We start from the raw sequence: 120,369 nt of genomic DNA, 5'->3' as shown, positions 1-120,369 counted from the left end.
CATGCACAACAAGATGTTAAGAAACTAACTGAGAATGTCTGGGCCAGGAATCTCTGTAAATACTTTGTAGTTTTAATACAGCAGCTTGTTTTACAATATTTAATATTCTATTAGCTGGCATTATTTCTTCCAGCATATGAGTCTGGTAACAATGTGCACTTTAGAATAATATAAATAGTGAATGATGTAACTGGTACAATTTCTCATTTTAATTATAAGTAAAATGGCGTAGAATATCAACTATTTTTAAAAGACTCTAAACTTGCACTAACAGTTAACAGAAGAATTAGTATTTATTGTGAACTCTGTCGTGATAGGTCAAATAGTTGTTTAACTTTGGATACCTTTGTAGCACTTGTTAATTTATTTTGATTTATTTTGTAACTGAAATTTATTTTCTAAATTGTAGTGTTGGTGTCTACATAAAAAAATTACTGTTTAACAAAACTGGTTTAATAATGAAGAATATCTTAAAATATTGTTTAAGCAAACATTTAACAGAAGTGGTTTATCCTCAGTTGTGTTTCCTTACGGTACATGGGATAGAAATTCCACTTGGGTCTAGATTTACTCTGTGGAGCATTTTTAAAAATCCAGCATCTGGCAATTTGTTGAATTCAGTCTTAATAGATGTCAGCCTGGCTCAGTTGGTAGCACTCTCATCTCTGAATCAGGACATGGGAGCCCCACATCCAGACTTTGAACTCACAGTCTTGGCTGACACTCCTGAGCAGTCACGGGGGGGCGTTGCATTGTTAGAGGTGCCGCCCTTCAGATGAGATGTTAAACTGAGACGTCTGTCTGGTCATGTGGACGTTAAAGATCTCATGGCACTATTTAAAAAGAGAAGTGAGTTTCTCCTGGTGTCCTGGTCAACAATTCCCCAAATAAAACTACATTTATTTCATGGCTGATTGTGGGACATTGCTGTGCAAAATTCACTGCTGCATTCACATACAAATGCACAGTAAGTCCTGTGAAGTGCTTTCAGATGTCCTCCTGGCATGAAAGGCGCTTTATCAAATGTAAAGATTATTATTATTTCTGTAAGGATTATTGCTTGTGCTGATTAACACAAGAAAATGGGTCAAGAAATGACCACAACTTTTGCCTCAAATGCTACAAGAGCTAGGTAGGAACCCTCCCCTTCTAATATTATGTCTAGGGGTTGAATGTGGTCACCAATCCCCCAGATAAAATCAGCCACTCACTTCATGGCTGTTTGTGGGACATTGCTGTGTGCAATTTGGTTGCCACATTTGCTTACAAATGGGCCTTCAGTTTCTCTGCCTCCTTACATGAAAGGCGCTGTATAAATGTAATTTGAATTACAGAATAGAAAGATAAGACTAACCAGTCTGTGTTTATACTCCACATGAGACTCCACCCTTCCTATTCTACTCTCCTATACCCCTCTATTCCCTTCTCCCTCGTGTATGCATCATTTTTTCTCTTAAATACAATGATGCAATATTATTCAACCTCAATTTCTGTCAGTGAGTTCCACAGTCACTACACTTTACCCTCACCCTCACCTACAAGGCCATTCACGGCCTTGCTCCCTCCTACCTCTCTGACCTACTATCCCTCTACCTACCCGCCCGTACCCTCCGTTCCTCTGGCTCCGGTCTGCTCCACATCCCCCGCTCCAACCGCCCTACCATCGGTGGCCGGGCCTTCAGCCTCTCAGCCCCGAGGCTCTGGAACTCTATCCCCCAGTGCCTTCGCCACCTCCTCCCTTTCCTCCTTCAAGGCCGGTCTCAAGACCTTTCTCTTTGACCGTGCCTTCAGCTCCCCTCTCGACTCTCTACCCCCTCCTCGCTCCCTCCCTTCCCTCCCCTCACCCTGACCATTTCCCCCCTCCTCGCTCCCTCCCTTCCCTCCCCTCACCCTGACCATTTCCCCCTGCTCGGGTCCTGGCCCAACTGTACAGCGCCTTGGGACGTCCTCCCGACATGAAAGGCGCTCAATAAATGGAATCTTGTTGTTGTTGTTGTTTACAGAAAAAAAAACTTGTGAAGCTTTGAGTTGTCTTGATGGTGTTATAACAACAACAAATTACATTTATACAGCGCCTTTCATGTAAGGAGGATGTCCCAAGGCTCTGGACAGTCAGGAATTTGGATCCAAGCAGATGGTTAGGATCAGGGGGAGGGGTGGAGGGCAGGGAGGGTAGGGATAGGAGGGTGACAGAATACCCAGTCAAAGAGGAGGCTCTTGAGACGTGCTTTGAAAGAGGCAACAGAGGGAGCAAGGTGAAGGGACTGTGAGATGAAGTTCCAAAGGGTGGAGGCAGAGAAACTGAAGGCCCAACTGCCGAAGGTGGTGCGGGCCGAGCGGGGGACGTGGAGCAGGCCAGAGCATGCTGTGCGGAGAGAGAGGACAGGTTGATAAGGCACTGTATGAAACTCTATGTTTTATAAAGTTGAGGGCAGCTTTCTGTAGTTCTTAAAAAAAAACTTAGAGCAATCTCGCTTCAAAATTAAAGTAACATTTAGAAATTTTATGTACTGAAATGTTATATCTATTGAGGCCCAGGTGGAATTTCCTCCAACATAGAATTGTCCTTTACTGCTTGCTGCCAAAAAATAGAACCACTACATAACATAAACAGGCAAGTGCTCCAAGTACTATTCAATGAACTCTCTGCAACAAGATTACAGTTCACCAGATGACAGTTATTATTAAAAGCTAATTTTCAATTATGTTTTAATATGTTATTAATTAAGAACCAAAACAACTAAAGTTTTCAATTTAAATAATTAAGCTCCCTGCATTCTTGTGTCCCTCTGCTATCAACCTTTCAATGGTTGCAAATTGACTTAAAATTACTTTTTTCAACCACTGTATCCCCCTAAAAAAAATTCTTTTCACCTGAATAAACCAGTCTGGTTGCTTAAACAATATATCTGGCACTGATGATGTCCTTTTTTTCCTTTGTTGTTTTTATATTTGTTTTAGTAGCATTGTTGGAATATGTTACTGTACTAATGTAGCTGTGAACTACTTTTAGAATAAAATATTGACTTATTAAGCTTGTGTTACTTAGTGTTTCTAAGTGTGCTCTCTACAGGGTTCAGAGCCTGCCTCGGCTGAACTATTTAATATTTGATGACATCCCAGCCCATCACGAAAGTAAACATTAAGAATTAGTTTTTTACTTTTACTTTGTGTAATGAGTCACAGCATATTCTGCGAAATGTGTCATAGTACTCAGATGCAAGCTGAAGACACGCAAGAAGGAGACAAAGCTGAGGGATTGAGGCAGAAAGTTCCAGAGTTTGGGGGCATAGTGGCTAAAAGCACAGTTGCCGTGGTGGAACGAAGCGGACAAGGAATGTGTCGAAGGCCAGAGCCAGCTGAGTTAAGGGGTGGGATGGGGGGAGGGGTGTGGAGTGGGATGTAAGCATGTCGGATAAGTATTGAGGAGCTAAGGCAATGAATAAAGCCCAGCAAGGTCTGGGGTGATGGGGGTGCCAAGCCTGGTATGGGTGTCAGTATGGAAAAATCAAGGCGAGAGGTGACAAATGTGTGAACGAGGGTTTTGACTGTATTGGGTATGATCGGAGGCGGGCAATGAGGTGAAGGTGAAAATATGAAGGGTCAAACTATGTCCAATGTTATGAGTCGCAGAAGTCCAATGATAAGTTCATCGCAATTCCATTCCAGTTCTTTTATGTATTTTTTTCTTCTTGTTATTTCTATAAATAGCACAACCCTTTTATCAAGTCTTCATTCCTTCCATATTGTATTGAATGAGATCTCACAGGTTCCTCACATGCTCTGAATCAAAACAAGAAGATGAATCAAAATCCAGATTGCATAACTCCACGTTCAGCCAATCACATTTGACATCAGATTACTTTGAAATTTCCTGTTTTCAATTAGCCTGGAAACCAACCCACCAAAAGCCCATTTGCACATAGCAATGTCCTACAAAAGGCCATGAGGTGAATGACCAATTTTTTGGGGGGATTGATAGGTTTCAGTCCTGTTTCTAGGCTTAGTTGAAATTATATTCTTTTAACTTCAGAATCATGGAAAATTTGACAGCTGCTTTTTAAAATATTTTAAAAGAACCGGGGTACAAATTCTGATTAAATTTAAGAATTTTTCAACAATTCTGCCCAATCTTGAAATTTGAGGTGACTTGGCAAATTTATTGACTTGGTAGAATTTTGGGCCATATGTCACTTATTATTTTCAAAACATAGATCGTGCCCTGTTTCTCAAAATGTTGATTTTTAAAAAAAATTTGGGTCACTCAATCCACGACTGTTTGTGGGACACTGCTGTGCGCAATTGGCTGCCACGTTTTGCCCACAAAATATACAGTCAATTCACTTTACAGTATATTCTGTGAAGCACTTTGAGATATCTCAAAGACACGATAAGGGCTATATCAAATGCAAGGATTATTATTATAACAGATACAACTCTAAATCTCACCCAGAATCAGCCATACTGCTCTTCTCCAAAGACAGTGGAATACCATCATATGGTATCTAGTTTTGGACACTGTTCCACCTAGAGCAGATCAATATTGTTTCACAGTCTTAAGTATTCTTAGAGGTATCAACAACAAGAATGTAGTGTAAATGTTAATTCTACCTTTTTGTCTGGGCCACATTGCAATCGAGTCCTCAAGGCCACAAGATCACAAGATGAGTTTGGATAAAAAGGCCATTCGGCTCATGCAAAAGTCTCATTCTTCCAGAACACCCACCAGACTGTTGACCCTGAATGATTAGAAGAGTATCGACTTAATGTTATTACAGTTCTATTGTCACTAATTAATACTAGAATGCTTTCGAGAAGTCGTGATGCTGTTCTGTGGTTGCAACCATAACACAAGATTTTATTAAATAGTGGTTGTCACAAGATCTCAGCAGCAGGCCACTAGAGAGTGGCTTGACAATTTTTCGTAAAGGTAAAAACTCCTGAGATGTAATAAACACCTTTGGAATCATAGATATGTATGACCTATGATTCTATTAATATTAGTCATACTGGTTGCATTTGATACATCTTCGTGTTAGGTCAGGAGAATATAGTTACAGGACAATGTATTTTGTATGTGACCATGGCTGCCAATTTAAGAACAGCAAGGTCTCACAAATAGCCATGAAGTGAAAAAACTATTTTATCTAGGGGATTATTGGCTTTGACACCAGGAGTTACTCCCTTCAGTTTTTGAATATTGCCATTGGGAGCAGGGTGGTTTTAGCCGGACAGGGAGCTTGAAGTCACAACCACCCCTCCCCGCCAACCCCCCGCAGCACCATGACCTCTCAGGAGCTGAGCAGAAAAGGTAGATCCCAACGTCACCAACTGAATGGCTATTCAAGAGGAAGATCCCACAACCCCAAAAAAACATAGAAATGCACAACGCTCAACCCGCAAACCACCCCCCCTCCTCCCCCACCTGCCACAGACACTGGTGGGCTGGGAGGATAACAAAATTAGCTCAGGGGGAGGGGGGAGGAACCACTTCCAAGATCTAGGGGTATGGGCACCACTGTTAAGAGTGTGGGTCTCAAATCTGCAACGTCATAAAGTCCTGACGTGAGGTTTGAACCTATGACCTAATACACGGAGACCTGTAGCTCAGTGGTTAGAGCACTCGCTTTGCAAGTGAGAGACCCGAGTTCAATTCCAGGCAGGGCGAAACCTTGGGCAAGTTTCCTTACTCCACACACCTAATAATAATCCCTCCAAAAACCAATAATAAATTGGTCATTTTCAATCTACGACTGTTTGTGGGACATTGCTGTGCGCAATTGGTTGCCGCGTTCGCCCACAAATATACAGTCAATTCACTTTACAGTGTGTTCTGTGAAGTGCTTTGGGACGTCCTCCCGACGTGAAAAGCGCTATATCAAATGCAAGGATTATTATTATATTGGCTGCTGATTTGCTCACAAATAATTGCTACACTTTACAGAAAACTTTCCTGCATGATAAGGCTCTATTTCAATTGGAAGTACTGTACTATTATAAGGGAGCTGCCCAGGCTCTACAAACAGTGAAGAGGAAAGCAACAAGCAACTTTTCAGAATATCATGGAAGGATATCAATTTTTAAATTGGATTGAGAATATAAACTCAGAACAATACTTTTATATGTGCCAGCACAGCAGAACAAGAGGTCACAAGTTTGGATTGCAAATGGCAGTTTTAGACAGACAAAAATAAATATTTCTTTAGGTATGGGTAATTAACAACTGAAACAAGTCACCAGGAAGAATGGTTGAGACCAGGACACTGAATTCAGTTGTAAAACAGCTTGATGCTGTGATGGTAGAATTCTGAAAGAATGAAATCAGATGGGCTGAAGGGCTTTCTTCATCTGAACAGATCTTTTGATTTTATCATGTTATGAAGAACATCGTGCCTCGAGCATCAAAATAACAATAAATATGGGGAGAAAGAAACTCCATTTGAGTCAAGATTTACTCTATTTGTTAGCGTTCTGCTCCTCCTTACAATACATATTCAGGGGAGTTAAGAAAAACTGCATACTCAGCCACAGTCGGGCCACAGCTAGAGTACTGTATACAGTTCTAGTCACCGCAACATAAGGGCTGTATAGGCTCTAGCGATTAGAGGGCTAAGCTATGTGCAATGTTTAGTCAAACTTCAGTCTTAAGAGGGGACCTTATGGTGGTGTATAGCATTTTAAATAGGATTGAAAAAAAGAAACCCAGAAGAATAATTTAGGCTGCACCAAGTTAGGAGAACAAGAGGCCAAGGTGCAGTTACAAAAGATAATTTCGGACAGATACCAGNTTTTTTCTTTACCCAGAGAATAATTCTGTCGGGATCAGGTTGCCAGGAGGGTGGTGGAGGCCAGACAGTGGACTTTTGAATTTAATTGAATTCAGTCCCCCAGAAATGCTGTTTAAACTGTACCATATTCATATCAATCCACAACCAAATTAGTGCTTAAATTTCTGTAAGAAACCTTGCATCACTTGATAACACATTCATTGTGAGAAGTCCTCCCAACGTGAAAGGCTCTGTACAAATGTAATTTTGTATTATATTAATGCAAGGATAACATTTATGGAGAATAGATATTTTTTCATAATTATCACTGACAAAAATGTATAACGCTGTCACTCATGCTGAGTCATGCTGCTCACCAGAAATCTCACAGGGAGTTCCTGGTACCTGCCATCCACCTAGCGAGGGCTCAAACCTCCTGCCTCGTCTGCATTCAACAATTTGCCAGATTTTGGACACTCTGAAATGACAATTCCAATTTACATTTATGTAGGTTTGAAGGACTTTTCAAGAAGCTTCACACAACTGACTGGAAGCCCTAGCTCAGGGGCAGAAGGGAGTACAGGGGTGAAGGTGGCTGAAAGTTTATTTGAAAAGATAAGTCTTGCGTGTACAATGCATCTTAGGGTAAACAGATTGTGGCCTCAAGTATCCTTTATTCTTGAAAATATTCCATTAAAATATTTCAGAAATATCACCCCTTGCTATCAACTCAATGGATAACAACAGCAGCAAATTACAGTTGTATAGTGCATTGGAAAGGCATCCCAGGGCGATGGACAATCAAGAGATTTGGACCCAAGCTGGGAATTGGGGTCAGAAGGGGAGCAGGACAGGGGCGGAGGGGGTGGCCCGAAGCACGGTCGAAGAGGAAGGACTTCAGACAGGACTTGAAGGAGGCAAGAGAAGGGGTGAGGCGGAGGAACTGCGGGATAGAGTTCCAGAGTGTGGGGGCACAGATGCTGAATGCCTGACCAATGGTGGAGTGGGAAGTGCGGGGGACCTGAAGCAGGCCGGTATACGCCGAGAGGAAGGAGCGGACAGGCTGATATGGGATTATGAGGTCAGAGAGGTAGGGGGGGGAGCAAGACCGTGGAGGGCCTTAAAGGTAAGAACAAGGGTTTTGTACTCAATTCTCTGAGGAATGGGGAGCCAGTGAAGCCAGGCAAGAACAGAGGTGATAGGTTCGCGGAACCTGGTGCTGGACAAGACACGAGCTGCAGAGTTTTGAATAATCTGCAGCTTGTGGAGGGAAGAATTGGGAAGCCCAGTTAGCAGGCAGTTGGCATAGTCAAGCTGAGACGTAATGAAAGTGTGGATCAGGGTCTCAGCGGCCTGCAGAGAGAGACAGTGGTGGGAACGGGCAACGTTGCTGCGGTGTGGAAAGGCTGAACGGGTCATGGCATGCATTTGGGGTTTGAAGGATAGCTGAGGGTCGAACAGGACACCGAGGTTTCGGATTGGCTCAGTGAGGTGAAGAGTGCAGCCATGAATGGTGATAATATCAGCGGTTGAGGTGAAGATGCACTGCCAGGAGCCAAGCAGGAGGTCCTCTGTCTTGCCAACATTGAGCTGAAGGAGGTTGGCTCTCATCCAGAACCTGATGTCTGACAGACAATTAGCCAGCACATCAACGGTCCTGAAGTCAAGGTTGGAGTCAGAGAGATAGAATTGGGTGTCATCCGCATACACATGGAAATTGAACCCATGCCTGCAGATGACATCGCCAAACGGGAGCTTGTATAGATTGAAGGGGTAGGACCAAGGACAGAACCCTGAGGGATGCCACGTGTCACAGTGCAGGAGCAAGAGGAGAAGCCTTTGGTTGCCACGAAGTGCAGATGGTGGGAAAGGTAGGATTGGAACCAGGCAAGAACAGAACCATTTAGGTGGAGGTGAGGGGAGAGGCGGTGGAGAAGAATAGAGTGGTCAATAGATTCAAAAGCAGCCAAGAATTCAAGAAAGCGAGGAAATAGAGAGAGCCCTGGTCGCAGGTGGACAGAATGTCATTTGTTACTTTGACTGGGGCTGTCTCTGTGCTGTGAGCAGCACAAAACCGAGATCAGAGGGGTTCATGGAGGGAATGCTGGGAGAGGAAAGAGCAAAGCTGGGAAGCGAAGACTCATTCCATGACCTTTAATAGAAAAGGAAGGTTTGAAATGGGGTGGTAGTTGGAGAGGTAACACATTTTATAGATGCCACGGATTTCAGGGTGGCATCAAATGATCACTTGGAATAACGCCAGGTTGTGTTTGATAAGCAGGCACTTAAAGCTATCTGTTCATTAACAACATGTGGAAATGTTGTTTAGGGGCTGGGATGCCCTCGGATGCTAAGAAAACGAGTGTTGAAAGAGAGAATGGCAAATACCATTGCGACAATCTTGCCCAATGCTTCTTACTTCTGCTGCATCAGTGAATTGTTAACACTGTGCTGTTGAGTTTATAACAAGGTCACTTCGGCCCATCTGATCTTATCCCTACTGTCCACCCATCATGTTGCAATTTAAATGAATCCAGTGTCCTGGCCTCAACTACCCTTGCTGGCCATCTGTTCCAGTTATGAATTTCTCGTATCTGTTCTGAAATTGCACTTCACATTTCTAAACGTATGTCCTCATGTTCTTCTGTCCTTCCGTCTTTATGGATTTACTTTTTCAATCCCATTTAAATTTTGTACACAAAGCAGTGCAATGCAAGCAAGATTGTGTCACCCACAGATATCTAGCGATCTATTCAAAAAAATTCCTTCTTAGTGACCCACCATCCTAAGGCTAACATTTATTTCAAGACAATGAACACCTTTTAAAAGGTTGAAATTAATGTATAGAGTTCCTACTCAGATTTACAAAAATGTTCATGGACATTATGTTTCTGGTGTCATCATTTACCTCATTCCTAAGAAAAAAAATGTTCTTTGACTCAGTTGCTTCTATGATAAGTTTGAGATGTGATTTGGCTAGTTCATACATACTTTGAAGGAGGGGCTAAGGCGATGAAGTGGAATGATAGGACACTGTACATGGATCATACTTAGCTGGACGTCACATGCTTCTGTGGATAATATCTTTGACTAACCCATAGTCAAAGTGCTTGGTAAGGAAGGAAAAAGTTCAGTATGAACTTGACTGACTCCAAACCTTCAGTTTTACAAGTTGCATTCATATGACATAAAGCTTTAAAGCCAATTTGCACTTAAATTATGAGGGCTTTTAACAGTGTGATTGGAAAAATGATTTCCACTGGTCAATGAGTCAGTGACTAGAGCACATCAATTTAAGGTCAGCAGCAAACAAATGGTGAAATGAGGAGGAATGATTTTCCAGAATGTGAATTGCCTGTCAGGCACTGTGGTAGTGGCAGGATCCCTATTTGCCATCAAATGGGAATTAGATAGACATCTAAAGAGAAATAAATCAAAGGGGTATGGGGAAATAATAGTTAATTGGGGAATCATCCTCATAGCTCTCCTCTGCACTGCCTCGAAGTCCTGGGTACCAACCTGCTTCACATCCCCCACCTTGCCTGCACCACCACTAGCGGGTAAGCCTTCAGCTTCTCTGCCCCCATTCTCTGGAACTCCATCCCACAGTCCCTCTGCCTCGCCCCCTTCCTTGTCTCCTTCAAGACCCATCTTTTTGACCGTGCCCTTGTTCACCCTCCTTCCCTTACCCTCCCGCCTGATCGCAACCACCAGCTTGTGTGCTGATCCCTGACTGTCCCGTGCTTTGGGATCTCCTCCTGATGTGAAAGACGCTATACAAATGTAACATGTTGTTGTGTTGCAGTGACCAGAACTGATGGAGTATTCAAGGTGCGGTCTGACCAGAACATTGTACAGCCACAGTAACTCAGTTGGTAGCATTCTTGAATCAGCGTAGAAAGCTGTGGATTCAAGCTCCATGTCAGGAATTTCAGCTTTCAGATAAAACTGTTTGTGGAGTATTGCTCCAGGTAAATTGCCTTGCCACATTGGCTTGCAATAAAAATCCATAGTCAAAGTACTTCAAAGGAAATCCTGTGAAGCTCATCTATTGTAGGCTAACACTCTGATACAGTGCACTGCAGTTGAAGGTTGGGGCCATCCATTTCACTTCATGGCTGTTTGTGGGACACTCCAATACAATGCTGGTTACCCGGTTACTGCATTGTTGACGGTTCCATCCATCAGGTGATACATTAAACCAAAGTCCTGTCTGTCTGTTCAGGTACATGTTAAAGTTTCAATGAGACTACTTGGAGTTTTACATGCTGTCCTTGTCAACAATCCCGCGATAACTCAAAAGCTGTTTGTGGAGCATAGCTCGAGGTACATTTGCTTGCCACTCTGACTTGCAATAAAAATACATTGTCCCAAAGTACTTCAAAGGAAATCCTGTGAAGTACTTTCAAACATTTCAGACATGACAAGGAGCTACATCAAAGCAACAATTATATGTAGAATTAATTCAAATTAGCTCAGATGAGTTTGGAATAGAGTCAATTAATTGGAATATTTATCTGCTGAATATCTATCAACTTCTGTTCCTCTTTGCCACCAGTAGAGCAGCAACTTGGAGGGAAGTGAACAAGCAGACAGGAATGATCAATTCCCTTCACCTGGTTATGCAAATGTCATCATGTCAACAACTGACATTTGACACCTGTATAAAAGCACTGGTATCTATTCTATTATAAAAGCACTGGTATGTGAACAGAAAGGCAGCTATACTGAGCAAATGTGTTCACCGACTGTCGTCAGTAACGTGCTTTGCATTTTGAATTGACTTCAAAGATTACATGACCCAAAGGATCTGTGGATCGAAGTAAGGGACACATTGAAAGGAAGTGTATTATTTTAACACATGATTGACAGAAAACTATGATAATAAGATACATGAATTTCATCTAAATGTGATTCCGAGTTGATAGTTAATTTTACATAGAAAAAAACTAAAAAATGTTAGTGAATAGAAAATAAGGCAACAGTGAAATGAGCATGGCAAGGATCTTAAAGTATTTTTTATGAAAATTGGAATTACAATATTTCACCTTCATAATCAATGAAATATAACTTCTTTCGGTTTAACGTTCGTTAGAACGACTTGTTAAAATTATTCAAGAAAATTCATATTTTCCTTAGCTTGTATGATTGTAAAGTAGGAATGAATACATATTACTTTTTTTAACAAAATAGGATTTGTTGACCCTGGCTGTTTCCAATAATCTCATACAACACTTGGATTACAAATTGTATTAGTTACATCCCCCAAAGAACTGTCCAACCAGCAGACTCTAAATTTATTGAAATTAAAGAAGAACCAGAAAGTGAAGATTAAAGCAGAGTGAGATGACTAAAGAATTGTCAGAGCTCACAAGTGAAATGATGGATACCAATGGTGAGTTTTATGCCTCTTGGACTCTTTCTCTCTGGTACTTACACAATATCATAAGAACGGTATCCATTCTGAACATAAGTATAGGCATGTGTTATAAGAATGACTTTGACAGCTAATAATAATCCTTGCATTTGATATAGTGCCTTATCATGTCTTCGAGATTCAAAGAGCTTCAGAATATACTGTAAAGTGAATTGACTGTATATTTTGTGGACGGATATGCAGTCAATTCACTCAGCGCCTTGGGACATCCTCCCGACGTGAAAGGCGTTATCCAAATGTAATTTTGTTGTGGGGTTGACAGTGTATTCTGTGAAGTGCTTTCGGTGAGGTTTCAGCCGTTCTCACACCATGTGCTCCCCCGCACCCCCATATCCTCATTCACTTGTAAAATGCTATGAGCCGCCATGAGGAATTTGGAATCTATGGGAGTAAATGACCAAATGTGGCATTTTTTCCAGGCTGTGTACTCCAGCTCCAAGATTCATGTAAGGGTTGAAGGGTGACTAACCTATCCTCCTGCCTCTCTCAAAAGTGGGGTGAGATAAGGTCATCCTCTATCATCCAACTTATTCAATATATTCATTAATGATGTATTGAATGGCATTGTTAGGGATGGACTCATTTGCATTTACGTGTGCAATACGTGAAACAACGAATATACACCACATTATATGCACACTTATAAATGCAAAATATTTCTTGAGTTATGCAAGCTTGGCTTGTTCTTCAACCTGTACGTATCACTTTTCAGGATTTGTTAATTGTGTACATCTTTCGAGGAGTGGAGGGGGTAAGGGGGAGAAGTGTGCTTTGAATTATTGTATGCTATGAGAATAGCATGAGTAGGCAGAGTTATCCATTATCACAATGCACAACCAAACCTACTTGTGTTTTTCTCACAATAACAGGGTATTTATGCTTCAGTGTCACAAAATGTCAGTGTACATTACCAATATTGAAGGATGGTATGACAGGGTTCCTCTGAATTTGACATTTGAGTCTTCCATTGGAAGGTTATAATAATCCTTGCATTTGATATAACGTCCTATCACATTGTTGAGATATCCCAAAGTGCTTCTCAGGATATACTGTAAAGTGATGTGACTGTGTGTAATTTTGTGGTCAAGCAGACAGGTGGGATCAGTAAAGATTAAGTTTACGGATAACGTTAGGATAAAAAAAATTAACTCACTGAATCAAAAGCAGCAATGAGTAGCTAACTTATTCTAATGTGAGCTAGCAGATTTGCTGATGAACTTCAGTAAAGCACCTTTTTTATTTGGATATGTTTAATTATTGTAATACTTAGATCAATATGTTCAATTTTCTATAACACCAAAAACAAGGCTTTCTTTTAATCCTTTATAATTTGACTGCACGTTCTCACAGGTTTGAACTTGCAAGTTGTGAGTGGCAAGACAATTGCTCTGGTTGGAGCGAGTGGCTGTGGTAAAAGTACAACCATCCAACTATTATAGTGATTCTATGATCCACAAGCAGGGGAGGTAAAATTGAATTGAGTAATACTCTCATTGATCCTTCCAGATAGCACTGTATTCTGATACCAGGTTTATTTTGCTGGATGTGAACCAACAGTAGTGAACATGTGAACCAGCAGTAGTGATTAGGACCAATAAGCTCGAGTTGTATTTCTTATTTCCAATGACTTGGGCTGAGGAAAGCCCTGTGCATTTGCAACTAATTTGAATTGCATGCAGGGAGCAATGGTATTTTACAGCATGACATTAAAAGTATTCCTGATAATAATGACACATGATGGAAAAAGTTAACTTTTCCAGGAGCAGCATGATATACTGGGATCAAAAAGGCAGTATTCACTGCCTTGATTTCTCAATGGTGGGCGGGAATTAAAGAGAAAGAAAATTGGAAGTGATAGAGAATAATGTAATGATAAGTTAAAGTCAAAAGCTACTAAGATTTTACTTCTGAGATGAATATGAAAATCTACTAAATTTTAAATGCATGAAGTGAAACAATTGCTTGACTATTGAGATAGCTGTAGACCAGTCAATGAAGACAAATCAGTTTGTTTGTAATAGGTTTTATTTGATGGGCACAATATTTGCACTCTGAACATGAAGTGGTTAAGGCAGCACATTGGAGTTGTAAGCCAGGATCCAATACTGTTTGACACAACAATTGCTGGAAACATCCGCTACAGTCGAGATGATGTTACTGATGCAGAAATTGAGGAAGCAACAAAGGAAATGAATGCCTTCAATTTTATATTTGAGCTTCCTGATGTAAGTGAATCTTTTGATTTGACATAAAGTACAGGAAACTATTCTTCCCTTTTTTGTCTTAGCTCTTGCCAATCTGCGACTAATACTCTCCGGAATTACGCAAACAGAGTACACGTTCTAGGGAGAGAGTACACGTTCTATTCTAGCCACAGCAATTGTAACTGGAAAACATATGCAAAACTGTCTGTTTGGGATTTTCTTAATCATGGTGATGGGCTTTCACATGTGTCAGACACCCAGCTGACTCCAAAACAAAATTATTAAAGGGACAATTTTGCAATTGTACCTGATTTCTAAACATACATATTGGGTCTTTCTACATCAGCTTGTAAAATCTTTGCACCAAGGCTGAGCAGATGATCTGATCTTAACTCTTCCCAAAAAGCCAGAACTGACTGAGTTAGATTATGTCACCACCGACTTCACCTATTAATAAGGTTCAATTAGGTTTTGAATGGCAAAGCCACTTTTTTTTAAAAAAAGGTCAGTTTAATTTTGTGTGCAATTTACAGTGACATGCACAAATTTACTCCAAGTTATCTTCTTTACTTTAGCACCTTTATCTCAGAATTTGGAGTCCTTTGAGTTTTCAAATGCCCAAGTGGTACCGTTTTATATATTTAATAGTAATGCTTACATTTGATATAGCATCCTATCACATCGGTGAGACATTTCAAAGCGCTTCACAAGATTTCATTGTGAAGTGATGTAGTGAGTGCATTTGCAGGCAAACACAGCAGCCAAATTGCACTCAGCAATGTCCCACAAATAGCCATGAATTGAATGACCAATTGTATCTGGGGGTTCTTGGCCAGGACTCTGGGAGAAGCTCCCTTCTCTTTTAAAATTAACTGTTGCTTGGCACTTTCCAGAAATTTAACACAATGGTTGGTGCAAGAGGAGCTCAGCTGAGTGGAGGTCAGAAACAGAGAATTGCTATAGCTCGTGCATTGGTGAGAAACCCAAGATCCTTCTTCTGGATGAAGCAACATCTGCTCTTGATACTCAGCGTGAATCTGTATGACAGGCAGCTCTGGGCAAGGTGAGTGTGAGTCACTGAGGTAATGTGAATATAATAATAATCTTTGTATTTGACATAGCGCCTTATCACATCTTCAAGGCCTCTCAAAGCACTTAAATGCCTATATCACACATATAATAGCCATTTATGAGCAGTAAGATTTTATGCGAACTACAACTCCATTTACAATTAAACAACAAGCAGGGTATTTATACTAAAATGTTGATTGGGAAAGCTTTGTGACAACATGTTTCTGACTGAGTTGAAAATTGTGAGGTGGCATTTGATAATTGGTTGAAAATTGCTGGCAAGCCCGGAAAAAATTATCAGATCTTACAGATCTTATCATCAATCCTCTTTTTCATTGTAGGCAAGAGCTGGTCGCACCACAATCAAGATTGCCCATCGCCTTTCAACTATCAGAACTGCTGACATTATTGCTGCCTTTGACAAGGGTGTGATTGTTGAACAAGGAACGCACAATGAACTTATGGAGCTGAAAGGCATTTACTATTCCCTGGTGATGCAGCAGGTACATTGAAAAGATGTATATCAACAAATAGATAGTGACACGTGAATAATGTGAGGTAGAGACTGCCTTCCATGGGCAGCGGTGAGTATGGGATGTCCTCCTGATGTGAAAGTCACTATACAAAAGTAAATTGTTGTTGTTGTTGTTGTTTAGCGCAAGCGATACTAGGATGGCGTAGCAGAGTGAGCATGCTTGGTGAGCATACTAGGGAGGAAATCCTCCAGGATGACACAGAGTGACACAGCCCACCTGTAAATTAATAAGTCTTCCTTTGAGAAAGTCTAATTATTGAACCAAATGACAAAGGTAGCTGCTGAAATAAGCATTCAGCTCAACTCAGCCCTGTTTCAACAGCACTGTTTCTTATAGTGGCAACAAAGCTGGAGACCATGTATGCTCAGGAAGAGCCAGCCTACAGAGAGCAAATACAATCTTTGTTATTTGTACTATAACATAGATTGCTGAAATAATCCAATTACGAAATCCGGAGCAGATTTTCCTGGGTCAACCCCAACCCCACTCCTTGGCCTGTTATTGATAGGTTAACATGACTACCTGGTTAATGTTGCACATGTGGCCAATGGTTTTCTGAGAAATATGTTAAACATTTACAGCACAGAAGGCTATTCAGACCATCTAGATTCAGGGCTTATACTGTCCTTGTCACAAGTGTTCCCTGTTTTTTGTACATTCACTATACTTTAAAGTAAATTGTGTCTGTGGTGTGATGCACTTTCAAACATCTTCCTGATGTAAAAGGCACAACATCAAATGTAAAGATTGTTATTAATGTACTACACATTGTATTCTCTGGAACTCCATCCCGGAGTCCCTCCAACTCCTTCCCTCCCTTACCTTGTTCAAGGTCTATCTCAAGATCACCTTCTTTGTCCATGCTTTCAACAACAACAACTTGCATTTATATAGCTCCCCTCACGCAGGGTAGCATCCCAGAAGGCTTGACAGTGACAGAGCACGATCCTAAACCAGGGGGAGGGAGAGGTGACCATAGGCACAGTTGAATAGGAAGGTCTTCAGGCACGACCTGAAGATGGGGAAGGAGGGATGCAGGAACAGTGTTCAACAGTTTCGGGGCGTAATGGCTGAAAGCACAGCCACTAATGGTGAAACGGGGGGCACGAGGCACATGCAGAAGACTGGAGCCAGTCGAGCGGAGGCAGTGGGTTGGGGGCTGAGCAGATCGGAGAGGTAGGAAGTGCCAGGGCATGAAGAGATTTGAAAACGAGTGTGAGGATCTTGAAATTAATCCGATTAATCCTTTATTATTAGAACCAAGATATCGCAAACTTGACATAAGAAGCAGGGTCCTGCTGGATCACTACTATAACATTTACCTATACTTAGTGTTTTGTGGACTTCCTCTGAATCTTACAACAGCACTGACTTTCAGGATAAAACCAGCCATCTAACGAATCATTGCATTCAGAAAGAATTGTCCAAAAAATTATGGGAAATATGAAGATGGGAGTGAATCACAATCTGAGCTCGATCCTATCCTATTGTCTGGCTGCCAAGTGTGCAATCTTCCCATCAGATCTGACTGCAGTGGAGCCCTAGCTGACTTTACACTATATTTATGGTGTCAGCTTGCTCAGTTGGTGTCTGCCATCTTGGGGCACAGTCAGAAAGTCAAGGGATTGAGCCCCGTGTTAGGTCTTTGAGCTCGTAGTCCAGTCTAACCTTCCAAATCAGTGCTGAAGGACTGTTGAGTTTCAATCCTATGCATGAAATGTTCAACTGAGTCCTGTCTGCCTGTTCAGGTGGATGTTTAATATCATTATTCGAGAAGAGATAGGAGTTTCTCTCATTGTCCTGACAAATAATTCTGTAAATAAATTACTATTAGGGTTAGGATAGGGTTAGGCATATATAGTCACCTTTTCCCTCCATCCTTCTCAGCTCCAACCCCAGCTCAGGTGCCAAGGCCATTATTATTAAGAGCTCGGGATGCTTAACACTCTAAAAATGAAAATGTATATTGTAATTGTGCAACACAGAATCCAAAAGATGTGCTGCATCAGGAAATGTTTGGCTACAAACTGTCAATAGTAGTTTATGTTTCATTGATTTGAATAATTCTGTGTTTCTATGATGAACTAACAGCAAGAATTTGAACATATTACAATTTATGTACCCAAAGAGTGGATTAGATGGAGTCAGCATGCTGCCTTTCTTTCTCTGTGTTGCGTTTAGAATCCAAGCAATCAGAATGAGGACGGTGAAGAAACAAACAGGAAGAGTACAAAAACATAGATATAACCAATGAACAAAACTACAAAAACATATTGAGGAAGAACTCATCAGCTCTGTCTGAGAAGAAGGAAATAACAGATGAGGAAAGCACCAAAGTCAAAAAACAAATGGTCAGTAGAAGTATTTTTGATTTGCCAATTTTCTCTCCCACCTCCTTTACTGAAACTATTGGCTCTGGCTTGGGTAAAACTCCAGGCATATGCCCAGCCCTCTGGGCTGTTTGTAGGACATTGCTGTGTGCCATTTATCTGCCACAATCACCTACAAAATATACAGTTGCTACACTTACAGTAAATCTCGTGAAACACTGAAACATCCTCTCAATGTGAAAGACACTATATCATTATTATATTATTTGTTATTATCTGAAGGTGAATTTAGCAAATGCATGTTAATTTCCCTGAGTTCCCTGAGTAGCTTCTTGGTTTCCCTCTATTTTAAAAATATGAAAATCACAAATTATAACACTTCTATTCTTTCTCATAGGTGTTTGCATTAACTGATACTGAATTGAAACAACAGAAGTCAACTTTGTTTTCCTTGATATTTTTTACTTTTGGTATTGTTGCACTTGTGAGTTTCGTTTTACAGGTAAGTAGCCAAGAATGGCAGAGTTCCTCTTTGTCAAATCCATCAATGATTTACAAAACAAGTAAATTGCTACAATAGTGACTGACAGAAAACCTCATTCAAGTCTTTTTGCCTCGTGACTAGACTTTTCCAACAAAATCCTCACCGTTCTCCCTAGTTCCACCATCCATGAGCTTCAGTTAATTTCAGACTCCACCATCCTCACTCACAAGCTTTGGATGAGGCAAGGCAGGGCCGAACATGCATTGTGATTGCTCACCAGTAATCAACAATTCAGAATGCTGATATGATAGCAGTAATACAGAACGGTAGAATTGTGGAGCAAGGAACTCACAACCAATTGCTGGCAAAAGAGGGAGCCTCTCACGTACTTTCAATGCACAAGTTTCTAAGTGATGTGAAATTCTTGGAGAGAGTTTTTTAAGTTTGAATAATTGTCAACAAAATGGATTATTTTATTCATGTTTTCATCACATCCAGGCTTGACTATGCTAATTTCCTGCTTGCCGGACTACCCAACTCTTCCCTCACTATTTGTCTTGTTTTAGGCAAAAAAATAATTTTTGTTGCAATTTTCACTGTCATAATGTAAACCTATGTACAGAGCTCTTGACCTCATGAAGCCCAAAATGATGATATGAAGATCTATTAACAAATAATCTCGGGATACAATACATAGTTTGGGACACGACAATCAAGCAACTGCCAGGCTGGTGGAAGACGAACTGGATGGACCTTGGTCTTTCACCTAGCAAATTCTTATTTTCTACGTTAACCAGTATTTGTTAAAGTTGATTAATTATTTTGTGTAATTAATTGTGGAGTCCTGTAGCTCAGTGGTTAGAGCACTCGCTTTGCAAGCGAGAGACCTGAGTTCAATTCCAGGCAGGGCGAAACCTTGGGCAAGTTTCCTTACTCTACACGCCTAATAATAATCCCTCCAAAACCAAAAAACAATAATAAATTGGTCATTTTCAATCTACAACTGTTTGTGGGACATTGCTGTGCGCAATGGCTGCCGTGTTCGCCCACAAATATACAGTCAATTCACTTTACAGTGTCTTCTGTGAAGCGCTTTGGGACGTCCTCCCGACGTGAAAAGCACTATATCAAATGCAAGGATTATTATTATTATTATTGTTATTTGTCAAAATCACTTGAGAACTATTTCCAAGAAGTTTGGGATTCTGAAAGAACCATAATAAAAACACCATTGAGTTTTCTTGGCAGTGTCTCATTCAAGCTCTGTTAATTTTCAATATAAGAGGGAGTAACACAAAGAGGTTCATCCTGGGTCACAGAGGTTTTTGAAAATAAATGATCTGGACTTGGATATAGCAAGTATCATTTCCAAGTTTGTGGATGACACAAACGGTGAGAAGGATAGTAGCCAACTGCAGGAAGACATAGACAGAATGGTAAAATGGGCAGACACATGGCAGATGAATTTCAATGTGGAGAAATGCGAGGTAAGGAGGAGCTCAGGTTAGGCAATGGGCGAAGTCGATTTCCCGCTCACGCAGCCCCGATCCCAACACTCCCGCCCGCGTAAGCGTGACCAGAGCCCATTCCACCCACAGCAGCAGCATCGAGGAAACAACGCAAGAAGCCCAAGGCCAGCGCACTGCGTGTGGGTGAGTAGTTGAGGGGCTGTTTGTACTGGAGGAGGGCACTGTAATGGCTGCAATCAATGACTGTTGTCCTGAATAGTGAGGTGCCTGGTTTACTGAAGCAGACAGAGGCTGTCTATTTAACATTGACAATGAAAGAGACTGTGTAAATGTGCCCGCAATTGTGTGGTGGCTGGATTACTGAGGTGACCACAAACCAGTTTCTACTGTACTTGTCGTTGTGAAAGAATCTCAATTAGCAAGAAACACTTAGAGATAAGCTCCTGCACACATTAGTGAGAATTGATTACAGAGTACGCTCTGCGAGGGGAGAGCGAGCCATATCGTGGAGATGCAAATTAAGAGTGAAGAACCGTCGCAAAGCACATGGGTGTGGGTTAAGAGCAGCAAGGTTTCAGTCTCAACTGCACTCCAGAATGTGTGTGAGGGCGGGGGTGGAGGAATACTAAGTGGTGGCCAGACACTTCTTGTCCAAGAGGAATAGGGGAAAGGGAAGCTCGTTGCTGTGTTGACAGTTCTCTAAAATTATAATTGCTCACAACAGTTAAACAGTAATTTTCAGAAATGCCCTCCCACCCTTGTCCAATATGAACCATTGCAATACAGAAGATGTTGAATGTGTACACAAAATTTTCCTTGGATAATATCCAAACTGTGAGGAAGTAACCAAATCTTCTGTCAAGCCTTGCATGCCACCTAGTGGCCATTTGTCCAGTAACATTGTATATGGCTAGTAACAGGTTTTTCCAGGCTATTCTGTTAGTCTGGGGACACTCTCTAATGAGAAAGAGAACTTAAAATAAAATCAATGGGGAACAAAGAAGCTACTGTAAATAAGACTATAAAATAAAAATAAATTGAGAGAATGAATGACCATTATTTTTATCTGGAGAATTGTTAGCCAAGAGAAACTCCCCTCTCAAATAGCGCTGTGTGATACTTAACATCCTGAACAGGACTCGGGTTAACCACTTATCCACATATGTAGCGCTCACACAACCCAGCTTTGCCATTGTAGATTATGAATCTCAAAATCCCAACGTGTGGCTTGAATCCATAATTTACCTTCTGAATCAGAGGCTCAGAGTCAAGAGTGCTAACTGAGGCAAACTGTCAGTGACATGTTCACTAAATTTTACCAAGTGATATGTGATATCTTGTACCTTCTTAATGATACATTTTATTTCATTTTTCCACCTGAGTTTGTTTTCTTTCCAATATCCAAATAATTGAACATTTGATTTTACAATAAAGTCTTGGTGTTGTTTACTAGATTGTTTTTCTTCAAAATGCTGGTTTTTAAAAAAGTAAAATAATAAAAAATGTTGTATGTGTGACATGCTGTGAATTTCCAAATTGCCAAATCTCAAATGTCATATCTAATAAAGTGCATGGAATAATTCTTTATAATTGTACCTGTAAAAATAATGTTATTATGCAACTGCTCTAAGATTGATAACTCTGAATGTCATAGTTTGAGGTCAGCCTGGCTCTATTGGTAGCCCTCCAGACTGAGTCAGAAAGTTGTGGGTTCAAGACCCAAGTCAGGACTTTGAGCTTATAGCTTTTCAGGCTGACATTCCATTTCAGTGTTGGAGAAATACTGCATTGTCAGATGTGTTGACGTTCGGTGAAACATTAAACTGAGGCCTGCTATTCAGGTGGATTCCCAGGCAGGGCAAAACATCAGGCAAGTTTCATTATTCCACACACCTCTGTTTACCTAACAGTAAGTAGGAACCCCGTTGTTAGTCGATGACAGATCGCTTTTTTGGGGTAATAATCCCTTCAAAAAAAAGAAAAATGAAAACAAAAAAACATGTGGTCATTCAATTCACGACTGTTTATGGGACACTGGTTGTATGCAATTGGCTTCCGCTTTTCACCCACAAAATATACAGTCAATTCACTTTACAGTATGCTTTGATACGTCTCGAGGACATAATCAGGGGCTATATCAAATGCAAGGATTATTATTATTATCATGCCACTGCCCTATTGGAAAAGAGAAGGGAATTTATCCCCAGATAAAATTGATCACTGACTGTTTGTGGGATATTGCTGTGTGCAAAAAAACTCCTGTGTTCAACTTCCTGTGAAGCACTTCAAGGTATTTCAATAACACCATAAGATTTTATCAAATACAAGTTTGTTTCATATTTATTCATCTTTGCATATGATATCTGATTTCCTAACTTTCACGTTGGGAGAACATCTCAAAGCGATTTACAGGATTTGCTATAAAGAATGCAGTGCCCGTGATTTTTAGGCGAATGTGGCAGCCAATTTGCACTCCGCAATGTCCCACATACATCCATGAAGTGAATGGCCAATTTTAACATTACATTGATGAATGATTTATATTTTTATTTTATCCTGTGAACTTTATTTTATCCTGTGCACTGAACAGTGGTATTACGGGGTTTCAGTAGAGGAGTTGTGGATTGAGACACTTTCCACCTATGCTATCTAAATTGAGATAGTACTTGTAGAACGCCATCAAACTGGGTATTGCATCATCTATCAGTAGCTCAGTGGTGCTGAGATCGGCATAAAGCTCACAAGGTACAATGATTGTTTGTATTTTAACAATGCAACAGTCAATTTGAATACAGCAATGTCCCACAACACCCATGGGGCAAGTGAAAAAATGTTATTTGGGGAATTGTTGGTCAGGATAAAAGGGGAAAAACAGCACATCAACCGAGCATTGGGCACAGAAGAATGGTTTGGAGTAAAGAAATCCATTCATGGGAAGATTCTTTCTGGCTTTTGGAAGGCAGTGCAGACAGCAACAGGGATGATGCCCAGTGTTATAGGGCATGAACAACAATATAAACAACAATAGGATTCTTCAGCCTTGAAAAGAAACATTTCAGAGAACATTATAGAGGTAAATAAGATACTAAAAGAGAACGTGGCAGTAATCCAAAACAATACTTTTTATATCCCAAGACAGCAGATAAGAAGGCAAAGTTTCAGGGTTGCAAAGAGCAATTTTAGCACACCAGGACGTATTTATTGGAACAGGATACCAGGTTAAAGGTTGGTGGTTAAAGCCAGATTGCTGGATTCAGTTAAGAAACAGCTTGATATTGTCATAGGAAGCCACTGGGGTGTTAATATGGAGCATGAGATCAAATGGGTTGTTGAGCAGGCTTCATATTCTTGTGAGCGGAAGCAGCTTAAGCAAAATGTTAATAAGGACTGGCTTAAGATTTGGATCTTGTATCAGTCATATGATCAAGGCAAATATGAAACATAGTAATCTGACAAAAAGCCTCCTTCAGGGCTCATTAATTGAATTAATTTCTACTTATGGTACCATATAAGGATTCTGCTGATTCTCTGCCTCTTCCTTTGCCAACCAACTATGTGCACACCTCTCCCTCCACTCGCTATTCAAACTGTTCCAGTCCATTTTCCATCCAGCCCACAGTAGAGAGAGCGCTCGTGAAAGTCACCAATAATATCCTCTCTATCTGTGATCAGGGCTCCTCTGCTTCCTCATCCTCCCACATTTGATACAGTAGATCACGCCATCCTTCTCCACTGCCTGTCTTCCATCATCCACCTTAGTGGGACCAGATTTGCTTGGTTTGAATCCTACCTTACAAACTGCCAGCACTACATTTCCGCAAATGGTTTTTCTTCTTGCCACCATCTGGTCACCTGCGGGGTAACCCAAGGCTCCATCCTTGGCCCCATTCTCTTCCTTATCTACATGCTCCCTCTTGGTGATGTCATCCGCAGACACGGGTTTAACTTCCACATGTTTGCTGATGACACTCAACTCTACTTCTCCTCTTCCAGCTGCGACCCCCAGTCCTCTGATGTACTGTCAGTTTGTCTGACAGACATCAAGGCCTGGATGAGCACAAACTTCTTGCAGTTAAACATCAACAAGATGGAAACCATATCCTTTGGCTCCCGTCAACATCTTCTGTTCTGTGGTTCAGACCTCCTCAATCTATCCAATCTGTCCTTAAAACTCTTTGAACCTGTGCACAACTTAGCGTCAGGTTCGATCCCCAGTGATCCTTCCTCCCCCCACATCTGGTCCCTGACCAGCATTGCTTTCTTCCACCTCATTGCACGTCTCCGAGAATACCTCACTCCACAAGCTGCTGAAATCCTTGTCCATGCCTTCATCACCTCTCAGCTAGACTGCTCAAACTCCCTCCTTGCCAGTCTCTCCTCCTTCATTATTCACCAAATTCAACTCATCCAAAACTCCGTGCCTACATTTTCCCCTGCACTAAACTGTACATCTCGATTACTCCAATCATTGCCAAACTCCACTGGCTCCCTGTCACAGAGCGGATCAATTTCAAGATGCTCTCTTTAGTGTTTAAATCCCTCCATGCCTTGGCACCCCCCTATCTCTCCAACTCCTCTCTCCTCAGTTGCCTCCGCTCTACTGGCTCCGGACTCCTCCTTGTCCCTCAAATTCTCAGCTCGACCATCAGTGGCCATGCCTTATGCAGCTACGCCACATAGCTATGAAATTCCCTCCCTCAATCCCTTCACCTTGCCTCCTCTTTCCCCATTTTCAGGTCGCGCTTGAGGACCTTCCTCTTCAACTGTGCCTATGGTCACCTTTCCCCTCCCCCTAGCTCGGCATCGGACTCCACTATTATTAAGCGCCCTGGGATGCCGCCCAACGTAGAGGGCACTATATAAATGCAAGTTGTTGTTGTTGTTGCCTACATTACAATTAGTTAAATAAATAATCCTTTCAACCTTTTGCATTTGTAAGATTGTGAGTCAAGATACCGGGAAAAATCTTTCTCTTTTATGCTATCTTTAATGTCCACCTGAACAGGCACACAGGATTTTGGTTTAACATCTCATCCAAAAGAGAATGCAGAGGCAAACTGTCTCAAAGTGCTGTATGGTTTCCTCCTGTTTCTGCTTTCCTATGTGCTTATTTTTCCTAACCACAGCAGATGCAGCACCCAATTCCTATGCTTCTTCCCATGATCCTCTCCACGACACTAGACAGGCTCTCCATACGTTGCAGTTGATTTTCTACTTCAGTTAGGAGCATTATATTGCTCTGCTTATGTGCTGGTTGTTTCTGCAAAACTAAGTTTGTTCCACAAGTTTAATACCACCAGATTTTGGTAGATCTTTTATTCCCAGTGCTGGGCCCTTTTGCACACACTTATATGCCTCTACTACTGAAGTATGTGCGCAATTGGCTGCCGCATTTCGCCAACAAAATACAATCACTACACTTTACAGTTTATTCTGTGAAGCGCTTTGAGACGTCTCAACAACGTGATAAGGCTATGTTAAATGCAAGGATTATTATTATTATTATTATTATCTGTCCATCTTTAGTTTTTTAAACGATGGCTATCAATTCCGCCCTTGTAAACTTCTGGGGCAGAGTGCTCCGCATCTTCACAACCTTCTGTGTGATAAATGCTTTCTGGCCTCAGGTCTAAAAGTCACAGAATTACAGAATCAGAATCCTAAAAGGGCAGAATGTTTACAGCACAGAAGACAGCTCTATTCAAAGCATTGTGTCCATCCTGGTGCTAGCAACCTGTTGGAGCTCTCCACTCGAGTCATTTGTCCCTGCTGTTACTCTGAGCCCTTTAATATTATTTCTCTCACGCATTCAACTAACTTCCTTTCAAGTACGATTACAGATGCGATTTTCAACACCCATTTTTGGTAAGCTACTCCATAGCCCAAACAATCCTATGTGTAAGTTACAGTTATGCTGGTTCAGTTGATAACACTCTCACCTCAGGTTTCAAAAACTGTTAGTTTAAGCATAGGCACAAGAGAACATTGGCCCACTGTCCGATTCCCCTTACCATTGGTCCCACTCACTGAAACTCCCTCCTGGAGTCCTTCCAACTCGACTCTCCCTCTCCATTCAACACCTGACTTAAGACTCTTCTCTTTGACCACTGTTGATCATCTTCCTCCATCCCCTACACACCCATCAGATGCCCTGACAGCTGTGTGATAGGTCTTGGTTCTGTATTGTAAATTGTATTATACCGTCTTAGTTGAAACTCCCATCCCTTCACAGTGCTCCAGGACATTATCCTACATGAATCATAATGTAGGAGATGATCCTACATTATCCTAGCCACTATTACCACCACCTTGAAGAAACCTTCCCTTAACCCATCACAGCTATCTAGCTACCGGCCCATCTGAAATCTCCCTTTTCTATCCAAGGTCCTTGAGAGAGCCGTTGACTCCCAGCTTTGCTCTTTCCTCTCCTCTCACTCCCTCCATGAACCCCTCCAATCAGGTTTCCGTGCTGCCCACAGGTCAAGGTCACAAACGACATCCTGACCATGTGCGACCAGGGCTCCCACTCATTCCTCATCCTCCTCAACCTCTCCGCCGCCTTTAACACCATGGAACACTCAGTCCTCCTCCACCGCCTCTCCTCCCACCTCAACCTTCAAAGTTCTGTCCTTGACTGGTTCAGATCCTACCTTTCACACCGCCTCCACTTCGTCACGGCAAAGGGCTTCTCCTCCAGCCCCCGCACAGTCTCGTGCGGTGTCCCTCAGGGCTCTGTCCTCAACCCAACTCTTATCGCTCTGTCTCCACCCTCAACTCCAGGAACACTGGCGTCCTGACCGACTGCCTGTCCGACATCAAGTCCTGGATGAGGGACAACATTCTCCAACTCAACGTCAGCAAGACCAAGGCCCTGCTGATTGGCTCACGCCAACGCCTCTGCACCTCAGGCACTGACAGACAAGCCTCCATGGCTGCACACTCAACCTCACTAAGCCAGTCAGGAACCTGGGTGTTTTGTTTGACCCTGAACTGCGCTTTCGCCCCCACATTCGCGCCATGACCGGCACTGCCACCACCACCTCCGCAACATCGCCAGACTCTGCCACTCCCTCACCCCTCAGGCTGCCGAAACCCTCACCCACCATTCGTCACATTAAGGCTCGATTAATGGAACTCCCTCCTCATCAGCCTTCCCAACTCTTCCCTTCACAAGCTGCAGATGATCCAAAACTCTGCAACTTGTGTACTCTCACGCACCAGGCTCTGCAACCCCATCACTCCCACCCTTGCCCGACTCCAATGGCTCCCCATCCCCCAGAGGATTGAATTCAAGATCCTCATCCTCACATTTAAGGCCATCCATGGCCTTGTCCCCTCCTTCCTGTCTGACCTGCTGACTCCATACCAACCTGCCCGCTCCCTCCGTTCATCAGGCACCGACCTGCTCCATGTCTCCCGCTCGACCTGCCCTACCATCGGTGGCCGAGCTTTCAGCTTCTCTGCCCCCACACTCTGGAACTGAATCCCACAGTTCCTTCGTCTCGCTTCCTCCCTTGCCTCCTTCAATGCCGGTCTCAAGACCCTTCTCTTCGACCGTGCCTTTGGTCTCCCTCCCACCTTTCTGTCTTTCCTCACACCTACACCACCCCTCCCCCATGCTCGAGCCCCGACACCTGACTGTTCAGCGCTTTGGGACGTCCTCCTGACGTGAAAGGCGCTCTATAAATGTAATTTTGTTGTTGTTGTTGTTGATGATGAAGGGTGAGATGTAAATACAAAATGTTGTTGTTGTATCTTGCCCCGTGTATTATCCTAGTAAAACTTCACTATTCCCACTTCGTGGCTGTGAACATTTTGTCTGTAACTGCCTGTCCAGAGGCAGGTGATTTTATGCTGCCCAAGACCATTTCCACCATTCCACCTTCCTCTCCCTCCCTCCCTGGTGAACGTCCTCCCAGGGCAGTAGCAGGAGCTGGCGGTTGGGGGGACACAGCGGACAGAGCCTTTACTGCAGTCTTTCAGGAAGGCAAGCGGGTCTCTCACCAACCACGTCCTTAGCAACCAATCCCTGGCTCTCTGCAGATAGTGACCAGGGCCTGGGAGAGAGAGGTGCGGGGAGAGGGGGGGGGGAAGAGTGGGGGTGAGGACAAAATGTATATGTATGAGAGGTAAGAAATGGGGAGAGAGAGAGAGCGACTGTGATGTAGTGATTGAGAGAGGGAGAGCAGAGAGATTAAGGGAGTGTGAGAGGGGGAGAGTGTAAGAAGGAGAGAGGAGAGAGCAAGTGCCTGAGAGAGAGTGGCAGAGAATGTCCTCCCACCTCCACCTCTCTGTCCCCCTTCCCCCCTCTTTCTCTCCCCCCCTCACACTCTCACCCCCCACCCCCCCTCTCCCCACCCCACTATCTCTCCCAATCTCCCAGGCCCTGGTCACTATCTGCAGAGAGCCAGGGATTGGTTGCTAAGGATGTGGTTGGTGAGAGACCCGCTTGCCTTCCTGAAAGACTGCATTAAAGGCTCTGTGCCCCAACCACCAGCTCCTGCCACTACCCTGAGAGGACGTTCACCAGGGAGGGAGGGAGCGGAAGTTGGAATGGTGGAAATGGTCTGGGGCAGGATATAGCCCGGGTCCTCTCTCAAATGGGAATGCGGCCCGTGGCAACCAAAAGTTTGGACCACACTGGTCTAACCAATGTTTTGTATCGATCTTGTGTTCAATATAGAAAACCTAGAATACAATTACTGTTTTTACTGTCCCCAAAGAATGAAATCACAATAATCAAATCCTGATAATTGGTATTGTATGATTTTATTCAAATTTATAATAGTTCATTTTATTACAACACTTTTTTTGTCATTTTAAATTTGGGTGAAAATAGTTTTGTCAAACGGACATTCCAAAGCAGTTTACAGGATGTATTGTAAAGCGGAATCACGGTGTGTGTTTTGTGGATGAATGCAGCGGCCAATTTTACTCACAGCAATTTCACCCAAACAGCCATGGAATAAAATAAAAAAATATAATCCTTGCATTTGATATAGCGCTTTTCACATCTTCTAGACGTCTCAAAGCACTTCACAGAATAATAATAATAATAATAATAATAATAATCCTTGCATTTGATATAGCGCTTTTCACGTCGGGAGGACGTCCCAAAGCGCTTCACAGAACACACTGTAAAGTGAATTGACTGTATATTTGTGGGCGAACGCGGCAGCCAATTGCGCACAGCAATGTCCCACAAACAGTCGTGGATTGAAGTGACCAATTTATTATTGTTTTTTTCTTGAGGGATTATTATCAAGCACGTGAAGCGAGAAAACTTGCCCAAGGTTTCGACTGCCGGGAAATGAACCCAGTCTCTCTACTTATAAGGCAAGTGTTAATAGGCAAGAGTGTTACCAATTGATCCAACCTGGCACACATTAATTGCCTGGCAGTTTTGCACAAATGTCCACCTTTTCAAGAACAATATCCATAATGTGAGACATAATATATGAATCTAATAGATTTGCCTTGCCTGACAGTGTCGTAGGTTTGCAGGTACTGTCTGCCAGGAATAGCTTTGCAGTGAGGCAAGAGTCTTATTACAAATTTACAGTCCTGCAATCAATCTTCAGTCAGCTAACTAACAGATAACAAACTTTTATGGAGTTTCTCATAGAAGGTGCTGAGCTAATCATTGACACATTCCCTGAAATGTTTTCCCTGTAAAACAAATGCTCTTTGCACTGCTAACACTGTGAATAACTGCCGCAGGCTTTCTACTAAGTCGAGGACTTCTCTTTCATTGTTTATTGCTACTACATGATTGAGGAAACCATAAGGTATAGTAAACCCTTTTTTGCATTTCCTCTCTTCCTAAGAGAATCACGGTGTTATATTATGGAGGCTCACTTTGGGAAATTTGGTGATCTATTTAAAAAGTGTCTAAAATATAATTTGTGTTGCTGAAATATTTATATCAATAATATTTTATTTAACTAGGTACGGTGTTTGCAACGCTTATCATTAATATGTCACTAGGTTCTTGTTCATGACCTGTTGTCTGTTGAAATTGTTAATTTTGTACATTTTATAAGTTTAATGAAGACAAGTCCAACAAATTTAAAAAAACAATATGTAAGTTGATGGGCATTTGCAGATTTAGTTGTTTATAAAATAGCAAGTCTCAGGCAAAATGTAAAGTGTTTGTTTCCAGTTTTGTATTATGCTAGTGCAACAACAACTTGCATTTATATAGCGCCGCTCACATAATAATAATAATAATCCTTGCATTTGATATAGCGCTTTTCACATCAGGAGGACGTCCCAAAGCGCTTCACAGAACACACTGTAAAGTGAATTGACTGTATATTTGTAGGCGAACGCGGCAGCCAATTGCGCACAGCAATGTAGCAATGTCCCACAAACAGTCGTAGATTGAAAATGACCAATTTATTATTGGTTTTGGTTTTGGAGAGATTATTATTAGGTGTGTGGAGTAAGGAAACTTGCCCAAGGTTTTGTCCTGCCTGGAATTGAACTCAGGTCTCTCGCTTGCTCTAACCACTGAGCTACAGGACGCCACATAGAGCGCTTGACAATGGCAAAGCATGATGCCGTGCATATTATGCTACTATTTAATACATAGTGGAGTCCTGTAGCTCAATGGTTAGAGCACTCGCCTTGCAAGCACCTGGGCAAAGATTTGCAGACAGTACTGTATCTCAAACTTGTCTACAAATCCCGTCACACCCTGGCACCTCCCTACTCTCTGACCTGCTTACTCCTCATTCCACCACCTACTGCCTTCGCTCAGCTGAGTCTGCCTCCCAATTGTCCTTCGGCCCTCTGCTCCACCATCAGCGGTTGTGCTTTCCACTACTATGTCCCAAAACTTTGGAAATATTTCCCTTAATCTCTCCTCCTTGCCCCCTCCTTCCCCCTTTTCAGATCACGCCTGAAGACCTTCCTGCTTAAGGTCACCTCCTTCCTCCCCCGGCTCTGCCATGATTCAGTGCTCCAAGACTCTACCCTACATGAAGTGTGCTGTATAAATGCAAATTGTTGTACATTCAAAGGCAACCTTTGCAGTTTTAGCTGGTTAAACTACTAACCCAAGGCACATTCTGGGGACCCAATACTTAGCTCTCAGCAGCCTGTGCCTATTACTTTCCACAATTAGGGAAGTAGGATGTGTCACTACAAGGAACAAGTCCACATTCCATTCCAATAAACGGGACATTCCATGTGTAGATGGGATACATCAAATCTTCAGTTTGCTATGGTACTCTTAAGCATGGTGATGTATTTCCACATGTGTCAGACACCTGGCTAACAACTCAAATAACAGACAGCACCTTAGACAATGTAGCACATCCCCTGATACTGCATTGGATTGTCAGCTTGGAGTATATGAGTCCAAATTCCCAATATGAGACTTGATCCCACAATATCTGACCCAGCATCACGGGTACTACCCCACCCCTGAGTAAGGCTGACACACAATGATTTGGCATTGGAGGCTACCCTGGTCAATCTTATGTAACCCGACAATAACGATTATACATTTGCTGAGGTAAAGCAGAGAGAGTTAAGGCAAACATGTATTTTAATCAGTTCAGCCATCTGCACAATAAGAGTTGTTGTGAAATACTTGCAAAGGTAAATGAACTCTGCAGCGCTGTTTCAAGCCATTAATAGATTATTCAATTATTTATTTTAAGTGAGCTATAGCTTTTTCAAAATATATGTATAAATTAAATGTCATTAAATTCAGTTATAAAAACACTTTTCAAGAAACCATTGTGAAATTCTTTTACATATTTACTTACAATTGTAAATGTGTGAATGTTAAAACTATTTAATCATGCACTTGTCTAATCTTTGTCTCTATCACCTTCTGTTTACCTTTTATGCGGTGGGGTACTGCTGGACTCTAATCGGCTAAAACCATATAGCTTGCCTTTGTGAACAACAACAAGATTACATTTGTATAACGCCTTTCATGTCGGGAGAACGTCCCAAGGCGCTGGACAGTGTACAGCATTTCAGACCCGAGCTGAGGTCGGGGGGGGGGGGGGGGGGGAGGGGAAGGGGAGTGACCGATGGCATGGTCAAAGAGGAGGGTTTTGAGCCGGGACTTGAAGGAGACTAAGGAAGGGGCGAGGCGCAGTGACTGGGGGATTGAATTCCAGAGGTTGGGTGCAGAATGGCTGAAGGCTCTCCGGAGCCAACTGAGTGGAGGGAGCGGGCAGGTTGGTAGGGGGTTAGGAGGTCGCAGAGGTAGGGTGGGGCGAAGCCATGGAGGGCTTTGTAGGTGAGGACCAGGATCTTGAACTGTCTGTCTGTCTGGCAAGCTGCTTGTCCAGCTAGGACCACCCTACCTGTTGGTGCTTTAGCTTCCAGGGTTAACGGAAGCTGCCCCCAGTGACCAAGTCTTGCTGATGCGCCAACCTGCCTGGGCTGTCTGCAGCAGTGCCCTGGAGTACTGTGGAGACAGCCCAGGCATGGCTCAGGAACTGATGAGTATACCAAGACACATGAAAATTTCCATGCTTAAGTGGAGTACATATATAGAAATTGGTCTAGTTTGGGATTCTATTACTAGACAAATGTCAGGTTTGAAAAAAATCACATTCTGGAAACAGGAATCCAGTTTGGAAATTCTGCTCATCCCTGATATAGTAAGTCCTTCAGATGAGAGATTAAACTGAGGTTTTGTCTGCCTGTTCAGGTGGATGTTAAAGACCCCTTGGCAGTATTCCAAAAAAGAAGCAGATTCTCCCGGTGTCCTTCCAGCAATCCCCCAATTAGAATACATTAGAATATACAGCACAGAATCAGGCCATTCGGCCGAACTGATCTATGCCGGTGTTTATGCTCCACATGAGACTCCTCCTGCCCTTCCTCAACAAAGCCTTCAAACATAACCTTCTATTCCTTTCTCCCTCATGTACCTATCTAGCTTCCCCTTAAATACATCTATGTTATTTGCCTCAACAACTCCTTGTGGGAGCAAGTTTCACATTCCCTCACTGTGTAAAGACATTTCTTCTAACTTCCCTATTTGATCTATTTGTGCCTATTTTATATTGATGAACCCTGGTTTTGGTCTCCCCCACAAGTGGAAACATCTTCCCTATGTCTACCCTATCAAAAACATTCATCATTTTAAAGACATCTTTAAGGTCACCCCTTACCCTCCTCTTTTCAAGAGAAAAGAGTCCAAGCATGTTCAGCCTTTCCTGATAGGTATAACCTCTCAATTCTGGGATCATCCTTGTGAATCTCCTTTGCACTCTCTCCAGTCCTCTACATTCCTTTATATAATGTGGGACATGAACAACAAACAGTATTCTAAGTGTGGTCTAACCAAGGCTCTATAGAAGTTTACCATAATTTCCGTGCTATTCATTTCTATCTCTCTAGAAATGAACCCCAATGCCCAGTTTGTCTTTTTTATGGCCTATTAACCTGCATTGCTACTTTTAGTGAATTGTGTATGTCGATCTCGATCCCTTTGCTCCTCTACCCCATTTAGGTTTTTATTTTCCAGGATGTATGTGACTTCTTTCTTCCTTCGACCAAAATATACCATCTCACACTTTTCTACATTGAAATGCATTTGCCATTTAAATGCCCATTCAGCAAGTTTATTGATGTCTTGCTGTAATTTTTTGCAGTCCTCTTCTGTATTAATTACTTTCCCCAATTTGGTGTCATCTGCAAATTTTGAAATTGTACTGCTGATTCCCGAGTCCAAATCATTAATGTATATTGTAAACAACAGTGGTCCCAATACTGATACTTGAGGAAAACCACTGCACACCCTCTGCCAGTCTGAGTAGTTACCCTTTACCCCTACTCTCTGTTTTCTGTTTTGTAGCCAGTTTACTATCCATTCTATTATTTTCCCCCTGACTCCACATTCTCTGACCTTATTCATTAGTCTATTATGCGGTGCCTTATCGATCGCCTTTTGGAAATCTAAATATATTACATATATTACATATATTACATCTACCTCATTACCCTTGTCTACTCCTTCTGTTACCCCTTCAAAGAATTCAATGAGGTTGGTCAAGCATGACCTTCCTTTTTGAAATTCATGCTGACTATTCTTTATTATGTTTTCAGTTTTTAGATGTTTTTTCTATTACCTCCTTCACTAAGGATTCCATTATCTTTCCTTCCACCGATGTTAAGCTGACGGGTCTATAGTTCCCTGGACTTGTTCTATCTCCCTTTTTAAATATAGATAAAACATTAGCTCTCCTCCAGTCCTCAAGCACTACTCCCTTTTCTAGTGAGTTACTATATATGTGTAATAGTGCCTCTGCTATCTCTTCCCTCGATTCTTTTAATATACGTGGATACAATCCATCTGGACCAGGGGTTTTATTCTCTCTGAGTTTCGTTAGTTTTTCGATTACATCTCCCCCTTGTATCTTAAATGTATTTATATTATTTTCGATCTCTTCTTCTATTGTCATGTCCACCTGATCCGTCTCTCTGGTGAATACTGAGGCAAAATAATTATTTAATATTTCTGCCATTTCGCTGTCGCGGCCTGTGAGTTTATCTTGTCCATCCCTTAGTGACCCTATTCCTATTTTGATTTTTCTTTTGTTATTTATATGTCTGTAGAATATCTTACTATTTCTTTTTATATTCCTTGATAATGTCTGTGTGTGTGTGTGTGTGTGTGTGTGTGTGTCTGTCTGTCTGTCTGTCTGTCTGTGTGTGTGTGTGTCTGCCTGTCTCTGTATGTCTGTCTGTGTGTGTATGTCTGTATGTCTGTCTTTTGTGGAGTCCTGTAGCTCAGTGGTTAGAGCACTCGCTTTGCAAGCGAGAGACCTGAGTTCAATTCCAGGCAGGGCAAAACCTTGGGCAAGTTTTCTTACTCCACACGCTTAATAATAATTCCTCCAAAACCAAAAACAATAATAAATTGGTCATTTTCAATCTACGACTATTTGTGGGACATTGCTGTGCGCAATTGGCTGCCCCGTTCGCCCACAAATATAGTCAATTCACTTTACAGTGTGTTCTGTGAAGCGCTTTGGGACATCCTCCCGACGTGAAAAGCGCTATATCAAATGCAAGGATTATTATTATTATTATAATTTAGTTTCATAATTCCTCTTTGCCTTCCTAATTGTTTTCTTGACTATTTTCCTGACCTCTTCATTTTTTTTTGTCATGCTCTCCCTTGTTGTTTACTACTTAGTGAACGCCTCTTTCCTCAGTCTCAACTTTGCCCTTATGTCTTTATTCATCCATGGTGTCTCATTATTATTTAGCTTTGTCTTGCTTTTTAGCGGAATATATTTCTCCTGGACTCTATTGATCACTGTTTTAAATGTTTCCCACTGCTGCTCTATCTCTTTGTTTGCCAATATTGCTTTCCAGTTTATTTGCCCAAGTTCCATTCTCATCCCCTCAAATCAGCTTTTTTCCAATCTATTACCCTGGTCTTTGTCATACTGATGTCCTTCTCAGTCATTATCTTAAACCTTATTAAGGTATGATCACTATTGCCTAGATGTTCCCCTACTCGAACTTTTCTTATCTGCTCTGATTCATTTCCCATTACTAAATCCAGCGGGGATTTCACCCTTGTTGGGCCACTTACATATTGGGTATGAAAGGAGTCCTGTACACATTGAAGGAACTCCATTCCCTTATCCCCTTTACCTACCTCTTCTAGCCAATTTATTTGGGGGTAATTGAAATCCCCTGTGATTATTACTCTAATTGAAAAAAAATTATTACTGTTTGTGGATGCCGCATTTCACCCACAAAATATACAGTGAATCCACTTTACAGTATTTCCTGAGAAGTGCTTTGAGATGTCTCGATGATGTGCTAAGGCATCATATCAAATGCAATTAATACTACTATTTGTATTAAGTGTAAGCAATTCAGAGAGATTGACGTTTGATTCATGTTGATCATTAAAACAATGATTTTTTCCTTATTATTTCATGTAATAATAATTCTTCCATTTGACATAGCATCTTATCACTTCTTCGAGATGTTTCAAAACACTTCACAGGATATACTGTAATAAATTATAAGTAATAAATAATTGAATAAGTTTGACACATAGTAAGACACAAAATAGTCTGTTCAATACACTGGGCGTTTTAAAGCACAATTCATCACTGAGTACTTTAAAATATAAATTGGATGGAATTTGTATAGAATTTTTTACAGTTAATAGAAAATTAATAATTAAATTCTAGTTACACTAGTTAAGCAGTTAATATGTTACCGATCAAGATAAACCAGCCTATTTACAATTATGAATCAGTTTCATTATCAGCTCATCACGCAATGAGACATCGATGATCTCTGTCATTATCCCAAGCCTTGACTGAACTTATTTTATAGTGTGGAAATAAAGTTTTCAAAATAATAAAGGTGACAGCCTGGCTCAGTTGGACGAACTCTTGCCTCTGATTCAGAAGCCTGAGGGTCCAAACCCCACCTCAGGACTTTGAGCTCCTAGTTTAGACTCTAGGCTAACAATCCAGTACAGTACTGGGAGTGTCCTACGTTTCTAGAGTTCGCCATCGCAAACCAGCCAGCATGGGAAGAGACTGAGAGGGAGAGAGTGCACACCTGCCTGATCAGCCACGTGCCTGCCCTTGCGGTGTTCTCTGGGAACTATAGTCAGGCCGTCCCTTCGCTGTGTACCAAAATTTGAACGTGTACCTATTAAGTACAATGTTTTGCTATAAACCAGATAAGCTTAGCTATCTTTTCAACAAATTTTATATAAGCTGTATGCCACTCCCATCCTGTGCATTGTTGTCTTACTTTCATAATTTTAGCCTAGTAAGTGAGTTCCTGCTCTCAAGGTTGGTGCAATCACATTGGATTACAAAGATTTACAAAGAATGTATAGCACGGAACAGGCCACTCAGCCCAACGAGTCCATGCAGTGTTTACACTCCACACAAATCTCCATCCATTCCTTTATTCCCTCCCATACCCTTACATTCCCCTCTCCTCTATATATGAGTCAAACTTCCTCATGATTGCATCTATACTATCTAACTCAACCATCGCTTCAGGCAGCGAGTTCCACAATCTCTCGATTCTCTGCATTTAGTTCCTCCTAAAATCGTTTCTTGATCCCCGAGTTGCTATTTTATACTTGTTTCCCCTGGTTACAGACTCCCTAATCAGGGGAAACAACATATATTTGTTAATCTTATCGAACCCTTTTATATATTCTACACAATTTTAAATACTTCTATTAGGTCCTCCCCATAAAGGTCTCTTCTTTAGCGAAAAAGGCCCAACCTATCCAGTCTTTCCTGATTCCAGCAATCTGCCAGCCCAGATATCAACCTACAGTAAACTCTTTCAATCACCTCTGTATTCTTCCTATAGTGTGGATTAATACTGAATACTCATATAATCAATGGTCAGACAGGTGAGTAATACATGCGAAAAACAATTACCATACTTAAATGTATCAAATTAAACTAAGAATTCCATATATAGATACCAACTACACATGAAATTTCCCTGGGTCTATAATGGAATGTGTGCTGTCTCCCTGGAGGGCTGTACCCTGCCTATCTAATTACAAAGAGTATTAGATGCAGGGTGACATAAGTCTGGGGCTGTCAGAGTGTGTGATGGGGTACTGCTGGAGTTTAACCAGCTAAAACCACATAGCTTGCGATTTGAGAGCACCAACTGTCAAGCTTACTACTGCTTGTGCAGTGAGAATCAACTCACCTGTTGTGACTTTTTCTTGACGAATTAACAGAAGCCGAGTGGAAAGAATCCCTGTTCCAAGTGAGCAGACTACCCATCGAAGTTCTGCCAACAAGCTAACAAGCTAGTCTGTCGGGTCTGTCATTAATAGCATCTTGAAATACTATAGACCTGCCCAGCTCAGAAACCAGACTATTTTAGATCACCATAGAGGATCAACTCAGTTCCAATACTGCATTGCCAAGTATGTCACCTGACGTTAAAACTAACTGAATTCTGAGGAGACACAGCTTACCTCCCTCCAAAGCCCAATGGTTGGTTATTCGGCATCTGATGTTTGAATGTTTGAGCCCTTACTAGGTGGATAGTAGAAACTCTGCAAGCTTCCTGATAAACTACTCAGCTGGTTAACGTACACCAGGAAACTAATTCTGTATCAAGGATGTGAGCAGGGGATCAGTTTAGGCTGAAGCCCTCCCTGCCTGAAACCACTTCCCTTTTTTACCACAACTGCACACAGCAGTTTCCCACAAACAGTCATGGATTGAGTGACAAATTTATCGTTTTTTTAAGCGATTATTACCCCCGTAAAAGCGACCCACCATTCGACTAACAACCAGATTCCTACTTATAATAATTACTGCAATTGGTTGCTGCGTTTCGCCCACACAATATACAGTCAATGCACTTTACAGACTTAATAAAGCGCTATATCAAATGCAAGGATTATTATTATTCATCACACCTACTTAGAGGTGTGTAATATCTGCGCCACAACTGGCACCGCCTTCCATCGCCTCCGGAATGTCGCAAGACTACAGCACTACCTCACCCCTCACGCTGCTGAAACTCTGGTCCACGCCTTTATCACCTCAAGGCTGGACTATGGGAACTCTCTCCTCGCCGGCCTTCCCGGCACCTCCCTCCACAAGCTGCAGGTCATTCAGAACTCTGCAGCTCGTGTACTGTCCCGCACCAGGCTTCGCGACCACATCACTCCCACCCTCGCTCGCCTCCACTGGCTCCCCATCCCCCAGAGGATCGAATTCAAGATCCTCATCCTCACCTACAAGAGCATTCACGGCCTCGCTCCCCCCTACCTCTCCGACCTACTATCCCCCTACCTACCTGTACCCTCCGTTCCTCTGGCTCCGGTCTGCTCCACATCCCCCGCCCCAACCACCCTACCATCGGTGGCCGGGCCTTCAGCCTCTCAGCCCCCAGGCTCTGGGACTCTATCCCCCAGTGCCTTCGCCGCCTCGTCCCTTTCCTCCTTCAAGGCCGGTCTCAAGACCTTTCTCTTTGACCGTGCCTTCAGCTCTCCTCTCGACTCTCTACCCCCTCCTCGCCCCCTCCCTTCCCTCCCCTCACCCTGACCATTTCCCCCTTCTTCGCTCCCTCCCTTCCCTCCCCTCACCCTGACTATTTCCCCCCCCTTCGCTCCCTCCCTTCCCTCCCCTCACCCTGACCATTTCCCCTTTGCTCGGGTCCTGACCCAACTGTACAGCGCCTTGGGACATCCTCTCGACGTGAAAGGCGCTCAATAAATGGAATCTTGTTGTTGTTGTTGTAAGGTAAGGAAACTTACCAAAAGCTTCACTCTGCCCGAGAATCAAACCCAGGTCCTCTCACTTGCGAGGTAAGAGCAATAACCATTAACACTACAGGAATCCATGAAGGCTGTTTTAATTGGGTAGGAATGGTGCCAGTGGACAAGCCAAGATTGACGATGTCTGTTAACTTAGGGTCAAGGGGGTGGAGCTGAGAGGTAAAAAGAGGGGTAGTAGGGATGGGGTCAAGGGACCTTTTAATATTTTACTGCTCAACATACTTGATCTCTTTATTCTTCCTCCCAAAATGTATAATCTTACATTTGTCCATATTTATTTTCATTTGCCATGATACAGCATGGTAGATTAACCTTTGTACCCACAGTCATATTGCAATTAGAGTATTATTAGAGTTCAGTACCTTGATGTTAGAGTAGTTGGCACACACAAACAGCTGAATATGATTGCAGTGTATGATAGTGATGTATTTTTACAGTTTGGGAACGTCACATGGTTTATATTGCTGTTAACCAAGAGACACTGCATTTTCTCCTGTGAGTGAGTGAAAACAAATGGCTAAGCTTTGAGATAGACAACAGATCTCCAGTGCAAAGTGTTGCTCTTTATTGGAATCCATGGATCAAACCAGTTATTTAACTATCCTTGATTTACTTGAAGAAACTGCTAGAATTTGGGATGTAACTGATCTGAGCATATTGTTGTTAATATTTGTTTTATGTCATTCTAACAGTTTTACAAATATGAATCTTCTAATTAATTTTCTGCAGCTAAATAAATGTTTTGATATTTCAGTTGAGTAAGCAACAATGCAACTAGAAGATTCAGCTGTGGGAACATTTGATTCTCAGATAGATAAATCTAAGGAGATAGAAGATCTGACAGAGGATAATGGAAAAAGGTACCTTTTTATCTTCTCTTTAATTGGAATTTGCATAATCTCTCAATTAAATTTGATCATTCAGTGGTTGTTTGTGGAGCATTTCTGTATGCAAATTGGCTCTCGAGTTCACCTTCAAACACGGTCATTGTGGAGTCCAGTAGTTCAGCGGTTAGAGCACTCGCCTCACAAGCGAGAGGATCTGGGTTTGATTCCTGGCAGGGTGAAACATTGGGCAAGTTTCCAATGTAAAGACTAGATTCTAGAAAAGTTTTAACACTGAATGTGCCAAGGTATGTAATAATAATAACCCTTGCATTTTATATAGTGCTTTATCACAGCATTCAGACATCTCAGAATGTTCCATAGGATTTACTGTACAGTATATGTAGGAGAACATGACAGCTAGATTATGCATAGCAATGTCCAATGATTGGCCATGAAATACAAGACCTATTTTGGGGGAAGATTGTTGCCAACGACACCAGGATAAACTCCCTTCTCTTTTCAAATAGTGGGATCTCCGATGTCCACCTGAACAAACAGACAGGGACGTAGTTTAACATCTCAGCGGAAATATGGCACCTCCCCCAGCACTATATTGAAGTGATAGTCTGGACTGTGAGCTCAAAGTCCCAACAAGGGGTTTGAAACCTTAACCTGAATCAGAGGCAAGAGTGCTACCAACTCAAACAGACTGACACCATTTAGTCTTGATGATTTTGATCAGCAATTTACAAATACTTTTAGCTTAGGCATTTATTTGAAACAGTGGACAGGAAATTAATGAGGCAATGGCTCTGAAATATTAAAAATATTTATTTTATTTCAGGAAAGATAAAAAGGAAGAGCCTGAAAAAGTTCCTATGGTCAGCCCCTTAAAGTTGGTAAGATGTTTAATCCATTCAATGTTGTTTTCAACCATTTTTAATGAGACATATATGGAGCATGCTACTGAAATGACTTTATAATATGCAGTACAAGAAATTAACTCTGTCATGTCAACTCAAGGAGAAAATTTAAAGAAAAATGCTTCTGCAAGGAACAATGATTACAGGAACCTTTGGTTAAACTACAGATTAATGGGGAAAAATTCTACCATAGTCTAGATTTACCTAAGTTTAATGGGGATACATACAGACATACATAGGTCCATACAATATTCTATATGTGTGGGAGTTGAGAGTTTAAATGGACGTAATGTAAAAGATATTAAATGGAATTGAAAGATCTGTGCCATGATCTAATAAACTGGTGGAAGATAGTAGGCAGGCTGATTGGCCTCCTTCTGTTCCTAAAATTCTTTGTTCCTAATACTTTTAGATACACCAAGATAGCAGGACAAGAGGTCACATGTTTATGAAGGTCAATTTTATGACTTACACCAGGAAGTATGTATTTACAAAGATGATAATCAATTGACAGAATTAAATGAACAGTGGTTTGGATCCCCTCTAAGAAGGGCAATAGGGCCATAATGCAATTTATTTAACAAACAGCTCGATATTGTTGAGGCAGTTGGGAAAAGGGGAAAGGTTGGTATTCAGGAAGTATGAAATTAAATGGAGATTTTGTTGGGAATAATATGCCTGGTTCCTTTATAAACAGGCTTCCTTTCAAATCACTGTTTTAGAGGTGGTGAATCTACATAGGTCAGTAAATCTAATATAGGCTAATGTCAATTTCAGGACACTTTTGGTATACTCTAAGGCCCTATTTTCGATCCTCTCATGCTCCTAATCCAAACAGTGCTCTCAATAGCAAGCTACATGGTTTTAGCTGGTTAAATTCCAGCAGTATCCTGAAGCACATTCCATTTAACAGAGTTAGTTCAGTAATGTTGCAGACTGTTTTCTATCTATAGGTAGAAAATACAATGCTGCCTTATGAAAGATCTATAAGCTTGACTCACCTGGTAGCACTCTCTCCTTTGAGTCAGAAGCTTGCGGGTTATAATAATAATAATAATAATAATAATAATCCTTGCATTTGATATAGCGCCTTATCACATCCTTGAGACGTCTCAAAGTGCTTCACAGGATATACTGTAAAGTGCATTGACTGTACAATTTGTGGGCGAAATGCGCAGCCAATTCTGCACAGCAGTGTCCCACAAACAGTCGTGGATTGACTGACCTATCTATCTATCTATCTATCTATCTATCTATCTATCTATCTATCTATCTATCTATCTATCTATCTATCTATCTATCTATCTATCTATCTATCTATCTATCTATCTATCTATCTATCTATCTATCTATCTATCTATCTATCTATCTATCTATCTATCTATCTATCTATCTATCTATCTATCTATCTATCTATCTATCTATCTATCTATCTATCTATCTATCTATCTATCTATCTATCTATCTATCTATCTATCTATCTATCTATCTATCTATCTATCTATCTATCTAAATGAAGAATGGCCTACTGCTGTTCCTATCTTTCTATCATACATTCCTGATTCCTATACCAGTCAAGACTATCTCTACCCTCTACACCAAAACCCTGTTACAATCTGTAAATAGCTCCACGAACACAGACCCACGAGTAATCTGCGAGAAAGACAGTACAATGGAAGATGGGATTGCCGCTTTGTTTGTGGCTGTTCCATAACTGTTGCTGAGGGAGATCGATTACACAGTACATTTTGCAGGTCAACACGTCGAAAAAGTTGTAGCCACAAGCATGAACGCTGCCTTATTGCCTCGGGATCAACAAGCAATGAATTCAATACGTTTCTTTCTACCCATTCATTTTTACAGTCATAATAATTTAATTTGTGTGAGAAAGTGTTCACGTAATTGACATTAGAGACGGGCGACCACACTCGCTCTCATCTTTTGATGTCACACAAGGTCTTTGATCCATGACATGATAGTTTCCCCATGTACAGTAACATACAGATCATTACTCCCCCAGCTCGGGTCCAAATCCCTGACTGTCCAGCACCTCGGGATGTCCTCCCAACGTGAAAGGCTCTATGTAAATGTCATTTTGTATTGTATTGTATTACAGAACCGACAATAGCTGCGACTTGTTTAAGAGTACCTTTCTGCATTGGCGCTTTGTGCATTTTTTTAAAAAAACATAGTGTTTCTCTCATGCTGTTTATTCAGCTTCAAGACTTGGCCACAGGCAACCTCTGTCTTTTCAATCTCTCTCTCTCTTTCTCTCACACTCCTCCTTACACAACCCTCTCTATCAAAGGGGGAACCTTCTACTTCTGGCTGCCTGTCACTATTGAGAATGGAGCCTGGATTCTCTGCTCAATTGCAAGCTGAGGAGAGCCCTCAGTGAGATGTGATGTGCTGGCACAAAACCCTCAGCCGCCAGGAGGAGCCCAGACCAACCAGGTACAGAGTGAATCCCTCCTGTTCTGGAGCTCAATCCTGATGGCTCAGAGAGTGGGTTGGTCCAGGGAACAGCTGGAGCCACAAAGACCAGGAAGGAACCAGGGTTGATGTTCTTAACGGAGATGACATGACGCAAGAGGCATGACGTTTGGCCTCGGTGTTGCTGGCCTAGAGAGAGGAGTGTCCGGGGTACGGCGGTGGAGGAAAAACAGCGGTGGCTCCTGATCAGAGGGAACCACATGTGTGGTGTGTATGGTGTGTGTGTGATAAAGAGAGAGAGAATACCGGCCGAGATAGGGCTGGGCTCAGCTGTGAAAAACCTCCACAATCTGAACAAGGGGTTATGTTTGATGGCTCAGGGTATCATGGTATAGAGGGCAAAGTTGGGTAACTGAACTTGAGGTACATATCAGTCAAGATCTTATAGAATAGAATGATGGAACAGGCTTGAGGAGCTAAATGGTTTCCTCCTGTTTCTATGTGAGATACAGGACAATGCCCTGTGCTGACATAGCACACTGCAGAAGAGCATTAGGAGGAGGCTAACACCTTTAGGACTGGGGAGAAAAATTGGTGAAGGAAACCCATATGATATTTATTTGGTTCTGGGCGCATCTGCTGTTTGGGTTTCTCCAGCATCTTAACTCCTGTGTGCACAAACGACAGGTTCAGTTTCAATGAGAGAAACTTAATTTGCTCTTCAAATACTGCCATGGAATGTTAAACATCCATTTACATGACTTCATGCTCTTTAGTTTGTCATAACACGTGCATTTAAATACAAAACAATTTACATTTATTTAGCATATTTTACATCTTTAACCTATTTACATGGCTGGCTGGGCATCTTAGTAAGAAAAATGGTGACTGAAGAGGGAGATGACAGGAAAGATGAGCAAAAGCATGGTGAAAGAGGTAAGTCTTGAGGTGGGCTTTGAAAATGAGGAACGAGGGACAAGTCGGAGGGACTTGGAGTTGAATAGAGTTGCAGGAGCAGAACTGCATATCTATCGTCTCTTTGCAAATTTTCGCATTTAGCCATTTATGTAAGTTGGAACAAGAAAACAATGAAACATAAACTATGCTGTATATCTTTCAGTTCCATTTTGCAGACGCAGTGGACATTATGTTGATGGTGATAGGACTGATAGCCGCAGTAATTCACGGGATGTGCCTTCCACTCTTGTGTGTTGTATATGGTGACATGACCAATGGCTTTATATCTGAGGCACCTTCAAACACCTCATGTAAGAAACCTACCATTTTGTAAATATTTTTATACAACTATCTCTATTGTGGTGATCAGAGTAGAGATTATTCAAGGTAAAGAAACAACAAAACTGAAAATCTACCTTATTTATTTGATAACCTACTGATAGTAGGCAGTTTACCAATCTGGTGATCAGTTCAATTGCTGTATAATCTAACTGTAACAGGTTCAACATGGAACCTGCTGGGTTCAGTTATTGTAAGTTTTGTTATTTATCAGCCAGTATTTTATGGAGAAAATGGAGCATTGTAATTCAGTCCCATTTTGCAGCTGCAAAAATTACCATTTCTAGACAATCTTAGAGGGAAATCGACAGTAGAAATGGAAATTTGTAGTTAGAAATGAAGTTGTCGTCAGCAATTATCCTCCAGGGTAAAGGAGCATCTAGATACAGATCTATTATAAAGGTACAGGGCAGTACAAAGGCATTTTCAGATAAATTCTTAGACTTTAATACATATAGACTGGTAAACAAAACTTATTTTATCTATTAAACATCGCAAATGATACACTCCTATCTCAATACAGCGATAAACAATAGGATGGCTCAAAACACAAACATAACTGACAAAGCACTATATTTTGAGTAGAAGTGGGTGTTTGATGTGGGCAGTAATCATATCACAATCAATGCAAAATACAGGCTGACCCTATGCACAGGAAGTGCCTCTAATGGCACACTGTACAGGAAGTGATATCAGCAGCCAGAGGTGTACTGTACCACGATATAAGCAAATCCATGTTATACAGAGGGCCATTACAATAGGGTCAGCCTGTAAATAGATGTGTGCAACCTCATCTAATATCTTCCCTATCCCAATTAAGTATAACTAAATTAATAATAATAATAATTCTTGCATTTGACATAGGGCCTTATGTCTTACAGATATCCCAAAGCTCTTCATAGAATATACTGTAAAGTGAATTGACTGGATATTTTATGGGTGAAATGAAATATACATTGTGGTTATCAATGCACTGAAAGCAAAGTTAATTACTTTTTCCTGTTTTACAATTGTTCTTTTACTTCATGTCTTGCAGCAAATGAGACAAACAGTGGCAATCTCTCTTTTGTCAAACAAATGGCACAGTAAGTACTATTACATTAAGTATGTTGAAAGGGTGCATAATAATAATGCTGCATTTGATATAGCACCTTTCTTGTCAAGAGGGTATGTCAAAGTGCTTCACAGGATATATTGTAAAGCACAGTGACTATGTATTTTTATAGGCAAACACAACAATGATTGCTGTGTTTGCCTATAAATTTGTGCAAGACAATGTCCCACAACAGGAATGAACTGAATGACGAATATTTCCTGGGGGCATTGTGCTGGCCAGGATAACATAAGCAATTTTCTTCTCTTTTTGAATATTGCCACAGGATCCTTAAGATAAATAATATAATAATACTTCCATTTAATATCGGGCCTTATTACGTCTTCGAGACATTTCATAGGGCTTGACAGAACATACTGTAAAGCGAATAGACTGTATATATTGTGGGTGAAACGCAGCAGCCAATTGCGCACAGCAGTGTTTCATCCAGCCTAACAGGAAAACAGAGCCACGCTATTAAGTCTCATCCAAGGGATGGCACCTCCAAGAATGCAGCACATCTGTAGTACTACATTGGAGAATTAGCATGGATTATATGGGTTCAAATATAATAATAATAATAATAATCCTTGCATTTGATATAGCGCTTTTCACGTTGGGAGGACGTCCCAAAGCGCTTCACAGAAGACACTGTAAAGTGAATTGACTGTATATTTGTGGGCAAACGCGGCAGCCAAGTGCGCACAGCAATGTCCCACAAACAGTCGTAGATTGAAAATGACCAATTTATAATTGTTTTTGGTTTTGGAGGGATTATTATTAGGGGTGTGGAGCAAGGAAACTTGCCCAAGGTTTCGCTCTGCCTGGAACTGAACTCAGTTCTCTCGCTTGCAAAGCGAGTGCTCTAACCACTGAGCTACAGGACTCCACGATTATAATATAATGAGGAGACACAACATTCAACAAAAATATTGTACATTTCATGAGTTATAACAATTTAATTTGGAAGGGCTTAGTAAGATAAAGTAAAAAATGTAAGCTCAAAATTCTAGAGTATCATTGCTTATAGAAACTGTTTTGTACTAATATTGAAGAGAACGCAAAATTGTGGAAAATTCTCAAATAAAGTCTTAATTTGGAAGCTGATTTTTTGCAATGTTTAATAAGAGCCCATTTCCAAATTAAATCTCAATTGAAGAATTTTCCACAATTCAGCACCAACTTAATCTTAAAGACAAAATAGTCTTACAGGCCAAGACTAAAAGATATTTTGGATCTAGTCCATTCGTTAACATTAGTTTAATTCTTAGTTTTCATTCTACAACAACAACAACTTGCACTTATATAGTGCCCCTCACGCAGGGTAATGTCCCAGAGCACTTGACAGTGGCGCAGCATGACACTGAGCTGGGGGGAGGTGACCATAGGCGCGGTCGAAGCGGAACATCTTCAGGTGTAACCCGAAGATGGGCAAGAAGTGGGCAAGGCACAGTTAAAGGAAGAGTGATCCAGAATTTTGGGGTCTGGCTGAAAGCCTAAAAGCTGATGGTGGAGCGGAGGTCATGAGGGATAAGCAGGAGGTCGGAGCCAGTCGAGAAGAGGCAGAAGGTAATGAGAAGGAGAGTAAGCAGGTCGGAGAGGTAGTGAGATGCCAGGACTTGAAGGGATTCTAATGAGTAGGCAACACAAAATGAATCTGTTATTCAGTTGCCTTTGTAAAATCCAAACTAACCCATTTATAATAATAATAATCCTTGCACTTGTTATAGCACCTTATCATGTCTTCAAGACATCTCAAAGCGCTTCACATAATATACTGTAAAGTGTAGTGACTGTGATAATGTATAATGATCTTTAACAATTTATTGCCAATGTGTTAAGTACAAATTGCAGCAGCCTGGTGGCTCTGGTGAGGTTTTAGACAAGCCTATTTTCTCTGCCAAGCTGGTTTTTAATCTTTGAGGCCAGAGGCTGAGTGAGGGTGCTCCGAAACTCTGAAACACTCTTTCTCTATCCCTCCGCCTTGCCCCCTCGTTCCACATTTTCAGGTCTCGCCTGAAGACCTTCCTATTAGACTGTGCCTATGGTCACCAATCCCTGCCCCCGGCTCGGAGTCGTGCTCCACCACTGTCAAGTGGTCTGGGGCTTTTAGTCAAATGCAGCAGCCAATTTATGCACAGCAATGTCTCACAATGGCAATGAACTACATATCACTTTTGTTCCAGGTTTTCCTATTACTATCTTGGAATTGCTGGGATAGCCCTGATTTGTGGTTACATTCAAGTTTCCTTCTGGGTCCTGACTTCAGCAAGACAAACAAGAAGACTCCGAAAGGCATTTTTTCACTCAGTGCTTGGAAAAGAAATAAGTTGGTTTGACCTTAGTCCAACAGGCCAACTCAACACTCGTCTCACAGCGTAAGATTATGATTGAGTTTACAAGAGATAAATGAGCACCTTTTTACTTATCGCCTCGTTCTTGTCAATAGCAGCATTTTAATCATGTTCAAACTGACTTTTTTTAATGAACAGTGACATCAACAAGATTAATGAAGGAATTGGTGACAAGATTGGACTTTTGTTTCAGTATCTCACATCGTTCGTAGGAGGTGTAATAATTGGTTTCATAAAGGGATGGAAGCTCACATTGGTCATGTTAGCTGCTGGTCCAGCCCTCGCATTATCTGCTATGGTGTGGGCTAAGGTAAGTGCAGATGAAGTAAAACATGTCAGCCTGACTCAGTTTGTCGCACCCTCACTTTTGAAGGTGTGGGTTCAAGCACTATGTCAAGACTTTGGACTCAAAATCTAGGCTGACACTCCAATACAGCCCCAGGGATGTGCTCATTGATAGAAGTGCCACTTCAGATGAAATGTTAAACCTAGTCTGCCTGTTCAGATACCTGTTAAAAATCACATGGAACTATTTGAAAAGAGAAGAGAGTTTTTCCCAGAGTTGTGACCAACAATCCCCCAAATAAAATCAGTCATTCACTTCATAGCTGTTGTGGGAAATAGCTGAGTGCAGATTGAGTACCGTATTTTCCTACAAAGGCACAGTGAGATCCTGGGAAGTCTTTGAGTCATGTCGACTACATGATAAGAATTATTTTAATAATATGTCTCAGAAACAGTATGTAAATTTGACCATTTGGTGACCATTTGACAACCACCAACAACAACTTGCATTCATATAGTGCTCTTCATGCAGGGTTGTGTCTCATGTCTTAATTGCATCTTCTGATTTACGATTTCTGGTTTGGAACATTCGAGTTTGCAAATTGTCAATTGCAAATCAGTTAGCAAAGACCAAAAGGCAAACAAAATGTCAATGGGAAACAGTTGGCCTGTGTTACTCCTGGCTTCTCTTTTTGAATATGCCATGGGATCTTTAACATCCATCTCAACAGACAGACAGGACCTGTGTAAGCAGTTGGAAAAGACTGACAATGCAGCTTTCCTCCAGCCCTGTATTGGAATGTCAGGTTTGACTCAAAGGCTAGATATGGCCTTTGAGTCCATAACCCATAACATCTTACTCAGAAGCGAGAATGGTATTAACCAAAGCAAGTTGACACTATCAATGCAATGTGGAATAGCAACAATGTCTTTATAACTCTTAATAATTCACAGTATACATTGAATATAAAAATCATAAGCTATTAGTTATAACATTTTAGGGTTTGATTGATTCATGGCATCAGTGATAGTGTTTTTTTCTGCATATAGCTCACAGTCTCATTCACCAATTTGGAGATGACAGCCTACGCAAAAGCTGGGGCAGTTGCTGAAGAAGTGTTATCATCAATTCGAACTGTGGTTGCCTTTGGAGGACAAGACAAAGAAATTGAAAGGTCTGTAAGGTGAATGCCCATGAACCTGTACAAGTATTGGGTATTTATTATGCAATTACAAAATGTATTTTCATTCTTTCTTTACAAAAGGTACCGTAAAAATTTGCGAGAGGCAAAAAAGATAGGAGTAAAGAAGTCGATCACTATTAACCTGTCTGTTGGGTTTGCCTATTTTTTATTATTCGGATCTTATGCATTGGGATTTTGGTATGGAACCATTCTGATTCTTGGGAACACTGGATATGACATTGGAACAGTTCTCACTGTAAGTAAAATACATTAAAAAATAATACAATAATTTAATAATCCTCAATAGAGCACCTTATCATGTTGTTGAGATGTCTCAAAGTGCTTCATAGGATAGATTGTAAACCCGGATTTCACAACCTAAGGGCCACAACCCAAAATTAGGTGGCTAGAATGTTTCAGAGGATCACGAACCAGCCTAACTGTTTTTTTCTCCATTGCTGGTTGCTGGCTTTTTCCAGTGCTGGGATGTGTGTGAGAGAGAGCATGCAACCGGGATGGAGAAATGAGGCAAGAGTGGAGGTGAGGGCAGGACTACTGCGCTTGACGCTAGGCTGGGAGAGAATCCAGCAACGCGCATGCAAGGTTTTATGATGGGAAGGTCCCTAAATTTAGGAATACTTATAGAGTAAGAAAAAAACGAAATAGTGCCTATCTTTCTTTTACTGCATAAGTATTTATATTAGTACCTGATTCCCACCAACATTTATGCCATTGTAAAATGATTGTTGATGGAAGCCAGGTACAAACATAACATGGACCATGAAGCTTTTGGTCACAACACATACAGCTACTGTATGAGTGAGCTTCACTTTGAAGTTCACTCATACAGTATGTGCATGTGTAATGACTAAACTTTTAATCAAGCGAGGTGCTTAATATTCTACTGTACTGCTCAAGGAAATAAATCGGAAAGTCCTGATAGGGAGAGGGGTTATATGATAGCAATGCACAGTGAATTGTGCCTGAATGGCCACGATTGGTTCAGTGAGGAGACCCTTTTCTTAATTATATTTCTAATACTTCCTCCATCTGCATTCATTTTGTAGATTTTTTTCGCTATCATCTTTGGGACCTTCTCTATCGGCCAGACTGCACCATATTTCGAAGCATTTTCTGATGCCAGAGGAGCTGCCTTTGAAATTTATAAAATATTGGATGAGGTAATGAAGGGATTGATTTTGAAGGCTTTATTTTGTTTCGCACCTATTAGTGCAACATAATGCAGTAGATATTGGGTTTGGATTTCCTCCATTGGCTCCCTGTCACAGAGCAGATTGGTTTCAAGCACCTCACCCTTGTGTTTAAATCCCTTTATGCCCTGGCACTCTACTATGTCTTCAACCTGCTCTTTCCCTACACCACTACCCGTTGCCTTTGCTCGACCGGCTCCTGCCTCCTCCTTGTCCGGACCCACCACCCCACCATCGGCAGCCGTGCTTTCAGTCACTGTACCCCGATGCTGTGGAACTCTGTCCCTCAATCCCCGCTCTCCCCATTTTCAGGTTACATTTGAAGATCTTCCTCTTTGACCGTGTTTATGGTCACCTTCCGACTCCCCCTGACTCGACATCAGGCTCCACCACCATTAATCACTACGAGACACTAGCCAATATGAAGGGCACTATATAAATGCAAGTTATTGTTGTTGGTGGTGGTGGGAGTTCTGAAAGGATGAGAACAGATTGGCTGAAGGACCTTTTTCATCCAAGCCAATCTTCTGTGCTTATGGCATCTTGATTTCAATTCTCTGATAATGCAATAATCTCCTAACATTGCAATGGAATGTCAGCCTAGACTCCACATTTTGCATCAATTCCATTATAAACAAAATACTGTTCATTCCCCCGTTGACCTTTTTCATATCTTCCTTTCAGAAATCTGCCATGGATAGTTTTTCAGAAGAAGGGTATAAGCCCGAATACATCAAAGGAACAGTGGAATTTAAGGATGTATACTTCAACTATCCATCACGACCAGATGTGGAGGTATTGAGAGGAGAATATTTGATATCACAAATAGTAAAGTAGGATTAAAAACAAATCAGTTCAATATTACAGAAGCTTCTTATTTGACTCCCAATAATACCAAAACCCTAAGAGGTAGGGGTAGTCCCAACAGGAAAACCGTTAGGAAGGTTGCCAGTGTTTGTGATGACATGTTTTTAGTTGGTTTGAGTAACCCCGGTGCATACTCCAGGATCCCCAAAGCCAGGCGTTGCCAACCTGCAGCTAAAACTTTCCAGAATAAAGTGAGGAGATTGTGTTTCTCTGGGGAGAAATTATGCACTCCATTCTACACAAATGGAAATATGAGAGGGCTCTCAGTAGTTCAGTGCGGGTACTCATGCCTCTGTGCGTGTCCCACACCTGGCTGACCGGGAAAAAAAATGTCTATTTATAATAACTCTTTAAAGATGACTTCAGCTCTTGATAAATACTTGGAATTGCTCTCAATCTTTCACTAGATTCTGAGAGGTATAAATCTGAAGGTTGAGAGTGGACAAACGTTGGCTTTGGTGGGAAGCAGTGGTTGTGGAAAAAGCACTACTGTTCAACTGCTGCAGAGATTTTACGATCCCCTTCAAGGAATGGTAAGTAGGTCTCACGAAAGAGAAACACCCTGCACAGTGTTCTCAAGGAACTCTGAAACAACAGCATCAACAAAATTACAACTGTATGGCGCCTTTCACATCAAAAGGATGACCCAGCCAGCTGAAAAGTCAGTGTTTCGGACCTGAGCTGGGGATCGGGATCAGGGAGGGTGGAGGGCAGGGGGAAAGGAGGATTATCGAAGGCAGGGTCGAAGAGGAGGGTCTGAAAGATCAATTTGAAGACTGATCGACCGCCTTATAAGTATGGAACAAACTGAGTTAGTGGTAGCGAACAGCGCACATTAAGGGCCACAGTGAATGGGTGGCACAATAAATCAGATTACAGCAACTAGAAGAATTAATGAGATGCATGAAACATTGTGAAATTCTCACATCTCATTCAGCTGCTGACTGGCGGATAGTATTCGTGATCACATAAGGTTTTCAGCTAACTATAATAATAATCATTGCATTTGATATAGTGCCTTATCATGTCATTGATACATCTCAAAGCGGCTTCACAGAATATATTGTAAAGTTAATTGACTGTGTATTTTGCGGATGAAAGGCAGAAGGAAGTCAATTGTGCAAAGCGTTGTCCCACAAATAGTCGTGGTTTTTTTTTGACAGCATTATTATCCCCAGAAAGTGATCCACTGATCAGCTAACAATCCGGTTCCAGGTCAACAAAATGTAAAATTTTAGTACATAAACAACATTTAATGCTAATGATACACATGATCAAAGATTGTAGTTGCAGAGTTCAGACCAAGATTGTACATTGAACAAGCTTCGCTTTCTGCCAATTTTTCTCCTTCAGTTTCCTTTCCTCCTCTACTCCTGAAGGTGTTTGGCTCCATGTTTCTTCTGCTGTCTCCACTTGTTGCCTCTAATGGTTTCTTCTCCAGCCCCCACACTATCAAGTCTGGCATCCCCCAGGGCTCTGTCCTTGGCCCTCTCCTCTTTAATATCTATATGCTCCCCCTTGGTGACATCATCCGCAGACATGGGGTCAACTTCCATATGTATGCGGATGACATCCAATTCTATCTTTCTGCCTCCACCCTCAACTCCAGGACCACTGCTGTCCTGACAGACTGCCTATCGAACATCGAGTCCTGGATGAGGGCAAATTTCCTACAGTTGAATGTAAACAAGACTGAGACCCTCCTGATTGGTTCGCGCCAGCGGCTCAGCACCTCAGGCTCTGAAAGCATCAACCTCCATGGTTGCACACTGCAACTCACCAAGCCAGGCAGGAACCTCGGTGTCTTGTTCGACCCTCAACTTTCTTTTCTCCCCCACATTCAAGCTATGACCCGCTCTGCCTTCCCACACCTCCATAACATCACCCAACTCTGCCACTACCTCACCCTCAGGCCACTGAAACTCTTGTTCATGCCTTCATCACTTCCAGGCTCGACTATGCAAACGCCCTGCTTGTCAGCCTTCCTCCTCCCTCCACAGGCTGCAGATAATCCAGAACTCTGCAACCCGTGTCCTCTCCCGCACTAAACCCCATGACCCCATCTCCCCCATTCTCCCCCGACTCAATTGGCTCCCTATCCTTCAGAGGATCCAGTTCAAGATCCTGGTCCTCACCTACAAATCCCTCCATGGCATCGCCCCACCCTACCTCTGTGAACTCCTAACTCCCTACTAACCTACCTGCTCCCTCCGCTCAGCTGGCTCCGGCTTGCTCCACATCCCCCAACCCACCCACCCTACCATTGGCGGGAGAGTCTTCAGCCACTCTGCCCCCAACCTCTGGAATTCCATCCCCCAATCACTCCACCTCACCCCCTCCTTAGCCTCCTTCAAGTCCCGCCTCAAAATCCTCCTCTTCAACCATGGGAAGGAGGAAGTCGCCCCCCTTCCCCTCCCCTGCCCTCTCTCTTCCTAACCCCAGTTCGGGTCTGAAATGCTGTACACTGTCCAGGGCCTTGGGACGTCCTCCCGCCGTGAAAGGCGCTATACAAATCTAATCTTGTTGTTGTTGCTGGGATACTTTTCCTCTGGTTCTTTGCCCAAGTGGCCTTTGCTCATGCCAATGTTGGATATCAACTGAACACTAGTTCTGTTTTATTGAGTTAAGATGTTTTTTCTCTTAACTAGCGCTCTATCACAAACCAATAAGTCCAATGGGAGCATGAATACCTCAGAGTTCAACCATTGTCCATTAAATCATTACCTGCATTATAATGGGGAGGCCACGAGAATCGGTTTCAATCATGAAAGAGCTCCACATGTCATTCACGCTATAAGTGAGCCCGTGTTATAAACCTACTGCACTATTTGGTTTGCTTAAAGTCTGTTTAGTACAGCATAGTAGAAATAACTTGACTTCTCTTTTGTTACCAGATCACAATTGATGGACATGATATACGGTCACTAAACATCAGACATTTTCGAAGGTTCATTGGTGTGGTCAGCCAGGAGCCTGTGCTGTTCGCTACAAGCATTGCTGAAAACATTCGTTATGGAGATGAAGATGTAACAGATGAAGAAATTGAGAAAGCTGCTAAAGAAGCAAATGCTTATGATTTTATTGTGAAACTTCCCGAAGTAAGTGAAATTTCTTTCTTTGGGAAGAAATTCCTGATTCACTCTATTTACATTTCAGAGCATCCAAAATTGGCAAGTTCTTGAATACAACCTTGATTTTTCAGGCATATTTTCTGTAGGTTATTTTTGGAATGATACAAAACTAACTTCAGACGTAAGACTGAATTCAACAAGTTGCCAAATTTAGGTTGTTCTGAAATCCAAATAGAGTAAATCTAAACTCAGGTGGATTTTCTCTACATTTGTCATCGAGACAAAATGTTTGGCTAAACAGTTTACAGAGGCATGACTCTTTGCTGAAAATTACACTGAAGTGATCACTGGTATCAATTCAGAGGCACACTTGATATTTATCACATCAACCTCAGGGTCCAGAGTTTAATATAATTTAATCCCAATGGTATTGTCCATGAAACCAGGTTCATTGCTTTGGGCTTGAAGCTTGTTGATCATAATATTCAACTAACAGAGAGTGGAATTATTTTGGTTTTATTACCAAAATAATTTAGAATTCTGGCTATTTAAGCAAATCTGTGAACAGGAAGTTCAATGTTACATGCAGACCCGGATCACGGAGTGAGTGCAGGCAAATTCTTAAGTAGGAAATCTGATGCCAATTAAGACAGTAACACAATGCAGAATTCCTTAAAGTGATCCTACTGTTGGTTAAGACAAGAAACATTCAAGAAATCCTGCAACTTTTCCCCAATAATCTCAAAGCGATTCATATGATGTTACTGTGTATTGGTAGGCAAACCCAGCAACTGATTTGAAAACAGCAATATCCTACAAACAGCTACAAAGTAAATTTCATCTGGGGGATTGTTAGCTAGGACACCAAGAGTAATTCCTTCTCTTTTTGAGTAGTGCCATAGCATCCACCTGAACAGACAAGACTTTGGATCAACGTTCATCTGAAGAATGGTACCTCTGACAATGCAGTGCTCTACTGCCATTGAGTATCAAAAGGCCTGTGAGTCTTGATAAAGTCAATTGGGAGAAATTATTTCCACAGGTCGATGAATCAATGAGTAGAGGCATCAATTTAAGATAATTACAGATCCCATGGCACTATTCAAAAAAAGAAGAGAGTTCACCTGTGAAGCGCTTTGAGGTGTCTCAATGACATGATAAGGCGCTATATCAAATGTGAATATTATTATTATAATTTGCAGGGGTATAAAAAAGGCAGGTAATTGGAACTAAATGAATTGCTCTAAATGGATTGCTCTTACAAAGAGACAGCATAAATATTATGGGCCAAATGGCAACCTTCAGGTTTTTAAATTTTCTGTACTATTTTTGAGATCACTACTACTATACTGTGAATGTCTCACGAATGAAGAGTCAACTTTTTTTCACAAGTGTACATTTTGTTTTAGGCATTCCACACACTCGTTGGGCAAAGAGGAACACAGCTGAGTGGAGGTCAGAAACAAAGGATTGCTATCGCTCGTGCTCTAGTGCGTAACCCCAAGATTCTCTTGTTAGATGAGGCCACATCTGCCCTGGACACTGAGAGTGAAGTTATAGTCCAAAGTGCATTAGATAAGGTACAAGCAAATTTTACTTATGACGCATAACAATTTTATATCAAAAACTGCCTTGATGCTGTTCTATAGCACATGGTGATTAATCTTTAATCTTTTAAGTAGTCTGTGTATTTTGTAGGCAATTGCCAATGTACCAGCTTGTTCTACCTCACCCCCTGCTCTATTTTCACAGGCCAGTAAAGGACGAACTACAATTGTGATTGCTCACCGCTTGTCCACAATCAGGACTGCAGATAAGATAGCAAGCTTTCAAAATGGTGTTTTAATGGAAGAAGGGACACATGCAGAATTGATGCAGAAAAATGGAGTTTATCACTCACTTGTAACAGCCCAGGTACCAAAGTATTATTGACATTAACACAATGTGAATGATGCAGCCAGAAATACAATGCAAATGACATTTGTTTATTGTCCTTCATGTCCCAAGGACGACTGAAAACGCTTAACACTGCAGATTCGGAACCCAAGTCTAGGGGGTAGGAGCTGAAGAGTGGGGGAGGGACAGATGAGCAAAATCACAGTCAAAGAATTAGGTCAAGGCAGATTTTGAAAGTGGAGAGGAGCGGCAAGTGAGAAGGACTCTGGGATGGAGTTCTAAAAAACAGGGTCAGAATTGTTAAAAGCTCACCCGCGAATAGGCGGGGGACATGAAGCAGGTCAGTGTTTGATAAACAAAAGCAGCTGGTTCGACGGGCTTGTAGGAGGTCACAGACTTGGGTGATGTGATAAGAAGGTAGGCATCTGCTCCTCAAGTTCCATGCATCCAACTGGCGTGGATGCTCCAATGCTCAAAAGGTAGGGATGCATGTCCAATTTGTGGGCAGGATGATGGTGCCAATGCTGAGCTGTGTTGCCCATCAGGAAGCTCACAGAGAATTTCTGGTAATTTCTGTACCTACTGACTGCTGCTCCCAGCTATGCTTGTCATATATCAGCTGATATATAGCAGATGTGTTGCGAAAAGCATTAGAATAACTCATCATGCCCTTGGTTATTTCCTAAAAGGCATTTAAAAACACAGAAGAAACAGAAGCTGAAAGTGCAACTGAAATCGATGTAGTTGATGAACCTCTCCGAGTAAGGGCCTATTCCAAGAATTCAAGTATTAAAAGCATTTCTAAGCTGGAGAGGGACATGTCGATTGAAGAGATGGAGGAGCCAAAGGTAATGCAAGTTTCAGTTCAGAATTGCTCTCAGTTTTTTAAGGACGGAAAATCTAAATACCTGGTCTGTTTGATCAATTTCTTTTCATCAACCAAATTTGTTCGTTTATTTATTTATTTATTTGTTAAAAAGTATTAGAAAGATGATGGGGAAAAAACAATACTGTATTAGAGGTTATGGGCTGGACCAATAGAAAAGTGCGGTCACACATTCCCTGCAGAATCCGCCATAAACACCCCACTACACTACACTACAAACCCGCTATAAGTGTAAACAAAAGACAAAATACTGCAGCTGCTGGAAATCTGAAAACAAAAACAGAAGTCGCTGGGAACACTCAGCAGGTCAGGCAGCATCTAGCAAGAAAGGAAAGTGAGTCAAAGTGCCTCCCGCTCTTTGTTAGCCCTTAAAAGCCTCTCCCTCCCAATGTGCCCCAGTTTTAACGAAGGGTCGTGGACCCGAAAAGTTGACTCACTTTCCTTTCTCCATAGATGCTGCCTGACCGCCTGAGTGTTCCCAGCGACTTCTGTTTTTGTTTTCCGCTATAAATGTAGTTTCTGGCCTGCGGGCCACTCGCTGGTTACCTGGCGTCACAGTGGGCAGAGACACTCCTGACTCGCATGCGCCGGTGCGGCTCAAGCAGCAAATGGGCTTCACTCAGAGGATCCGCTGATATGATTGTGATTCTGTGTCTGTGATTGTGTGACTGTGATTATGTGTGTGTGTGTGTCTGTGATTGTGAGTGTCTGTGATTGTGTCTGTGATTGTGAGTGTCTGTGATTGTGAGTGTCTGTGATTGTGAGTGTCTGTGATTGTGTGTGTCTGTGATTGTGTGTGTCTGTGTGTGTGTCTGTGATTGTGAGTGTCTGTGATTGTGAGTGTCTGTGATTGTGAGTGTCTGTGATTGTGTGTGTCTGTGATTGTGTGTGTCTGTGATTGTGAGTGTTTGTGTGTGTGTCTGTAATGTGAGTGTCTGTGATTGTTTGTGTCTGTGTGTATCTCTCTATATTTGATTGAGTGTCTGTGTGTCTCTCTCTGTGTGATTGAGAGTTTGTGTGTGTCTCTCTCTATGTGATTGAGTGTCTGTGTGTGTCTCTCTCTAAGTTTGTGAGTGTGTGTGTGTCAACCTACCTGGGCTCTCCCTCAGACTCACCGAACCAGTGCACAACCTAGGCATCCAGTTTCACCCCCAGCTGTCCTTCCTCTCCCACATCCACTCCCTGACCAGAAAACCGCCTTCTTCCACCTCCACCACATTGCCCGCCTCCAACCGAACCTTATCCCAAATGCCACCAAAATCCTTGTGCATGAGTTTGTCACCTCCTGCTTGGATTACTCCAACCCACTCCTTGCCGTTCTCCCCAGCTCCACCATTGACAAGATCCAGCTTATTCAAAACTCTGCCACCCGCATACTGACCCGGACCAAACGCCTTACCCACATCTGACCAGTTCTAGCCAGGCTCCACTGGCTCCTCATCGCCAAACGGATCGACTTCAAGATCCTCACACTTGTGTTCAAATCTGTATCTGTGAGTGTGTGTCTCTCTCTGTGTCTGTGAGTGTGTGTCTCTCTCTGTGTCTGTGAGTGTGTGTGTCTCTCTCTCTGGGCCTCTGAGTGTGTGTCTCTCTCTGGGTCTGTGTGTATTGCCAGCTCCGAGAGGCAGGAGAAGGTGAGCTCCTACGGTTGAGCTGGTATCCCCCCATCCCGTGCCCTCCAAAAAAAAGGGTCACCCAGATTATGTAGAAGAAGTCATTAATATTTCACATCAATCTAATATGTGTTAATTTCTTATGTTTAATTTTTATCAATAAAGTGAAAAAATGTAGGTTGGCAGTAAAATGTACCTCAATAGCACCAATCAACTACCTGCAATTTTCTGCAAAGCACGGCAAAATTTTCCACGCACTTTCCCCAAATCTCCCTGCAATTTCTGGCCAATATTTCCGCACTTTTCTATTGGCCCAGGTTATGGGATGTGAGAAAGAGAATAGGATTGGATTAGATGCTGATATGAGGGAGAAGGGAACAGATAGGTTTGGAAGGAAGATTAGAAGGGATAGTGGCTATAATTATGAAGTTTAAACATTCATTATTTGGGCTGAGTGGCCTGTTTCTGTACTGTAATTTCTACATAATTCTATGTAGTTGGCTCATGTGGAGAAATACACCAGCACAGACTTGATGGGCCAAACAACCTGTTTCTGCATTATAGCATTTTACGATTCTATCATTCCCTTATTCATAACTAGCTGGACCGACTCTGCCACAACCTCACCCCTCAGGCCGCTGAAACTCTTGTTCATGCCTTCATCCCCTCCAGGCTTGACTATGCAAACGCCCTGCTTGTCAGTCTTCCCAACTACTCCCTCCACAGGGTGCAGATAATCCAGAACTCTGCAGCCTATGTCCTCTTCCGCACTAAATTCCGTGACTCCATCTCCCCCACTCTCGCCCGAATCCATTGGCTCCCTGTCCTTCAGAGGATCCAGTTCAAGATCCTGGTCCTCACCTACAAAGCCCTCTATGGCCTCGCCATACCAACCCGCCGTTCCCTCCACTCAGCCGGCTCCGGCCTGCTCCACGTCCCCCGACCCACCCGCCCCACCATTGGCGGGAGAGCCTTCAGCCACTCTATAATAATAATAATAATCCTTGCATTTGATATAGCGCTTTTCACGTCGGGAGGACGTCCCAAAGCGCTTCACAGAACACACTGTAAAGTGAATTGACTGTATATATTTTTTTGTGGGTGAACGCGACAGCCAGTTGCGCACAGCAATGTCCCACAAACAGTCATAGATTGAAAATGACCAATTTATTATTGTTTTTTGTTTTGGAGGGATTATTATTAGGCGTGTGGAGTGAGGAAACTTGCCCAAGGTTTCGTCCTGCCTGGAATTGAACTCAGGTCTCTCGCTTGCAAAGCGAGTGCTCTAACCACTGAGCTACAGGACTTCACTCTGCCCCCAACCTCTGGAATTCCATCCCCCAATCACTCCGCCTCGTCCCCTCCTTAGTTTCCTTCAAGTCCCGCCTCAAGACCCTCCTCTTCGACCATGCCATTGGCCACCCCCTTTCCCCTTCCCTCCCTTCCCCCCCCCGACCCTGCTCGGGTCTGAAATGCTGTACTCTGTCCAGCGCCTTGGGACGTCCTCCCGACGTGAAAGGCGCTATACAAATTTAATCTTGTTGTTGTTGTTGTAGTATCTGTTGCAGCTCCATTTGCAACCAAATGATCCAACATGGAATGTAGATTTCAGTGATACTACTCACAAACCATTTAACATGCCATAAACACCTTAAGCAAAACTGCCATAGATGTGTGATGAACTTGTTTAGGTCATAGCTCAACGATTGAAGATTCTATAAAGAGTCATGAATGATAAATCTTATTAAAGCTACGCTAACTGAAGGGGTTTACTGCGTGATTCGGCGGGTCCTCAAATTATTGCAATGCTTCCGTGTAGACAACATTTGCAGTTTTTCCTCCTTCGACTACGATATACCGGTTTTGAGATGAACCCACACATGAGCACCGAACATGGAATTGTCCTTGGAAAAAGCAGGGTGTATTCACGAAAAGGCCAGCAATCTGCCCCTGTGCCTTATTAATTGACATGGCAAAGCACATTTCAACAGGAATTTGGAGCCTTTTGAACTCAAACACGTAATCACTTGGGAACAGTGGGATGCGAAGAATGAATATATCTTCCCCTTTGAACTGACCAGTCAGAATAGTTGCTTCTATAACATGTGTTATCAACTGCTTTACCACCAACTTTGTGCCATTACATAGCTTTGGTGCATCTAGATTCCTCAGCAGCATGATTATGCATCCAACTTTCAGTATGAGTTTGTGCGCTGGCATACTGGATTGCTCTGAAGCATTTTAAAATTCAGTTGGGTAGTTGACAGCATTTTTTTGATGTAGGAACAGTATCCATATGCACAGTTTCTTGGCCAGGGATATCTTTCAGTAGCTGGGAATTGATCTCACTGGCAGACTCATTTTTTGGAGCAAGGATTGCTTATTGACACAACCACTTATGATTTGTGTAGTTATGGCTAAGATTCCAGAAAACTTTGTTTTTAAGTTCTCCCATAACTTGTGCAATGGTCCCACAAACTTCGGGGATTGGAATTTGGCCACCTGTTGGATCCACTGGAACTTTCCATCCCCAATTTTCAGAAGGAGGTTGGCAAATGCCCAGCTGCAGAACTACCATGAACATGGACTAGCATGTTTGACCTGAGGCTCATCTTCTAAACACATTCCCACAGCCTGGAAGCCTAAAGACTGGCATTCAGTTCATCAGCACGGGTACCACATTGTATGACAGGTAGTGTTTGGCGAAGTCTCCCGACAAAATAAGGGTCATCGCTCCCCTCGTCTGGGTGTTTTCCCTGATTCCAATTTGGATTTATACAGTGCCCAAAACACAAAATACTGCAGATGCTGGAATCTGAAGCAAAAACAGAGAAAGCTAGGAAAATTCAACAGGTTAGGCAGCATCTATAGAGGAAGGAAAGTGAGTCAACGTTTCGGGTCCATGACCCTTCGTCAGAACCATTGAACCAACAAGTGCAATTTGGCCCCTGGACCGAAACTTGGCCAAGATGAGATTGATGAAGTTTGTTTTGCCTGTGCATCAAGAAAGATAATACCTCCTTTGTCATGGTCAACTTTATGAAGGATACTCTGAAACGCTGCAGCTTGATCTTCTGTCGATTCTCTCTCCTGGACAAAGTGCTGCATTTCATCTTGGTTATAATTAACTTCCCGCACAATTTCTCTGGCCAAGGTGACATCTTCTGTTCTGTGAGTACAGGGCAGACCGTACTGTAGCAATGTCTTTCCCCCAATGCCATTAACTTGTCTTCTAAGTGTATGAGGCCTGGTTGAAGATGGCATCACTGTAGCCCAACTCAGTTTGTGGATTTGCACTACGTAGCTGATGGAAAACATCTTCTGACATGTTTTCTTTGTGGTTATTCCACAGCTGTCTTGGATTAGACAGATCACAGGTGTGCAGTGTGATGGCAAACAGATCCCTCAGTCTGATAGTAGACCGTGCCATGGCTGCTTCTTCTCATGTCTGGCTTCTGTGGGCATCGTCTTCTCAAAGATCCCTCAGTGGCATGCTTCTCACAGACTTTGTCATCAATAGTTGTAAGAACCTTATAGCTTGTTGGGCCTCTCACAGTGTCCAGCAAAAGCCTTAGGAAGAAGCATTCAAAGTTGTTTGGATGCACTGTGTACACTCTGCCAAATGCTTCACTGGACTTGACTCATAGTTAACCTTCAACAGGAGTAACTCAAATTCTTCACTTCCACTTCTTGGTCTGGGATTTCCATGTGAAATACTCTGGGACTTCACAGTAGAGAAGGATTCTTGCAAACTCAAATAGTTCAAAGAATGCAGTTAGCATGGTTTTGGGAGGTTCAAGTAATAATAATAATAATAATCCTTGCATTTGATATAGCGCTTTTCATGTCTTTGAGATGTCTCGAAGCGCTTCACAGAATATGCTGTAAAGTGAATTGGCTGTATATCTGTGGGCAAAACGTGGCAGCCAATTGCACACAGCAGTATCACACAAACAGTCGTGGATTGAAAATGACCAATTTATTATTGTTTTGTTCTGGAGGGATTATTATTAGGTGTGTGGAGTAAGGAAACTTGCCCAAGGTTTCGTCCTGCCTGGAATTGAACCCAGGTGTCTCGCTTGCAAGGCGAGTGCTCTAACCACTGAGCTACAGGACTCCACAATGAGAACATTTCCAAACATTTGCTTCTGTAAAAAACACCCTTTGGCTGTTTTCAAGGTGAACCTGAAGGTGTTGGACCACTGGATGTCGATCATATATGTGGAAGTCCAAAGCTCTCCAGATTGCTTCGTTGGTGCTCACATATGACCCATCTGGTATTATGTTACCTCATCTCGTCAGGTTTCCTCCCTCTCCCGAGTCCAAATACAGCTATGTTAGTGACCAACTTAGGGAGATTAACATCAGTAAAGAATTAGTACTAGCGAAACTGTTGGGATTGAAAAATGACAAATCTGATGGCCAAAATTCTCTGAATTCTGGAACGGTTCCCATTGATTGGAAGATTGCAAATGTAGCATCACTATTTAAGAAGGGTGGTAGAGAGAAGATGGGGATCTATAGACCAGTCAGTCTTGACATCGGTGGAAGGGAAAATTCTAGAATCCTTAATTAGGGACGTTGTTGTGGGGATTTAGACATAACATGATTAGGCAGAGTCAACATGGCTTTACAAAAGGGAAATCATGCTTAACAAATCTTTTAATTTTTTGAGGATGTAACTAGCAGGTTAGATAGAGGGGAACCAGTAGATGTAGTATATTTAGATTTTCAGAAGGCGTTCGACAAGGTCCCACATAAAAGGCTGCTACACAAGATTAGGGCCCATGGAATTAAAGGCAATATATTAGCATGGATCGAAGAGTGGCTAACGGGAAGGAAACAGAGAGTAGGGATAAACGGGTCCTTCTCAGATTGGCAGGATGTGACTAGTGTAGTGCCACAAGGATCAGTGCTTGGGCACTCAAATAAAGTGTGAAGTTATCCACCTAGGTAGTAAAAACAGAAAACCAGTTTATTTTCCAGAAGGGGAGAGACCAGATAGTGTTCATTTTCAGAGGGATTTGGGTGTCCTTGTACACCAGTCACAAGAAGTTAGTATGCAGGTACAGCAAGCAATCAGAAAGGCTAATGGGATGTTGGCGTTGATTGCAAAAGGATTAGATTACCAGAGTAGGGAAGTCTTGCTGCAACTTTATAGGGTCTTGGTGAGACCGCACCTAGAATATTATGTGCAGTTTTGGTCTCCTTATTTAAGAAAAGACATACTCGCCTTAGAGAGGGTGCAGCGTGGATTCACTAGGTTAGTTCCTGGGATGAGGGGTTGACCTATGAGGATAGGTTGAGTAAACTAGGCCTATATTCTCTAGAATAGAGAATTAGGGGTGATCTTATAGAAACATATAAGATTCTTATGGGCTGGACAGAATAGACAGTGCAAGACTATTTCTGCTGGTAGGAAAATCTATAACTACAACAACAACAACTTAGATTTATATAGTGCCCTCCACGCCGGACGGCATCTCAGAGCACTTTACAATAACGGATCCCGGGACCGAGCCAGGGGGAGGGGGAGGAAGGTGGCCAAAGGCGCAGTCGAAAGAAAGATCTTCAGAGGAGACCTGAAAATGGGAAGGGAGTGAGCGAGACAAAGGGAGTGAGGAAGGCAGTTCCAGAGCCTCGGGGCATAGTGGCTGAAGGCACGGCCACCGAGGGTGGAGCGGAGGACTCGGGGCCGAGGAGGAGGCCAGACCCGGAGGAACGAAGGCAACGAGTACTGTTTTGAGGAGAGAGGAGGTCAGAGAGGTAGGGGGATGCAGAGGAGTGCAGGGACTTGAATACAAGGGTGAGGATCTTGAAATCGATCCTCTCTGGAATAGGCAGCCAGTGCAGTCTGGTAAGGACTGGGGTGATCGGGGAGCAAAGTTTTGTACAGGTGAGAATGCGGGCGGCAGAGTTCTGAATGATTTGGATTTTATGGATGGTAGTGGATGGGAGACCGGCGAGGAGAGCATTAGAGTAGTCCAGACGAGAGGTGACAAAGGCATGGACCAGGGTTTCAGCGGCTTTTGGGGAGAGGTATTGGCAGAGACGAGCGATGTGTCGGAGGTGGAAGGAAGCGGTGCTGGTGAGGGACCGGATGTGGGGGAGGAAGGAAAATTGGGGGTTGAACCTGATGCCTAGGTTGTGTACGGGTTCGGAGAGTTTTAGGGGGAGGTCGGGTAGGTGGAGGAGGTGAGAACCGTGAGATTTTAGACGCTGATGAGAGCCAAACAGTATGTCAACGTTCAGCTGAAGGAAGTTTGCGCTCATCCAGCCCCTGAGATCTGACAGGCAGGCTGACAGAATATCAGGGGAATACTCAAGACGGAGATTGATAGGTTTCTAAAGGATAGAGGGATTAAGGGATATGGGAATAAGGCGAGCAAATGGAAGCAGGTTAGAAGATCAGCCATGATCTTATTGAATGGCGGGGCAGGCTCGAGGGGCCGAATGGCTTACTCCTGCTCCTAATTCCTAAATTCCTATGAAGCTCCTTGGATATTGCTTTGAGCAGGAGCCATATTTATGCAGGGAGATTTTCTGTTGAATTGTCCACATGGTCCATGAATCATGTGTTTCTTTATGATTTCAAAGAGCACAAGGTCTCGGTCTGAGTTTGACAGTTCTGTAGAGATTACATTGGCGATTTGGTTAAGCCATTTTTTTCGATTAACCGAGGAAGAATATGTGCATGAAGAAGACCACGCTTTTGCTAATCAATGGTGTAGAGGTAACAACAGACTTTGCTAAAGACATGATTTTGGTGATAAGCTCCATCAGTTTAAGAAATTTGAGGTCTTTGTAAGATCTTTCTGATGAGGTATAAATCATGTCTCTTCATCAATTGGTAATTGAGATCTTGGCTGATGCACATGCACACACAGACATTGTTGTTTTATTGGTAGAGATAGTTTATAACTATTCCTTCAGTGATTTGCAAATATCCTATGGCATGGATGTGTGCTTACTTATTTTCTTAATTTTATTTTAGGATGAAGAAAAGCTTGCAGACGTCTCACTGCTAAAACTTTTTAAACTGAATAAATCTGAATGGCCATACATTGCCATAGGAATAATAGGTGCAACGATCAATGGAGGAATTCACCCAGCCTTTGCTGTTTTATTTGCAAAGATCATTACTGTAAGTATGACATGACTTTTTATAATGTTCACTTTAACTTTAAGTAATAGTTAGCCAAAATACCCATGTAGGCATCAGCCTGATTCAATTGGTAATACCCTTGCCTCCAGGTTAGAAGGTTGTGGGCTCAAGCCCAACAATGTATCTCTTCCCCAGCACTGCATTGGAATGTCAGCCGAGACTATATGAGTTAAAGTCCCAATGTGGAGCTGCAACCCACAACCTCAGAGTTGAGAGTGCTACAAACTGAGCCTGGTTGACACATTAACAACAACAACAGAACAGGATTACATTTGTATAGCGCCTTTCATGTCGGAAGAACATCCCAAGACGCTGGACATTGTACAGCATTTCAGACCCGAGATGGGGTCAGGGGGGGAGAAGGGAGGGGAAGGGTGGTGGCCGATGGCATGGTTAAAGAGGAGGTTCTTGAGGCGGGACTTGAAGGAGGCTAAGGAGGTGGTGAGGCAGAGTGATTGAGGGATGGAATTCCAGAGGTTGGGGGCAGAGTGACTGGAAGCTCTCTTGCCAATGTGGGGTGGGTGGATCGGGGGACGTGGAGCAGGCCAGAGCCGGCTGAGCGGAGGGAGCGGGTGGGTTGGTAGGCATTAGGAGGTCGCAGAGGTAGGGAGGGTTTTGTAGGTGAGGACCAGGATCTTGAACTGGATCCTCTGAAGGATAGGGAGCCAATGGAGTCGGGCGAGAATGGGTAGATGGGGTCATGGAGTTTGGTGCGGGAGAGGACATGGGCTGCCGAGTTCTGGATTATCTGCAGCCTGTGGAGGGAGGAGTTGGGAAGGCCGACAAGCAGGGCATTTGCATAGTCGAGCCTGGAGGTAATCAAGGCATGAACAAGAGTTTCAGTGGCCTGAGGGGAGAGGTAGTGGTGGAGTCGAGTGATGTTATGGAGGTGTTAAGAGAACTAGAGCAGTGTGGTCCAACAGGAGGCACGCTGGCCCCTGGGAGGAAGAATAAATCCAGACAGATTTGTTTGGGGAGAGGTTACCAGAATATCAAGGGATTGATCCCTTGTCCCTCCTAATCCCTACTTCACCCCTTTCAGATATTTCCACTAATAAAGTAGTCGTTATTATAAGTCAACTTATTTTTATTCAGGTCGTTAACAGTTTTATGTTCCCAAGATTGACTACATGCATTTTTGTTCCAGATCTTCACTGGTACTGATCCAGACGTGATAAAAAAAAATGCTGATCTTTATTGTATCCTGTTCTTTGTCATTGGTATCATTTCCTTTTTTACATATTTCTTACAAGTAAGTTTCTGAAGCATGTCGTGAATAAAACAGCTCAGCATCCTGCTATACTGCAATATGGAGCAGGAAGCTGGGTTTATTTTGCCTATCCCACATTGATTTCAATTGGGAGCAGCAAAAAAAAACTAAATTTTAGTGTTTTTCTCATCCACCAAAACAAGTGCTTTTCATTTATGTTTTCGAACAAGGATTTTTTTTTGTGTGTGATCCTTCGGTTAGTATGAGGACTTTGAACTAATAGTTTACATTTGGGTCATCAACACTGGGCATATTCATACTTACATAGCTATGAATTGAATTGTTCCTGAAAAGGGTTCCTCCAGTATGCACCTGCATAATATTGATGTATCTATTACTGGCCTTGAAGAGGTAAAATTAAAGTTTGCAGAAATTAAACAATCTTAATCCTTGCAGTTAATATTGCGCATTTTATGTTGGGAGTGTGTCCCAAAGGGCTTCATAGGATAAAGTGTAGTGGTTGGGTATGTTATAGGTGAATGCAGCAGTCAATTTGTGCAGAGCAATGTCCCACAAACATGAAGTGAAAAAAAACAATTTGATTTTGTTCTTGTGACTCCTATGACTAATACTGTATGTGAGGAGGCAGGGATTAGGATTAGCATTTGCATCACATTCGGAGAACTCAGGTGTGTCAGCCTGGCTCAGTTGTTGACACCCTTAATAATAATAATAATCCTTGCATTTGATATAGCGCTTTTCACGTCGGGAGGACGTCCCAAAGCGCTTCACAGAAGACACTGTAAAGTGAATTGACTGTATATTTGTGGGCGAACACGGCAGCCATTGCGCACAGCAATGTCCCACAAACAGTTGTAGATTGAAAATGACCAATTTATTATTGTTTTTGGTTTTGGAGGGATTATTATTAGGCGTGTGGAGTAAGGAAACTTGCCCAAGGTTTTGCCCTGCCTGGAATTGAACTCAGGTCTCTTGCTTGCAAAGTGAGTGCTCTAACCACTGAGCTACAGGACTCCAGGACCCTTGCCTCTAAGTCAGAAGGCTGTGGGTTAATACCTCACATCAGGATTTGGAAATCATAAGTCTAAGAAGGATGATCCAACAGGCAGCCCACAGGCCGCTTCCAGCCCAGTAGATGATTTCATCCGCCCTGAAACCATTTCCAACTTCAGGCCGTCCGCTCCCTCCTTCCCAGCGAACCGTCCTCTCATGGCAGCGGCAGGAGCCGGCGGTTGGGAGGACGCAGTGCGGGAAGTGGAAATAATACCTTCCATTACTGCACTGTGTCAGGAAGGCAAATGCAGTTCTTCGACCCCTGCATCCTTAACAGCTAAATGCCGGCTCCTGCCACTGCAGTTAGTGACCCGTGCGGCTGATTGAGAGAAAGAGGAGAGATAGTGATTCAGAGAGAGTGTGTTTGAGAGGTGAGAGAAAGAGTGTGTTAGAGAGTGTGTGGGAGAGGGAGAGAGAGGGAGGGGTATGGAGAGTGTGATTGAGAGGGGGAGCGAGAGTGATTGAGAGAGAGGGGGAGAGAGAGAGTAATTGAAAGAGAGTGGGGGAGAGAGACAGTAATTGAGAGAGATTGGGGGAGAGAAAGAGGGAGAGAGTGAGGGAGAAAGCAGAGAGAGGGAGGTAGAGCGATTGAGAGTATGAGAGCAGAGAAAGAACCAGATAGTGATTGAGAGAGAGTGTGGGAGTAGGATAGAGTGTGTATGGGAGAAGGGGTGTGAGAGAGTGTAATTGAGAGAGGGAAAGACAGTGTGTAAGAGAAAGACGGGGGGAGAGAGTGATTGAGAGAGGGGAGGGAGAGTGTGAGAGGGGAGAGAAAAAGAGTGGTTGTAAGGGGGGAGAAAAAGAGAGTGGTTGTGAGGGGGGAGAGTGTGTGTATGGGAGAGAGGGGGAGTGAGAGAGTAATTGAGAGAGGGAGAGACATTGTGTGAGCGAAAGGGGGAGAGAGTGATTGAGAGAGTGTGTGAGAGTGATTGAGAGAAAGTCTGAGGGGGAGAGCGAAAGTAATTGAGAGAGGGAGAGACAGTGTGTGAGAGAAAGGGGGGAGAGAATGATGAAAAAGGGGAGAGGGGGTGTGAGAGGGGAGATAGGATGTGTGGGAAAGAAGGTGTGAGACAGGGAGTGTGAGAGACTAATTAAGAGAGAGAGTGATTGAGAGAGAGGAAGGCAGTGTTTTGTGGTTCACTGTCAGGATAGACAATTGGAGCCTCTTTCGGTGCGGTTTCCTCACAGAAAGCTCCCTCTTTCCCCAGTGAGAAACTCCTCTACATCCCGACCTGGCCATACGTTTATCCAGCAAACATCAGCTTGCTCCATACCTCCGGAACACCATTTGCTCAATCCACTACTGCCTGGAACACTGCTGTGCGCAATTGGCTACCACATTTTCTCTACAAAAATACAGTCAATTCACTTTACAGTATATTCTGTAAAGCACCTTGAGACATATCGAAGACATGATAAGGCGCTATATCAAATCCAAGGATTATTATACCAAATACAAGGATTTTTTTTAACTCTCCACCATCAGTAGTACAAAAGGATTTTAACTCGGTGGCTGATGTTGTATAACTGCTTATTACCGAGGCAATAATGTAGAAAAATATAATATGAGTTATCCTCTCTATTTTCAGGGCTATATGTTTGGAAAATCTGGGGAAACCCTCACAATGAAACTGAGATACATGGCCTTCAAAGCCATGCTACGTCAGGTTAGTCATCCTTATTATATAGAAATAATTGTCACCAAGAATGATAAGTATTTGGAAACTTATGTCTGCTAACATGGTGAAGCTTTTATGTAACTATATAATTTCATTACATTTGGGTGACTCAGAGACAACAGTGCTCACCAGCACTGTTGTCTCTGAGTCAGAAGGTTGTGGGTTCAAAGCATCTAAGATGGCACTCCAATTCAGTGGGTTGAGTGGGGAGAGGGTGGGGGGCATTTTCAGAGATGCTGTCCTTCTGATGAGATGTTTAACAAGGTTACACATACCTCTGCAGGTGAATGTTAAAGATCCCATGGTATTATTCAAAAAGAGAAGGGAGTTTCTCCCAAGCCACAATCCCCTAGATTAAATTGATCATTCATTCCATGGCTGTTTGTGGGACATTGCTGGGAGACATCCTCCTGACACAAAAACGCTACAAGGATTATAATTGTAAACAAGGTCCAACAAAAACTTGAGTGATGAATGACAAATTAATATGAGGGATTGTTGGCAAGAACACTAGACAAATCTCACTTCTCTTTTCAAATAGTTTTGTGGAATCTTCAACATGCATCTCACCAACAACAATATAATTTTTAGTCCCATTTTTAGGATAGCACCTTGGACAACAACAACAAAATTACATTTGGATAGCACCTTTCACATTGGGAGGATGTCCCAAAGCACTGGACAGTGAGTGTTTTGGACCCAGCTGGGGGTCGAGATTAGGGAAGATGGAGGGCAGGGGGGAAGCAGGTGATCAAAAGCACGTTTGAAGAGGAGGGTCTTGAGATGGGTCTTGAAGGAGGGAAGGGAGGGGTTGAGGTGGAGGAACTGTGGGATGGAGTTCCAGAGTGTAGGAGCAGAGCGGCAGAAGGCCCACCCACCAACAGTGGGGTGGGTGAGGCGTGGAATGTGAAACAGGCTGAGCAGAAAGAGTGAGCAGGATGGTAGGGGGTTAGGAGATCACAGTGATAGGGGGAAGTAAGGCCATGTAGGGCTTTGAAAGTAAAGACCAGGATCTTGAACTGCATCCTCTGTGTGATGGGAAGCCAGTGGAGCCGTGCGAAGATGAGGTTGATAGGGTCACAGAGCATGGTGTGGGAGAGGACGCGGCTGCAGAGTTCTGGATGATCTGTAGCCTATGGAGGGAGAAGTTGGCGAGGCCAGCAAGCAGGGAGTTTGCATAGTCAAGCCTCGATGTTAAGAGGCTTGAGAACAGACAAACAAGGCCTCAATCTAATTTCTCACCCAAAAATAACACTACTGACAATGCTGAATGCTTCCACTATATTAGAGGCAACTGAGCCACAGTGACAAAAGTGGCCTCTTTTTTTCGTCAGCTGTGTATCTGACACATGCAGAAACCCATCATAATGCTTAAGAGTACCCAAACCAAACTGAAAGTTCCATGCATACCACCTATACATGGAAATTCCCATGTATTGGAATGGCACATATGATCCATGGAAGGGTACATCCTGTTTACGTAATTCTGGAGACTATTAGACCCAGGCTGGCAAGATCCAAGGCTTGGGGACCCCAGTTGTGCATTGGGGTAAGTCTGAAGTTTCACCAGGTAAAACTACATAGCTTGTCATTGAAAGCATTGACTGGCAAGTTTTCCTACTGCTGAATGGTCCTTCTCCCTTATCCTCTCCTTCTCTGTCTTCAGATCACAGCTGAAGACCTTTGCCCATGCCTATGATCCACACCTACGGTCACCTGCCCTCTCTAACTGGCTCCGCCTATGGTCAAGTTCCAGCACTAGTCACACTATCCTGTGTGAAGTACGCTATATAGATGCAAGTTGTTGTTGAAATATTCCCAACCCCAATCATACCAATCCTTGCCAGGCTCCACTGGCTCCCTGTGACTAAAAGGATACATTTCAGGATGCTCACACTCACATACAAATCTCTCACACCATAGCATCCCACTACCTGTGGTGTCCTGTAGCTCAGTGGTTAGAGCACTCGCTTTGCAAGTGAGAGACCTGAGTTCAATTCCAGGCAGGGCGAAACCTTGGGCAAGTTTCCTTACTCCACATGCCTAATAATAATCCCTCCAAAACCAAAAACAATAATAAATTGGTCATTTTCAATCTACGACTGTTTGTGGGACATTGCTGTGCGCAATTGGCTGCCGCGTTCGCCCACAACTATACAGTCAATTCACTTTACAGTGTGTTCTGTGAAGCGCTTTGGGACGTCTTCCCGACGTGAAAAGCACTATATCAAATGCAAGGATTATTATTATTATTACCTCCCTGACCTGCTGGTCTTCTACTCCTCTGCTTGCCCCCTTTACTTAGCTAACACAGGCCTGCTGAACATCCCTGACCCCTGTGTGCCAACATCAGTGGCCATGTCTTCAGCCATTGCACTCTAATCCCTGAAACTGCCTGCCTCAATCCCACCACTTTGCCCCTCCTTTTTTATCTTTAAATCCCATTTTAAGATGAATCTCTTAGACCGCGCCTCTGGAGACCTCCCCAACCCATTTTCCCCAGATGGGCATCCAATCCTGCCATTGTACAGAACACCCAGATGCTAATCTGCTTGAAGGTTGCTATATTAATGCATGTTGTTGTTATTGTTAATGAAATATTGACTCAAATTTGGTACTAGGAACCATTAACCCTCACCTGCAGCTGGTATTTGAACGATGTATCTCATGTTAAAGCAAATGTTTAATCTCAGCGTGTTTACAGAATTATACAGGACAGTTTTGTACAGAAATAAAATTACACTCATAGAGAGCAGTGAGCGAGAGAAAAAAATATTTAAGTATGTCCACCAAAAGCATGGTCCAATGGGTTTGAAAACAGATCAAAAGAGGAGGAAAGTGAAAGGATTTGGGGAGAAACTAGGAGCAGTGGCTGAAACCTCATTCACTAAGGATACAATTATTATTATATTATTATTAGTGGAAGGAGTAAGGAACCAAGAATAGACCAGGATCAGAAAAGTAAAGGATATAACTGGAGGACAGTGAGGCACAGGTATGCAATGAAGCAGAAATAATCAGCTCTCAGAATAATCCAAAGTACAGACTTTCTCCTTTCTTCCATATCTTTTTTGCTTCTATTTCTGTAGGAAATTGCTTGGTTTGATGATGACAGAAACAACACTGGAGCCCTGACAACCAGGTTGGCCACAGATGCATCTCAAATTCAAACAGTGAGTATGAGCAGATCTCAAAAAATGATGTGGAATGTAATTTACAGTGCTCTTAATAAAACATACATTATTGCATTTCTAAAACATTATTGAATGCTTTCTTCAGCACGACTATGAGCCATGTTTAGGAGGAGTTGCCTCTAGTACACTTGCAGAATAAGCTACAATTGAACACACTTACTCCTTTATTCAACAAATAAGTAATAAATAATAATCCTTGTAATTAGCAGCATTTTCAATGAGGCGTCTTCAGTAACATTTAACATCTCAAAACACTACACAAAGTCTCTGTAAAGTGTCGTAACTGTATATTTGTCGGCAGTCAGTTTACACACAGCACAGCAATGTGGTACAAACAGCCATGAAGTAAATGACCAATTTTATCTTGGAGGGTTGTTACCAAGGCAAGCTCCCTTCTCTTTCCCAATGTGTTTGTTTGAGGTCCACCTGACCTTCCTCTTTGACAGTGCCTTTGGCAAACTTCCCACCCCTGCCCCCTGCCCTCCACCCTTCCTGACCCCAACTCCCAGCTCAGTTCAAAATCCCTGATTGTCCAGCGCCTTGAGACGTCTTTCCGACACTATAAGAAGGGCGCTATACAAGTATAAGTTGTTGTTGACATCAGTTCAACATCTCATCTGAAGGACATCCCTTCTGACAACACAGCACTTCCCAGCACTGCATTACAGTGTCAACCTAGACCAGACGGTGCCAATCTTTTTTGTCAGCCAACAAAATAAAAATTATGCCATAAAACAAAAAATATTCAATCAAGAAAACCTTGAAACATACTACTCATCAAACCCACGGACCGTAGTTTGTCCAGCACTGGTGTAGACCATGAGCTATAGGACATCATATGTCATGATTTTCACCCCGTTGAATTTTCTAATAATATATTCACTTTTTTTCAGGCAGTAGGAGAAAGAATGGGATTAATAGCTCAAAATATTGCAACCATGGGAGGTTCAACTATTCTCTCATTCATATTTGGGTGGCAGCTGACCTTGGTGGTCCTGTTGATCATGCCCATCCTGGTTGTGGCAGGAATGATTGAAATGAAGTCTCTGAGCGGATATGCAATTCGCGATAGAAAAGAGCTTGAAGCAGCTGGAAAGGTACTGTTCAACACATTTTGCTAACTTAGTCATAAATATTTTGCATTTGAATAATGCCTTTGTGTTTCTCTTCAATTCTTTCACTTCATTTCTAAACTACGAAGGGTGGGGGGAGGTAAAAACATAGTAAAATATAGTCCACCACAGTTAAACTTGAGATCAACAAAAGCAAGAGAGCAGATTAACAAGAGAGAAGAGCAAAGTGTGTCAAGCAGGGAAAGGAAGTACAGTGATAGAGTGCTGGTGAATAGGGTTAACAGCCGGAAGTCAGAATTAAGGGCGCTATATCTGAATGCACGAAGCATTCGTAACAAGATAGATGAATTAGTTGCACAAATAGAGACAAACCGGTATGATCTAGTAGCCATCACCGAGACATGGTTACAGGGTGATCAGGGATGGGAACTGAATATTCCCGGCTACGTGGTATATAGGAAAGATAGGCGATGTGGTAAACGAGGAGGGGGAGTGGCCCTGTTATTAAAGGATGGAATAAAAACAGTAGAGAGGAAAGATTTTAAATATGAAAAGCAAGATGTAGAGTCAGTATGGGTAGAGATACGTAACTTCAAGGGGCAGAAAACTATAGTGGGAGTAGTTTATAGACCCCCAAACGTGGTCAAACTATCGCTCAAGGTATAAATCAAGAGATTAGTGGAGCATGTAGCAAAGGAAAGACACTAATTGTGGGTGATTTTAACCTCCACATAGACTGGGACAACCAAATAGGGAAAGGTAACATAGATGAGGAGTTTATAGAATGTATTAGAGATAATTTTCTAGATCAATATGCTGAGGAGCCGACCAGCGAACAAGCCATATTAGACCTTATTTTGTGTAATGAAACAGGGCTGATCAGCAAACTGGAACTTAAGGCTCCTCTAGGGCAAAGCGAACATAATATGATGGAATTTAGCATTAAGTTGGAGAGGGAAGTAGTTAAGTCTGAAGCAAAAGTCTTCAATTTAAATCGAGCCAACTTTGCTGGTATGAGAGAGGATTTAGCCAGAATAAACTGGGAGACTAAACTTAAAGATTTGACGGTAGACCAGCAATGGCAGACATTCAAGGAGATAGTGCAAAATTCCCAACGAGCACATATTCCTTTGAGGAATAAGAATGCCATGGGAAAGGTGGTGCAGCCATGACTAACTAGAGCAGTTAGGAAAAGTATCAAATCAAAAGAAAAAGCCTATAAAACAGTGAAGATGAGTAGTAAACCCGAGGATTGGGAGAACTTTAGGGAACAACAGAGGAGGACCAAAAAATTGATCAAGAGGGAGAAAATAGATTACGAGGGTAAACTAGCAAAGAACATAAAAACAGACTCCAAGAGATTTTACAAATATATAAAGAGGAAAAGGCTAGCGAGGGTGAATGTGGATCCATTACAGGCAGAGACTGGAGGAATTATAATAGGGGACAAAGACATGGCAGAGTCATTAAACAAGTATTTTTCTACAGTCTTCACCGTAGAAGACACTGGAAACATACCAAAAATAGAGGACCAAGAAGACAATGTTAGCGAGCAACTTAGGGAGATTAACATTAGTAAGGAGATGGTTCTAGGTAAATTGTCGGTGGCTACTGAGATAGTGGATGGCATGTCTATAATCTTCCAAAAGTCTGTGGATACTGGAAAAGTTCCCATTGATTGGAAGATTGCAAACGTAACTCCACTAGTTAAGAAGGGTGGGAGAGAAAATAGGGAAAACTATAGACCAGTTAGTTTGACGTCAGTTGTAGGGAAAATTCTTGAGTCCTTAATAAAAGACGTAGTTATGGGATATCTGGTAGACCATAAAAAGATTAAGCAGAGTCAACATGGCTTTACAAAAGGGAAGTCATGCTTTTAAAATTTTTTGAGGATGTATCCAGCAGGTTGGATAAGGGGGAACCAGTAGATGTAGTATATTTGGATTTTAGGAAGACATTTGACAAGGTGTCACACAAAAGGCTATTACTCAAGATCAAGGCCCACGGGATTAATGGGAAAATATTAACATGGATAGAAGAGTGGCTATTGGGTAGAAAGCAGAGAGTAGTGATAAACGGATCATTCTCGAATTGGCAGGATGTAACTAGTGGAGTGCCACAAGGATCAGTGCTTGGGCCTCAGCTATTTACCATTTACATCAATGATCTGGACGAGGACATTGAATGTAATGTGTCTAAATTCGCGGATGATACTAAACTAGGTGGGAGAGTGAGCTCTCAGGATGATGCAAAAAGATTGCAACAAGATATAGATAGGCTAGGGGAGCGGGCGAGTAGGTGGCAGATGGAATTCAATGTTAGCAAGTGTGAAATCATTCACCTAGGTAGCAAGAATAAAAGAACAGATTATTTTCTGGAAGGGGAGAAGTTAGATAGTGTTAGTATTCAAAGGAATTTGGGTGTCCTTGTACACCAGTCCCAAAAAGTTAGTTTGCAGGTGCAGCAAGCAACTAAGAAGGCGAACGGTATGTTAGCGTTCATTTCGAAAGGTTTAGAATATAAGAGTAGGGAAGTCTTGCTGCAACTGTATAGGGCTTTGGTGAGACCGCACCTAGAGTGTTGTGTGCAGTTTCGGTCTCCTTATTTAAAAAAGGACATACTTGCCCTCGAGGGGGTGCAGCGTAGATTCACTCGGTTACTTCCTGGGATGAGGGGACTGACCTATGAGGATAAACTGAATAAACTGTTAAACTCCTGCTTCTAGAGTACAGAAGAATTAGGGGGGATCTTATTGAAACTTATAAGATTCTTAAAGGGCTGGATAAAGTAGACACAGAGGGACTGTTTCCCCTGGTAGGAGAATCTATAACCAGGGGACACAGTCTTAAAATTAAGGGTCAGCCTTTTAGAACAGAGTTGAGGAAACATTTCTTCACTCAGAGGGTAGTGAATTTATGGAATTCACTACCCCAGAAGGCTGTAGATGCTCAGTCCTTGAACATCTTCAAGGCTGAGACTGATAGATTCTTGAAAAATAGAGGGATTAGGGGATATGGGGATAGGGCAGGTAATCGGAGTTAGGTGAGAAGATCAGCCATGATCTTATTGAATGGCGGAGCAGGCACGAAGGGCCGAATGGCCTACTCCTGCTCCTAATTCTTATGTTCTTATGTTCATTTCAGTTGCACTAAACCATTGAAAAAATGCCTCATTTTTGAGGGGTGATTGGTAAATTTGGTTGGTGCCTTTTTGTGAGTGTGAGAGTACATGAACAATAACAACAACAAATTACATTTGTACAGCACCTTTCAAGTCAGGAGGACATTCCAAGATGCTCGACAATTAGGGATTTGGGGTTTGGGATCAGGAACGTTGGAGGGCAGGGAGGATAGCAGGGTGGCCAAATGCATGGTTGAAGAGGAGGATCTTGAGACATACCTTAAAAGGAGGCAAGGCAGGGAATGAGGCGAAGGGACTATGGGGTGGGGTGGAGTTCCAAATGGGTGGGGCCAGAGATCCTGAAGGCCCGACCACGGATGGTGAGGTGGGGTGGGCCGGGCGGGGGATGTGGAGCAGACCACAGCCTGCTGAGCGGAGGGAGCAGACAGGTTGATATTGAATTAGCAGTTCACAGAGGTAGGGAAGAGCAAGGCCTTGGAGGACTTTGAAAGGTGATAAAATATGAGATGTTTGAGTGAGAGGGGGTCCTTCACAATATTGGTCATTCACTTTATGGCTGATTGTGGAACATTGCTGTGTCAAAATTAGCTGTTGCATTTGTCCACAAAATGTACACAATTACTATGCTTTATCGTACTTCCTGTGAAGCTAGGAACGAATGGACTCACAGGCCTACGGAGTCCATGCCTAGGGCCCCACCAGGGTACCCCGTGTGGGTGAAACTACCCTGTTAGTGGACTGCGGGCATGGATCTGTGGCAATCCAAGTGCGACACTCAGCACAATCACGTGGAGCCACCAATGGCAGTGTGGCTTACCCAGGCTGCCCCACATGGGTGACACTACCCAATTCCCAGGTGGGGGCGGTGGCAGACACAGGCACACTGGGCTCTACGCAGTGCATGGTGGAAAGGGAGCAGGCAGCATTTTTCTGGGTAACCTAAAGCAAGCATAAAGTCAGTGTTCAGGTGAACACCAGGCCTCCAAACTTTTAAACTTATAAATGGAGCTCTACTCCATTTATAAATTTAAAACCCCATTGTAACACCCAACCACCAAAGTTAATACATTTCCCAAAATTCAGTTTCCCAGCCCTAATGTATGAATAAACTGCTTATTTGCCAACCCATTGTTAGTTTATCCACATATGTCCAACAACATAATGTAAAACATTTCTTCAATTTCTAACAAAGTTGTTGGTAATATTCCATCATCACACATCATCCTTTTAGAAATAGGGAGAGCGGGAATTATCTCACATGAGAGATAAAGATGACTAATAATAATCCTTGCATTTGAAAAGAATGCCTTTCACTCTGGAAAGCGCTTCATAGGATTTAATGTGAAGTGTTGTACCTGTGTATGTTTCTAGGTGAACACAGCAGCTAATTTGCACACAGCAACGGTCTAGTATTAGCCCATAAAGTGAATGACCAATTATATTTGGGGTATTGTCAGCTAAGACACCAGGAGAAACTCTCTTTTCTTTTTGAATGCCCCACCCACCTCACCCCCAACACTGCATTAGGGAGGGTGTCAGCTTCGACAATATGGTGTCTTAGCTGACAACCTTCTGACTCCGATCCATGAAGATGGTCCATTTTAGCTCATCCTGTCAGAAATCCAATCCTTTAAGCACTTTTTTATATCAGATAAGTTAACTGAGCACAAACACCCTTCTTCATAATCCATTCCAGCTGTTAACATTCTCCATCCCTTCAATCTATCCTTATTACTGTATATTGTAACCATACAGTATATGTTCTCTTTATCTACCTCTTAAGACATTTACAATGGATTGATTTCTTAATTTGGAAGCCAGGATTTCAAAGTTCTTATAACATTTTGTGGAAAAGCAACTTCCAAATGAAGACTGAGATTGTGTGGATTCTGAAACAACAATCTTAAATCGTAAGGCAAGATTCTGAGAAATCTCAGGACTTGTAATAGCTAACAATGTGTGCTGTGTCAGCAGTGGAGGTTTTGAAAATTTTAAATTGAATCTCACAGCAACATAAATTCATCTAAATAATTTTTCCTAATTTAAAGGTCGCATCAGAAGCAGTGGAAAATATCCGGACCGTTGTTTCTTTGACCAGAGAATCTGCATTTGAAAAAATGTATGATGAAAATCTAAAGAAACCATTTAGGTCAGTAAATCCTTACCAAACTAACCATCGAAAAGTTTTCTTTTCAAAACTGGTGCTATTATTTAAGACACCTTCTAGCATCATGATTTCCTTTTACTATCTATCTTTTGTTCAGCTTGAAGTGACAGTTGAGAACAACTGCTGGTTTTTATTTTGTTGGCAATATAAGATAGCTAAATATAGATCTAATATGGAATTTAGAAGGAAATTATTCATGTAGAGAATGTAGAATTCAATGTTTGAAGATGAAATCCGCCATGATTGAAGCAAAAAGCATTAATATATTTAAAAGAACTTGATGCAAATATGAATGAAAAGGAGGGGTGGAGGTTCATGTGGCTTGTTTTTGTGTTGTATCATTCTATGTATTGAATTCAATAAAACCTTTCCTAATTTCTATTCAGATTCCTTCTTACATCTCTTCTGCTGTCATATATCCCTTTCAATAGATAACAGGCCAAAAAATTCCACCTTGTACGATTGCAAATTCTTAAATTCAGGCTTAATTTGAAAACCTTGTCCACAGTACTTAAAAAGAAACAGGTTACCAAATTAAGTCTGAATTTACAATTTTTTCCACAGTTTTGGCTGATGTTACATTTTAAGATAAAATGTCTTGTTCCACATCATATATGTCAAATAGCTTTTCAGCCATTAGTTAATGGTATAGAACGCATAGTAAACAACATTGATGTGGTTTAGTGCAAAATGTTAGAGAGTTGTGGGTTGGTTATATTACTCACCTATTGGTATAGTGTTGTGCTGTTTCTAAATTGGAAACTTTAGTGAACAAAATCTTCGACGAGCAATTCTGTTATTTCCCAGTCTAATGTGTGCAAAATGAATATGCTGATGCAGGCTGTGACGCTGAAGTAATATAATGCTATATATTGCAGAAATGCTCAGAGAAAGTCCCAGGTATACGGCCTGACCTTTGCATTCAGCCAGGCCATCCAGTATTTCAGCTATGCAGCCAGTTTTCAGTTTGGTGCATACCTCATATCAATCAATCAAATGGATATAGAAGCTGTTTTCCTGTAAGTAACGTATATTCAGTCATTCTCTGCTAACATTGAAAATGAAGACAGTGTCTTTATTTCAAATCATTTACTATGTTCTTGTTTGTAAGCTGCTAAGTGAGGCAGAAACACACTAGACTAGAGATATCTTCAGGTTACCTTTGTGAGAACAGTAAATATACACATAACTATTTTTTCACCTCTAAAGAGTACATTGGTCTGATTTTAGTGCAAAAAGGAATTACAAATAATAATAAATAATAATAATAATCCTTGCATTTGATATAGCGTTTTTCACGTCTTCTAGACATCTCAAAGAGCTTCACAGAATATACTGTAAAGTGAATTGATCGTATATTTGTGGGCGAATGCGGCAGCCAATTGCACACAGCAGTGTCCCACAAACAGGCGTGGATTGAAAATGACCAATTAATTATTGTTTTGTTTTGGAGGGATTATTAGTAGGCGCGTGGAGTAAGGAAACTTGCCCAAGGTTTCGCCCTCACATCGCCTCTACTTCATCTCCACAAACGTTTTCTCCTCTAGCCCCCGCACCATGTTGTGTGGCATTTCTCAGGCCTCTGTCCTTGGTCCCCTCCTCTTCAATAAATATTTAAGCTTCCTCTTGGTGACATCATCCGCAGACATGGGGTCAACTTCCACATGTATGAGGATGACACCCAACTGTACCTCTGTGTCTCCACCCTTGACTCCAGAACCACTGCTGTCCTGACAGAATGTCTGTGAGACATCAAGTCCTGGATGAGAGCTAACTTTCTACAGTTGAACATCAACAAGACCGAGGCTCTCCTGATTGGCTCTCATCAGCAGCTCCACACCTCAGGCGCTGACAGCATCACCAACCATGGACGTTCACTCCACCTTACTAAGTCAATCCGGAACCTTGGTGTCTTGTTTGACCCTCAACTATCCTTTCTACTCCACATCTGTGCCCCATGACCCGCTCTGCCTTCCCCCACCTCGCCTGCCCCACCATAGGCGGGCAGGCCTTCTGCCACTCTGCCTCCACCCTCTGGAACTCCATCCCTCCACCTTGCTCCCTCCCTTGCCTCCTTCAAGACCCAACTCAAGACCCTCCTCTGTGACCGTGCTTTTGACCACCCTGCTTCCAACCTTGCCCTCCACCCTCCCTAATCCCGACCCTCAGCTCGGGTCCAAAACTCTGACTGTCCAGTGCCTTGGATATCTTCCCGATATGAAAGGCGCTATACAAATGTAATTTTGCTGTTGTTGTGAAATACAGGCTATCTGGTTAACAATCCTCCAGGCAAAATTGGTCATTCACTTCACAGTTGTTTATGGGACATTGTTGTGTTCAAATTGGCTGCCGCATTCACCTACAAAACACACAGTTATTGCACTTCACATTAATTCCTGTGAAGCACTTCGAGACATCTCGACAACATGATAGATGCTATATCAAATGCTAGCATTATTGTAAGTTGCCTCCTCATCCCCTCCCCTTCATCTCCCAACCAAGCTTGGGTGCCCAGCCAAATTGTCAAGCACTTTGGGACTACATAAGTATAAATTATATTGTAAGCATTATGGTTAAGAATAAGCCTAACAACGAATACAGTTCTGCTTGAAAGTTACAAGTGATTCATACAATTCAACCTGATTAACCTATCTTATTCTAAATATCATTCTTCAGTGTGTTTAATGCCATCGTGTATGGTGCCATGGCAGTCGGACAAAGCAGTTCCTTTGCTCCTGACTATGCAAAAGCAAAAACCTCTGCAGCTAATCTCTTTGCACTATTTGAACGTGTGCCATCCATAGACAGCTACAGCACTGATGGCCAAAAGCTGGTGAGTATTTTGTTTCCCAGGTTTGACAAAGTAAAAATTTAGAATCTAACAAGCAGGCCAACATTTACAGACTAAGATGCCGGGCATTTACAGTAAACAATTTGATTGGGTCTTGCAAGCATTTGAAAAGATATCCATTTATAAGTATCTACCCTCTTTACATTATCTGATAAATTCCCATTTTCATATAGAACACAAGAATTAAAGATGTCACAGGGCTCCTAGGTTCCTATAATAAGTTTCTTCTCTTTCGGGAGCAAGCAATTTGAGCCACTAGCACTTTTCCATCAAATCCACATTAAAAGCTGGGCTTCTTCATTCTGGGATCCAAAGGGTGGCATTCAGTGGAATCCTGGAATCAATCAAGTTAGCAATTTATTTAGACATGGGCTCAACTCATACCTCTGTGAAACAGAATACCTGTAGGAACAGGAGTAGGTCATTTCAGCCCCTCAAGCCTGTTCCACCGTTCAATGGGACCATGGCTGATCTGTACCTCAACTCCAATTAACCGCCTTTACCCTATACCCCTAGATACCCTTACCTAAAAAAAATCTACCCACCTCAGTCTTGAAGTTCTGAATAGATCTAGCTTCAGCCTTTGGGGGAGAGAGTTCCAGATTCCCACTACTCTTTGGGGGCATAGTGGTGTATGTCTCTAGCTGGTGGCCCATATGAGAACTGACAAATCTGGTCCAAAAAAAGACAGGGAAGTTTGAACGTTCTACAAAACAGTATTATATATATATATAGTTTTGAGACGTCTAGAAGATGTGAAAAGCGCTATATCAAAAACAAGGATTATTGTTATATGCTATGTGCATCCCATTACAGAAAAGATATCTGTCATGGAAAGAGTACAACATTGGGTCACATGGGTGATGTGTTGGGTCACAATCCTGGGTCACAGTGGCTGATGAGCCTGAGGCCATAACAACATCTAAAAGGGAAGTTAGATGTTGTCCCCCACCCCCTTTTTCTCCACCCTCTTGATTACAATCCCAAGTGCCTTAAGAAATCTTCCCAACATGAAATATAAATGCAATTTGTTGTTGTTGTAGCTTCAGTGGGGATGAGCTAGCACAAGCTTAGGATTGGTTTATTGAAATCTATCAATTATGAAGCAGTTCCTCCACTGAGCCTCTATATATGAAAACAAAAGACAGAGTTACCAGGGATGTTCATTAATAGTTAAAATTTAGGTTGCTATCAAAAATAGAAAAGCTTGTTTGAATCATTGTCAATAAACATGTGATGTGTTTTCAAAGAGTGCCCAAGGCACGCCTAAATGGTTTCTTTAGGATTCCATTCAGGTTCAATCTTTTGTTGCCTAAAGAGGTGAGAGCAAAGTTGCAGCAGACAGTTTGATTCCTATTTGTGTTTTTATCACAGGATAAGTTTAATGGTGATTTGGAGTTGTCGAACATTGTCTTCAGATATGAGAGTCGGCCGGATGTCCCAATCCTCCAGGGTCTTTCAGTCAAAGTTGGAAATGCACAAACATTAGCTCTGGTTGGCAGCAGTGGGTGTGGTAAAAGCACCTCAGTGCAACTCATAGAAAGGTTCTATGAGCCCCTGGAAGGACAAGTGGTAAGAACATAAAAACATAAAAAATTGCTCGGTGAAAGAAGACCAAGTTCGCCTTCCACCACATGGCTTGACATGTTGTGTCCCAAACTATATATTGTATACCAAGATATTATTTTCTAGCAGAAATTTTTCTAGCTGTGTCCTCTGGATTTACTGTTTAGTACAAGATAAAACAGCTTATCATGGTCTACATTATCTATTCCCTTCTGAATTTTAAAGACCGTAATCATATCACCCCTCAACCTTCTCTTCTCCAGTGTGAACATGCCTAGTTTATCTAATTGCTCCTCGTAGTCCAGTTCCTCCATCCCCTCAATCATTTTGGTTGAAGGGATGGAGGGACTGGACTGTATCCTCAATTACTGCAATATCCTTTTTAGATTGCAGTGACTAGAATTGCACACAGTATTTCAAGTGCGCTTACACCAGTGATTTATAAAGTGGCAGGATTACCTCACTATTTTGGCTCAATATTGCCCTTTTAATATAGCCCAGCATCTGGTTTGCCTTATTCACTGCTACCAAGCACTTTTGCAATAGCGTCAATTTATTATCAATCAGGATCCCCAGGTAACTTTTCACTTTCTGTAAAAATTGTTTTCTTACCATTTTAAATAATAGTCCCTTCCTGGTTTTGTGTCCCCATGTGATGCACTTTACATTTCTCTACATTAAATTTGATCTGCCCAATTCCCAAGAATTTCAATTCCTCCTGTAACCTACCCTGTTCATCTTTGCAGTCTACCACCTTCATTAGCTTTATGTCTACTGCAAATTTAGCCACTGTGCTCGTGGCTCCTCGCTCCAGGTACTCTATGAAGATGTTAAATAAAAAAGGTCCCAAAACAGACACCCTGTGAAATTTCACTGGTAACATTCTCCCAGCCTGATGACATTCTCTGTACCACCACTTCTGGGATCAGTCAGCCAATTGTGTATCCATTGCAACATACTTCCACTGATTCCCGCTTTCTTTACTTTCCGTACCAGCCTTTCATGAGGTCTTACTGAAATCCAGATATACAACATCCGCTGTCTTACCCTTATCAAGCTCCTTTGTCACACAGTCACAGAAAACCAGTAAATTACTTTGGCAGAATCTCCTCTTCGTAAACCCATATTGGCTATATTTTATCATTTTATTACTGTCCAGATGCTCCATGATCTTATTTTGAATATACAGTGAATATAGACTCAATTCACTTTACAGTATATTCTGTGAAGCGCTTTGAAATGTCTCGAAGACGTGATAAGGCACAGTATCAAATACAAAGATTATTTTTGATAAGAGTCTCCATAACTTTACCCTCAATGGAAGTCAAACTCACTGGTATGTAGTTTCCTGGGTCACTTTTGCTACATTTTTTTTGAAAATAGGAGAACCATCTACCTTTCGCCAGTCCCCAGGCATCTCTTCAGTATCCAGTGATTTCTGAAAGATTTGTGGCAGAGTTCTGCAATTTCCTCCCTCGGATGCAATTTATCCGGCACTTGGAATTTGTTTACGTTAAGTTTGCACAGTTGTTCGGGAACTATGTTGGTAGTGATATGTATAATGTCACATCTTGCCTCTGCAGCACCACTGAGTTCCCTTTCCAGATCCAATAAATTTACCATCTCCTCTTTGCTAAAATCTGAGGTAAAAAATGTATTTAGTCCATATTATTTCATAATATGATGGAATTTAGCAATAAGTTAGAGAGAGAAGTAGTTAAATCCGAAGTAAAGGTTTTAAATTTAAGTAGAGCAATTTTGCTGATATGAGAGAGGATTTAGCCAAAATAAATTGGGAAATTAGACTTAAGGATTTGACAGTAGACCAGCAATGGCTGACGTTTAAGGAGATAGTGCAAAATTCCCAGCGAGCACGAATTCTCAAATTGGCAGGATGTGACTAGTGGAGTGCCACAAGGATCAGTGCTTGGGCCTCAGCTATTTACAATTTAAATCAATAATCTAGACGAGGACATTGAATGTAACGTATCTAAATTTGCAGATGACACTAAACTAGGTGGGAGAGTAAGCTCTGAGGATGATGCAAAAAGATTGCAACAGGATATAGATAGGCTAGGGGAGTGGGCGAGGAGGTGGCAGATGGAATTTAATGTGGGGAAGTGTGAAGTTATTCACCTAGGTAGAAAAAATAGAAAAACAGATTATTTTCTAGAGGGGGAGAGATTAGATAGTGTTAGTGTTCAGAGGGATTTGGGTGTCCTTGTACACAAGTCTCAAAAAGTTAGTTTGCAGGTGCAGCAAGCAACTAAGAAGGCGAACGGCATGTTAGCGTTCATTGCAAAAGGTTTAGAGTACAAGAGTAGGGAAGTCTTGCTGCAACTGTAAGGGGTCTTGGTGAGATCGCACCTAGAGTATTGTGTGCAGTTTTGGTCTCCTTATTTAAAAAAAGACATACTTGCCCTAGAGGGGGTGCAGTGTAGATTCACTAGGCTAGTTCCTGGGATAAGAGGACTGACCTATGAAGATAAGTTGAATAAACTAGGGCTATATTCTCTAGAGTACAGAAGAATTAGGGGAGATCTTATTGAAACATATAAGATTCTTAAAGGGCTGATAAAGTAGACACTGAGGGTCTGTTTCCCCTGGTAGGAGAATCTATAATCAGGGGTCACAGTCTTAAAATTAAGGGTTAGCCTTTTAGAACAGAGTTGAGGAAACATTTCCTCACTCAGAGGGTAGTAAATTTATGGAATTCACCACCCCAGAAGGCTGTAGATGCTCAGTCCTTGAACATCTTCAAGACTGAGACTGATAGATTTTTTAAAAATAGAGGGATTAGGGGATATGGGGACAGAGCAGGTAATTAGAGTTAGGTCTGAAGATCAGCCATGATCTTATCGAATGGCGGGGTAGGCTCGAGGGGCCGAATGGCCTACTCCTGCTCCTAATTCTTATGTTCTTAAGTTCTTTCTGCAGCTTGTGTAGCATCATTTGTCATATCCTCACCCGATCCCACTTTCAATTTCCCTATACCATCCCTCATTTGACTTCTCTTAATGAAACTGAAAAATGTTTTATTGTTATCCTTCACATCTTTACATTTGTTCAGTTCAAAATTTTTCTTTGTTATTCTGATACCTTTCTTACAATCCTGGCATGCATTCTGGTAATGAGTCCATCTTTACTCTGTGTCATTTTCCTTCACGGCCTTCAATGTCTTTTTTTTCCTTTTTATGAGGAAGACCAATGTGTGGTGTAAGACGAATACTTCCTTTAAGGACTAACAATGCAATATGGAATCATACTCACCTTTTCCTAGTGTGCAGTGGGATAACTGCTAACAATTTTCAATGTTAAATAGAAATCTTGTAACAATTCCACTAATTCCCAGAGTGAGGAGGAATATTTTCAAGTTTTTCACCATGATAACCACAGCTTATCATATTATCCACCTCAGATCCACAAGAACTATATTAAATGGTCCCAGGATTAATCTGAGAGTAATTTTCCATTAAGGACTGAAAACATACTTTTTGGTGGTGGGAAGTGGGAGAAATCTCTTTGTGAAAAATTGGGTAGATATTTGATTCAAACAATTACTCAAAAAGAGAAGGGAGTTTCTCAGAGTGTCCTGATCAAAACTCCCAAATACAATTGGTCAACCCTGTGCTATTCAACCGCATTATTGCTGAGAATATATGTGGTGTCCTGTAGCTCAATAGTTAAGGCATTCATCTGACAAGCGAGAGACCTGGATTTGATACCGAGCAGGGCGAAACGTTGGGCAAGTTTCCTTACTCCACACGCCTCTGTTTACCCAGCAGTAAGTAGGAACCTGGATGTTAGTCAATTGGCGTATCGCTTTTCCAGGGGTAATAATTTCTTCAAAAAAAGAAATTTAAAAAAAGGCACTATTCAAAGAAAGAAGGGAATTTCTCTCTCGGTGTCCTGGCCATCAATGCCCCAAAATAAAATTGGTCACTCAATCCACGACTGTTTGTGGGACACTGCTGTATGCAATTGGCTGCCGTGTTTCACCCACAAAATATACAGTCAACTCACTTGACAGTATATTCTGTGAAGCGCTTTGAGATGTTTTGAAGACATAATAAGACGCTATATCAAATGCAGGATTATTATTATAGATATTGCCTGTGGCAACAGCAGCAGGATTGTGTCACAGGAGATTGAAAAGAAAGCAGTAAACATTTACTCTTTAATTCAACAACTCTCCAATGTAAGTATAATACTTATTGTATTACATTTAATCGTAACTTAATGAATGTCTCTACTTAGATTCAGCACTTTGAGACATCTTCCCAATGTAAAAGGCACCATTATCAAACACAAGAACTTTCATTATCAGATAAAAAGAGGTGAATATAGGAAATTGTTTAGTTATGACTTAGATGTAAATGAATAGATCCAATTCCTGACGTGCATAAATCAACACATGTTATATGTTTAAATGGAGCTCTTGAGCTATGACTGACTCTTGTTCTAATTGTAGTTATTAGATGGAAATGATATCAGAAACTTGAACATCCAGTGGCTTCGATCACAAATAGGCATTGTATCACAGGAGCCTGTGCTCTTCAACTGCACTATAGCTGAGAATATCGCCTATGGTGACAACAGCAGGACTGTGTCACAGGAGGAAATTGAAGCAGCAGCAAAAGCAGCAAACATTCACTCTTTCGTTCAACAACTCCCCAATGTAAGTTTTCTACTTCTTACATTTAATCATAACTTAATGAGTGTCTCTACTTACAAATTAATTCTACATAGATTAACTGCTTCACCAGTGTGATTCCTAAACAGCTAACAGCTTTGACATTGGAAGAAATAACTCAAAAATCTCATTGTTCTGAGAGTATAGAATTGTTGAAAAAAAGTTTATAAATAAATAATGATCATCAATAAACATTTCATAAGTGAAGTGTACATTTATAGCTCTAATGGAGCATGAATATTCCATAATTCTGCTGTTATGTAAAAATCTTATTTAATTTTTGTTTTAATTTTCAATGTAACTGTTTATAACCATTCAATATAATAATCATTCCCTGTGCAATCATTTAGAGATTAGTTTAACACTAAACAACTACTAAGGGACAGAACACCCCTCAGAGTATGGTTTCACTCATCAACTTCTTCTTCAGACCAGTTGATGCCATTTTTTTGATGCACGGAATGTTTTATTTTAGATTAGTCACTGGAATGGCCTTTAACTTTTTGTTGAATAAGCATTTTCCGGCCATTATCTGATGAAAAAGCCTTGTCTCCCAAGCCTGAAAATACGATTTGACCCATCGGACTTAGACTTCAAATCTAAATGTTTTTAATGATTGCAAGGTTAATGGCTGTTACAGGGATCCATTTAATTACATGAGACTCGGTGGTCTGTATGCATTTTATATTAACATGTTAATGGAACTCTTTCTAATATTAGAAATATAGCACGTATGTTGGGAACAGAGGGACTCAGCTTTCCGGTGGGCAGAAACAGCGAGTAGCTATTGCTAGAGCCCTCATACGACAGCCCAAAATTTTGCTTTTAGATGAGGCAACATCTGCACTTGATACAGAGAGTGAAAAGGTACGTCCTGAACCTTCACCAGTGTTACTATTTGGAAGTCTTAAATTCCTTGTAACTTTTGATAGACCTAATACCAGCATGAAGGTGGGGAGGGGAGAACAATTAAATGGACATAGGAAATTATTATCCTGAAATCGATAGAAGATGCTCATTTTTTTTCAACACTGTATATTATGGCAATGTCATATTGAAAACACTTCAAGGGATATAACTGATATCATCCTCCAGTATAATCACTACCATGATTCAATCGCCCGTCTGTAAAGTGTAGGAATATGCAAAATGATGATCAGTTAGTAGGATACTGGAGAGCAGATAGAGCCAATGGAATCATATCCTATCAAGAGTCATGCCCGCAACAAGAAGAATAAGGAGGTATATCTTGTGGGAGAGATGGAGTTGGGGATGCAGTGGTTCTTACCCACGAGTGACTTGATGGGCCTCCAGGCTTTTTTTGAGCTCTGCCTCTATACATATACAATACAAAATTACATTTGTAAAGCACCTTTCATGCCAGGAGGACATACCATTGTTTTTTGGGAGGTCATTTTCTTAGGTGAGTTTTAAAAAAAATTTAATTAAGTGACTAACTGTGATGCACCTTTACTCATCTCACTACTCTGGGCCTCTGATTCCCTGAAACTGTTTCCCCTGTCATTTGGCCATTTAAAAGAAACAAGAAACTAACTTTATATGGCCAGCTTCCCGGTGGCTGTAGAACTTTATTTATGTAGAGAAACTATTCACAGATGACCTTCAAATTACCAACCAGCCTCTCAGGCATACAAAAATACATGACTGTAATATAGAGTGAGATACCTGAGTTCAATTCCAGGCAGGGCGAAACCTTGGGCAAGTTTCCTTACTCCACACAGAGCCTAATAATAATCCCTCCAAAACAAAAAACAATAATAAATTGGTCATTTTCAATCCACGACTGTTTGTGGGATGCTGCTGTGCGCAATTGGCTGCCGCGTTCGCCCACAAATATACAGTCAATTCACTTTACAGTATATTCTGTGAAGCGCTTTGGGACGTCTAGAAGATGTGAAAAGCGCTGTATCAAATGCAAGTATTATTATTATTATTTAGAGAGAACACAAAATGAAGGCAGAAAATTCAAATAATGAACAACTTGCACTTACAGCTGTAATGTCTCGGAGCATTTAACAGAGACATTGCCAAACACCAAACAGGGTAGCAAGAGAGAAGAGAGAGCATTGATGGCACAAATAGGTCANTTTTTTAGGTGAGTTTTAAAGACAGATAAGGGAAGAGACAGAGGGGTGGAGGGAGAGATTTCCAGAGGGTGGAGCATAGCGGTTCAAGTCTCAGCCACCAATGGTGAGATGAAGGCGAGAGGGACATGCAACAAGCCCAAGTTTTCTGAGTGGAGGGGGTTAGCAGAAGAGTGAAGATGGAGAGGATCACAGAGGTACAGGAAGTAAAGTTTCACCCACAAAACACACAGTCAAAACCGATAGAAATTATCCAGCACTATAAATAATAATAATCTTTGCATTTGATACAGTGCCTTACCACTTTGAAACATCCTCCCAATGCGCTATATAAATTTAAACTATATTGTATATAATACTGATTAAAGTAGCTCTACTTAAAGAATGTTTTTATTCCTCAGATTGTTCAAGAAGCTCTGGACCAAGCAAGGGAGGGGAGGACATGCGTGGTGATAGCTCATCGCCTGACAACAGTGCAGAATGCAGATGTCATCACTGTTATTAACAATGGAAAAGTATTAGAATCAGGCACGCACGAGCAGCTAATGGCAAAGCGCAAAGCTTATTATAACCTAGTAAATGCACAGGTCATTCAATAGAATGATATATTTATTTAAAGTACTAAAATAAACCCTCCAAATCAAAAGTTAAATATTGGCTGGATAATAAAATGCACTTACAAATGGAAGAATGCTGATGTTCTCGCTCACTCCACAGCCTTCCTTCCATCATATAATCTACAATCTTTATTTTGGAGTCAGCCAGGATTCTGACACAGCACAAGTTAATTCATCAAGCTTTCTTTTTAAACCATGCAAATATCAAGTATATACAATGAAAGAAATTGCAGAAGAAGAGCTCATAAGATATATCAAACCTATGGTGATGCTAGCTCCTCAAATGGAAATAATCACTCCAATCACAATTCCCTTCTCTTTCCCTGGAACCTTATATATTCATTTTCAAATATTCCCCACATATCTGCCTTCAGCCAGTGTCACACAATGTGCTTGACAGTGTCACCTCCATCAAATATTTCTGATGGAGGAATTGAATTCCTGAATTGAATTGAATCCTTCAATTTCTCTTCAGAGAGAAAGGAAACCAATAGAAAGCAGCTAATAATAAAATATAATAGTAAATAATAACATGTTTATAAAAGGAGAGAAACGGATAAGTTTGATATCATTCATACCAAACAAATATCAATTGTTTCATTCAAACTCTTGCAATTTTAGTATCTATAGACATTTTGTAAATGGACCTCTGAATTTAATTTCATTTCATGAATATCTTGTAATAAATAATATGGATTCTGATTGAAGATCAAAGGTAACTCAACACTCAATGGAAAAGATGCATCCACCATGTGCAAAAAAAACATGTACTGATATGGTTGTCAATCTGTCCTCATGGACTTTGCTTCGCTTTGTTCTTCTGGAACACAATAACATCAATTGTTATCAGGATCCCATCAAGAGTGTTTATTGCAAAGCAAGTTGCTTAGTATTTCTGCAATAAAATTCTTATTGTTTATTATCGATTCTTCTTAAACCTGCAATAAATGTTTGGTAAAAGTCTTCTCATGACCTGTCGTGATTAGAGCAGTTACTGGTTGGCTTGGAGGAATTGAATTCTATCCTTTGAAGAGTTATTGAACCCACTTAAGTGAGTATGTTCCATGTGCTATCAGCATTAACTGTTTCATGCAGCAATGGACAGGCTTTAGTAAATATGGCACAAATCTTCACGTTAATATTTAGATAATATTTTTCAAAATCTATAATTTCAGAACAATCAATGTTTTAGAAATTTGATAATTATACATTTCTCTCTTTGGGTCAGCTGGGTCTGTAACATATGCAAAAACCTATCACCATGCTTAGGAGCATCCAACTCAGGCTGAGAATTCCTTGCATGATACCTAGACCACATTGAAAACAATCTGGCAAGCTTCTATCTGCTCGTCCAGTTGAGGACCCTATACATTAGGCTTTCAGGCTTAACAGAAGTCAGTGGGAAGAATCTCTGCCCTCGGGCTGGCTGTCCTGTCATCAGCAGTGTTCTGAAATACTGTGGACTAACCCAGCTCAGGAACTGGACTTCCAACACTGTATTTCATTTTAAGAAATCTGGTAAAAAAAAGTACAAATTGGACCCTACTGTAAAGGATCAGATTTGTCATTGCCCATTTATAATGTCCAAATGTGTGAGCTTTCCAACAGTTTCAGATTGCCCCAAGTTTGCTGGAACATTAAATTCTTCCCAAATCACTTAGGAATTTTAACATCCACCTGAACAAGTGAATATGACCTCTGTTTAGCGTCTTGCCCAAAGGAGGGGACTCTGACAATGCAACACTCCCCTAGCATTGCACTGTGAGTTCAAAGTGCTGATTTGGGACATAATTCAATTTGTTGCAGGATTTTGGAGCTGGGCTCAAGTCAGCAAAACCACAGTTGTTTTTGCAGAAAGTTCCTTCTCATTTTAAAGTCAAAGCTGCTCAGCAAGCCAGTATTAATGTAGCTGGCACCTCTCCCCTTACTTTCATATCAGGTATAGAGTAACATGATGGTTATACCTGTAATTGATTGTGTGAATAGCAAATTGTGTGCAGGTTCAGGTTTTCACTCAGATGCTTAACAAGGCCAACAAAATCCATATGAAAATACTAAACCTGCAATCTCCCTTTTAGCAGTTCAATATCTGTACTTACTTGATGCCAGCTATCAGTTGATCACTCCCTCCTTGGAAATTGGAACAAGCAGATCACGGTGAAATTGCAATTCTTTCTTAAAGTGAAAGCTCATTTTGATTCAAAGCTGAGAATCAGTGTAACTGAAACACCATTTGAGAATAAGATTTTTTAAGAACATTCTACCCTCAAAGTGTTAATAATTAAGCTTGTGTCAAAGTAAAAATACATCTTAATTTTTGTTTCAATCAATATCACACTTATTATAAGTAAATCTGTTGCTCTTAATCAGGCGTATCAGCCTGGCTCATTTGGTTGCACTCAGTGTTGCAAAAGTTGTGAGTTCAAGCCCCACATTGGAAGATTCAGCTGACAGTTTGGGTTTACACTCCAAAGTAGTGATGGGGAGCACTGCATTGTCCAGGATGTCATTTTTTGGATGAGACATTAAAACAGAGGTCCTGTCTGCCTGTTCAGGACATTGATAATACAGCAAATTAAAAATTAGGAGGGAGTTTCACTTCTGACGAAAGGTCATCCACCTGAAACATTAACTCACTTTCCTCTCTCCATAGATGCTGCCTGACTCTGCTGAGTGTTCGCAGTGATTTCTGTTTTTATATTAGGGAGTTTATATTGGTGGCCTGGCTAACAATCCCACAATCACTTCATGGCTGTTTGTGGGATATTGTTATGTTTGTCTACACAGTCACTGCACTTCACAGTAAAAATGCTATAATGTTCTTTGATATGTCTAGTCAAAACTGATAAAGCTCTATATCAAATGCAAGGATTATTATTATATTTTCTTGCAGCTATTGTTTTCTTGCAGTTGCCCCTAGTTACCACTAGGTTGCGCTCTTAAACCACTAAAGTGTGTCGAAGATATTTATTTGTTTTCATAAATTATGCAATAGATACTTTGAATTTATCAAAATAGCCAACTCAATAATCTTTTTTGATAGTAATGGAAATTGTAGAATTAAATTTCATTACCAGTTATGGCAGAAAGATGTTTTACCATTTTATTTTGGTGCAAAAACTATGCCTTTCAATGCATTTTCTACAAACAGTATCAGAGGGTTAAGTTAAACTAAACTATCCTGCTAAATTTGTCTGGATTTTCTAATGTTTATAGTTTCCAATGCAGGAGAGACAACAGCAACAAAATTACATTTATATAGTGTCTTTCACTCTGGAAGGACGTCCCAAGGCGCTGAAATTAGCATTAGCTGAGGTGGTATCCTTCGTGAGAGATGTTAAACTGCAAGAATTATGGGCAATGGTAGGAGCCCTCTGACAACATTTTACATTTTAGTCAATTACGCTGGGCATTTTTCTCCAGTAACATGCTTATGAAAAGATACATGAATTCTGCCACTTTTACAAGTCGGTCGATGAGCTGAAGCAGTAGCATCAGATTCTACTTGCTTCGTAATTTCTCTTGAACAGTTGCTCTTTACACCTCACGTTGAATGATGGAAAACCATGCAGCTTTTATCTGCCCCAATCCCGACAAACTGAAAATAATAGATTACAAAACCATTGTTGTATTTGTTCATGGTGACTTTGTGGGAGCTCGCTGCATATTATTTTGTTGTGTCAGTCTGTGATAATTTTTTGTCAGGGGATTCTCACCATTTGTGTTTTTAAAAATCACTGAGCAAAGTTAGAAAATGTTATCTTGTCCTGTAGAAACTGACTTGTGGACAAAGGTCACACAGTCAAGTGCATCTTTCCTTAATCCTTGTTCCTATTTCCTATTAAACATATGTTGTGGAAAGTGAATGAATAGACCTCAGTTCTGAATCATTTGTATTATAAGTTGCCATATAAAGGAAAACAGAGAACAAAATAAAGACTGCTTGTTCCATTAGTGGCCATTCATTCCACATACCACCCAAAACCTTTCCTTTCACACCATTCGCTCTATCTCCTGGGTTTAAGCACTCCGGGATGCTACCCTGTATGTGGGGCACTGTATAACTGCAAATTGTTGTTATTGTTGTTGAACGTTCCAAAGGTAAAGACGTACAAACGCCATTATATTTATCCTCGCTTCACTCACTATTTAAACCTGTCCTACTTCTCTCCACAGATAGCATTCCACTCTCCCAAACCACAGAAATCATTATGTCCTGTGGAGTGTTTGATCACCTCTATCCGCACATATCCTTCAGAACTGTTCCCAAGCGAATACGTATCCCATTCTTTTCTATAGGAATTGATTGACATTGATTTGTTGGAAATCATTTCCTCACACCCACGCATCATTAAGCTATATTGCAACAGTAGGGGCTGCATTAAGTCAAAGAATTGAAACTTTGTAATCTAGAGGAAACTTGATACATCCATGAGGGAGAAGGGAATAGAGGGAAAACGAGGGGAGGAGGCACTTGTGGAATATAAACACTGTCACAGACTATTTGAGTCAAATGACCTGTTTCCATGCTGTATCATTCTATGTAAGTGATATAAGGGTGAAAAGCTTATCTTTGTACTTTAACATCCTTGAGCATTGCTGGGAGGTTTTTAGTGCTCATGGAGGGACTAAAACATACTCCCCACATTCAGATAACATCACTTGAGCTCCAAGACTTTGACATAAGTCAGACTGTGGTTCTAGATAGATTTACAAGGCTGAAAACCAACAAATTCCCTGGAAAGGATGAATTGCATCACAGGTACTTAAAGAGGCAATGCAGGAGATTTGTGCAGCACTGACAAACTATATGAGGGAGTCAATCACCACTGGGGAGGTTCCAATAAATGCAGTTTCCACATTCAAGAAGAGTGACAGAACCATACTTAGCAACTACTAACCCCTTAGCCTGGTCTAATGGGCCACCCAAGAAAATGTAACTTTAAAATTGAAACTTCAAACTTAAGTTTGACGTTTGTTTGGAATTGTCTGCAATAACACACAATTTACACTGCAGCAGCCTGCACTGATTTTATTCCCAAACCACTTTCAGGGGACACTTTTGAGACCATGGCTCACCATCATAGTGATGCTCTTACATGAGATTCAAACTACAACTTTAGGATTATTTCAATGTGCAAATTGCATCAAATCAATATTGAAAGTGTCATATGAAAGGGAGATCTTGGGAAGATCTCGTACAATCCTACTCCACAGCTCTCCTCTCTTCTGCTCTGTCATTTCTGACTTCCTCCTTTATGTACCCTACTCACATTTCCCCACCATCGATGGCAAGCTTAGAGCCACTTTGCCCCCGCTCTCTTGAAGTCTCTTCCAGAATCCCTCTGCCTCGTCCTATTTCTCTCTGCTTTCAAAACCCACTTAAAAAATTATGGCTTCCCAAACTGGAACTTGGGAAACTTCCTCCCTGCCTCATCACTTGCCAGCTCAGCTCGGGAAAAGTGCTCTGCCTGAATGGACTATGCAAGAACACGTTGTTGTTATTGTTCATGTTGATAAGAACCTGGCCAAGAAAGCAAAAATGAGGGGGTAAAAATTTCAATATGTAATGTGCATTTATCACTAGTAACAATTATCGTTTTGTTGATAAATTCAGCCAACAAGACAAGTTGTTAACTATAAAGACTGGCCATGGTGTGACCTTCCTCCACCCCCTAACCTCCAGTCAAAGTCCCAAACATATGAAAGCACAGAATGAAAAAATCACTATCTAAGTTAGTGCTCCATTGCAGTGCTGTGTGTTGGAGGCGCCATCCTTCACTTAAGGCATGAAACTGAGGGCAAACCTGCCTCCTAAAGCTATCCCTTCATAGTGTAAGTTTATTGCTGCCTCTTCCTAAATGTAAATTACAGTTATCTACATTAGTTGCAATCTACCTTATGTTAGCCCTTTTTTATGAATATATGTATACATTATACATACATACGCATATTTTTTAAGAAATAAGCTTTGAACAAACTAATGGAAGTTTCAAAATGTCAAAAAAGATGAATCTCTTGTAACAACTGAGGAACAGTAATAGTAATTGAATTTGCAGTTTTGTGATGGATTAAACTCTGACTGTCAGAGAATCCTTCAGATGAGACATTAAACTGAGGACCCGTCTTCCTGTTCAGGTGGACATTAAAGATCCAATGGCAATACTCGACAAAAGAAGGGAATTAACCTGGTGTCCTAATGAATGATTCTCTGGATAGAAAATTGATCATTTCACTTCACAAAATACAGTCACTACACTTCACGGTAAATTCTGTGAAAAACTTTGAGACTTCTTCCTGATATCAAATATTAAATGCAAGAACTATTATTTATTTTCATTATTCATATCTGTTTGTGAGATATTACCGATATTGTGTTACAAATTGTCTGCTGTGTTCACCGACAAATACACAATTACTTAACTTCACAGAAAAATATCAGGGATGTGAAACGAAAGGATTATTATTTTCATTGTTAGTCTGGCTTTGCTGGTAACTTTTTCACCTCTGAATCAGGAGGTTATGTGTTCAGCATCTTGGGACATCCTCCTGACATGAAAGGCAATTTGTTGCTGTTTGTGTAGTTGTTGTTCAAGCTGCATTTTGGAATTTTGAGTTGATATAGCCAGACTGCCACTCCAATGCAGCACTGGGTGTGTGAATTGTTGAAGGTGCCTTCCTTCAGATGAGATATTAAACTGAGGTCCCATCCTAAGGTTCCTATCCTATTGAACTCCCTCCACATCTGTGTCTCATCTGTATTGGTGCTACATAAATTTATATTGTTGTGGTGATAGTGTTTCATAAAGTGTGTGATATTATCATATCGACTGCATTGTGAGTCACCACAAATTTCACCCATAATGGTTTCTTCTAATGGCTCCAAGAAGCATTAGGGTCAATGTCCGGTTAATGCTGACTTTGTTGCTCATAACTAAGTGAATATACCTACTCCAATTGGCCTCAGCACCCTTCAACCAGTGTTTCCACTCTGATTCTTATCCACTTACCCACCAATCACATACTATGCACGTAGGGGGGATGGCAGCATTCGATACGGTCGACCACGCTATCCTACTCCACCGCTTGTCCTCCCACCTCAACCTTCAAGGCACTGTCCTTCAGTGGTTTAGGTCGTACCTTTCTCACCGTCTTCACTTTGTCTCGACAAATGGCTTCTCCTCCACCCCCCGTACTGTCTCATGTGGAGTCCCTCAGGGCTCTGTCCTCGGTCCCCTCCTCTTCACCCTCTATATGCTCCCCCTTGGTGACATCATCCGCAGACATGGAGTTAACTTCCACATGTATGCGGATGACACCCAACTCTACCTTTCCTCCTCTACTCTCAACTCCACGACCACCGATGTCCTGACAGCTGCCTGTCCGACATCGAGTCCTGGACGAGAGACAACTTTCTTCAGCTCAACGTGCGAAAAACCGAGGCCCTCCTGATTGGTTCGCGTCAGCGCCTCCGCACCTCAGGCGCCGACACCATCAGCATCCAAGGCTGCACTCTCCACCTCTCAAAGCCAGTCAGGAACCTCGGCGTTTTGTTCGACCCTGAACTGTCCTTTCTCCCTCACATCCGCACCACAACTGGCACCGCCTTCCATCACCTCCGGAACATCGCCAGACTACGCCATTACCTCACCCCTCATGCTGCTGAAACCCTGGTCCACGCCTTTGTCACCTCAAGGCTGGACTATGGGAACTCTCTCCTCGCCGGCCTTCCCAGCACCTCCCTCCACAAGCTGCAGGTCATTCAGAACTCTGCAGCTCGTGTACTGTCCCGCACCAGGCTTCGGGACCACATCACTCCCACCCTCACTCGCCTCCACTGGCTCCCCATCCCCCAGAGGATTGATTTCAAGATCCTCATCCTCACCTACAAGGCCATTCACGGCCTTGCGCCCTCCTACCTCTCCAACCTACTATCCCCCTACCTACCTGCCCGTACCCTCCGTTCCTCTGGCTCCGGTCTGCTCCACGTCCCCCGCCCCAATCGCCCTACCATTGGTGGTCGGGCCTTCAGCCTCTCAGCCCCGAGGCTCTGGAACTCTATCCCCCAGTGCCTTCGCCGCTTCCTCCCTCTCCTCCTTCAAGGCCGGTCTCAAAACCTTTCTCTTTGACCGAGCCTTCAGCTCCCCTCTCGACTCTCTTCCCACTTCTCGCTCCCTCCCATCCCTCCCCTCACCCTGACCATTTCCCCCCTCCTCGCTCCCTCCCCTCCCCTCACCCTACCATTTCTCCCCTGCTCGGGTCATGACCCAACTGTGCAGTGCCTTGGGACGTCCTCCTGACGTGAAAGGCGCTTTATAAATGGAATCTTGTTGTTGTTGTTGTTGTTGATGGGGGCACTGCGGTTGAAAAGTATCATATTTGGCTTTGCTTTCCATAGTGGAATAACCTATCATCGCTTACTCTCTAAGGTCACACATGAAGACTGGCTTCTTAGATGAGATACAAGACTTCTTCTGACATCCCTTCAACAGCACATATCAGTCATAATCCTTGTATTTGATAACATGCCTTATCACGTCGTCGAGATGTCTCAAAGTGATTCACAGGATCTACTGTAAAGTGGATTGACTGTGTATTTTGTGGTCCAAATGCAGCAGTTGTTGCACATAACAATATTCCACAAACAGCAATGAAGTGAGTGACAAATGTTATTCAAGGGATTGTTGGCCAGAACACTTGGAGAAAGTACCTTATCTTTTTGAATAGCACCATGGGATTTTTAACGCCCATTTGAACAGGCAGACAAGGCCTTGCTTTAACATTCATCTGAATGGCATCTCCAACAATGAAACACACCCCCAACGCTGTAATGGAGTATCAGCCTAGACCAGTGTGGTCCAACAGGTGGCCCATGGGCCACATCTGGCCCAGCAGGTGATTTTATTTGGCCCGAGACCATTTCCAACATTCCAACTTTCACTCCCTCCCTGGTGAACATCTTCCCAGGTCAGCAGCAGGAGCCTGGGGTTGGGAGGACGCAGCGTGGAGATTTGAAATAATGCTGGCCATTGTTGCAGTCTGTACTCGAGCTGAAGGGTAAGCAAGTGCATCTCCTTACTCACAGCTTCCTTAGCAAGCGCTGGTTCCTGTCACTGCAGATAGTGAACCATGCAGTTGATTTTGAAAGAGAGGGATTGAAAGAGGGGGAGAGGGGGAGGGGTGGGAGATGGGAGGTGTGGTGGAAAGAGATGGATTGAGAGAGGGGGGTAGAGAGAGGGACAAGAGAGTGAGAGGGGGGAGAGAGGAGGAGAGCAGAGTGCGAGAATGAATGAGAGAGAATGAGAGAGGGGAGAGAAGGTGTGAGAGGGTGAGTGTCTCTGGGATTGGGTAAACTAAGGTGCGTCCATTTCATTTCAAACACACAGCAAACTCCACGTGTAGGTGGCATACATATGGAGAATTTTCAGTCTGTATTGGGTTTTCTTAAGCATGGGTATGGGTTTCTGCAAAAATCACACAGATCAAAACATATTTACAAACACCCACTACCTCCTCCGTGCCCCCTCTCAGGACTCCTCAATCTTCACATCCAATGCCAAGTGCGAGGAGGTCATGGACTTTTTTCATCTAAAATACACAACATCCGCCAGGCAGCCTCATTCACCTGCCACTTGTCATCCACTACCACGCCCTCTCTGTCCTCCTCAGCTTCCCTATCATCTGCTCCTACCACGACCCCCATCCTAAATTCCTTCCTTCCCATTTCTCCCTCCTCCCTGTCACCCACCATCACTGCAATGAAACCCACCACCTGCTGCCTCGACCCCCTCCCCATCAACTTGCTGGTAACCCAGCTCCCCTTCCTCTGGCTGGTGTCATTTACCAGTCCCTCTCCTCCGGATCAGTCCCTGCCCCCCTCAAAACTGCTGCCATCACCCCCTTCCTCAAAAAACCTTCCCTGGATCCCTCAAACGCCAGCCACACCTCCCTATTTCTAACCTGCCCTTCCTCGCAAAAGTCCTAGAATGCGTTGTTGCAAATCAACTCCACGCACACCTCTCCTCCCATTCCCTCTTCGAACCCCTCCAGTCCGGTTTCCGCCCTGCCCACAGCACAGAGAGCTTGTGAAAGTCACAAATGACATCCTCTCTATCTGTGATCAGGGCTCCCTCTGCCTCCTTGTCCTCCTGGACCTCTCCGCCGTGTTCGACACAGTCGATCACGCCATCCTCCTCCACCGCCTTTCCTCTGTCATCCACCTCAATGGACCTCACTCGCCTGGTTCGAGTCTTATCACACAAATCGCCAGCAGTACAAACAGCTTCTCCTCCTGCTCTCACCCGGTTACCTGCGGGGTACACCAAGGATCCATCCTTGGCCCCCTCCTCTTTCTGATCTACATGCTCTCTCTTGGGGATGTCATCCGCAGACATGGGGTACACTTCCACATGTATGCAGATGATACCCAACTCTATTTTTCCACCTCCAATCCCCTGATGTTCTGTCAGCCTGCCTGTCAGACCTCAGGAGCTGGATGAGGGCAAATTTCCTTCAGCTGAACATTGACAAGATGGAAGCCATACTCTTTGGCTCTCATCAACGTCTAAAATCTCATGGATCTCAACCTCCCCTTAAAACTCTCCGAACCCATACGCAATCTAGGCGTCAGGTTCAACCCCCAATTATCTTTCCTCCCCCACATCTGGTCCGTCACCAGCACCGCTTTCTTCCACGTCCGACGCATCGCCCATCTATGCCAATACCTCTCTCCGAAAGCCACTGAAACCCTGGTCCATGCCTTTGTCACCTCTCGGCTGGACTATTCAAATGGCCTCCTCGCTGGCCTCCCCTCCAAAACCATCCATAACATCCAGGTTATAGAAAACTCTGCCGCCCGCATTCTCACCCGCACCAAACTCCGCTCCCCGATAACCCCAGTCCTTGCCAGACTGCACTGGCTGCCTGTCCCAGAGAGGATCGACTTCAAGAGCCTCACGCTTGTCTTCAAATCCCTCCACTCCTCCGCACTCCCCTACCTCTCTGACCTCCTCTCTTCTCAAAACAGTGCCCGTTGCCTTCGTTCCACCAGGACTGGCCTCATCCTTGTCCCCCGAGTCCTCCGCTCCACCCTCGGTGGCCATGCTTTCAGCCAATACACCCCGAGGCTCTGGAACTCCCTTCTTCACTCCCTTCTCCTCGCCCCCTCTCTTCCTATTTTCAGGTTTCTGCTGAAGACCTTTCTTTTCGACCGTGTCTTTGGTCACCTTCCTCCCTCTCCCCCTAGCTCGGCCCAGAATTCATTACTGTGAAGCGCTCTGAGACGCTGTCTGGCATGGAGGGCACTATATAAATCCAAGTTATGATTGTTACTTTTGATATACACACAACGTGTCAGGACACAAGTTCTGATCTCTACTCTAATAAACTGCTTTCAGCCGAATCGCTCTGGGATAATCATTATCGTGTGCCAGCTGGCCGACTAGTTAAAAAAGGTTCTGATTAGCTATACGCATATTATAAATGTAACTTAACCTGTTGTTATAAATCTGTCACTTTAGAATAAAATATTGTGAGATACTAAAAGCTTCTCTTATCCTGACCCTTGTTCCTAAAACTGCACTTATGCTGCCGAGTGTGTGAACATGAAAATTGCATTGAACAAGCACAAATGCTGGAATATACTGATCTTTTACTTACCAGATGTAACAGGCTGAACCTGATGGTAAAGTGCAAATAAAACATAATTTCAGTTAAATAACTTGAGAAACCCAAAACAAACTACAGATACGAAGTGGAACATTATTGAGNAAAAAAATTGCAAAGAAAGAGAAACATTTGGGGCAACTTTACGAATGTTACTGGAATGTTAACTGTTGAATTGTGAAGTAATGCTGGTCAAAGTGAATTGGATAAGTATTTGGAAAGAAATATTTACATTTAGTAATGTGTTTCATATAGGGCTGGGAAGTATCTGAAAGCGCTTCACATGATATATTTTAAAGTGCAGTGACTGTGTGTATTATTGGTGAACTCAGCAACCAATTTACACAGCAATGTCCCAAATGAAGTGAATGATTTTATTTTGGGGATTGTTGTCCTGGACATCAACAATCCCCCAAATAAAGGTTGCAGAAAAAGAGTAGGCCATGAAAAAGAATTCCTATTTTTGTCTTCACATTAGCATCTCATCTCTTCTCTGATTTTTACTAAATGCTCAATTCTTTATCCACTAGTTTCTCAGTCTTTTCTCTCCAAGAGTGTTGCTTTGTGTTGTCAATTCTCATCTATTGTCACATTTTTAACACAAAACTGTCATGCACATGTACACTTTATCATTTTCTTGTCACACCAGTCAGCGGCAAGTGTTCAGTGCACAATCTAAATTGGCGACGTAATCAGTATTTTCACCAAATTACAGGAGCAGTCACGAACCAGAAATGACTGACGTATTATAGTGAATTTATTGCAACATTTTATTTCATACTGAAGGTTCCTCAAAGCAAAACAACATCATATTAAAGTAAGACCCTGTGTTTGTCACTTCACACTTATCTCTTTCTGACTGATAAGCTAAAAGGAATTGGACAGAGAAGAATCAACCGTAAAAAAAGAAATACAATGTTTCTCGATCTTGGAGGTTCATCCTGCAGAGTGATTTTTTCCTGTATTTAACCTAAAGGTATTGATTATTTTCCTGTGCACAAAACAACATTCATATGAAGTGTTTGGAAGATGTGGAACAGGTTGTCACAAATGGCTATTGAAACCAACCCAATGCATGATTTAAAAAGGGGAAATAGACACTGAAATGATGACGTAAAATGGAAAAAAAACAACTAGGATTAGAGAATATAGATGTAACAGGGACATGACCCAGCACAGGTGTAAACAGCTTCTTCGTGTAATGAAATTTGTGTCAGCAAATCTGAGAACAAATTGCCCCCAAAAGACAGTATAAACGAAGACTTTCATCCAATCGGTCTAAACTGGCTGTGACTCTAGGTCACAGAGGGAAAACAATGCTGACCCACTGAGTTACTGAGTCACCAATAGGGTACTTTAAATCATTTCCGATATTACCTCAATAAGGGCACGGACAAATTTACTTTTCCACAGTCATGTTGAGACACAGAGGCCATCAAAAAGTTTATTCATTACCCACACCAGCTTCGTTGTTTTGATATGATTTTCCAGTCAAAGATCTTCTGAAGAGAATCTATCAATCTTGAAAGTGTGTGTTTTGGGTTGGCTTTCAAACTGGCCTTTAACTATAATTTTCAGTCAGGGTAGAAATTATGGAGGGAGGAGCCAGAAAAAGAAAGTGGCGGATTTTAAACCTCATAAAAGCTATTTTTAAAAAGTTAGAAAGAGTATATTAAGCTCTTTGAGACATGCACCCAATTTAAAAGGTGCTGTATAAATGTATAGTGTATCTTAAAGAATAAAAGAAAAGCTAAAATAATGAAGGATAGAAAGAGGATAGGATAGAAGAGAAAATGAATAATAGAAAGGCCATAGAATGTCTTTTTTTCCATTTAAAATTGTGCTTTACATTTCAAGTAGTTAACGTTAGAGTAATTAACCTATTGTTTGAGTAATTTTACTGCTGCAGTATGAGTGCATGTGAATTGATTAACGTGCTGTTGGCCCACAGTGACAGTTGTTGGGTATTGGATATTAAATTTTAACTAAAATTTAAATAAATTGTTGAGCATTTAGGCATATTCCATGAACATAAATAGTAATTTTCAGTGTTCACTCCAAACGTAATCTTAAAGATGAATACATTTGCAATGTTTAAATTATTGAAACATATCGATATTCAATATTGTGCGACTGGGATTTATTTTTGTGGCCTATATAATTTCACATTAGTAATGCTCACAAGTCTTTGCGTGATATTAAGTGGGCTGCAAAAATCAATTAAAACTTACTTTTACTAAAATTGGATAGACAATCACAACATTTAGCAGATGTACAAAAATGTGATTCATTGACTGGTCACAATGGTTTTATTTCAAGTTGCTGTGGATCAATAATTCTTAGTTTAATATAAAAATATTAGATAACCACTGAATGAAAGACAGAATTAAATTTTTGCACACTTTATCAGAATAATCCTTGCATTTGATATAATGCTTTATTGTGTCAACAAAACTGCATCACAGGATTTTCTGTAAGATATAGTAACTCCAGTATGTATTTGTAGATGTCTATGTGTATTTTTACATATTTTAAGTGCTTCACAAGTAATTACTGTCAAGTGACTGTTTTTGTAGGCAAACATGCAGCAATTCATCTGCAGTCTTGTTGGTCAGGACACCAATAGAAACTCCCTTCTCTTTTCAAATACTGTAGTATCATGGGATGCATGTTTTTTGAAAAGACAATATAATTCAAATTTACATTTAGATCGCATCAGGAGTCCATTAGAGCAAGGCATTACAGTCTATTAGTTTGGTCCCATTTTCAAATCCCATCTCTCCCTATCTCAATGTGTTACCCAGACTACATGATATAAAGTTGTGATTTTAACTATAGAGCTTCACTGTCCCCATCAAAATAGCAAAAATTACAAATCATTATTTGAAAAATCTTTATTGTGTAGTTTTTACGGAGGAAACAAAATTAACATGATCACAAATATATTTATAATTCAGGGTATTTAGCAATTGTGTGCATAATGGAATCTAATTTGCAAAATCTGCAAAAGGATTTGTAACTAACAGATACTACATAGAGTCAGATGAGGCTCAGGTAGACTCTCTAGAAGTCTACTTAGACAGATTGAAACTCCTGCTAGATTTCAGGAATATATTGGCAGCAATCTGGCTCTATATATCATTCCAGTAGGATTATACTTCAGGAGAAGGGGGAGTAAGGGGATCTCTTTGGGGCTGAGTTGACTCCAGGATGACATGACTGACAACGGAATATCAGATTCTAGTCAATGGTGGTCTTGATAGTCCAATTCCTGAGATAGTCAGGTCAGCAATACTCCAAAGCACTGCTGATGACTGGCTTGTCAGCAGTCCTTGGAGAAGTAGATCACCCTCTGGAGGCAAGGATTCTTCCCACTCGACTCCTTTAATCCCTTCAAGCCAAAACCCTAAACAGGTAGGGTGATCCTAGCTGGATAAGCAGCAAGGATCTTGCCAGTGTTCCTCTATGGAGAAAGTGTGTACTCCATACCAAATAAACAGAAACAATATATATGTGGAACCCTCAGTAGTTTGGTTTGGAAACTCTTGTACAAGGTGATGCATATCAGACAAAGATATGTAACTGAGTGCTCAACACACATATATATATATAGGTATGTAATAGGTACATAACCTACACTAACAGGTTTCTACCTCCGTCAACAGTGCTCTCCCAATTTCATTATTAAACTACACTTTACAGTAAAATCCATAAGCGATTTGAGACTTCCTCACAATGTGAAAGGAGCTATAGCAAATGCAAAGATTATTATTATAGTTATTTATAATAATATTCAAAGTTATTCAAAAATAAGCAGGGTAAAAGGATAGATAAAGTTAGTCCCAATCGCTCCTGACTGACAATATGATTTTGATGAAGATGAGCCTCTTTGTTTCAGTTCTAATCACAATCATTTTGTGCTGCCACAATCTTAAGCTTTTATCCCCGGCAACAGTTTGAAATCAATAAGTCCTGTTTGTTATCAAATCAATGTGCACCACCTAAAAATGCACATTTAATTATTAGTTTTCAAGATGCTAAAATATTCCAAATTACCAACTGCCCTCTCAAAAATATGCTGCCATATCAAGCTAAGAAACACAGCATCCAAGAAAAAACAGTATATTGAAGTTCATTTCCAAAATATGAGACTGCAGCTTAATACTACAAGTAGTGTAATTCATAGAATCATAGAAATTTAGACAAAGTGCAGACAAAGTGTAAAGTGTATGTCCCTCTGTGCCACAAAGAAACAAGACCCCAAAACTGCACTGTTGTTTCTCTTCTCCCATCACCCTTTGGAATTCCCTTCATCTGTCTCTCTATTTCACCCTCTCTCTATGTGTCTTTAAATCTTGCTTATAAATCTACCTCTTCATTTGCACCCCCGATGATCACCTCTCCCATTCTTCTCCTCTCTTGCTTAGCATCCAATACCTCTAAAATAATTTTAAAAAACTACAATTGTACTTATTTTCTAGGTTTCATGAAACAACATATTGCACCACCAGTGCTTTTCATATAGGATGCAAGTCTCAAAAGGCGTAACATTTATGATGGGGATCTCTGAGCAGGGAGGAAAGAAGGAGGAGTTAGATGGAAAGGGAAAGTGACTTCTGCCTATCACTGGACAGGTCAACAGCATAAACTGTTTAGGGCACAGATATAATAGACCTGCGCTTATACACCAAAAATAATAATAGTATTTACATTTGATATAGCACGTTTCACATTGGAAGGATATTTCAAAGCTCTTCGCAGGATTTACTGTAAAGAGCAGTGACTGTGTATTTTGCAGGTGAGCACATAGAAATATTGCTGGTAACTGCTATGAAATTTGCAATTCAAGAGCATATCATCCCTTATGATTGCTATATTCAGATTTTCTGCTTGTATCAACAAGTGTTCTGTTCAAACTTACCACTGTCAACATTTGCCAGTAGCACAAAGAGGAGGTTTGACAATACTACATAAAAAACAATGCTAAACAAACTCACGACAGGAATGGGTAAATTTACAAGCAAATAATATATCATGTTGCTAAGATTTCCATTGCCTTGAACATGTTCGAAAGCTGCAAAACGATGCAACAATTCAATGTCAACTATTAGAAAGTTGTTAAAGGTGTAGCATTCCTGGAGAATAGTCAAATTTATGAAAATATGATTTAAATTATATTCAAACCCAGGATCTTTTTACCTGGATGTAACATCAATACATGGAAATCCCCCTAACCCATGTGTCTCTTCTCCCTCCCCAAGCAAGTAAAGGTTTGCCAACCATTTATTCATAAAGACTCAACTTGCTGAATAGTTCCTTCATTACAACTTCTCAATTATATATACTAAAAAAGTCACTTTAGAGAGCGAGATATTCCAGTAACGGTGCAATACAATTTAACCATTAACTGAGAAAAATAGCATCACATTGTGTAATTATTAAGATTTTCTCAATGGGCGGAATAAAAGGGCTGTTTAGCAATTGCCCACCGAGTAACCTATTTCTATCACAAGTCTGAATCTAGATCATATATTTGTGTGTGTGTGTGTGTGGGGGGGGGGGGGGGTAGCTATTTTAGCTGTTCTTTAATATGAACTTAATCTGGTAAGTCGATAGTCTCAATCGTCCTGTGAAACAACTTTCACAACTCCTCGGGCACGTTTGAGTATCATTGCGGAAATCACCATCGCAGAGAATTTGGAAACACGACATGTTAAAAGCTCCCATCCAGGTACAAGAGTTTCTATATATATAACAAAATATATATACAGGGAAAACATGAGTGCCACATTTCAATCCAAAATGCGATAGTTATGCCGTTTTAACATGATCCATATTGCACATGCAAATGCGAGATAAAGATGGAATTGTTTTTCTCGCTTAACGCGTGTAAATTATCATTATTATTATTATAAATTGTTCAAGCATTGGTCAAGGCCCTAAACTCCACGCCCCCCTCCCCCCTCCCCCCCCCCCCCCCCCCCCCCCCACCCCACCATTATTCTACCTAAACCTTTTCTTTTAAAATTATAAACAATCGCAATAATTGTTGAACTTTTTTTTCGGTCAGTAACTTTTTGATCATTTCTCTGATGGTTTGCATTTGCTCTTCTTCCGTAAATAGAAATTGACATTTCCGATTTGAAACGAAAGTCAATTAATTGCTAAACGTTGTTAGATAGTCCTCCTTTCACCAACTCCAACACACACACACACATGGAATACATGGAAAACACTCGTTAGCATCAGAAATGGAGAGACAGACATTATATGCAAAAAGCTGACAGATTTATCATAGTCTCACCCAACATTTAATAGTCTCTCCCACGAATGTAGCACAAGTTGTCGGCCAAATAATTCGGTGACCAAAACAGCTCAAATTGCACCAATTATAAAATGAATTGCATTTTCCTTCACTGGGAAGAATGTGACTCATTTTCTAGTGTTTTTAGTGACCTTCAACAATTTCTACACTTGGTTGATTGCATTTAATTCTGAAATAAACCATCGAACGACTTGTTAATAATAAACCCATTATTATTATTATTATTACCTATATTATCATTATTCATGAGTGAAAAACGAAGTTGGTAGATAACGCTTGATAACTAGAAATTACCATACAGTATATATATTTTTCAAATATTACCACAGCAAAATGTAAATGCGCTTATCAAACTGGAAAAAATACTGCGACATATTTCACAACATCGCACAGCACAGACAGTCTATATAAAATACAGCTGCTATGATTCACCCTGTGCCCATGTCTAGGGATGACTAACTTCCTTGCACGCACCCTAAGCACCTTCTGAACTCACCACAAGCTTCAAAAAATACCTCTCCAAATAAAGACCCTGATCATCATGGACGAGAGGATACATATTGCACTTTATTACCAATTTAACAATTCGTCACAGACTTTATGAAGTGCGTTTCATTGGGGGAAAATCTACCAAATACCATAAAATGCGAAAGTAAAATACATCCATCGGAGCGTTAAATGTACGGCATATAATATGCTGTGCGTGGCCACAGATGCTGCATTAATATCAATAAATCTCCATGTACTGTCACAGCCGGTTGAAGGTTTCAGACACCTGCAAGTGATCGTTTCACGACAGACAACGTTTAGATAAGCAGTGGGGTGCACCAGTTGTTAGCAAATAAGCACGGCTTCAAACAAAAATATCATTACAGGTACTAGCTCCCCCAACAACACTGCAAATCAAGCATGACATGCCTGACAAAACTTTACATGGAGATTCATTTTATTATTTCAATGAAGCGCCCAAAACGTCTTTTTTGTCGTTGCAATTTAAAAAAAAGTACATGTTATTCTTTATCGGCTTGTAAGATTTTTTTTGATTTTATTCTATTTTATTTTATTCTGGTCAGACGGTGACCCCGGGAAAACTGATTCAAACTTAAATCCATACATGTAACTATTAATGGATAATAAAAGAAAGTACGCACAGAAGCACAATCGTGTGTAAACCTTTACACCCTGTAAGCACAATAAATGCTTCGAGACGTCTATCAGTCTTGTTAAACCCTGTTCAAGAGGGAATAAATATTTAAAACGGCGATTATTATTTGTTGCAAAAATGCAGACAGTGCAAAGCCTGTTTTCTTTCAGTCACCGCACGTACAGAGCATTAAATACCCACAGGCATGAAAGGAAAGTTAGGAGAAATATCGATTGTCACTGACATATACAACCTTTAAGTGTGTGGTTGTAAAGTTACCTAAACACACGAGATGTCGCTGTGCAGCCAGGATACAGAGCTCTAACCATGACTGTGCAGAAATCTGTCACCCTCTTCTCAGTTGGGAGATTTTTGACTTCTCGCAATCGAGATATATATATATATGTATTTAAATAGCGTCTCACTGGGCTTTAGAAAATCAATCCAAATGGGGGCAGGGCAGGGGAAGGCAACTGTGTTTTCTATACCGAGAGAGAATAAAACGCCAAAAGAAAAATAACAAGAATAAAAATATTGTTCCCGTACAAATCAATCTGGATGCATAAAACTTCTTGCGTGATGTATTTTATAATGTATTTGTTGGTGTGATCTAAACCCACTATCTACACGTATTTGCTTGATTTTCTGCGAATTATTCTTTATAAATCGCGAGGTATTTATAAGGATTTAATAAACACTCGGGAGCCGAGACAATCCCGAGGTACAGTTTACTGTCTTTATAAAAACGCTGGTAATAATTGCTGAAACGACCGAAAATGGTTTCAAACAATTTACGCTGCAGTTAAATTGAACCATTATAAATAATTAGTGCAGATCAGTATAATGAGATTGCTGAAACCAGGCGTAAATTTAGCATAACTTTACTGAGCTGCTTTACTACCTTTTTAAGTGTGATTTACTATCTTTTTCCATATATATATATTTAGGAAAATTTTATCGATCTTAATGGTCGCGGAAAATTTAATTCGGTGTTCAGATTTTGCAAGTTTCTGCCTAAAGGATAATACATTAGCATATGTATGTTTCAGTTTAAACTAAACGCTTCAGTTTAAAGCCAGAAAGTCTGAAAATTTACAGTTCAGTGAACGTGAGCGTCCATGCAGCTGATCTTCAAAATAATAGGAAAATGCTAAATAAATCTGAAAACGTCTTAATTGGTCTGCACCATGATAACCTGAATGTAAAATCATGTATAACAATTAAAGTGACTTATTTATCGTGTAATGAGATTAACAAAAATAACGCTCGGCGTCGCCCACAATAAACCTGACAATAATTGCTGCAACGCATTTGATGCGTTTGAAAAAAGTTTGGGTATGAGATCCCCGCAAGTTAAAGGAAACTTGCTCCTGACATTCATGACCACATCACCCAGAGTGTGAATTTCTTGTTAGACGTCGTTGGGGGTTTATCAATCACAGCCTTACATGTTCTATGCTGCGACAATCTAATGTAGCACCGAGCCTCCTAGACTACCAGTATATTTATTATTCAGCAAATAGACATAAAGACATATCCACATAAATTAAACCTTCTAATGTGGTGGTGGTAGGGGTGGGGTGGGGAGGGGGTGGGGGGGTAAAAGATTAGAAGGTATTCACATTTCAACCGTTTGGATCAAATAATTATTCCCCTCAAACCATCTAAAAATGCAATCAACAAAACTTGTTGAAAAATAAGCTGGTCATATTTGATCGGTTTTAGCGTTTGCTGCGGAATCTGTCTCTCTTTTGCTGCAGTGTTAACGTGTGACAAATATAAACACCACAGTCTATGAACCAATAACTATTATTTCAGGTCTCCTATACTATACACTGAACAGGAAGTCACGCAAAGACTTACTGCAATGTCAAGTACACCGCAAAACAACCCCCCTCTTCTATAAATGCAAACTTGCAAATCACTTCACATTTTTTTTTATTTCCCAGATCATCTGCCAAAGAGCTTTACGAGGTTCTGGTTAAAAATAACACAACGGTATGGATTGTAAATTGGTCCCACTGAAAATATATATTTATATTGAAGGTTACCAGTCAAAATACAAACTGCGGAAACTGCACAAATAATAGTCGCCGTTTAAAAATCGAGAATTCCTTTCACTGCTAATATATGCTTTCAGAAACAAAGGAATGGGTAATGATTTCGAAGTGCTTGTGCTGGATCAGCTCAGAGAGAGGGGGGGAAAAAAACAGCTCTGAATTGTCCGCGAGGCTGGAGTTTACTTCTTGATCGACAACAGGTTGATCCGAAGTGCATCAGCCACCGCCGCGCTGCCTTGATCTGAGAGATGTCAACTGCAACCTTTGGTCCGAAATCAGATAAGAATCCGTGTGTTTTCTGCTGCCTCTGTGCCCTTTTCCATACACACCTTGTATTACAATCCAATGAGCTTTACATTCAATTGAAAGTGTGCCTCTGCCGTATAACACAAAAAAAGACCACAGCAAATAACATGCTCCAAGAACGTCTTCGCTTGATTTTTTTTTCAACAAAAAAAAATGATGGTTATTTTGCAGGCGAGAGCCGTCAGAAAATAGTTTTAAAAATAATCATTATTTTACAGGTTAGCTACGAAACAGAACCAAAGATTGCTAACACAGGCAAAGTTGTAAACAAATACACATGTTTATAACCAATGCTTGGTTTACTACTAGTTCATATCGGTTCTCTAACAGTGGAAACAAATAACGAAAGGAGCGAATGTTGCATTCGCTGTTTTATGTTCGCTGATGTTGCATTCATAGATCCATATTAATAGAAAAATGCAAACTTTTTTTCCAGTGTGAGGTGAAGGCCCTGTATAATGCTAGATGTGTGAGTGTATGGGGGGGCAGAGCAGAGCCAAGCGCTAAGTGGAAATGATAATCGATTAAAATGAATTAGCCTCCGACATATTTTTATGACTTCTGTGTGAGATTTTTTTCCTTAAGTTTGCTTAATTTACTGTGACAACGAAGTGTGTGTAATTAAAACTGAGCTTCAAAAGGCCAAATCCCATCGCTACAAGGTAATTGGTAATTACCAATGCACAGCTTTATTCGACCAGCACAATAAGTTGTGTAATGACGGGGAATAGCTCTTTGAATCTTTTACAACGGAAGTTTAACGATATTCAAATAACTTCCCGGGACCCCGTTAGGGGAAACACGACCCTTTGAAATTTTCTACAGAGATACATAAACCCTTTTGAAATTAACAGAACCCCTTCGGAATCAATGTTTACAATGCAGTCTGTGGTCACTTGAGATCGCTCTGAGGACGTTTAACATGCAAATGCCTCCTCTTAATGCGCACAGTGCCGAGGGCGAATTAAAGGGGGGAAAGGGTATGAGTAATAGAGGACTAACTTTCTTCCCTAGAGAACAAAATATTAAAGCTGCCGATATCTAAATAAGTTGAAACAATTGTCGTGGTTCTGTGTCGATTTCTTCGATGAGTCGGATATCCATTTTTTGGTTTGCCTACAACACAAACAACTATCACGAAGTGCTTGTGTGGTGGTGAAGGGCAGAGAACCATCGCAATACCTTCTAGTTATACTGCTCGGCGATGCAATGCATTCGTGTTATCCACCCGTCCAGCTCTCAGACTAAATGGAGAAACGCGCGCTGCAAAAAAAAACGCACCGTTTCCTATTTAAAACCTGGGACTTTCGTAACGTTTCATGTTATTTTTGCAAAGTCAGTTTACGTGGTCTTTGCAATAATCTATCAGGCAAGGTTAAACTGGCCACACTTGAGAGATCACTGGAGCCAGAAGCAACCCGAAGCCACAGTTGGATTTGTTGGGGGAAGGGGGGGAAAGGGAGGAGGGGGTTAACTTGCGCTTTAACAAACAAAACTGTTGAATGTTCCTTCGGTGAATTTGCACCTAAAGGAACGTTTGACTTTTGAAGTTTGCTGTACATATATTACTTTATTTTGGTACATACATTTCAGATACAATTAATTTCATGACTGTGCTGAGATACAAAGAAAATGTATTGAATACAGCCTATATGGACATTTTTTTTTAATCCTTTTCTCTCTCCAATAAAGAGCGCGATCAACATCTCAAAAACTGCACCGAACACAACGGATATCCGAAGCCCTATAGCGCTCCGGCGCGTCTTTCAAACTGTTGATAATATCGGTATAATAGGTTCACGCAGTCGTATTTTTACAAGACATTTTATTTTAAAGATTAAAGATAGACTATATCTCGAGTTTATATAAAACGTTAAATATTCCTCCATTTATATATATATAAAAAAAACAAATGCACGCAGACAACAGGTCAGTTCTACTCCAGGGTTTATTCTATATTTTGGGGGTTTGCTCCAAACCCACGTGTTACGAAATATATGCCATTTGTCTTCAGTTAAACTATCTGACTGCCAGTATATGCAAATAAGTAGATACATGCTCCATTAAATAATTAAAAAAATGAAAAAAGCCATTCAACATTTACCAAACATCGTCTGCTTCATTCGTTTAAGATTTCTTGTTCACAAAAATGCAAAAGAAATTCTCAAAGTACCCCCTGGAGTCACCTCAAGACACACAAGTCCAGAACAAAATTCGCAACGAATTCTCCAGCAACATATCACTGTTACTTTTTTTTGACAACAACCGAAATAAAACCCTAAACTTAGCCTCATATATGTTCAAATATTTTCAAAATTTACAGGAAAATACTGTACAAATCGTCTCCTAGACAAATAACATCTCACACATATACACCAGTCGAGTAATTATTTAATAATGAACTCTGGATCAGTTCTCAGTTTTGCAAAGCTTTGCAGCTATTATTTTACATATGATCTCTCTTCCCCTCATTTCATTTTCACTACACAGCGCCGTCGAGTGCATTTGAAATCAACTTACCACTTTATTCCCCCCCCCCCCAAAAAAAAAAATAAGTACCTTAATATACACGTTCAAATACTTATCGAAGAATTTACAGGCGAAAAATACTATACATAAGAATTGTCTCTCGGACAAGCAATGTGTTTCCCTCGCAGCTGCAATGGTTCGAGCTGACTCGGGTAGTCAAGGACCAGAAAATCTCAAAAAGGTTTCGTCCTGTGAGTATTTATGGCGCACTGTTTGATTAAAAAAAAACAAAAAAGGCCACGAGCCCAACAGAAGTTGGAGAAACCTTTGCATCCGGAAGAGCATTTTAAAGCCAAACAAAAGTAAATGGCTGCAGCAGGATTGTTGCATCGGGACATATTTGAGGTGTAAACACGCGCTGTTTTGGTTCCTTTTCTAAAAAGAAAGAGCTCGAAAGGTTTTGTTAACCCGTACACGAAAATGCTCAGATTATCAAAAAACAGTTTTTTTTTAAAAAAAGAAAAACCCCTCTCTCCGGCCATTGGCACCAATTAAAACCTCTCTCAAACTCTTTTGCTGCGACGGATTAAAGTACAGCGACAGTGTGAAACCCGGCGTTTACGAATGGCGAAAACGTAAGAGCCAACAACTGAACTGAACGAGAGGACATTACACCCTCAGGTGCTGAAGACCTGGTGAATGTGTGCAAGTTGTGTTTGCCCTGAGCTGCCTTTTTTCTATGCTATAGCAAAGCAGATTCCGGGTGCATTTGTAAAATTTTTCTTTTTAAAAAAAAGTTTCTTTCTTTTTTTTTTACTTACAGGTAAACCTCTCTCTCTCTCTCTCTCTCTCTTTCTCTTTCTCTCTTTGAATAAAGTTATAAGTATTTTTTTTTTTTTTTTCCTTTGCTTCCTGGGTGCGCAGCTTCACTCTATGCCGTGGTTGTGGCCGTTGAGGGTGACGCCGGGGCCGCTGTGCACCGCCGCCTGGAGCAGGTCCGGGGACTGGCACCGCGGGGTACCGGGGTTGCTGTGCTCGCTGTCGGTGTCGCTGCCCTTCTTGCTGCCGCTGCCCCCGATCCCTGCCGACCCCCCGCCGCCCCCGACCCCCCCTCCGCCCAGCCCGGTACTCTGGTGCGTCTTGACGTGCTTGCTCAGGTGGTCGCTCCGCATGAAGCGCTTGTTGCAGACGGGGCAGGCGAAGCGCTTCTCCCCCGTGTGGGTGCGGAGGTGGCGCTGCAGCTCGTCCGAGCGTGTGAAGCGCTTGCCGCAGAACAGCCAGTTGCACACGAAGGGTCTCTCGCCCGTGTGCCAGCGCAGGTGCGCCTTCAGGTGCGACGTTTTGCCGTAGACCTTCCCGCAGCCCGGGATGTGGCAGCTGTGCAGCCCTTTCCTCCGCAGGCTGGCGCCGGCCGGCCCCAGGCGCTCGGCCTCCTGGCAGTTGGGGCAGTCGCAGGTCGCTCTGCCCGAGTAGCGCCGGGCTGAGGAGCGGGGGGAGCCTCCCAGCGCGGCCGGGCTGCCCAGCATGGAGTTGGCGCCGAGCGGCGAGGGAGCCGAGTCCGGGTACGAGGGGGGCAGGACTGGCTTGAAGCCCTCCTGAGCGATCAGGTGCTGGCTGGTGGTCAGCAGGTGGGACGATGCCCCGTTGATACCCGCTGTGCTGAAGGCCGAGTGGCCGAGGCCGGAATAGTCCGAGTTGTAGCCGCCCAGAGGGGAATGCAGGGAGGACTGCAGGCCGCTGGAGTGCAAGGTGGACTGCAGCGCCCCGTTAGGGTTTTGAACGTCTATCCAACCCGCCGTTCCCGGGTGCACGTCCCACCAAGTCGAAGCGCTGCCGCCCACGTCCCCTGCGATCCCGGGATGGGACGGTTTGAACCAGGTCTCGTACGGATGTGCCATGCCCACCCTGGGGTAAATGCCTTGTAAACTGTTCTGCAGAGTGTCCACCGAGGTGTGAACTTTGGAGATGAAGACTGACTGGCCAGGGTCCTGGGAGCTGCTGGACACCGGAGACTGGAAGACCGAATACTCGTTCGCAAAGGGCGAGGTGGACGAGGTGTTGGAGGTGAGAGAGAAAGCGCTGTTTCCCGTGTTGACACTGAAGGAGTCTGACAGTCCTGACCCGTTCCTGGAGCCCGACAGCCCGAAACCTGAAAGGCTCGAGCCGCTGTTGCAACTGGAAGCTGATCTTTTCCAAGGATGGAATCCTTTCCCAAAGGACGAGTTATCCGACAGAGATGGAGACGGGCTGGGGCTGCCGATTTTATTACATGTAGCAGCCAACATTGCCAGAGGAGTTGAACCTAACCTCGGTTCTTCCTGCAGAAGAAAATGCAAACAAGAAAATGCAAACAGTTGCAATAAACTAAGTTGGACGGTAACCCACTCACAGCATCCGATTTCACAACCAGACCACAAAGGCGCAGTTAAAGAAGCGCTAGAATTTAAAATTCTCTCGAATAAGTAGCAATACTGCTGGTAGTACTGCTGTTACAATAGATCAATAGGTTTTAAAAAAGACTTGCAGCTAGAGATTTCCAACGTAAGGAAGCAGCGTATTAGCATTTATGGTGTATTGGGGGGGGGGGGGGGGGGGGGGGAGTCTTCCTTTAATGGTTGTGTAAACTTGCTGCTGGAGTTTAATAATCAAAGAGAGATAGGGCGTCACTTCACAAACAGTAGCAAAAAAAAGCTCAGTTAAACATACCTGTAGAACGCGGAAGATGGTAAGAATAAATCGGAAGGTAATTTAAAATTTCACTCTTGCTGACATGTGAAAAAAAAAGGAAAGCTGGCCTCTATTTCTCTTTCTCACCGTCTCGGTGGGATCGCGCTTAGAGGATGGGATGTTCGTGCAAATGCCCCTGAAGAGCTGTGCCAAACCAAAATGCGACTTGGCCCTCCTTTTACCTCTTTTGCTTTTTTTAAAAAAGAGAGAGAGAGAAGAGAGAGAGAAAGAGAGAGAGAGAGAGAGAGGGGTGGGGAGGGAGGGAGAGGGAGGGGAGAGGGGGGTCTCAACAGGAGACTGATAGCCCTGTCTTGACCGCTTTTTTTTTAACCCCTCTGGATCCGACAATCAAGAGCTAATTAAACCAGCAAGAAAATAATCCTTAGACTCACCCCTAGAAGTGAAGTTGCCATCACACACACAAAAAAAAACTGCCCTCCTCAGGAGGATCTCTCTCTTTTTTTTTGGGTATTTATAAATCAGAGCAGTGTTTTAGAGGTGTGCAACACAATGATCAGTTCCGCCCCATTCAACCGCAATTGTAGCGCCTCTCTCGCCTTTGAAGTACCGCTCAGACCCCGGCAGCCAATCAGGGGCCGCGCCGCTCCGGTGACACGCCGCCTTGTGACGTCACCCGACCCGCTCAACCACTCAGCTCCTCGCAAACCCCCCCCAAAAAAAACACACACACACACACAGAGCACAGAGCGCACACCGGGGGCTGCGGGGGCTCTGGGCTCTCACTTGGAGATCCTGTTCAACAACGGGCTCTCCCTTCTTTATATCTATCTATCTATCTATCGATCTATCTATCTATCTATGTATCTATCGATCTATCTATCGATCTATCGATCTATCTGTAAGGGGTATAACGCTTTGCCTCGCCCTGTGCTCTCTCAACAGCATCAATTGTGAGAACCAGGCAGTCCTTGACCCGCCGTGATCTTTAACTTGTTTAGTCCATTAGCATGTCTTTCTCTTGATGCTTCCCCCCCCCCTCTACTCCCCTCTCCCCTCTCTCTCTCTCTCTCTCTCTCTCACACACACACACACGCACATCTCCTATGCTGTTGCAAAGCTTTATGCACATGCAAAAAGATATATTTTTAAGAAAATAGCACGCTGTTGTTTTAAGAGAAGGAGCGAAAAAATAACCGTCTTCTAATTGTTTTGCTTCACACCGTCGTGCTTTGGAGGCAAAGATCATCAACAAAGATGGATCATGTACTTTCATTCCAACAATATTGCCAGCGTTTGATCCTTTGGGCTGGCCATGTATAATTATGCCCTGTTTTTGACACGAGCCCTTTGATACTTCCGTGTTTTGGAAGATTTGTGTTAAAAAAAATCTTTACTGCTAAAAAGACAACTTTGAAATGCTGCGATTCTGTCTGCGTGTTCTTTCAGAACCTGACAACCGCATGAGGGGATATCTCTATTTCCACAAGCAATGCTTGCTGGTCAACTTGTACAATTGATCCTCACATTAGAACTGGCTGTTTTTGACTCGTTCCGCCAGTTTAACCACGAACGAGTATTATGAAATACAAAGTCACCGCATTGAGGATTTGAAGCAAACCCATTTCGTCACTGAAGTTCCTCTGCCACACG

The 120,369-nt window shown here is 41.8% G+C and overlaps 2 protein-coding genes and 1 pseudogene across 7 annotated transcripts; 2 read left to right on the top strand and 1 right to left on the bottom strand.

Annotated features, from left to right (window-relative positions):
* The first annotated feature begins 12,113 nt into the window (after positions 1–12,113).
* LOC103185319 lies at positions 12,114–18,256 on the top strand (annotated as a pseudogene).
* Positions 18,257–29,989: 11,733 nt separating this feature from the next.
* On the top strand, positions 29,990–93,026 carry LOC103185032 (ATP-dependent translocase ABCB1). 6 transcript variants are annotated; one of them, XM_007903352.1, is made up of 28 exons: positions 29,990–30,086; positions 40,344–40,449; positions 41,261–41,315; positions 44,893–45,040; positions 46,105–46,153; positions 48,348–48,539; positions 48,654–48,825; positions 49,851–49,975; positions 50,066–50,240; positions 51,052–51,165; positions 51,880–51,990; positions 52,470–52,595; positions 54,957–55,160; positions 56,543–56,713; positions 56,886–57,047; positions 57,719–57,877; positions 66,523–66,672; positions 67,841–67,945; positions 70,567–70,644; positions 73,746–73,829; positions 74,744–74,947; positions 80,113–80,213; positions 81,110–81,250; positions 82,908–83,064; positions 84,457–84,654; positions 89,120–89,326; positions 90,062–90,208; positions 91,848–93,026. In XM_007903352.1, the coding sequence occupies exons 2-28, from the start codon at positions 40,358–40,360 to the stop codon at positions 92,043–92,045; spliced, it is 3,825 nt and encodes a 1,274-aa protein (XP_007901543.1). In that variant the 5' UTR covers positions 29,990–30,086; positions 40,344–40,357; the 3' UTR covers positions 92,046–93,026. The 6 variants fall into 6 exon arrangements, with proteins under 6 accessions (XP_007901543.1, XP_007901553.1, XP_007901562.1 ...); XM_007903362.1 differs by lacking the exon at positions 67,841–67,945; XM_007903371.1 differs by lacking the exon at positions 90,062–90,208.
* Positions 93,027–116,901: 23,875 nt separating this feature from the next.
* On the bottom strand, positions 116,902–119,171 carry sp8b (sp8 transcription factor b). The gene is made up of 2 exons (XM_042332168.1): positions 119,151–119,171; positions 116,902–118,349 (listed from the first exon to the last, which is right to left on the bottom strand). Exons 1-2 carry the CDS (start codon positions 119,169–119,171, stop codon positions 116,958–116,960), a joined length of 1,413 nt encoding a protein of 470 aa, XP_042188102.1. The 3' UTR covers positions 116,902–116,957.
* Positions 119,172–120,369: the final 1,198 nt, after the last annotated feature.

This window comes from Callorhinchus milii, unplaced genomic scaffold (genome assembly GCF_018977255.1).
Source record: "Callorhinchus milii isolate IMCB2004 unplaced genomic scaffold, IMCB_Cmil_1.0 Scaffold2, whole genome shotgun sequence".
NCBI lineage: Eukaryota > Metazoa > Chordata > Chondrichthyes > Chimaeriformes > Callorhinchidae > Callorhinchus > Callorhinchus milii.
This window is presented reverse-complemented; position numbering and strand designations above follow the sequence as displayed.

What these genes read in the sequence shown, in the direction of transcription:
- LOC103185032 (XM_007903352.1), top strand. Translation starts at nt 40,358, where the DNA reads ATGCAACTAGAAGATTCAGCTGTGGGAACATTTGATTCTCAGATAGAT. An exon ending in TGGTCAGCCCCTTAAAGTTG is followed by an intron (nt 41,316 to 44,892) that starts GTAAGATGTTTA and finishes TATATCTTTCAG; the next exon opens with TTCCATTTTGCAGACGCAGT. An exon ending in CTGCTATGGTGTGGGCTAAG is followed by an intron (nt 48,826 to 49,850) that starts GTAAGTGCAGAT and finishes TTCTGCATATAG; the next exon opens with CTCACAGTCTCATTCACCAA.
- sp8b (XM_042332168.1), bottom strand. Translation starts at nt 119,171, where the DNA reads ATGGCAACTTCACTTCTAGGG. An exon ending in TGGCAACTTCACTTCTAGGG is followed by an intron (nt 118,350 to 119,150) that starts GTGAGTCTAAGG and finishes TTTCTTCTGCAG; the next exon opens with GAAGAACCGAGGTTAGGTTC.